Source organism: Myodes glareolus, chromosome 8, assembly GCF_982192425.1.
Source record: "Myodes glareolus chromosome 8, mMyoGla1.1, whole genome shotgun sequence".
In the NCBI taxonomy this organism is placed as follows: Eukaryota; Metazoa; Chordata; class Mammalia; order Rodentia; family Cricetidae; genus Myodes; species Myodes glareolus.
This window is the reverse complement of record NC_142033.1, coordinates 14,147,271-14,277,211: the sequence shown is the minus strand read 5'-3', so window position 1 is coordinate 14,277,211 and position 129,941 is coordinate 14,147,271. Positions and strand designations below refer to the sequence as shown.

General features: G+C 44.6%; 2 protein-coding genes across 11 annotated transcripts; one reads left to right on the top strand and one right to left on the bottom strand.

Annotated features, from left to right (window-relative positions):
* The first annotated feature begins 13,315 nt into the window (after nt 1-13,315).
* On the top strand, nt 13,316-97,021 carry Septin11 (septin 11). 8 transcript variants are annotated; one of them, XR_015738532.1, is made up of 11 exons: nt 13,316-13,472; nt 57,029-57,143; nt 65,217-65,412; nt 71,598-71,784; nt 74,579-74,740; nt 78,716-78,812; nt 79,632-79,800; nt 86,195-86,327; nt 88,474-88,661; nt 91,914-94,100; nt 96,604-97,021. XR_015738532.1 is itself a non-coding variant. In XM_087908857.1 (11 exons), the coding sequence occupies exons 1-10, from the start codon at nt 13,446-13,448 to the stop codon at nt 94,055-94,057; spliced, it is 1,296 nt and encodes a 431-aa protein (XP_087764983.1). In that variant the 5' UTR covers nt 13,316-13,445; the 3' UTR covers nt 94,058-94,100; nt 96,604-97,021. The 8 variants fall into 8 exon arrangements, 6 of the variants coding, with proteins under 6 accessions (XP_087764983.1, XP_087764984.1, XP_087764987.1 ...); XR_015738533.1 differs by lacking the exon at nt 96,604-97,021 and adding an exon at nt 95,972-96,544; XM_087908857.1 differs by having other exon boundaries at nt 94,036-94,100.
* Nucleotides 97,022-102,032: 5,011 nt separating this feature from the next.
* Ccni (cyclin I) lies at nt 102,033-121,926 on the bottom strand. 3 transcript variants are annotated; one of them, XM_085691621.2, is made up of 7 exons: nt 121,726-121,866; nt 118,952-119,109; nt 109,774-109,902; nt 109,384-109,458; nt 108,412-108,552; nt 107,921-108,151; nt 102,033-103,521 (listed from the first exon to the last, which is right to left on the bottom strand). In XM_085691621.2, the coding sequence occupies exons 2-7, from the start codon at nt 119,063-119,065 to the stop codon at nt 103,078-103,080; spliced, it is 1,134 nt and encodes a 377-aa protein (XP_085547747.1). In that variant the 5' UTR covers nt 119,066-119,109; nt 121,726-121,866; the 3' UTR covers nt 102,033-103,077. The 3 variants fall into 3 exon arrangements, with proteins under 3 accessions (XP_085547747.1, XP_085547749.1, XP_085547748.1); XM_085691623.2 differs by lacking the exon at nt 118,952-119,109 and having other exon boundaries at nt 121,726-121,926; XM_085691622.2 differs by lacking the exon at nt 107,921-108,151.
* Nucleotides 121,927-129,941: the final 8,015 nt, after the last annotated feature.

Here is a 129,941-nt window from a genome sequence, read left to right as displayed (position 1 = left end):
AAGTTATAGATTTAGGAATTTTTTTTATGTATTATTTCCAATGGCTGACTTACAAAGTATTGGCATAGAATGGGGCTATTGAACATTCCGTGTGGAAGTAGGGTCCACTGGTATCTCCTAGTAGGTTAAGAATTATTATAAGTAGGCACTGTGAAGGCAAATTTTTCTCTGTTCTTTTCTTGGAAAGGTATAGTGAAGAAACAATCCTTTAAATCAATAGCTATGGGAGGCCATTCCTTTGGTAACAGAGATGGCAGAGGAATTCCAGATTGTAGAGGGCCCATAGGTAGAATGACCTTGTTGATAGCTCTTAGATCTGTCATCATTCTCCATTTACCAAATTTCTTTTTTACAACAAACACAGGAGAATTCCAAGGGCTGGCTGATTCTTCAATATGGTGAGCATCTAGTTGCTCCTGTACCAGCTGTTCTAAAGTCTGCAGTTTGTCTTCTGTTAACGGCCACTATTTAACCCATATTGGTTTCTCAGTTAACCATTTTAAGGTAGGGCTGTTGGTACCTCTAAAGGTTTGCTAGTGGCTTTGTGTTTGTGTACAACCTGAATGGCTGGTGACCTTTGTGTATAGTACTGTATAATATCCTTCTCAGAATTATGAATTCCTGGGACTGCAGAAATGTTAATCTCGGTATTCCATTCCTGTATCAGGTCATAAACCCATAAATTCACTACAATATTAGCCACATATGGCCTCAGCCTTTCTCTCTGTCCTTCTGGCCCTATGCATTCAACTCATCTGCCTTTTGAAGAGGTCAATTTGGATGCCAAAATTCTGGAGTAATGACACTCATGTCCACATCTGTATCTATCAAACTCACAATTACAATGTCATTTATATACACTCTTAGCTTTGGTCTTTGATCATTTCTAGAAGTCTGCCAGAATATACATTTTCTATTTCCTACTGGAATTTTTTATTTATCCTCCACATTTATTCCATTATCCAGAACAGTATGGTCTTTTACAGAAGGCTCTGGATTTTTAAAAATTCCTGGTGATATATGTCCTCCACAGTGACTGGGAATGACTGGACCACTTTTGACTTGCTGGCTTTCGAGAGGCCCCCCTCAAGGAGTTTCCCAATGGTATCCAGTTGCCTTGTTTGTCTTTTGTTCATCTGCAATCATTGGTCCAATGTCAGCCTTTGCTACACCTTCTACATATACCTGAAGGCTGAGTCCTCCTATTCTTGCCATTCCCAGAGGAGACATTATTTCTAGAAATTCCTTGTCTACAATCCCTTCTCAGATGTCCTATTCTACCACAATTAAAACATTTGGCATTTTGATGTTTCCTCATTTCTTTGGAAATTGCTTCTCCTACCCAAGATTCAGTATTATAATCAAATATCTCAATGTTCATTGTATGTAGGATTCATTCATCCATTGGTGTTAATCTAACTTTTAAAGGCCCAAGTATCTTTTTGCATTCTAAGTTGGCATTTTCAAAAGCCAGAGATTCAATAAGTGCTCATCTAGCATCTGGGGCTGTTACTCCTATTTGTACAACCTTAGTTAATCTTTGTAAAAAGTCACTAAAGGGTTCTCTATGGCCCTGTTTAACCCTGTTATATGATTCAATTTGTTTTTTCTAATTCTTGAATCCTGTCCCAAGCATTTAAGGCAGCTTTGTGGCATAGGGTCAAGATTCCTTCATTGTAAAAAACTTGAGCCTATGGGTCAACATAAGCGCCCTCACCAAGAATTTGATCTTGGGAAATCGCAAGTACTTTTGCTTTTCCATGTTGTTGTAAAATTTCAACATCAGTTGAGGCCTGTCATCTAGGACTGCTGAAACTAACTGAAACCAGTCATGTGTCATTGCTTTAATGCTAGAAGCCCATGTCTTTACCATGTCCCTAACAAATGCGGAATGCAAGCCATAAGTAACAATAGCTTGCTTAATTTCATTTAGATCATTCATTCCTATAGGTATCCATCTACCTTCTTTGGATTCTTTTGGGCTAAAATTCTGGGTAAGTCATCTCTGACAGTCACTGGCAATGTTAAATCCTATCCTTGTACCTTCTTTCCCTGCTCATCAGCTCCAATAATTTCCTCAATAGTTTCAAATCTTCTTAATTACTGTCTTTTGTAAAGCCTGAATCTCCTGGCCTGTATATATTTCTAGTGATTTCATTGAGGCACCAAGCCTCTGGTCCTCATTCTGCACATGTGATTCCAAGGTCTGAAGTTTTCCCTTTAAATATAGCATCTCATCCTTGGACATTATTTCGATAGCATGCAGATTGCCATCCTAGAGAGATACTCAATCTGCTAACCTATCATAACTTTTTAACAAATCTTAATTGTCAAATTCAACAGTACAAATTCTTTCAGATAATTTCTCAGTATCCTTTGATATGGATTTAATTTTGTCTGTCAAATTAGTGTTACCCTTTTCAATAGTATTTTTTTTCAGGTAACTTTTGATTTTCGATGGTATTAATCCTGTCAGCTAGCTGTTCATTATTAGTCTGTAAAGACTGTGTCATTTCTAAAAGTGCCTCATTCTTGGCTCTGTTATCAAACTATTTTCTTAAGGATATAATTATGAAGAAAAAAAATGAGTCCCAATATCCAATAAGTGGATGTATCACAATAACCATATAAGCCTTGCAGAATATAATCCATAGTATTAGCAAAAAAGTTACTAAAATTTTCCATGGTAATGTTGTCTGCCATTATATAACTTTCAAGCTTAGTGATTTTATTAATTACTGGCTATGAGGTCTGGTAAATTGTTTTAGGTGTAATAATCTTTATTGTCCAGCAGGTGTCATGGTTGCAGAGTTGTGACTAGTGACACAACCTGGCGTCACAAACAGTCCTGAGCCACTTTGGTTTTTTTGCCTTGGTCCTGGTTAAATACTGAGAAATATGCTTTTGTTGACAAATTAAAAGCAATTAAATCAATTCTGTACACAGAGCAAGGAGCCCAGAACTCAGGAGTTGGTAGTACAAACTGGAAGCTGTGCAGGTCACGTGGCAGAGAACATGGAATGTGGCAGTGGGGGTGTTGTGTGGAGCTTAGGGAATTTTCAAGTTGGTGCATGCAGCTAACTTCGCTGTGGTGGGGGTTTTACAAAAAGCTGCTTAGGTAAAAGCAAGCCAGGTGGGCAGGGGTGGGAGACTTTCTGGGCTGTGGTCTGCTTAGGCCTTTAAGCTGGTCCACCCAGTAGGTGCGGAGTTTGGATCCACATGGGCCACCAGATGAAGATGGACACTTAAAAGAAATCCCACACTAGCTCAAAATTGAGAAAAATAGAGGGTTATTTATTTAGGGGTAGACTCAAAGATTATCCTCTGCTCCAACTGAATCCCGCAACAGGAAGAGAGGCTGGACATGTGCTTTACCTCAGCATTTACAGTATAAGAGGCCAGGCCCAAGTACGCAGGTAACTTAAAGGCTACGGCTGTGGAAATTCCTACATCAGTGAGGGGAAGTCGCTCAAGCAGCTGTCATCTCACACCCACAGCCAAGAGCACAGAGAAACGTGTGATGCTACTGCCTCTTACATCTAACTCTCTCAACACCACTTCCTGTGCCTAGGGAGTGGTGTTGCCCACAAAGGGCTAGGTCTTCCTACAACAACAATCAAGACAAATTTCCCACAGATGTGCCCATAGGCCAATCTGATCTAGACAATCTTCCCACATTTAGGCTTCCAGTGAATCTAGCCTGTGGCAAGTAGAAAGTTCAAACAAACTGTAAATAGAGACTATTCTTTTGTTTCCCAGCTGCCCAGACCTGAGTACTCACACAGAAACTATATTAACTCTGACACTGGCCAGTAGTTTAGGCACATTCCTAGATAGCTGTTGCATCTTAAATTAACCCATTTCTATTGATCTGTGTACCATTACGAGGCTGTGGCCTACTGATAAAGTTCTGGCATCTTTCTCCTTTGGTGGGTACTTAGCATCTACCTGACTCCACCTTCTTTCTCCCTGCATTCAGTTTAGTTTTCCCTGCCTTGTTCTATTCTGCCCTGCCATAGGCCAAAGAAGCTTCTTTATTAACCAATGGTAATAAACCATATTCACAGCATATAGAGGTGAATCCCACATCAACAAACCATTACTATTGTTGCTATGGTTTTGAGACAGGAGTTCACTACAGAGGCTGGTTTTGAACTCACAATACAGCCTCCTCATTCATTCTCCTTCCTTCATGCTGGTCCTATAGGCATACATCAGGCCCCATTTCTGTCCTCCTCCCCATTTCACATTAATTATGCTGGTCTTGAACCCCTGATGATTCAGTTTCTATCTCCCAAGTGCTGAGATTACAGGGTATGGTAATCAGATGAGGCACAGTATGTCAAAATCCTTCACACCAACCAGTCAATGTCTGCTTCTGCTGGCCCAGGTAAGACTGGTGGACTGGGAGGAGGGCAAGTGCAATGTTGATGATTGTAGGAATCTAAGATTGGGGGGCAGAATTAATGGCAAAGGAAAAGAAGTTGGAAAAATGAACAAAATGCAAACAGAATTCACAGGCATCGGTAGATGAAGAAGCCAGAGTGATGAGTGAACTAAATAGAGGAAATTTTACATCACTCACTCAGAGGACTGGGCCATCAATAAGAGAGAAGTGGTTGCAGAGGGGCCTCAAGCATCAGCGCTCATCATCTGGTGACAGTGGCTGACTGTAATGCGCGTGAGACTAAGGTGAGAGTGAGGTGATTGTGGCCCAAATGTGCAGATATGTATGGTTACCTTAGCATAGAGGCAATATTTTAGTACGCATAGAGACTAACTATGTAAAGTTTCTACGCCCATGAGAAAATAATCCTGTGGCTACTGGTCCCAGGAAGAGAGGCATTCTCGAGGAGTGAGTCATGACAGAGCTAAGGAGGAGAAATGGCAGAGCTAAGGGTCACTGGCCAGCTCCAGGGCTGGCTGCCAAGGACAGTGGCCAGCAGGCTGTGTCATCAGGCCCCAGGAAGTGTGCTGCTTTGTGTAATTCTTTATGGGAATAGCTTTTAAAGCACTAAAGAGTGGCACAAACCCACAAAATATCTGATAGGGTTAGGTAGTTTTCATCTTTAGAAAGAATGCAAAGAAGTGTTAAATTTTGGCTTTTCTTTCCCGAGTCGTACTTGCCTGAAGAGGGTGAGTAAGGATGAAAATGCAGTTAGATGCTGATGATGTAGTGCCCATAGGATAGTGTGAAAAGGTAAACCTTTGAGAAGAATGTCATAATGAAGGTCATAATACTTGGCTACGAGGCCACTGAAGTCCAATATGGTATACAAGCAACCAACTGTTTTAAATGCGGTAGTGTCCAGGCCTAAGTGAATTATCCATGAAAGATGCCACCTAGGTGATTGGAGCATCAATATTAGTCAGCTTTGGGAAAACTAAGACACAAGAGGATTGGGAAGGACAAATCCACTCCTGGTTTTCAGAGAGAATAAAAGCCATGGGAGCAGTCTGAGAATTAATAGTAAATTTAACATAGCCAAGCACGCCTCGGCAGTGAGTTTTAAATAATTTTCTACTTGTATTTATCTATTTGCTTTTGCTTTTTATTTTTAATTTTTACTTGTATTTATCTATTGGCTTTTTTTTTCAGTGCTATGGATTGAACCCTGGGACTCACATGTGCTAGAAAATTGTTCTACCAACGAGTTATATCCCCAGCTAAACAATTTTGCATGTGTGTATATGGTGCATGGTGTGCACATGTGTACATGTGGCCGTGTGTACCTGTGGAGGCCAGAGGTTGATATCGAGTGCCTTCCCTCATTTGTTGTCCACCATACTTCTTTGAGGCAGGGTCTCTTACTGAGCCTCAAGCATATTGATTGTCTAGACCGGCTAGCCCGAGACCCTCAGAATCTCCCTGCCTTTGCTTCTGAGCACCACTACCACAGGTGTATGCTGTTATAGTTACCCTTTACATGGGTGTTGGGGAGCTGAACACGGGTACTCACGCTGCCTGGGGAGTAATTACCCACTGGACCATCTCCACAGCCACTGAATAATAATAATAATAATTCTTTTTCTTCTTCTTCCTCTTCTTCTTCTTCTTCTTCTTCTTCTTCTTCTTCTTCTTCTTCTTCTTCTTCTTCTTCTTCTTCTTCTTCTCCTGCTCCTCTTCTTCCTCCTCCTTCTCCTTTTTCTTCTTCTCAACAGAGAGTATGTTTTATGACTGGAATATTTGATACTGTTACAGGTTAATTTTCCTTACACTAGAGATTTAATGCAATTCCAATGAGAATCCCAACATTTGGGACAGAATTGCAGACACTATAAAATGTATGTGGAAAGGCAAGGCAATTAGGGTAGCCAGATAATTTAGAAAGGAGATTACGGGGTTGGAGGATTCGCTTTTCCTGTGTTCAACACTTAAAGTTACCATGATGAAAAGCACGCAGATCAATGAGGCAAAGCCAGTGATTCACATTCTGGTCCTCAAGCTGGAGCAGCGAGCTATTCACTAAGCTCTTTCCCTAACCTCTACTGAATGCATTTTTGACAAAGGTACAAAAGGAATTCAGGAACAGGAGAAGGACGGGACAGGAGAGGGAGAAACTTCCCTACATATGATGAAGGAAGAAATGAGAATATCATCATCACCCTTTTAATTCTTACCTCATATTATACACAAAATAACTAGGAAATAGACTGATTTATAACATTTATTTATTTTGTGCACTCACGCATGTGTGTGTGTCAGTGTGTGTGTGCGCACTACAGCACACATGAAGAAATCAGAAGTCAACCTGCAGAGCTGGTTCTCTTCCTCCACATGAGTGCCGAGGAACCCCAGCTGGCAGGCTTGGCAGCAAGTGCCTTCATCTGCTGAGCCACCCCTCCGGCCCCAGACTTAAAGCTTAACAAGAAATACAGCAGACATGGTGGTACACACCTGTAATCACAGCACAGGAGGTGGAGGCAGGAGGGTTTTGAGTTCCAGGTTAGCCTCAACAAATAAACAACATAAAACAACGAACAACATAAAAATCCTGAAAACAATGAGAGTTAGAGAAAATAAAGGTGGCAAAGATTCCTTAAATACAGAACCCAAACCAAAGCATAATCTATAAACGAAAAAAAAAAACCATAAAAATCTCTGCTCTGACTATCAAGAAAAGGAAATGCCAAGTTTTGGCCAGAGTATCTGTAGAGGACATTGTTTGGGTGGAAGTGTCACCCCAGCCCCTGGCATCCATATATCTAAAGAGTCTGGAATGTTTGGGTGGATGTTCCATCCTAAACCCCCTTTCCTGGGAGTTGCCTCAGTCCAGACTCCACCCCTGAGAAGGCCCACCAAATGATGACCTCTCCCCAGAGATGCTCAAGACCACTGTCACAGGGTATTTAAACTGAACCCCAGAGAACAAACACATGGTGTTCCGGACTTCCTTTCCTATGTCCTCTCTGGAGGGCTGGAAGGCCATCCGAGAGCGTTGGTATCCATTAAACCTGAGCTTTATTTAATTCAATTTGATTTGGTCTGATTCAGATTATTGCATCGGTGGAGGGGCTTATCCGGGTGCAAAAACTTTTCAGAGATACCTGTTAGAGGGCTTGTATCAAGCATCTATGACTCTCAAAGCTAACAGGAAACAGAATATTATTTTAGCTGGATAAAGGCATGTTACATTTGTTTCTACTGCTTTTGTTAAGGATACAAAAAAGTGTTACATTTGCTTGATTAAAGAAGATTAGCCTGGGGTCAGGAGGCCGAGTCAGCAACTAGCTGACAGGAAGTGGTAGGGAGGAACTAAGTGTAGTAAGTCTTTAGTGGGGGCTGAGTAGAAGGCCAGCCACTTATTCCGGAGCCAGGAGTAAGGAGAGAAGGCTAGCTACTTGCCAGCAGGATTTCACCTCAATCTTTGAATCCTGAATTCTACAGAGGGGTAGAGATTTAGATAATTTCTTTTAGCAGTTGTGAAAGAGTCAATGCCTGAGGGAACAGAATTCCCACGGGGCTGCTGTACCTAAAGGCTGTGGAGTTGCAATTGCAGGTTGGGACAGCTGTTGCTTAAGGTGCAGCCGCTGTACTGAATGCAAAACAACAGGAAACTCAATTAAAAACCCGCTGGAGAGCCAATCATGGTAGCCCGTGATTCTAATTTCAGCACTTGAGTCAGAGGGAGGAAGATTTTCACAAGTTCAGGGTTGGTCTGGTCTGATTAGTGAGTTGCAAAGCCAGTCAAGGCTAGAGTCAAACAATGTTTCAAACAACCAAACAAAACCAACCAACCAAAAGGAAAAACTCAAAACCCAATAGGAAGCAGGGGATACAACATCCAAGAAAGTGTATCCTTGGCAAGTAGATGTTAAACATCATCAGAGATGAAGGAAAAGTAAATTAAAGTCATCCAAGGGAACCATGCACACAGGTAAAACTTAACGAGCCAAATACACTGTGGCCGGAGAGCTGGGTAGTGCTTACTTTAGGCACAGAAATGAGCTTCCGCATATTCTCGGAAACAAACCCCACGCCTCTTAGCCGTCTCCAGGCGTCCTCCTCCCTAACAATGAGTGCTCTGTCTCTAGATTCAGACATATAAGTGGAGTCATACCATGAGGGCTCTTTTGAGACTCTCTCCTTTCACATAGCATAATGTTTGAAAGGTCCATTCATGTACTGTGTATCAGTACTTACCCCTTTTATGGAAAAATAAATACTCCACTGTATGGATATACCATATACTATCTGTTCATCAGTTGATGGGGTTATTGCCACTGTTTGGCTATAGTGTTGAACCCTGTGAATGTCATTGTACCCACTGCCTTGTGGATGTGTTTTCGTTTCTCTTGGGTATCTATGCAGAAGTGACATTTCTAGGTCATAGCATAACTGTGCTTAACTATCTTTCAAACTGTTTCATGGCTGCACCATCACCCATAGGACCAGTCTCTGAAGCTTCTGGGCTTTCTCAGTCTTCACCAACACACTGTCAGAGCCTGAGGGTTTTCTGTTTTGTATTTTTGAGGCAGGGTCTCTCTAAACTGGCTGTCCTGGAACTATGTAAACCAGGCTGGCCTCGAACTCACTGTTTACTGCTTCTGCTTCCGGGATGCTGTGATTAAAGGCTTTCACCACCATGCCCAGTGGCCTTTGACTTATTATAGCTGTCCTAATGAATGTGAACTGTTACCTAGTTGCTGTTTCTCCTTGCATCGAAAAACAGACAAACAAACAAAACAAAAAAACGAAAACAAAAAAGCGTCCACCTTCCCCATTGAATGGTCTTACCATCCTTGTTGACTCAGTTGACGGCTGACAGAGATCTGTTTTTGGATCTTAATTCTATCCTATTATTAACGGGTTTATCTTGTATCTGTCTGTGCTACTGTGGCTCCTACTGCTATGTGGTCAAGTTTTGAAGCCTGGAGTGTGAGTCTTGGAACTTGTGGCTGTTGTGGGTCTCTGAACTTGCACAGGAATGGGGGAATCAAACCATCAGTTTTTACCCACAGGTTAGCTGAGCTTCTGAGAGGGTTGTGCTGACTCTGTAAATCAGCATGGGGTCTGTCACCTCATGGTTTTCAGTTCATGCACATGAATAATTTTCCATTTATTTGGATTCAAAAATTGGGGTGGGATTTATCTCATTATGGAGTGCTTGCCTGGCAAGCCCTTTGCAAGATTCCAGGTTTGATTCACAGTATCTTATTAAAATTTGTTTCCAGAAATATTTTTGCATGTCTTTAAAACCATTTTCTTACACAACTAGTTCCAAAATGGCCAGAGATACACAGAGAAACCCTGTCTTGAAAAGCCAAAAATAAGGTTGAAGAGGTGGCTTAGAGGTTAAGAGACTGACTGTTTTTCCAGAGGTCCTGAGTTCAATTCCCAGCAACTATATAGTGGCTCACAATTATTCGTAATGGGAACTGGTGCCCTCTTCTGGCATGCAGACATACACGCAGGCAGAATACTGTACATAATAAATAAATAAATAAAATCTTTAAAAAAACCTTCATAAAACCTAAACCATTTTCCTAAATTCTTTATTCATTTTTCTGTGAATATAAATGAAAATATTTTCTAAATTTCATTTTCATGGTGTTCATTGCAAATGTGTACAAATACAATTAATTTTTTGAGTATTGATCTTGTATCCTATACATCCTTGCTGAGTACATTTATTAGGTTTAATATCCTTAAGATTTCCTCTATATAAATTCATGTCATCATTGAATAAAGTTTCAAGTTTTCCTCTCTAATTTGCATATATTTAATTTTTTTGTTGAATATCTTAACACAATAGTAAAGGAGTTCAGAAGCTAGTGCTTTACTCTCTAAATGGAATGTAGTGATGGTTTCTGACTCTTCTTTCTCTCTCTCTCTTTTTTTTTCTTTTAGAGGGTTTTACTATGTAGCCCTGTGTATCCTGGAACTGGTTACATAGACCAGGCTGTTTTGTAGTCTACTTGTATTTGTTTTGTGTCTTTCATTGTAAATGTATTGTTTATTATCTGTTTTGTGTTTTCTTAATGAATCTCTTTCTTGTACTGTCAAAGTGCTCTTATACTGGATTTTAAAGAAGAAAGTGGAGAACTACAGAAACAACCTAGATAACTTACTTAAAAATAATAATAAACTCTAGAATGCCTAAGTCCTGTCTTCACATCACTTAACTCCAGATTCAAATTTAGCAGTGCCTACTCCTCAGGCTCAGATCAGGAAATCTCTTGAGGGCCCTGAGGGGAGAAAATGAAGGGTCGGATGAATGCTTTACCTTCAGGAATCTTTTAGAAGAGACATTTACCTTCTGCCAAAGTGTATCATTCACTTGAAAATCTCCCCCAAATAATCAGAAGTTCCACTAAAAAGGGGGATTGATCATACATGAGTAACAACGTCAAACATTCACTATATTATCTTTTCTAAAATGAAAACCAGAAGTTACTGCTATGCTCACTAACCCCTCGGGCTCGTCACTGAATTCTGCCCATGGCAATCACGATGGTTCATAGCCTGCGTCCCTGGTTCCATCTCCATCCAAATGTGACTCAACAGTTATGGACTATGTAAATATTTATTGATCATTCAACTTTATTGAGCGTTGCGATGTTGCTCAAATTCTTTTAAAGGGGGAGATGCTAACAATATCTACCTAAGGTCCAGAGACAAACTGAGGCCCCATTCTACCAAAGTTTACTCTGGGAACCAATGAGTTTATTGGGCTTTCCTAGACCAAAGATGAAGGGTTACTTACTGGAGGGAGGTGCTCCCTTCCTAGAGGCCATTTTGAAAAAGGACATCACCCAGCAAGGATGAAGGCTTTCCAAAAGATTGATCCCCTCTCTCCTAATCTTCCCATCCTATACACACTAACACTTCCAAAAATCCGAGTGCAGTTAAGGCAGAAGTACACAGAAAACATGGAAGTGGGTGGCTGGATACTGTGAGGGGATGCAAACAGTCAATAGGTGCAGCTGGGAATGCCCCAAGATGGCAGTTGTTTGGCTCAGAGGCTACTATGGTACATGTGTGTGTGCTAGAGGCCAGAAGACAAAGACACACCCTTAGGCTGAGTTCATGTGTATTACTATGGCAACCTCTCAACTGCTTAGTTCATTTGCAGCAATGGCTAGGATGCCAGTCAGTCATAGTTCCTGCCTGTTGTCATCTGGTTATACATAGCACCAGCCTCCGTTTTTTAATCTTAGACGTTTAAAGTTTGGACGAGAAACTATACACAATCCTTTTATCTACCAGCCCTGATACCCCCCCCCCCAACCAAAGAGCACCCACCCATGTGATATCTTACAACCCTGACAGATACTGTGTTTGTTTGGCATAAATGAGGTCCCCATTCTCAAAAGATTTGATGTCTATAGAACAGAAAGCGATCAAAACAGAAGTTAGTGCAGGCCTTATGTCAGAGCCCCCCACCCATCCTTCGTCATATTCTCTCTAGGTTTCTCTGCTACGGGTGGGATTCACCCACCTATCAGAGCAGCCCAGCACCAGATCAGCCACTGGTGAGCCAGCGCCGCAAGGCCACTCACTCATCCTCAGCCAAAGGCTGGGCAGGGCATCTGAATCCTGCAGCCCACAGTGGGTGGCACAGGAGAGGTACACTTACGCCCTTCTGAAACTTAGATGTTTGAAGTCTCAGGTCAGACTCTGAGGTGCCCCAGTTCAAAGAGGCAGCTTGTTAATAGACCTGGTTTCTCTTGAGGGCGCATGCACGTGGGTTGAATACAGACAACCCTTCAGTGCCTCAACCCACCTGGTTTCCTCAACTCAATCAAGTAGCAATCCTCTTGTGGTCGTAGGTTCCCAGTGGGAATGTACAGAGTGTGACACCCCTCAGTGTTTAGCCTAAGCCTATGTCAGACGCATGCACAAGGACCCATCATAATCGCCTGCCACCCAGACACTAATGATCCATCATCTGATGGAAAAATCCCTCCTGATGGTGGAGGAGCTACCCAGTCCCATTCGCCGTTGAGTCGCACCCACTTGTCACCCGCTTTGCGCCTTCGCCCCACACCTGGCCAGGATTGAGCACGCACGTCTCCGGCCCCTGGGTCATTGGATCTGTCTCCGGGGATCTAATGACGTCGGCTGACCTCTCCGCACCAGCGACCTTTCCCGTGGAAATCGCTCTGGAGCAAGCCCACAACGACCTAAATTCTCCAGCGGGCACCGGAGTTTTTCTCCTATCTTCAGCAGCCGAAGGTTGGGTCGTCCACGGCACCAACTACTACAGCTTCTTCCTCTCCAAAAGCGGTCCCCACGCTACAGAAACGGCTTCCAGCAGCTGGCCTAGTCTCCTTTCTGATGGGAAGCCCAGCAGACCGGCAATTCTTTCCTTGTGGGGCACGTTCTGCCCTAGTGGGTTGCCCACCACACCTTCTAAGCGGGTTCCACCGGGTGGGGCGTGTCACCCGAGCAACTTTCCTCCACAAGCAGCCCCTGATTGCTGTAGTCCCCTAGCTTCCCTGCCCCACCCCGTAGCAGCTCCAGGTACCGGCTCAGCGCAGCGCGTGGCAGCCCAGGGTTGGGACCTCCGCGCCTAGGCTTTTACCCGGACTCCAGCACGTGTTGCAGTGGGGGGAGGCAGGCAGCGGCCAGGCTCGGGACGCCTTAGTGGCACAGTAGAAAGTCACAGAAGGGAAGGTGACTGATTCTAGACACTCTCATCCTCCCAGCTGACCAGGATCATGGGATACCCACTGCGTTCGATTGCTTGCCTGGGGCGGGGAAGCTCTCTACACCCCCGTCCCGAGGCAGCCAATGGTCGCGTCCAGGCGGGAGGCCATGTTGCTGGAATAAAGCGGGCGGGGCGGCGCGGGCCAGCAGATGCGGCTGGAGGCGCGCGGGAGCAGGGTGCGAGCAGGGCGCAGCCGCGAGGGAGGCGCGGGGGAGGCCAGCGGGAACCGGGGAGCCAGCAGCAGCCTGTGTCGGCGGAGAGCAGCCAGGCGCAGCCGGAGCCGCAGTCGCGATGGCCGTGGCTGTGGGGAGACCGAGCGTGAGTGCCGGGGCCTCGCTTCCCCAGCGTGCTGATCCTGGGGCGCCGGGTGGGCTCCGCTTTGGGGCGCGTGCGGGTGGAGACTTGCGGGAACCAGAAGGGGGCTCTGGGTGGTGGCTGCTGGGGCTGTGGGTGTGTGCATGCATTTAGGCGCGCATCTGGAGCGGAGGGGAGCTTGGGGAGCCGGCAGGCTCAGAGCCTACCTGATGCAACAGTGGATCTTCTTGGCGCGCCCCTATTTCGGGGATGCGGGAGAAAAAAAGACCCCTCTGCGAGGCGCCCTTTAAAGGGGTAGCTTCAGCCGCTGCTTTCCCCAGCTACCTCCCTCTCCCGGCGCACGCCGTTCGGCTGCTGATCGTGGAGGAAGGCGCCAGCTGCCGAGGGTTTCCTCATGGTTCTCCCGCGCCCCGGGGGCGATCGGGGCACGGAAATTGGGAGCCGAAGCGCTATGTCACACGGCTGTAGAAGCGGGTCCAAGAGGTGGGATTTCCGTGGTGGCTTACCCCCGGTGTATTGTGAAATTCCGGACACCCTCAGGCGCCCACCCGGGTGACCCGGCCCTGCCCAGGATGTGGACAAAGCCCCAGACGCACACACAAAGTTTTCAAAGGGCTCCCTTTCGGGGTGGGTGGAAGTCCTGAAATACTCTGTGCCTGGCAGGCCGGGGGCGGAGGTAGTGAATGCGGGGCTCAAGGAAGAGGAAGGGAGGGTGGGTGCCTGGAGAAGGAGTGCTCCAGCACCCGAAGGCAAGGAGGGGGATGCTCCTATCCGGACTCTGGGCCCGGGTACACAACGCGGGCCGCGCCTCTTGGAGTATGTGCAACTCTGGAGCCTGCCAGACCGAGTGGTACTTTGAGGATGTAGTTCAGGGTCTTGTTCCCAGCCTTGGGTGAAAGGGAGGGAAGGGGCGGTGGCGGCGGCCTTTCCTTTTTATTGAAAGGAGCCCAGCCCAGTGGGAAAGGCGGAGACCTCTTTTCTTTTTCTCATTTTCTTTGTCGACGATCTTAGCCCACTTTTGCCTGGTCTGCCCTTGGGGCGCCTCCGGTGTGGTCCTTCCTTGGCTAGTAGTACCCCATCTTTTTTTCCTCCCTTTCGAACTTTGCAGCTTGCTGCAGGTGGTGGCCTTACATTTTGCAGATACAGAGAAAAGTCTTAGGTAGATGCTGAAAGCTACAAAACCCAGATGCTCAGACTCTTGGCTCCCCCTCCCCATGCCTCTCTGTACCCCCAGGAGTCTCAGCCCAGCAGGAAGTTCATGGGGGGGGGTCACTCTTTGCAACGCCTACCTCCATTTGGTGGTTCAGTTGCTTTTTCTGCTGTTTGAGTTGCTTTGAAAGACTTTTTCCACGGTGAGAAAATGTGCATTGGTCATTGCTAAGTGTTCCTGTGGGTCTTTTAGGCCTTTCGAACTCTGTTACATGACATAGCGTGAATCTTTTATGTCTTCTGAACTCTATTACATGACATAGTCTTAAAAATGTTGTCTTCCTCTTTATACAAATTATGCCCTTGTTAATTGGTCCTAGGCAGTCATTACTAAGGGAATTTGCATAGTCTCTGGACTGATCTCTTTAGAAACCAAGGTTAAATCTTGCCCTCGCCACATTTATTTTCAGGGAATAGATTCAAAGCACTAAAATAGCAATATATGTTTTAGATGCATCAGCAAGTGTCTGGGAATGCAAGTATCCTGTGTAGGGGGTGTCTTTTTCAGCAACACTTACTGCGGGTGCATTCTTGAGGATTGGGGGAGGTGGGAGAAATAATTTGCTGCACATTTCCAATAAATTAGTAGGTTCATATATGTCAGTTAAATAGGAACAATATGTGGGTTTAAGATTTAGTTGTGTGGCTGTAATCATATCCAACATAGGGTCTGCCAGCCATATGTGAACTTAATCCTACAGAGTTCTTGGGTAAGGCCTCGCATTCAGATAATAGGGGAGATTTTTAAAGTATGGGTACACAGAAAAGACAGCTTCTTATGCATATCCTGTGTTGTCATTGGAATTAAGATCAAATTCCTTCAAACTTAAAAACAAGACACCCCACCCCACCCGCAGTTGTAAGAGTGATCAGAAATGACCGAGTTAGCTGAATAGCCTTTTCAGAGGCTACTGAGAATGTGTGACACATTTGCATGGGCTGCTTGGACTGTTTGCCCTGGGGGATCTTTTAAGTGTGGCCTCTGAAACCTCATTTCTCTGGTGAGTGCAGAAAGGTCTCCAAACCCAGCTCCTGAGACGGCTGTGCTGCATCTCTAGTGTTGAAATTTTCAACCTCCCCAGTCCCTTTATCTGCCCTGGGGTTTGGACAAAAGAAGGAAAAGGGATGGGAAGGGAGAGAGCCACCCCGAAGTGGACTTTTTCACAAGTGGAATTACCTTACTTCTTTAGAATTTATTAAATTTTTTTTTAAAAGGAGTTGTTGAGGACAACAAAACTTTCTCCTGCCTGCACAAGCCACGGTTCCTGTCCAGAGAGAAGAACGACTTTTAGTAAGTCGCTCACAGTTTTAGATAGTCTAGTGTGACATTTGCAGCGGGTGACAATTGCGTTTTAATGAACAGAAACACTTGTATGAGGGCCTGGGTTTTTGCGTGGTTTTACATTCTGAGAATTAAGTCCAAGTCCCAGTGCTTACGGTCTACCACTGAGCTACCTGCCCCATCCTTCAAATACTGTGTTGTCTATATTATGGAATGTGTGTATTCAGTTACAACTGCTTAAATTTCCGGGTTAAATTCACACGTGTCTTAGGTAGAGAGCCGCGCTTTTGGTGACGGAGCAAAGGCCGTAGTTGAATGGGGTGCTCTTTCTTCCATTTTGAATCTGCGTTCATAACATGTTCCTTTGCCCGCTGGCCTCAGGCCTTGGCCCTGACAAGACCCCACACGGGTACTGTTTCCAGAGTGCACCTAGGGTAGCAGGAGGGCTTCTCTCCTACTGATGAGTCTCCATTTTTGATGGCTTAGGGATCTTGAATCCACATCCCAAAGCAGCTGTTGATTCTGAACAAGGCAAGGCATAGTGATTACTCTGCCTGGGAGCCAGACTTTGTGTAGATGGCAGGTGCTCTCTTTTAGGGCATCTAGTGTTACAGTGTCTGGGGCCTGGGAAAAACTTCAGGAGTGAAATGGTTTGGTTACTGCCCCAGTGCAGAAAATACTGCCTCTTTTTTTTTCCTAGCTAAAGCCCCGTTTCAACTTTCCCAGTGGAAATGGCGTATGATAACCTTTGAGAAATTTGTTTAATTGCCCTTTTCATTGAGCTGAAAGAAATGGAAAACCAAGTTACTTGTTTGCCCATTTGATACTACACGTTTGAGGACCTGCTTCATGCCGGTCTCTGTCCCTGGAGTTCGGGGTACAGCAGCAGGTATTTGCTTGTATTTATTCGTTTTTAAAAGGTTCAAAAATCCCTGTTATTAAAGTGTCATGGGATTGGTAAACTGGGGAGAAAGGAAGTATGTGCTTATTGCTGACGACAGTTAGGAATCAGGTGGCGTTTTTTTTCTCTGAATCACTTCAGAAAGCTTTAAAGATACTGCCTCTCTCCAAGACGTGGGGGTTGTCTCCTCAGGAGGTGGGGGTCTTCTTGCGTGAGGAAGCAGTGACAACGACGTGATGTTCCCATTTGTTCTAAGTTGACATTACTGGGATTTGAAACTGTGAGGGCAGATGGAGGACTCTAGGTTGATACCTGTGTTGAACGATTAATGAAGCTGAGAAGAGCTCGGGGAAGAGCCATCTACACAACGCGGACTCTGGCTGGGGAGTTTTCTAAACGATCATAACGCTTTAGCTAGTGATAGGAGCTTTGTAGGTTGAGGACCAAAAAGTGTCAATGATTAAGATTCAGAAGAACACTTTAAAGTACAATAATGCTTCTTCTAAAACTGCTTGGAAACCAGTTAATTTCTTTAAGAGAAATCTTTTAAATGGCCTTTAGTAATGTATCCATACCACAGTGGATGTGGGAAACCAGTCCGAGAAGGAACATGCCCACTGCCGTCAGGTGATGGCCTTCCACCAACTTCTGGAGGTTTATTTCTCCAAGCCTAACCCATCTTGCTTAAACTGCTAATTAGAAACCAAACTGTGTGCCTGACTCGCCTGACCATCTAAACACTTTTACACTGGATGCTTAGTGTTGGGCCTGGGCCACCGTGTGTCTCTGTCAGGACAAAGGGATGAATAATGGCGGGGCTCCATGTTGCCACGATTTGGAGAGCCAGCTTTGATTGATTGCCAAAGCACTAAGCATTTCCCCCCATTGAAGATGCCACTCTGGAGCGGGCTTCAGTTTCTTTTCGTTATGGGATCTTAATTTGTTTCAGGGAGAAGAGAGGCTGCATTTAGACTTTCTTCCCCCAATTGGGACTTGTCTTTTGTGGTCTTGGTTACACCTGCCATAGTTGGGGTCAGTAAAGCTGAACCATTGTTTAAGACTAAGTGAATCTAAAGCTTTTATCCTTTTTCCCAAGGGGCCCTACTTTATAATTTAACTGATACCCTCCTCGTCTTTTAAATCTAGATTGACAGAAAACTCTTCCAACTAAACAATACCTCCCCTGACCCACTCAGCGCCGCTGGCAGCCCATCAATGCCGCTTCTGTTGAGCACAAAAACAATGCACGGGCTAAGGTGGCACAGGCAGCATTCGAAAAAGAATTTGCTGGGCGATCAGAAATAAAATTTGCTTTGTTTCAGCCCTGGCCTGGGTTAGAAATCAGGGGTGTGTTCCCTGGTGTGACTGTAGTCAAATGTTAACTTGTCTCTAGTGTCACTACCCATGAATGAGCGCAGGTGCTCAAGCCCAGTGACACGGGAAGTCATGAGTGCAGACGCTGTCCGTACACTTTTGGAACTGTGGCCCCGTGCGTTGTGGTGTGGTGTGTTGAGCGAGGGAGCAGGCTCGAAAAAGCAGGAAGGAGTCAGCCTCCAAGAAGGGAACTTTGGGCCCTACGAGTAGGACTTCTGTTCAAAACAATCACACAAAGGTTTGTTTTTTTTTCTGTTATGCGAAAGGAAATTAATATGAAATTTACCATATTTCTTTGATAAATAGCATCACTTGGGGAAGATATTTATAATATTATAAATTTATAATTTTCTTAGGAATCGGAAACAGTCATTCTTTCTGTAATACACTATTTTATCAGGCTTTGGTAACTCACTTTTTGTGCATAAGTGCCAAGATTGTTGCGATGATTCACACATAGTCCCTGTGTCTTACTGTGGTTTGTCTCTTTAATTGAGGTTTTGGCCCTAGTGGCTGAGCCCAGCCTGTTAGGGCTCCGGTCCTGTAACTCTGGTGGCATTGTTTTCCTGACAGCAGAACTGAGTGAGGAAATCAAGTCCAAGGTGGCCACAGACAAGTGTCAATAAGTTTGTAATAAGTTATAATGACAAGCATGGATAAACGGTGTGTGCAGTGAGCTCTGGAAGCGAGAGAGAGCCTTTTGAAGCTATCTAGTGTAGCTCAGCTGTTAGCGTTCAGGGTTGGTGGAGAGTGGACTGAATGAGGCAGGAAGTACACGTCCTGCAGGTGTTTTTATGTAGACACGTCTTCGCTGTTGCTACTCTCTGGATACTTTATATCCTATTCATGTCTTGCTCCCAACCTAAACTATTCTTAGTCCTGGAATTGGTGGAAGGAAGACACTGAAAATGAGCAGACTACTAATTCCTCAGGGCTAGGTTCTGTCCAGGAGGCGTGAGAAAGGATTCACACCAAGCCCTTAGAGGAGAAACCTGAAGATCTGGGAACTTTAGCAGCAACTAGGATTAGAAAAAGGAACTCAAAGCCCACTGGATCCTATGAGAATTGGAGTTTGTATTAAAGACCAGCGTTCCCTTAAATTTTAGTACCCATTTCATTCATCTCATTTCTGTGTGTATTTTTATGCCATATACATTTGTGAATCTCATTCAGAGTGTCCACTGAATTTGTTTTGACCTGATTTTGAAACTTAGAAAAAAAGCGGCCTTGAAAAGTCTTTGTGAATGAGGAACTTGTTTGATTTTGGTTTCTTGAGACAGGGCCTTACACTGGCCTTGAACTAGGTGTGTAACTACTAAATAGCACAGGGTGGCCTCAAAATTCATGATTCTCCTGCCTCTGCCTCCATGTCCTGGCATTACAATATGTGTCACCATGTCTGGTAGCATCTTGATTTTATTTTTTTAGTTTATTCTATTCAAATTTCTGTTGAAATAATTATAACCCTATTCTCAGAATACACAACACACAGAGTGTGTGTATGATAGACAGGTGAGAAGTAACGTACACAGGAAAATGAGGCATGAGCCATCACTCACCTGGTTTGAGGCAGCCTGTTGGTGGGTAAAGCTTTGAGATGGGACGGTTCTTTTTGCTATTGCTGTGGACAAGAAGTGGTGGGAGGAAGGGTTGCCTTTTGCTCAAGGTTTGAGGGGCTATCGACCATCCTGTTGTTGAAGGAATGGTGGTGGCCAGCCCCACGGCATCCTGTTCACATTATGGAGGACCAGGAACTAGTGATTCTGAGCCTGGAAGTGGAGTGAGGCTGTAACCCTCCAGGCCACTTCCTCTAGCTAGGCCCCACCTCTCAAAGCTTACACTGTCTCCCAAAATAGTGCTACCAAACCAGGTGTTCAAATATGCGAACCTGTGCGTGGCATTTTGACATTCAAGCCATACAAGGAACCAAAGCTCTTAGATCAATATGCACACAGGCCTACCATCTGTATCCATTAGGTTAAAGTGTGTTGACGTAAGAAAATGACTGAGGTTTGGTGGTTTACATAGCAAAGAGTTATTTATCATTGAAAGTTCTTACCAGTTGCATCTTTGAGGGCTGGTCTGTTTTGACTCCAGCACCCAACCTAGGCTTGTGTGTCTGGTGGCAGAGCAGAAAGATCCTGGGTCCTGAGCTGACTTTAATGGGTCACTTGCCCTTGGATCTCATTGGCTGAAATAATGATCATCCCAAACTCATCAGGATGAGGATGAATTGTCTGGTAAAGGGTAGCCCTGGAAGTTACTTGGCCAAGCTTGCGAGTCATGGGATGTGAGGTTGATCCTTCAGGGAGAAGCAGCAAGTATTTTGAATGACAATTGACCATAGTGCGCTATGCACTGAATCTTCTGGATCGTGAAGCCAAGGGTCCTTATTATTAGTAGGGGTGTGTGTGTGTGTGTGTGTGTGTGTGTGTGGTGTGTGTGAGAGAGAGAGAGAGAGAGAGAGAGATTTACTCAGCAAAGGTTCATTGCTCATTCAGGATTCTTGAATTGAATCCAGAGCCTTAAAAAAAAAAAAAGATTGGTCTTTAGTGATCTTCCTCACTTTCCTGTTCTGATCACAGCTGGTCGTGGTGTGATGATGGCAAAGTGGTAAGGAAAGCTAAAGAAGGAGGAACAGCCAGAGCGAGCTGAGGGCGCACAGTGATGGAGTCTGTTGTTCACCGCGATGAGCGTCCAGTGGCATCATCGCCCAGCGATGCGGTGACCTTCCGAAAGACCTTCTGTACTGCTTGCTGGCGGCCTCAGCTTGGGACTTTACTCGATGGGAAATAGCTGTGAGGCCATTAGGATTTCCAGCTGCTTGACAGAATCATTTCCCTTGGGAGGCATCCAGAGCAGCCCGTTCCCAGCCGGCCTGTCCTAAACGCAGCTGTCTCACTTCCTCTCCCCGCTTCTCCCTCTTCTGAGAGAGGGGCAGCCTCAGCATTTGGGGGGACAGCTGTAGACTCTGAAACCAGGATGCTCCAGCAGGATGTGCCAAACTCTGTGACCTCAGGCAGGTTACTCTTCTCCTTTGTAGGCAGTAACAGTCCTTTATGAGAGGATTTAGCAATGTATAGTTCAATACAATAAAAAAAAAAGGTTTAGCTTCCTCAGCCATGCTGACAGCGATACCTTGGTGATCTACAGTAAGACGTGGTTGGTGGGGGGAGGGGGCAGTGAATGCTGAGGTAGTAACAGCTTTGTGCTGATGGCGGGGTTCAGACTTAAGACTGCTGCCCCTTCACTTTAGCGGGAATGGAGCCTTGGAAGGGCATAGCCCCCTTCTAGTTAGCACACCTTTGAATCATGTAGTAAGCATTCCAGCTCTCATCGTAAACCTCCCATTGTATATGGGCTTTGGCTAGTTTCTTCTTTGAATTCGCACACTAGTGACTGACTGCAGCATTGTGGCATCCTACTTAGAGTGTGTGCTAGGTACGTTGTCTGGTTTTTTTGGCTCCATTGGAGCAGCTCCTGGGCATGTTCATGGATCCGTAGTCTGGGTGAGGGACTACCTCACCAGGGACATGTCTGTTGTGTACCTACATTCCCTATCAGCATTGGCTGAAGAAGTGAAATCTCATTCTGCAAGTGTGCTGCCTAAGACTTGCATTGAACCCATATGTGAACCCTACCTCCCCACGACTTCTCTTGGTCTGGTGCTATGTGACCCTCAGGTAGATGAGAGGCACAGCTGTGCTGATGAGCTCCAGCTGAGCTTGTCTGACCTATATGCACATCTGGATGCACAAAGGATGGCCGTCCCAAAGGGAATCCATGACCGAGGGCACGGAGGGTGGTGGTGTGAGACTCACTTCAGCCAGTAAATTGGGCAACTCTGAGGTACAGGATACCTACCTTCCGAGGCTTCCTCATGAGCCTCAGTCTGCAGGGGTGATTAGCTTCTCAGTCACTGTCCACTAGCTTCTCCTCCTCCTAGACTCTATCTAGTCTGTACTCGGGTTCTACCGCCTCCCACCAAACACCCTTCATGTGAGACGTTGTCTCAGGTCCTTGCCTTTTAAGGAAACCTGGATGACATCACACTGTTCTTGTCTGGGGGGACTTTTTGACTTCATATAGTAAAAGAATTGGAATGTTTTATAAAAGCAAGGTACCTTGGGATGATCAAATGATCCTCAAGTGCTGGGCAGTAGTGGCGCCGGCCTTTAATCCCAGCACACAGGAGGCAGAGGCAGGCAGTCTCTGAGTTTGAGCCCAGCTTGGTCTACAGAAGGAGTTCTGGGATAGCTCGGGTTACACAGAGAAACCCTGTCTAGAAAAACAAACAAAATGCTCAAACAAATTGAACATTTACTAGGTTTTTACCACCATTTCACGGAGGGCAGGCATCAAACTTTTGTAAGAAGTGGCCTCTGAAAAGAAGAGAGTGTATCAGAGAGTTCTTTGGGATTTTCATGTATAGATCTTTGGAGTGGAACTCCCAAGTTCTCAGGTTAGATGTGCTTACTTGGGAAGGGATAGCATTCATTTAAGACTGTATTTACCTATTTCAGATAAATTTCATTTCTTATTTGTCCAATTTGGAATGATTGAGAGCCTTTGTTTTCCCTTCTATATAATATGCTGGCTAAGGATAAGATGGAAGACAAATAGGAATTAGAGTCTTCAGGATTCTAATCCAGCCCGTTCTGATCGCCAGCTCTCTGAATAAAACACCGCTTAAAGATCTGACTCATGTAATTCACCCGTGCGATGTGTAGCAGGATGCTTATCTTGTGAGCTCACGAATACCACAGCCATGTCTGTTCAGAAGACACTGTCAGATTTCTCCTCATCTTCCGGCTCTCCCCTCCTCTCTCTCCTGTCTCCTGCAATCTTTCCCAGGATTTGGAGTGAGTGACAGAGACGCCTCCTCTCAGGGCTGAGCTCTCATCAATTACTTCTTAGCCCTTTGAAGAGTTCTGAGTCTCTGTATTAATTTGCTGCAAACAGAAGCTTCTCTGACTAAAGCTGAGAGCAGCACTAATCTGTGGGTCTACAAACATTCAGAAGTCAGTGTGACACTGGTCAGTGAGCATGACGACAGGGCCTCTGACCATCCTGGTCATGAGGTTTGCTCCGGGTGGACAATACCAGGCCTAAATTCCTTGCTGTGGAGCAGGTCTCAAGATTGAGCAATATTAAGGCCCTGGATTAGTTTGTTTGCCCAAGAGTTTTTAGGATAATTGCTCAAATGATCTCTTTCCTTGGGCCAGAGGCTGTTTCTGAAATCCTGGAGAGATTCTTAGAAAGGTCACACAGCAGGCCGGTCCGCGGAGGATCACCTTCTCCCCAGCGTAAATTAGCATCTCTCCGCCCAACTTTTTTGGCTATGGCACTGTGTGCCCCAGCAGCCTGGGACCAGTACCTTGGTACCTTGGTTAGCTGTTTGTCTGTTAGTTCCCTATCTCTTTGTTTTCCGGCTCTTCCATCCCTCTTAGTCACCTCTCCCCGAGGGAATGGTGGTTGCAAAGTTTGTAATTAAGCACACAGTCATCTCTGAACCCTCTAAGGAAGTTTTCTAATTGTTGCTCGTCAGATTTGCCTCCTTGTGAAGCTAAAATTCCTCGGCATTTTCTGGTTGTAAGGTTTCAGCCATTGAAATGACTAATTACCTTGCTCTCTGCAGTTGCAGCTTAGAACTAACTGGCTTTTAAGCTGTGTGGTTGAGGATCTGCAACTGAGTTGGGCTTTTTAAAAAAATGTTTTAGTTAACATATGTTAGCTATACATAGTAATGTGTTGAATTATGACATTTTTGTGCATGTGTGTAATGTATTGGCTCGTAGTCACCCCATTACCCTTCTTACCTCCTCCAACTCCTGTGAACCCCATTTATCTCCCCATCTATTCTCTTCTACTTTCACATCTTTTTTCACTTTTTCAAAAATTCTTTTTTAGTTTAAAAACATTTTTATTTTGATATCATTGTTAATTAAAATGTGGTTATGTAACTCTTCCCCTTCCTCCCTCTATCTCCTTCCAAGTGCCTCCCTTCAAACTGATGTCCTCCTCTGATTATTAGTTTTACATATATGTGTTTATGTATGCACATATATTATGGTTTTAGGACTGACCACTTTGTATTGGCCAACCAATTCTTTTGTTTTTGTTTTTTTGATGACCAATGGGTTTCATTATTGCTCATAAGCACAGTGAGAAGCTGTTTACACCATGTTGCCTGGGCCCCCAACCTTTGGCTACATCGTTGAAGAAAGTACCCTCCGTCTCCCATCAGCAATTAACCGGCTATCATTCCTCAGAGGTGAGGCCTGCTGAGCCCCTCCTCCCCACTTGACAGTGTATTGAAGGAGGGCCCCACTGTATGCAGGTGATCACAGCCACTGTGAATTTATATGTACAGTGGCCATGCCATGTTTGTATGTGCGGTGGCCATGCCATACTTGGGAGACAGCGGTCCACAACGCTTCTGCCCTTCTGGCTTATATAGTCTTTTCATCTTCCTTTCCACCGTGTTCCCCAAGCCTTGCAAATGGTGATACAGAGAGTTCGAGGCCAGCCTGGTCTACAAGAGCTAGTTCCAGGACAGTCTCCAAAGCTACAGAGAAACCCTGTCTCAACTTTCCCCCCACCCCCGTTTCAAGATGTCATGAATGATGACAACTTTTTGACATTCTCTGGTGGGGTTCATGTAGGCATTTAGAGGAGCTGGGACTGTTGCAAAAATATTGTCAGATCTCTCTCTTTAAAAAAAAATAAATGTATTCTTTGATAATTTAATATATCTATATAACCTATTTTGATGATATTTATTCATCCCCCTCATTAGTGTCTCTCATCCGCTCCTACTCCTGGTGGATCCCTCTTCTTTTCAAGTCACATTACTGCTTTCATGTCTTAAAAAATTAACCGACCGAGTTTAATGAAGGTTGCTTATATGAGCACCGGTGTGAGGGAGGCTGTTTACTGAGGCATGTACAGCTCACTCTCAGCTCCACTCCTGAAGAAAAGAAAAATGACTGGCCTTCAGCAGCCAGTACCTGCCTACAGCTGCTCAGGCGGCGCGTGCGTGCGTGCGTGCGTGCGTGCGTGCGTGCCCTCATGAGTCCCTTCCTCATCCATGCTGGAAATCCTTCTTCTTGAAGAGCTGTTCTTATTCTTCGCTGGCTTTTCCTGTTTCCTGTTCTGTAAGTCAACAGCCCTTGTGCCCCAGCTGACCCCAGGCAAGAAGGAAGAAGCCAAAACCGCGTTCCTTCTCACTCTCCTACTCCAGCCTTACCAGATCCAAGGTCCGTCCTTGGTTTCAGGGCTGGGTGAGCTGTGCAGACCCGCTGTTCCTACCTCATGCCTTAACTCCTTCTGACAGGCTTCCTCAACCAGTGTGGTAGCTGAGACCCTTCTGCGATTCTAGCCCTGTCTTCTGGACTCTTGGCAAGCTTACAGTGCTTCTGATGAGAACAGGCTGAGGCTCAAGGATGCCCAGCTTCCGTGACTTGGAGGGTCTTGTACTCTAATCATTGGTGTTTGGCTCTTGCTCTTCTCTTGGATAAACGTGGGAATTTGCCTCCTGTAATCAGAAAAAGGTGGGGGGGCTATTTTATTTTCCTTTCTTTTATTATGGAATTTGAGCAGTAATTGAAAGCTAACCATGAGCTTTCTTAGGCCGTCCTCTCGTGTGAGTATTCTTTGGGTTTAAGGCTGGGACAGAAGTGGCACACGCAGGGACCAGGAGTGTGTCAGACTCTGAAGAGAATGTTTTCCGACTCTGCTGGCTGTTTTCCACTGCCCACCCTCTCCTCAGAACACCCGGGCAGCCCTGCTTAGGCCAACGGGCTCTGACCAGCACACTAGGAGCAGCTGTTCAGCTGAGGGCAACAGGTGCAGGGGCTCCGTCCTTCCAGTTGTGTGCCGGGTGGACCAGTTGTCTGTTTTTAAACCCGCTCATGCCAATTGTAGAAGTCATCAGACGTGTATGGTTTAATTTCATGTTCAGTAAGTCTATGAAATATAAATGTGAATATCGACTTGCTTCTAAATTAGAGGTGCTAGAAAGATTCATCAGGGTAAGAATTTTGCTAAAATAGAACTTGTGTGTTTTATATAGGTAAGGTACTTGTCAAAAAGATGGAGAAAAAGATTGGGTTCAAGCAGAGTCTGGGATCTAGGGAGAGGACTCAGTGGTTAAATAGCACTTGCTGCTCTTGTAGAGGACTGGAGTCCAATTCCCAGCACCCACACTGGACACATACCCCTACACAGACACACATACATAAATTATGTCTATACATATATATGTATTATAGATAAATATTCATGTATGTTATATGTAAATATATGTTATATAAATGTATATATATTTTGGTGACTGGATCTCAATACATAGCCCTGGCTATTCAGGAACTCACTATGTAAACCAGGTTGACCTTGAATTCAAACAGATTCACTTGGACCTGCCACTCTAGTGCTGGGATTAAAGAAAGGCACACACCAGTTGTGCCTGACAAAATACATTTTTTTTTAAGTAGAATAAATGAAATCACAAACAATGTCTGTGTGTCTGTCCTGGAATTGCAGCCTAGGCAGACTTGTTCAAATTCCTCTGATGAAAATGCCTTGGCCCTTTGTCAAAAAGCAAAACAACAAAAAAAGCCCCTCACAAATGTTTAGATGTTTTGAGATGAAATCAAATATTTAGGCTATGACTATTTTTATAATATCTCAATCTTTAAATTCCTTTTAAGATAAATCCTGTTCCTTTAGATAAAGGAACTTTATTTAACAAAACTATCCCTTTTCGCTTATTGTTCCCATATGCTAGCCTGCATTGTGTGTGGCTTCTCCTCACATGACTAAATGGGGGGAAACATTTGCTTTTAAATGAGTGGTTATGGGGGTCTGGAGTGATGGCTTAGCGGTTAAGAGCACTCACCCACATGACTGCTTACAACTGTCTAACTCCGGGATCCAACAGCCTTACACGGATATACATGCAGGCAAAACATCAATGTGCATGAAATAAAAACAAATTATAAAAAATGAGAAATGAATGGTTTGTCTTATATTCAGATGCACTTAGTTATTGTATCCTAATACAAATAATTATCAGGTTTCTTGTTTTATTTTTTTTTTTCTATACAGGGTTTCTCTGTAGCTTTGGAGCCTATCCTGGAACTAGCTCTTGTAGACCAGGCTGGCCTCAAACCCACAAAGCTCCACCTGCCTCTGTCTCCTAGGTGCTGGGATTAAAGGAAGGCATGTGCCACCACCGCTCGGTTTATTGTTGTATTTTTGATAAAAGATTTAGAGATAAAAGGATCCTGTTTGATTGGTTTCTCTTAGTTTAACCCAGAGTAGAGGGAACTAGGATTCTAGATGCAAAAATATAACCTCATCTTGTAAAGACAGCATTACTGGTTTTTGTTTTACTTTTAGTTTTTGTTTGTTTTCTTTTGTCTTTATTGAGATAGAGTGCCACGTAGCCCAGGCTGGTCTTCAACACTGGATCCTGTCTTCATGTGCTCCATGACCTCCAAACTCTGAACTCCAGGATTCCAGTGCCCGCCTGGCTAAGGCTTCTCCGTGCTTCCTTTGAGATTTTCTCTAGTCTGTTCTGTCTGGGAAGGGGAAGCTGTGGGGAAGCTGTTTCCTTATGTGTAGATGAAAGCTAGGACCACAGTCTGAACTATTAACCTTCCTGGGTTTTTGCATTCATTCAGATCCTCTGATTTCCCCAAGTGGCACACACTGGCTGTTCGCCTGGCCAGTCTCCCATTGTTGAATCCTTAATCCTTTCAGAATATATTTTTTAAATAACTAGTTTTCTCTGTCTCTGTTTCTCTGTCTCTCTCTCTGTATCGACATTACAGATATGTGCAGTTGAGTGCAGGTTCTCTAAGGCACAAGTAGAAAACCTTAGGTCCCCTGAGCTGGAGTTAGGGGCTGTTGTGAGCCATCCCATATAAATGTTGAGAACCGAACTCTGGTCCTCTGTATGAGTAGTACAAGCTATTAACTGCAAAGCCATCTCTCCAACCCCTTAATTTTTAATCTTTAGGTGTTAAAAAGGTAAGTAGCTTGAGGCTGGAGAGATGGCTCAGTGGTTAAGAGCTCCAACTGTTCTTTCAGAGGACCTAGGTTTGGGGCTGAAGAGATAGGGCTCAGCAGTTAAGAGCACTGGCTTTTTTTTTTCCCAGAGGACCCGGGTTCAGTTCTAAGCACCCACATGACAGTTCACAACTGTTTGTAACTCCAGTACCCGAGGATCTGACCCCCTCACACAGACATGCATGCAGACAGAACACCAATGCACATAAAATAAATAAATAATGAAAAGAGAGCAGGTAGCTCAGCATACAGAATATGCTTTAACGGAAATGTCCTGTAACATGGCTCCATGCACAAGGTGCATGCAATGCACAGTGAAATCAAACAAACACCAGTGCAAACAAGTAGGTGTAGTGGCAGCTCCAGGCACGTGGGAAGTGGAGGGCAGGGGCGTCAGGAGTTCAAGGTTATCTTCAGCTCTGTAGTGACTTTGAGGCGTGCCTGAGCTATAACCTTATCTTCAAAAAAAGAAAACAATGGCAAGAAAAGCAAGTAGGAAGTTATTCTTCTATTCTAAAATAGAGGGGCAGTGGAGATGACTGGAGGCTGTGATGTGTGATCCTTCATTCCTCAGACTTGAACTAGAGCCATTTACGTGTACTCTGAGGATGTTTGTGCACCTTGCAAGTGGGTGTTGCATGTGAGCATTGCATGTGCTCATTGCATGTGGGCCTCGCATGTGCGCCCTGCCTAGACTCATTGTCCACATCCCAATGGTTTCCTAATGGAAGTTGTGTAACTGCATGTTTTTCCTGTGGTTGGAGTTGAGTAGGTAAGTGTTTACCTTCACAATAGCTTTGCAAGTGGCTTTGTTAGGTGTTCCCCTCAACCCAGTGCCTACAGCTGCTGTGTGCGGGATCAGGATTGAGACCTGCTCCCTGCAGCCAGCTGTGTTCTCAAGGCCGAGTCCTCCGTGTTGGTTAAACCCTTACCATAGTGGGGATAGCAGCCTCAACTACAGAATAGCTATGGCGGATAGAACTTTCAGTGATGGTGGAAGTGTATTCCTCTACTGCATTGTCAAATGTGGCAGTCACCAACCGTGCATGGATGGCGATTGTACCCTTAAAATAGGTCCAGGATAGCTGCAGAACTCAAATTTTAATTTTAGCTTGATGTTAAAATTAATTATTTTTATTAGATTTATCCATTTCATTTATGAGGGAGTGTGTTGCTTGCGTGTGCATGTGTGCACATGGGCATGCTTGGTACTGGTAGAGGTTAGCAGAGGGCATTGGACCCCGGAAACTGGAGTGACGAATGGTTGTGAGCCACCGTGTGTGCACCGTGTGTGTGTGCTGGGAATGAAATCCAGGTTCTCTGCAAGAGCAACAAGGCTGTTAACTGCTGAGACATCTTTTCGCCCATTAATTCAGCTTAGTTTTAATTAACTTATATTGAAACAACCACATTGGGCTAGTGGCTCCTAAATTGTATAACACAACTTTAAGAGTATAGTCTGGAAATAATTACAATCTGGTCTTTCTCGCTGATGTTTTTGAAAATAGAAAGCATACGGATTATAAGCAAGAACTACCATGATAGCTGCAACCTTTTTATTAAAGTGAAAATTTCAAACATCTACAAGAGTTGGGAATTCTAACCTGTTACATAGGGCAGTCGCTAGTCTCAGGCCACCTGTGTCCCAGAGTGTCTGTTCATCTCCCTCCCTCCCCAACAGGTTTGAGTAAGTTGGAGACCTGGACCAAACTTTCATCCGGAAGAGAGGGGAATGAGTGGCATCAGAGAGAAGTACACAGTGACCCTCAGAGGATTCTGTGATTTAACAGTGCCAAGTCTATAGGTAGTGAATGATTGGCAATGATAGGTAGCGAATACAGAAGTGTGTGGCCATTTTTGAACTTGTACGGTTTCACCGCCGGCACCCATACTGTCATTGTCATCGACCCTGTTACCCTCATCATCACCATTGCCATCCCCACCACCACTACCATCATCGTCCGTCAAAAAAAAAAATATCAACCGCAGCAGGCAGTTGCTTGCACCAGGCCTCGCTTACCTGGGCTTATATTGAACCTTGGGCTTATGCATAATTGAAAGCGTGGAGACTTTACTCATAGGCAGTATTTATTGAACGGCAGCGGTGCTGAGACATGGAAACTTCAAAAAGACTAAAAGGGCTGAGGCCATTTTTAGCCGAGACTCCTCAGCTAGCTTAGCTCCAGAGAGAAGCAGCTTGACCGGGGCTCGCACACAGTGCGCGCTCTGATTCGCTCAACCTCACAGTGCTCCGGCACCCTTACCTAGGGTTTTAGAAGGGTGTGACCTCCCGAGGGCAGAGACTTTGTGCCCAAGTCTACTTGCAGACACTTTGGGGAAGAAGTTTTTGTGCCATTGATAGTTTCCTTTGTGAAACTATCTGGGAGGTTGAATTTATGCCCATTTCTGGTAGAGTAATTGTGGGAATTGCTGCTTATAGAGGAAAGCCTTGTAGCAAGGGCGTTGGAGTCTTGCAGACACCGTGAGGGAAGTAGTGCCTGCTTGGAGATATTGGAAGTGTATTTCCCTGCAGCGAGATACGTAGCTGAGATATCAATATTGAGTTTAAGAGTTGATAATGATTTTCTTTTTTGTGGTAGAGTGCAGATATGGATAGTCTAAATTTGGACGCCTGTACCTGGATCTCAGGAGGTAGGGGGTGGGTTTGCGATGACTGGGAACTGGGATTCCTGTGTCATCAGAAACACTCCAAGGTCTCGGCTAAGTGGTTCTGTTGCTAGAAGACACCACGCTGTAGAGGAAGGGCTCTGTTGAAGCCGTCAGCTCTTTCTGGAGCATGGCAAGCCTTCAGCTGCATCAGGATGCGGCTTCTTTTCCATGTCCTTATCTCCTGCAGAGCCCACCCCTGGGATCTCTTGCCTCTGTGAAGTGTTTCTGGGAGATGGGATGGGTCTGTGTTTAAGTGCATCGGTTTTTATTCTGTGTTTCATGGGCGTAGTGGACACTCAGATAGCACCCTGTGTGGTCACTCTCCATTGCTGTAACAAATACCCTAGGCAATCAGCCTACAAAAGGAGCAGTTTTAATTCTCAGTTCTGTCCATGATGGATTGATGGTGTCTGCAGTGGGGCAGCAAGTGCATCATGAGGAGCGCACAGTGGGACCAAGTTCTGATCTGTCCAGGATGCAGAAGGAGAGATGAGGCTTCGATCCCACTGTTCTGTTTAAGGGCGAGTCCCCAGGTCCTTAGTGACATAAGACCTCCCTGTAGATACCATCTCTTAAAGTTTCTACCATGTCACAATAACACCAAGATGGCGACTAAACCTTTATTTAAACTGATGATTGGGGAGGCAGTCAAGGCTCAAAGGCCAGCCTATCCAATATTTTAATGCTGCCTCCTGAATCAAGATCTCTGTCATTTTATATGTAATACTCCCATGAAGCAAATCTTATGTTTACTTGACAGGAGGTCTTTGAATCCATGGTAGAAGGATGATGCTTTCTCAAATCAACTATACTGTTCTTTGTAGGAAGGAAGCCATTTAGGCTTTTAAAATGGCTGACCTGGGGGGCAAATGCAGCAACATTTTCAGCAAAGAAAGCCCAAGTTTAGTATGAGTGATTTTTTTTTAATGTTAATTTTCTAGATTTCCAAACACTTTTTATATAGTCTGGATTTAAACTAGCAGTAACACATCTTGAAAAAGAAAATACATTTGCATAATCCAAATCTAGTGCTTATACATTGATACTGTTAGTAAAATGCAAAATATTCAATGGTATTACCATAACATTAATAAGAAGTATTTATTTAATTTTCAAGACAGGTTTTTTTTTTTTTTTCTATGTAGCCCTGGCTGTCCTGGAACTCAGTCCGTAGACCAAATTGGCCTTGAACTCATAGGGATTCCCCTGCCCCTGCCTCCCGAGTGCTGGGACTAAAGACGTCCCATCATGCCTGGCTACTTTTTTTTTTTTTTAAGTAGTTTGTCTCTATGATTTATCATGTGGTCTTGGTAGATTTATGTGATTTTTGAATTGCAGCATTGATGACATATATACTAAGGTTGTAAAGGGGGGCTGAAGTCATGGCTCAGTGGTTAGAGCACTGGCTGCTCTTGCAGAGGACCCAGGTTCGATCCTACACAGAACCTCACAACCATCTGTAACGCCAGTCCCTGGGGGATCCAGCTGACACCTTCTTCTGGTCTTCGAGGGCCCTGCACACTTGTGGTGCTTAGACATTTATGCAGGGAGCGCTCCCCCGCCCTCCCCCGCATCCCCCAACCACCATACACACAAGCTAGGAAAGGAGTCAGTGTAGGGTCTGGCTCAGCACCCTTAGGTGACTGAGGCGAGTGACATTGGAGGCCAGAAAGCACCAGAAAGGCCAACACCCAGAGTCTTTGGTGTTACCACACAAGTCCACACCACACAGGCTCTGAAGAGAAGTGGGGCTACGAAGCTTAGACTCAGTGTTGGAAAAGACGGGCATTTAGATTAGAAGTCAAATTTTCCCTTTTGAAAATTTTGGCAACATCAGACCCATGTATTTGGAAAATATTGTGTGGGATACATAAACACATTAGTAATTCGACTCTGGTAATTTGAAATCTGATTTCCCCTGGAAGAAATTCATTTGATTTTTCTTGTATTTCAATAAAGAAACCATTAAAAATTGACATGCAGTGGCATTTATTTATGTAGACAGGGCTTGTGTAGCCCAGGCTCATCTTGAACTCACTATATTGTTACAAGGAGAGCCAGGCTACTTGTTCCTGCCGCCCGGCTCTCTTAGCCCCGAAATAACCACACAGAAATTGTATTAATTAAAACACGGCTTGGCCCATTAGCTCTAGCTTCTTATTGGCCAAGTCTTACATCTTATTTTAACCCATTCCTATTAATCTGTGTATCACCCACAAGGTTGTTGCCTATCAGCAAAGATTCAGCATGTCTCTCCGGTGGCGGCGGCTCCATGGCATCTCTCTGACTCTGTCCTTCTTTCTCCCAGCATTCAGTTCTGTCTCCCAACCTACCTAAATTCTGCCCCATCAACAGGCCAAGGCAGTTTCTTTATTCATTAGCCAAGAAAAATAACACAGAGACAGAAGGACCTCCCACACCATTTCCCCTTTTTTGTTTAAACAAAAAGGAAAACTTTAACATAGTAAAATTACATGTAACAGGTATCTAACAAGAATTACAGTTACAATATTTATATCTACTTTGTCTTTTATCATAACTAAGGAAAACCAATGAAAGCAGCACAAAGACAGAAGGATCTCCCACACCACTATGTAGTCAGGGATGAGGAACTGTTGGTTGCCATCTCTCCCCACCAAGTGCTATGACTTCAGGGATGTATCACCATACCTAGCTTTATGCTGGAGACAGAGCCCAGAGCTCCTTTTATGATAGGCAGTCATTTAATCAACTGAGTTACATCCCCAGCCCTGAGATGCCTTTTAGAATACAATAAAATTGGAAGAACTAAAGCCTTTTTCGTGTGTGTGTGTGTGTGTGTGTGTGTGTGTGTGTGTGTGTGTAATATGTTTGTTTTAAGTAGATGTGAAATAAATACTTGAACTATAATCTGACATCCCATTGGAGAAGAGTAGATTCAGGTCTGGCTGATAGCATGGCTGTCCAGAGAGAGCCTGGGAGCAATTCTAGGGTGTGTGGGAGGTGAGCAAGTGCGCATTCGGCAAAACATGTGCTATATATAGTGAGGGGCTGGACCTTTTTTCTCCCAGCTAGGCCCAATGACAGTTAATGGCTGTTCCTACAGACTATAAATTATTTGTGAATCTGGCAAGACAATGATATAAAATGCAAGTGGATATAGGTAGAAGAAAGCCTATTGCAAATTCTAATACATTGTTAGCTCTGGAACCCGAAGAGAGGTGAGAGGCCACCTCATCCAGGGCTGTCCCTTCGGTGAAGATGCTGAAGGCTGGGAGTTGAGCTGAGGTATAAATTGTTCCTCCCTTCCCTAGTACTAGAAGGACAGCATTTTCTGTTTTTCTTGCTTCTTCCTGCCTATAGAAAATGTGTTGTCTATATACTATTGGTGACAATAACAGTCTGGGTTGAACCAGAAAGAGAGTTACCTATCAAGTTACTTAGAAATGTCTTCCTCGAAAGCTGACTTTGCTTACCACATTTCTATTGTTTTTATATGTGTTTTGATACTCACAAAGCAGATTCCCCAAACCTGCTTTCTTACATTTCTATGATGTCAAAAAAAAAAGATCATCAATAGTAAAAATCTGGGCAATAGCTAAACATGGGTCTGTGTTCCTGTAACTGTTATTCAAGAAACTGAAGCAGGAGAATCACAAGTTGGAGGCCAGCCTGGGCTTTGCATCATAAGGACTTTAAAAAGAAGTGGCAACCATCCTACTAGAAGATTGAGTTCCATGAAATAGCTGGTATTCAGCCACTCTGCAACCACGGAAGTGGTGGTTTTATGAGATTCCAGATGTCAGCTTGATTGAAGGGCATAAGCAGTATCAGGGCACCCTCCTGCTGGAAGAGACATTCGGGGTGTCCCATGTGGCCTTGCCTCTGCCCCTCAGTGCCTCCTCTAAAACACTTCCATGGAACATCTGTACCCCAAAACATGGCACCGAGTCAAAGGCTCCATGTACGTATGTGGAGCTATGTGCTGTTCATGTGTTATGTTTGGCTTGAAGGGCAGACTCCAGACTCAGGTGCTGGACTTCCGTCTCATTGCTCAGGCCAGCAGAAGTGAGTTGGAAATGCAGCACTCAGCGCTGGTCAAGAGCACAGTGGCTTGGTGCACAGCTGCCAACGCCGCAGCTCACACCGAGGCCTGGTACTCCTGGAAGCGTCGCTTGCTATCCTGGCTACCCTTTAATTTGGATTTGGAGATGAATTGGCCCAGAGACTTGAGACTTTAGAGTCTGCTAGTTTTCTAAATGGAGTATGTTGAATGTTTGCTTTACTTGAACAGCTTTTGGGAAAATGTGTCATTTTAGCATTTTTGAAATAAAAAAAAAAGCTTAAGAGACATCTTGAGTGCTTAACATTGAAAGTTATGGAAAAAAAATGAGATGATGTTGTGATCTCCGACTCATATTTCAGGCTCCTGACCAAAGAAAACAAATCTCTGACTTTGGGCGTCAAGGGAATTAATAAATGCATGCACGTTCATTTTTCTCAAGAAAAACCCACCAAGCTCAAGTGATAGATGCGAGTCAAGTTCCCTGCAGTCCATGCTCATGAGATCCGAATGCACCACAGCTGAATAAACACAAGTGGGGTCTTCATGGTCAGCAGCTTGGAAGTACGGCTGTATCTTACTTTGTTTAGCCAAGCGGTTATTTAGGAAGTCTATCATTTCCAGGCCCTTTGACGATTCGTTAAGATTTCAAATGCTAGGAAGTTTTAATCAGGGACTCACACTGTAGCCCAGGCTGTCCTTAGGTCCTTACACTCCTGCCTTGCCTCGTCATAAGTATTGGGATTACAGGTGTGAGCCACCATGCCTGACTAGGGTGTTGTGTGTGTGTGTGTGTGTGTGTGTGTGTGTGTGTGTGTGTTGATTGTGGTGGTTTTGACACAGGCTAGGAATTTTATACTACTGTAGCCCAGGCTTGCCTTGATCTTGGAACCCCCATGCTTTAGTTTCTTGAGTGTTTATTAGATTCCAGGGATAGCCCACCTTACCCAACTTTTACTCTAGTTCTTAAAAAAACAAAACAAAACAAAAAACAAAAAAACAACTAAACTCAGTACTTTCGTCAGTGCTGGCCTGCCCAGGCTGTTGACATTTTCATGTCATTTACTCCTGGATTCAGAAAAGACTACCTTGCCTGGGCCAGGCAGCCCCTGCAAATGGCGTGACTAGTTCTCTTTGATGCTGTGTCCTGGGCCTTCCCCTGGGCTTATTTTTCCTAATAATTGAAATTATACGTATAGCGACGAACCCTGACGCTAGTTTGTATGCAAATTAGCAGGTTGCTTGTGGTATTTTCATTTTTGTTGCTTAATTACCTTCCAGAGAACTGCCAACACGAACGGCAAACGGTCTAAAAATAATAGGGTCGGAGGTGGTTATTAATAGATGTCTGTGATCTCCAAAATGGGGATCTCAGACTTCCTGGGAAGAGTACTGCTCCTGTTTTACCAGTGCAGCAGTAGCTCAGGTAAACATCGGTGCCTGTCAGACGTGATGCTGGTTGATAGGGACCGCTGTTTACTTTTGAATTGCTTATTGTGGGTATGACTACCTCATGCCGTGTGTGTGTGTGTGTGTGTGTGTGTGTGTGTGTGTGTGTGTTAGTGGAAACAATAGCCAACTTACAGCACATACTTATTATCCACATTTGACAATTAGAGATAAAGAGACTTAAAAGTAGCACCATAAAGCCATTCGACTAGAAAGTAGCAGAGATGGAGGTTTTGCCCTTGGTTGACTCCCCAGCCAGTGCTGTGATGCTGTCCCCGCTGCATCATTTTTAGATGAGTTACAGAGGAATTTTAAGTCTGTGTCATTTAGGATATTAAGTTGAGATACTAGATTTCAGAATAACCTGTTTCACGCAGAGCTATCTGGGTGTATATTGATAAGAGGAAACGCAGATCATTGAAAAAATTCACATCATTTTACTTGTTTTTTTCTGGAACAGAATGTCGGACTGGTTTAGAGAAGTGCCTCCTAATTATGATCTTTGCATTTGTGTAGGTGTAACACCATCCAGGTGTAGCAGCATCCCATCGTTAGGAACAGGCAGGGCTTTTATGAGCTTCATAATATGGTAGCATTCACTTGGGAAAGTGAGACAGAGAAACCACTTTAAAGTGAACACAACTTCAGAGTTAATCAGTGATAACACTGTATGTAGAAAGACCAGGGATAGGTACCCTCCTTATGGTGAGGCAACCCCCCCAAAGTCAGAACTGTCCTAAGCCGACAGTGCCTGTGGTCCACCTGCCTGACTGGACGAAGCACGAGGGACTGAGCACAGATTTCCCAGCACCGTGCAGTAAGAGGACCAACCCCACTGCTTGGGTGGCCAAGTCGGGAGATGCCCTGAGCGCCTCGGCCAGCCAGCTTAGCTGTACAGATGAGTTTCAGATATAATGAAAGATCTTATCTCAAAAAGTATCGGTAGAAATGGATGGAGGAAGACACCAGAGTTGACCTCCAGCTTCTAATTCAGATGCATGCACCCATGTGAACATGCACATATAATATACCACACACAACACACAGAGTCTATAAGAGGAAGTTGGGGCTGGGTGGCGGTGGCTCATGCCTGTAATCTGAGCACTGGGGTAGTGGCAGGTTTTTGAGTTTAAGGCCAGTTTGGAACTACAGAGTGAGTTCCAGGACAGCCAGGGCCCCAGAGAAACCTTGTCTAGGTGGTCTCGGGGGTGGGGCGGGAGGGAAGGTGCCAGGAGAAGGTTGAAATTTCCTGAGTGAACTGTGTCATATGGAAGACCGAGCTGTGTGTGGTTGGCGTTAGTGCCATTGTCCTAGCCATCCTTCATAGTTTTAGGTTAAAGCAGATGTGGTCCATGCCTATTTACCCTAGTGATCATGGTCCTCAGTCCCAATGGTTTAGTGGCCAGGCTGGGCATTTGTATTTATTTTTTGTGACTAGCCCATATCTATTTGTACCTTCCCCTTTCTCGCTGTCTGTTGACACCATTCTTGAAGTCCAAATATCGCCTATTTATGCAGGTCTCTTGACTTTGTCTCCGCTGTCTTACATAGAAGTCTAAAGCATGCTGTCTTTTCCTCTGTGACTTGTACTTTTGGCATCTAGCTCACTTTTCACTGCTCTGTTTAACTGTAGTTAGCTGTTGTAGGGACTGTCATGAATGAAGTCTTCATTCATCCGGGAGATGCCCTGAAATAATAATACATTGGAAGCAAGTCAACGAGGCCAGAAAGTGAAGAGCCTGCATCCCAGGACATGAAAGGCAGAGGCCCAAGAATCTAGCCGTGCCACAGGGGGGGCAGCCAAATAAGCTCTGTAATTTGAAGAAACTTTTTACTAGATAATTAGCACGTAACTCATAATTAGCCACTAGGTAGAGGCTGAGCTGAGCAGAAGAGAGCAGGGAAGGCAGCAAGAGAGTCTCTCAGATCCTTAAGTTAGCTGTTTGGGGCAGAGACCTCTTTTTAACACCTCTTTCAGTGGTCTGTCAATCGCAATGAAGCCATCAGTAGCAGCGGTGGTAATGTGATTAGTTAACGCTGCGGTGCTGTGTCAGGCAAGCTCTGAGCACTTCACCTATACCATCTCATTTCCTAGGCAGCACCCTGTGCAGCGCCACCAGGGCAAAAGCCCACAGAGGGTCAATAGCTTGCCTGTTTGGCCAACAGATATTCTCAGGGCTTTTTGTTTGTTTTTAAAGAGAGACCTAAATCTACAGCTGTAGATCTAAGTTGTTACATGTTTGTTTGTTGTTACTGTTGTGAGACAGTGTTTCACTCTGTAGCCCACGCTGGCCTGGAACTTAGTGTGGCGAGACAAGGGTGGTTTTGAACTCCCAGAGCTCTACCAGCTCTGCCTTCTGAGTGCCAGGATGCAAGGCGTGTGCCACCATGCCAGGCTGATCGTTGAATGTTTTTCAAGTAAAAGTCATAGAGTGGAAGATAGCAAAACCTGTAAGTGCCCAAGCCCCTGTGTAAAACGGAGTGGTGTTTGCACATAGCTTCTGCATGGCCTCCTGTGCTTTGTTTATTTGAGGTCAGCCCTTAGGCTGGACTTAGAGCAGTAATCCTTCCGGGAACTGATGCTCTCACATTTCCTATGTGGATCAAAGCATCTTCGTGGTTTCTGGAGAAGCATTGTTTGTTTGAGCCCCAGACGATGGCCCTGGCTTCGTGCCTGTCATTTTCACCACTTCTTTTAAAAAATTTGCTGATTCTCTACCTTCACTCATTTTTTAAATTGCTAGGTTTGTTAAATTCTTACCATTTTACTCGTAATTTTAAGATGTTAAACATAGTGTACTATTTTTAAATTTTTATTGTGATTTTCAGCATTTATACTTTACTTATTTTTGAGATAGTCTCATGTAGCCCACATTGGACTTCATTCAAGTTCCCTGGGTAGCTGAGGGTGGCCTCGAACTGCTGATTCTCCTGCCGCCCCTTTCTCAGTGCCGCGATTCCAGGTGTGGACCACCATACCTTCATTCTTTCCTTAGCTTTTCGGTTAGGATAAAAGTAATGGGTTTCACCATGGCAGTGTCTTGCAGGGATGCATCCTTATATAATAAATGGTTATGCTTATTAATATTGTTATTTGCCCTCTCGTCTGTCTTTATGTCACATCTGTTCTATGGCCCTGTCTTGCTCCTCTTTCCCTTCCCTTTAAATCTCTTCTTCCTCTTTCAAAGTTCACTGCGTGCGTGCATGCATGTGTGTGAATTCACACCCAGGTTCTGCACGAGACACTGTGGGTGTTTCTGAGTCTGGATGGTTCTTTTCCATCATTCTTGCTCATCAGATGTTGTTGTCTCCCTTACGTGTGGGCCTGGGCCACCAGGACCTCTTTCCTCTGGTATGGGGTTTGTAAGTTGTCTGTGCAGGAGCCAGGGTCAGGATGAAAACGCCTGGGTTACTTTTTTTCTCCTGCCCCTTTCTGTTGCCTTCTCCCTTCTTAATACTTCTGCACAGCGCTGGGACTCGTCCACTGGCTGGGGGTTCTCATTGGCCCTCTGCCAGCCTCAGGGCGAGCTGCTGGGGAGGCGGGTGAATGCCCCTTCGGCTGCTGTTGTCCAGGGTTTTGTAGCGTGCTAGTGCAGGAAGGACTTTTAAAGAACTCGGGCCTCCAGTTCTTTTCTTGTACAGAGAAGGAAGCCGGGGCCCAGGAGAGTAAGTGACCTGCTTAAGGCCCACAGGCCCAGAACTGAGCCAAATCCCTTGACTTGCTTACACTAGAAATTCAGGGCCAGTAGAAGTAAGGCGTTCTAGATAGGCTGGTCACCGATCCTGTTCAGGGGCCCGGTCAATGTCTGCGTGCGGGAGCTGGCTGCAGATGGCTTAACTCTGGTCCTCAGTGCAGTATAGTGTTTATGGGGAGCCACCCTTGGTAAACAGTGAAAGCCCTCGTAAAGGCTGTGTACTGCAGTTTGGGTGCAATTGGGTTGCTTGTGCGGCCCCCAGCACAGGCAGTAAAGGGCGTTGATGGCCTCCCAGGCAGCCCAAGGTGTGTTTGAGACTGCTCTACCATCTAGAGTGGACGCTGTGCTGGTGTTAGATTTGGACGGTTTTTGGTTAGTTGGTACACTTTGTGCTAAAACAAAGCCTGTCTTTTGGGAGTTCCCAGGGCTTCTTACAACTTCAATCTTCTGTTACTAAACAGAGCATCTGTAACTTAAAGTAACAATGATAATCTTATTACATGTTAACATAAACATTGTTTTATGAAAAAAAAACTTTTTCAAACCAAGAATGTCAAGTTGTTACATAATGCCACATTTTTTGCAAATCTTTTCAGTGGCCTGTTTAATGGAAGACAGCTGGTCTTTGGGTCAGCTTGCCATTGGCACTAATGTAATATGCTGTTTCGGCTGAAATTCGTGAAGATACAGCCCCCAGTGGATGTGAGGCTGGATGACCTCAGCTGCCCTGGGTTCAGGTGATGTGGGGGACACATCATAAGCTCAGAATCATATAATAGTGTTTCATCAGCACATGTGTGCACATGTGTGCGTGTGTGTAAGTGTGCTCACATGTCTAATTTTAAATTCTCAGCGGTAAGCATCCTTCACTTTTCCTCTAACAGGATGTGGGAATGGATCAGGAAATGGCTTCTTTTCCCCAAAGGTTCATCTTTTCTTTTTTTAGTACTAACTTGATGAGGTGGATGACTTCTTCCATGTGGGAGGTAGGAGTATGGAGAATAGTTGTTCTCTCTTAACTGCCCAGAGGGTTGGCTGCACCAGTGTGCTTGTTCCTCAGTGAGGGGTCTGTCGGAAGCCAAGGAGGGGGCGATAGGAATTTCCATGCTTCGGCATGTGGTTTGAATCAGTTGGACTGCTCGCTGCCTCCCGCTGCCTCCTGCCCTTCATGCCTCTGCTTCCAGCTTCACGAGGACAAGAAGAGCCTTGGAGATCTTACACAGAGAGAGGAAGAGTGGCTGCTGTGGGCTGCTTAACCTTGCTCTGTGATCTTTAGATTAGAAGTTTTACTCCTTTTTTGGTTTTGTTTGTTTTTGGAGAAGGGGGCCACTGTAGCCCAGGCTGGCCTTGAACTCACATTCCTCTTGCCTGAACCTCCGGAGGCCTGGAATTCTATGTATGCAGTGTGATCCTGGCCCTGACTTTCTGCTCTTCTGTGTGAGAACAGTCAGAAATCCATTCCAGCAGTAGCTGTGGAGTCTCTTCAGATTCTTCTCCCTCCTCCTGACTGCTGTGCCCCTGCCCCGTAGCTTCCATTGCTCTTTCCACGTAAGCTCCCAAGTGGCAGCCTGAGGTCTCCATCTCAGAAGATAGTGTGATACCCCCAGTGGGGCTGTGGGTACTCAGCTCTGGTCAGCATATAGCCACGTCACACTTGTTTATATAAGGCTACCAAGAAGTAGCTTTATAGACTCTCTGGGGCTGTCCCTGGCGACAAGGACTTTGCTGCAGCCTGCTTTTGACCGAATCCTTACAGTGGCTGGGGGCCGAGCTTTGGAAGAGTCCTCACTGCAGCAGTGTTTAGAGCATTCATGGCTCAGTTTTTTTCTTTCCAAAGTCTCCCTTAAGCTTGACCTCCATCAAATGTACCTGAGGCGTCTCAGCCCATTCCAAGTGCTGCGGCTGCGCAGTCACATTTGGGTTTGGTTGGGCAAAGCAGGGCAGATAGACTTTCTGACAATTTTGTCTCTATAGCCACTATCTGTAAACATACAGCCCTTGGAAAGTTCAAAGTAAGATGGATAAGAAACCCTGAATTCCTGCTGTCAAGAAACACTCTTCTGGGGCCCTGACAAACATGAAAACTGAGCATACTGCTAGTTGTAAGATGTGATGAATGGCCCAAATATGGTGGACATTTGACAAATAAAAAGGAAGGCGGAGACGCTTCCTGGAGAATGCAGCATTTTGCCTACAGACTCAAGGATGCACAGAAGTTGACAGGTGGGGTGGCGCATGGGCATGAGAAGGTTTGATTTTCGGCGTGCGGTGTAAGGCACGAGTGGAGCCAGATTTGGACTCTGATAGCACTGGTTTAAACTCTGGCTCTGCCATTTCATTGAGTTCTGGTTTCCTCATCTGTGCAAAGGGACCAAAACCATGTGCCTCACAGGTTAGAGAGTGGGAGCGTTGTCTTAGGTGCTAGATCTGGTGCTTGCTCTAGCTGTCCCTTGGTGGTGGTGGGAGGGGGTACACTGATACCTCAGAGGGCGGATGGTGCAGCAGCCTCAGGTCCTGTCTGGTGTGCTAGTGTAGGCTCAGTGCCCACCTCAGTAGGTAGTGGTCTGCGGATGTCTGTTGGTTGGTTAAGGGAAATGTTAGATCCATTTTTGCTTCTTTGGGTGGTTAAAAAAACATGGTAGAACTGATGGTAGAACTGGGGGCCAGAAACATTGTTGTGGAATATTTGTTATACACTTGTTTATTGGTTTAATAAAGAACTGACTGGCCAATAGCTAGGCAGGAGAAAAATAGGCGGGACTTCTGGGGAGAAAGAGGAACTCAAGATGAATCTAGGCACAGCACAAGAGGTTGAAGAAAGCAGACATATGGTACAGAGGAGAGAGAACCACGCCATGTAGCAGGCAGGACGCAGATTAATAGAAGCAGTATGAGAACTAGTTGAGAAGAAAGCTTAAGCTAAGGCCAAGCTTTCATAATTAATAAGTCTTCATGTCATTATTTGTGAGCTGGTGGTCCCAAGGAAAGTCCAACCACAAAGGTGGTTCAGCTGTTAAGAGCACTAGCTCCTCGTGCAAAAAACTGGAGCTCACTTACCACCCACACGGCAGCTCACAATCATCATCCACTTCCAGGGAGTGCAACACCCTTTCTGGCCTCTTTGGGAACCAGGTACACACATGATGCACAAACATATATTCAAGCAAGCACTCATACTCATAATAGTGGAAACAAAATCCTTTTTAAAAAGTATTTGTGTGTGTGTATGTGTGTGTGTGTGTGTGTGTGTGTGTGTGTGTATGGCAGGAGGCGGGGGCGGGGGGGGGGGGACGGGATTCATTTGTCCTTTTGTGAGCGTTCTGGTGTCCATGACCGTTTCTTTCAGCTCTGAACTGATTTTCCACCCTGGGGTTGGAGCAGTAGATAAAATGTAAGACACCTTTGTTGCTCTGTTACTATGTTTCTACCCTCCATGGTGACTGAGGCCGCATCAGGTTCTCTGTCCAAATACATCTGGTTTTCCGGTGATCTCCAGGTGTCCATAAATCGGTCTGTCGCAATGTCTCATGAATTAGTATGTGATTTGAGTGGGAGGGATTTGGACGGTGAAGGATCCATCCCAGGAGGAGCTGCCAAGCCTCATTTCCCTACCTTGTGGTTGCAGCTGCCACATTGTGCTAACCCTGCTCCTGGTCACATTAGGCACAGTTGTGGCAAAAGGGTTTTTTTTTAGCTGGAGCTATAGGCAGGTTGGTCCTGTCCGTATAGGCAGGGACTTGAGACTTGGATTTTTCTCCAATTCACATGGCCAAAGTAGTTCTTAGTTTTGCCAGGGTTGACTGTCAATTACTCCCCAGCCTGCCTTTCACTTTCACTGCTTGGATAATAGTTATTCTGATAATCCACTTGGCAGTGGGAGTGTTTTATGGCAGCTACTTGGACCAGTGCCTAAGCCTTATACTAATTCTGGTCTTTTGTTCACCCTGGGTCAGTTAACTTTCTCACAGGTTTCTCTCTCCTCAGAATCTAAGAAGCACGGCAAGGGTTTCCTGCTGAGCTGTATCATCTTTTGGGTTTTGATTTCAGTGTGATCCTTCCCTGTAATCATATTATTAGAGTCGGTCAGAAATAGTCCCCGTCATAGATCCCCCGACTTTTTTAATCAATTAATCTGAGCACTGCAGGGGAACAGGATGCCATCAGTGAGCGTCTGGGTTGCCTACCCAGCCCTTAGAGCTTGTGTGATAACCTGCTCGAAGTGAGAGCCTGTGGTGTCACATGTATTTCAGCAACTGGTTTTGAGAGCTGCTGGGGTTTTTATAGAGTTATTGTCTGAAGAGAAGTTGTCCCAGTGTTCTGCTGGATCATCAACCTGATCATAATGAAAAAGTAATAAAAATGCCTCTGTGAGGTTTGGTGACAATGGAGGTGGGGGGGCACTGTGGGAACATTCTTGCAATCCAAGCAGGCAGCCTGGGAAAACAAGGCTTGTTTTCCATTAGCTGATCAAGACAAGAAAGCCAGCATTTAAACCACCCAGCAGGAGCACACACTTCGAAAATGCTGTGTAGCTTCTTGGGTCTGCCTCCCTGAGCACACTGACATATATGTGAGAAAACCCTTCAACCAGCTTGCTTTTCCAGCTAGATGGACACTTCTGAGATGTGCTGTTAACCTTGCAAAGTAGAAAGTTGCCTCTTATGCTACTGGGAGTGTGGATTCGGAGGGTCCTTTATTTGAAAAGAAGACCAAGAAAGAAATGAAATCCCTCGGTGCATCTAGAAGGACAGGGGTTATAGCTGTAATGAGTAGATGCTATAGCTTCGTCAAGTTCTCTGCAAGCTGTGGCCTCCCTCCCACCCCCCAGGGAAAGTTTGCATCAAATAGCAAACTATTTGGATGGTTGCCCAGCCTGGTAATGTGGGCTAGAGCCTTGGCTAGAAGACAATTCTATACTCAAGAGTCCTTGTTCTGCTAGAGGATGGGAAGATAGGTTCATAGCACACTGGGTGGGAGAAAACAGAGGACTTTTCCCAACACACCTGCTCACTGGATGTTTCTGGATCTTTCCACACAGTGCTGAAGCATGCAGTGGCAGGTCTGCTGTGTATGAAGGTCCACTGCTTGGATGTTATGATGTTTTATTCCAAGAAACCTTTAGCAAACTAAACCGTGAAGCCTTTCGCAAGTCCCTGGGCCTCAGTTCCAGGTGTTTCTCCTTTTCTAGCACCTTCTTCCTGTGCCTTTGGACTTCTTCTCTTGGTGCCTTCATGATCAGCGTCAGCATTTTTCTCTCCTCTAATCTCTGGTCATTTCTGCAACCACTCCGTTCTGTTTCTGTTTTCTGTGCCTCTGATCACTGCCGATTTACTTGGCTATGTGAACGGCCATCACCTAACCCTATAACCTTTGCACCATAATTCATCATAAAACGCTTGGAAGTCATTCTGTCTCTTATCTCACTGATTTATCTTCTGAGTAATCATTCAGCCCCTAGGATTCCTGTCACACAGCCAGCACCTCTCTATTTGCAAAGTTCTTTTGTACTAGATTCTTTCACAAGCAGAGAGGCTCCAGCCAGTCAGTCCTTGGCCATGTAGGATTGCCACAGTGTAAATGAGAGGTGGACGCCACACTGACCTGGGGCAGGCAGTCTAGTTTGCTCTGCCATTACTAATTTCCGTTCCCTCTCCAGAAACTTGGTTGTGTTCCTTTCTGAATTGAGGAAGTAATATCTGTGATTACGTCCCATCCTGATGCATTCTCAGATTGACAGAACCCTGAGATGGTCCACGACCCCGGTTGCCCAGGAAACACACACTTGGTAGTCTCCAAGGACTTGGCACCAGGGTGAGCAGGTTTAGTTCTAAAGCAATCCACTTAAAAGTGGAGGTTACCCTGGATAGACCGGATGTGGCCAGGCTGTCCTTTATAAGGGACTGAACTCTTTCTGATGAAGGTGACCGCAAGTGAGAGAGGTTCTCCTGGAGACTTTACATTGCTAACCTTGAAGTGGGGGGAGGGGAGTAGCCGCTGGAAACTGTGGCGACCTTTAGCACTAACCTCACCCTCCAACAAGGAGAGGCATCTTTAGTAGTCTTCTGGCGTCAGGGACTCGAATCTGTCAATCACCTGAATGCACTTGTTTGTAGACCTTGCCCTGGAGCCTGTGGGTGAAAGCTTAGCCCAGCTCAGTCAGCCTGCGGTGTCAGCCTTGTGGTCTCCTGAGCAAAGACCCCAGTCCTATGATCCCCAACTCATGACCTGTGAAACTAAGAGAGCTAGAAGCGAGTATATTTCAAGCTTCTAAGTTTCTGATAATGTGTTATGTGGCAATAGACATGAATACGCACCCCAAATTTATGTGCACAATCTCTGTTCCTTCCTGGCAGTTGTTCATTAGACCTGAGGCTAAGCCATCGTGACGCCCTTACAAAGGTTGGTGAATTTGGGCCGTAATCATTGAGTGTAGAATAAGGTCAGGTGTTCACTTGTGTGTTTATGTCCTAAGAGCATATTTATTATACCTTGAGATATTTGGATACAGTTCTTCGATTTTCAGGTGTGTTACAGTGTACTGGAAAAGATGGGGTCGTAACTGACTTGGGGAGGCAAGAGAGGCTAGGTTGTGACTGAAAACCAACCCTGGTACTTTTGGCTCTGACTATTTCAGATTTGGCCCCACTTGTCTCTGAGAGACCGCCAGTCCGTGTTCCTTACCGTAATCAACCCCCCCCCCCCCGCCACCACTTTTAAGAAAGAGACAGAAATAAATGGTATCTTTGAAAAAGGAAGTGCTAATTAATGTCCGGTGGTAGAAATGGTGGCTTAGGGAAGGAAGTGTCCCATCCATGCTTTATTTTTTGCTGATTAATGCATTCGGCAAACAGAATATATGAACTAAGCCACAGTGTTGTTGAAACAGGAAATGCCGGGGAATGGATTTATGAGCGTGAGGAACAGAATGGTGCGTAAAAATTGAGGAGGGGAAAAGACTTTTAGCTGACTCCAGCTTCCTAGTTCTCCTGGTGGCGAATTGACCCCGACTTTTGGAAAACATGTCTAAAAGGCGAAGTCTATCATAAGGCGGCAGGAAGGGCCAGCGTGATCCCAGTGAGGAACTGTGTAGCAGCTGTGTGGTTAGAGGCCTGGGAAGTGGAGTTGGGGTTCCACTGGAAACCCCGAGGGCTCTGAGTAGTGGATGCTCAGTGTTGGGTGCACCAGTGTTCCAGGTGGCTGTGATGGGGAGGTGATGCAGAGGTGACAGCTGCAGCACTGCCCTGCGCCATTGTGCCCATGCACATACTTTGTGCCTGTTTGTCATGCTGCTCCCCCCCACCCTTCTTGCTCCGGCAGGGTTATAAAACGTGTAAGCATTCCTGGAATGCACACATGGACCCTGTCGTTCCCAAACATGGGACTTTGCTCCGGTCAGCACTTTGCGGATTTGTGAGACTCTTGCAGGAATTAGTCGCCCAGACTCCGGTAGGAAGGCTGCGATCTCTGGAAATGCAAGATATGGCTTTTTGTTGATGTTAATTCTTGACTTCAGTTAGATCGGACCTCTGAGCAGACATTTTGAACAACATTATGTTTGTAAGGAAAGTCTCCCCCCCCCTTGTATTTTTTTTTTGGTCGTCACACTGGGTGGGTATTTGCCTGTAGGCTATCTTATTAATCACCCCCCAATCTACCCCCGCCCCGTCTAGGGTTGGAAGGCGCTGTTGGGGCGCAGTGCCCTTGGGTGTTCCTGGCTGAGGTCTGCCATCCTGCAGTGTCCTTTCTAACTGGTATCTGAAAAATCTAATTTTGAAAAGAATTAAGCCGAAATGCTAGTCCTAGACAAAACAGCCTGCTCTCAGGAAAGATCCATTTAGGAATCCATTTAGCTGAAGGATGGGTGTAAAGAAGACAGAGTGAGCCTAGTTGGTGTTTTCAGGCCCCTTATCGAAGACTTTACCAGCAACCCATCTGAGCTCGACCCCAGTCTGTGTGTGGTGAAGGGCACTGAGTCTCCCAATGCTCTGCCTCTGTTGCCATGGCCCTGTGCTGTAGAAGAAGCCAGCTGTGCCCAAGTCTTCACCTGAGGGATGACAGCCACCACACGGGAGGCAGGCTTGAGCGAGGTCTAGGTGGAGAAGGTTAGGAAAAGGCAACTCCTGCGAATGCCGGGCTCTCCAGGTGTAGACTTAGGCACTGGTAGGGTGGCCGCAGAGACGCCAGTGAGAGAGCACGGCAGGAGGAGGTTGTCAAAAAAATAAAACAAAAAAGATACGTCGCGGTGGCAGTGTTTGAAGTATTACATTTGGCCACAAATGGGGAAGCCAACTTGATGGGTAGGGCTTAGGAAACCCCCCACTGACCATGTCAGAGTGTAGGGGAAGGTCTGAAAGGGGCTGAAAGTGGACTCTGTTTTCTCCACAAGATGCACCCCCACCCCACTCCCAAGATCTGGAGAAACATAATTCATCCCTTTCCTGAAAATCTTTTAAAAGGGAAAGTTACTTGGAAGTAACCCTTGGGGGCGGGAGTGCTGGCTCAGCTTTTCAAGGCTCACAACCAAAAAGATCGAGTACTCAGAATTGGGGCTGTCACTCAGAGTTTCCCAGTGTGCCCCCGGGGCTGGCATTTACCCCCCAGCCACCTGACTCTGACCTGGGAGCAGGCCCCGACACCCTTTTTCTCAGTTCCAGCTTTAGCTGGAAGAGAAACCTACACTGTTTTCTTCCCATCCTGACCCCCCATCCTCACCCCTCCCTTCTCTCTAGCTCATCCTGCTGTGTGTGTGGAACAGTTTCCCTGGGAATTTTCTTGGCTCCAGCCTTTGGATTTCATGGTATAGATGACAAGCAGACTTGCAAGTGTTGTCCAAATCATCCTTCTGGAATGTGACCCTCTGTGGTAATGAGAAGCTTGAGATGTTTGTAGTTTTGAAAGTCAGCCCAGCAATGCCTCGGATTGAAAGGATTCCGTGTGGGCTCATAGTTGTGGTTTGGGTCAGTAATTCACATTCCCCTGCTTTCCCTTTTGCTTGGGAACCGAGCGCAGATCTCATCTACACGCCAGTCTCTCTTCAAAAGAGAACCTGAGACCGACTCGGTTCTCTCTGGGTTGTAGTTGATAAGGGCATGTGTTTACAGAAATGCTGAGTTAGAGTACTTGGGGGAAACTGAGTTCTTGGGCAGTTTGTGAGGTCAGGATTTCTTCAGGTGCTGGGAGGTAACTTAGTCACATTTTGCAAGGGAATCTGCACTTTCTCTTGAGCCAGGTGGCATCTGTCCTCCGGCAACAGAGCCATCAAACAGAACTCCCTAAAATGAAGAGGTTTCCTCTCCTCCCTCCCCTCATCGGGGAGAAGAGACAGCAAAGGAACATTCTGTCTATGATTATTAGGAATAAGCCTACTTACCTGTGCTTTCCATTCATGCTGTCCTATGGGTATGTCTGTGCTCTGCTTGAAGTTGTATCTATGACCTCTTATGACTGAAGTCAGTCATTTCTGCCTCCTCTTATCATACTTCTGCCCAGAGAGACTCTGTTGGCGTGAACTGCTTAATTAGTACTCAAAAGTACTTGAGTATTTGTACTTGTTTCTACATATGGTAGGTAGGCTGGCGAATTTACCTGAAGTCTGAGTAATTATGTGAGTTACAAAGTTGCAAAGCATCCCTTATTTTCAACTTTTTGAGTAAGGCAGGGTTTCCCTCTACTGTGGTTCCTCACCAGCAGATCTTGGGCACTTAGCAACGGCTTATGCACACGCTGGAACTCAGTAAGCACACGGTACCTTTGTGGCTGTTTGACTAGCACCCACCTGCTCCTAGGCCGACACATTTCACAGGGTGGGAGCGCTCTGCATTTTCGCTTAGTGTTTAGCATGGTGTCTAGCACAAATTACTAATCAGTGTGTGTAGTGCCAGATGAATGAAGATGTCAATAAAGATTCACTCTGGTCCCTGACAACAAATAACCAACTCACACATGAGCTAATGGGGGCCTTTTCAAAACTTCTGCGAAAGGAAACAGTAGAAAGGACAATTAAAAAGATGGTGCTGGAACTTTTCTTCCCTTCCTCTCCTCCTCCTTCCTGCCTCCTTCATCTTATCCTTCCTCTTCCTTCCCCCTCCCCTCTCCTTACTCATCTTCCCTCTCCCCCCACTGTGCCTGGAATCTTAACCTTAAAACTTTTGACTAATTGATAATAGCTGCAGGAAAACAAGCAGAAATGAGAAGTTCAGGTGGAGAAATGCATGCATGTGCACACGTGCATACACACACACACACACACACACACACACACACACACACACACCGTCTCCATCGGTTGTAGTATCCCAGGATGACTGATAGACTCTTCAGCCACCATCTCTTGTAAAGAAGCTGTCTTGATTTGGCAATCAGAACGGTGCTCCCTGGAGTTTCTACCATGTTACTTTTCCTCAGGTGACAGTTGTGAACTTAGGCATCTCTTATTTCCAGACAAAGGAACCCTTAGAATTGGAGATAGGACCGGAGACTTTACTAAATTAAAGTCCTTTGGCTAAATTAAACCATGTAACTTTACAGCTGGATCACTATGATTTACTGTGCACAAACTGGGGCTATGGCAAGATTTCTCTGTACACAAAAATCTCCAGCATGCTCTCTGCAGACATAAATGATATCACATATAAAATTTATGTGTAAGAGGAAGAAACCTTTTTTGACCTTAAAGGTAAAAATTATCTTGCTTTCATAATCTTATTTTGTTTTAATTGTAACAAAGCATCACCTTGGCAACGCACTCTCCTGCTTCCGCCCACTGATAAGGATCAGAGGGTATAGGCTACGCTACTAACCACATCTGATGCTCAACTGTTTGGTTTTAAAGTAAAATAAGGGTCTGTCACTTGGAATGTGGAGAATAGAGTCCATCTGGGTGCATCAAGCTTGTTAATTTCAAGAGTCTGGGATGGATTAAAATAGAAGCAGGAGAAAGGGTGGGGTTGCAGAAGGGCTTCTAGCCTCGGAGCTGTTGATGCCATTTAACACTGATTCTGCAAGCAGGAACGCATCCTCCATATTCCTCCAGCTTTGTAATGGAGCTACCTCTCTGTTCCGGAGTCCTCAGCCTCTCTCCTGCCTTCTTTTTGTTCACTCTGCTCTTCTGGGGTGGTTTTAACTTATTGTTTAGTTCAAGAGCTTTGCCGATCAGTTTCTCCTACAATGTCTAACAGCCATCACGGAGCTAATTCATTTCAGATTTTAGAATTGGAGCTGTCTCTTCCTCCTCCCTCACTTGGAGAAGGAAACTCTTGTTTTCCTGAAGACCATTAAATGCAGCCCTGCCAAGTGCTGCATTTTTATTGGGGAGAGAACAAAGACAGAAAGGAAGTTGGAAAAGGAGCTGGGATTCAAACCCAGGTCTGTCTAAAAGAATGTATGCCAACACCTGGTCTGAGTGTCTCTCTAAACTGTCCCCAGGTTCACACTGCAGAGCAGAATGATAGGAATCACAGAGTTGACAGAGGATGAAGGATGCACGGGGCAGGGTGTGAAGCACACTTCAGAGAGATGCTCACAACTAGGTGTTGGAACACATTCCTTTTTGCTTCTTTGTTTGTTGTTTTTCAAGACAGGGTTTCTCTTTGTAACTGTCCTAGAGTTTACACTGAGGACCAGGCTGGCCTTGAATAGAGATCTGCTTGCCTCTGCCTCCCAAGTGCTGGGATTAAAGTTGTGCATCACCAAGGTCCTGCTCTCGATGCCCATTCTTATATAATTCTTATATAAGCTGTCTTATATGGTTTCAGTAATGAAGTCAGTGGGGCATCTCTTAAAAACTTTCAGATTATAAACTTAGGGTGTACGTTCATTGCCAGTTGCCTTCTTTTCTTTTCTTTTTTTTTCTTTTGAGACATATTCTCTGTGTATCTTTGGCTACACTCATCCTGGAACTCATTCTGTAGACCAGGCTGGCCTTGAACTCACAGAGATCCGCCTGCCTCTGTCTTCCTAGTGCTGGGATTAAAGGCATGGGACACCACACCTGGCCGCTGGTTGACCTCTTGGACATACGTACCTTTCGCTTAAAACTGTTCTTACGAGCTGCATGCCTGTCTCACTGATGTAGTCAGGGGACCTCCTATGTTGCCCCAGATTTCTGCAGCTGAAAGTTACTTCTCCCTTCCCATGTCCCTCTGTTAAGATGGTATTTATCATTTTTGTCGTCAATAGTATTGCGTTTAGTATGACCTGTCTGCATTGTAAGGCTTCTTAGAGCTGGGAACAGTGCTTATCAGTGAGTAGCAAAACAACACACTTTTAGTAGCACTTTTAGGTGAACAAATAATTATATCTAAGAAGACATGTTCTAAAAAGACAAAAACAAAATGATCAAATTAAAAACTGGCTATTTTGTATAATCAGGTTGGGTCACAGCTCCATTAAGAATGGAGTGGGCTGTGGAATTCACCTAGTAACAAATCTTCACTAGCTAGATTAGCAAGGGGGGCATTAAATCAATTAAGGTCTTCTAAGCTCTTACTTAGTGGCTTCCTGTTGCTACTTTTGTTTCGAAAATGGTTAAAACTAAGCCCTCTATAACAGGCTTCATTTGCCATGGCTGCAGAAATCAAAGTGTGTTGACTTTGCCAGGGCAGTGAAAGTATCCCGGGAATTGGTTGCCCATTCCAATTCTCAATTTCCACCCTTTACGACTGCCAAAGAGCGAGGGTTTTAGAGGATTTTTGTTGTTGTCGTCTGTAGTAGCTGAAGGCACCGCAGTGTCAAAGGCTGCCTGGCAGCACTGTAGATCAGCCCACACAGCGAAGGCCAAGTGCACGGCCGCCGCCTCTAGGTGCTGACTTCTTGATTCAAACCCCTTGTCTTTCAGCTTCAGTAACTGTGCAGCCTTGGGTAAATTACCGATTCCTCCGCCTCTGTTTCCTCGCTTATAAATTGAATTTGGGTGATAGCAGCTATTTTATGCAATTGTTAAGAAAACAGCATCAGGGCAGGCCGTGGTGGCACATGCCTTTACTCCCAGGACTCGCGAGACAGAGGCGAGTTCTAGGTCAGCCTGGTCTATAGAGCAAGTTCCAGGACAGCCAGGGCAACACAGAGAAACCCTGTCTCAAAAAAGGAGAGAGAGAGAGAGAGAGAGAGAGAGAGAGAGAGAGAGAGAGAAAACGGCATCAGTTTGTCTCTGTTTAGAGTACTTCTGGAACATTAGCCACTGTGTTATGTTAGTTAGTATAATGGCCATAGAATATCAGAAGTTTCTTCTTATTGGAAATGGCAATGTTTACTCAAAATGTTCCCGAAGATTTCCTAATAAAGGTAAGTTTGGCAGTAACATTTCAGTGGAGCCTGTAAGGTATGGCCATGCCAGTGTCAGTATTAGAGCTATGGGGCCCTTAAGGTCAGAGGAAACGGGAATCACTATTCTCTAGTGGGAAGGGACCTGGGTTTGTTCCAGGCTCAGAAAGTGACTCATCAAGGTGTCGGGTGCTTCCTGGTGAGGTGTAGGAGATCAAGGAAGAAGGGAGACCTGCCTTGAGATGACAGGGCGTTTAGAGGGAACCTGGGGGTACTGAGACCCCTTTGGCATTAAGGTAGAAAGAGAGGGTTAGAGAAGGATAGAATCAAGGCACAGAAGCCAGGGGAGGCTATGAGAGAGGAAGTGAGTATCTCTGGTGAGACTTGAGAATTGAGGAGTTCGAGGTCTCAGTGGTGGGTGTTTGATTGAAAATGAGACCCCAGCCCGCTGACTCCCCTATATCCAAGAAGTCTGGGATGATTGGAAGAGTCACCCCAGCCCTTGGCCTGGGAATTGCCTTGGTCTGGACTCCAACTCCCAGCCTGCCAAGCGCTGACCCCTTTCCGGGGAGGGTCAGGACCACTCGCACAGGCTATTTAGGCTCGAAGAAGGAGCATGGTCTCCGAGGTTTGCGTGGACTCCTCTCCCTGCCATGCTGTCCTGGTCCACCCTGGGCATTTTTGATTTGGTCTAATCTGGCCTGATTGGAGTTATTTTGTGTCAGTGGAGAGGCCCATCTTAAAATTTTTCTTAACAGCGGGTAATGCCCTGAGAGAAACAGGGAACTCTGGGGAAGGGCGAGTTAAGGATGGGAGGGATAGGCTTGCAGCGTTACATCAGTTTACAGTACGGATAGGAAAACCCAAGAGAGCTACCTCCTGCCCCGCATCCCAGTTCAGAACCATAAGTCAGGCCAACAGTGGGATTGTGTGGATGAAATTCGGGAGTTATTTCCAGATGTGTGATACTGTTGGTCTGTGGGAGTATATTTCTTAGATGGGTGTCCTGAAAGGCCGGGAGTGGAGCTTCCTTTTAGTTGTCTGAGTCACCAGGTGAGTTTCTCAGCTGGCCCTTTAGTCACTCTGGTGTCCCCGTTGGGGAGCTAGGTGAAGAACTTCCGGTTTCCTTTTTGCTCACCGTGCACTGATGGGCAGCAGCTCTTCTTTAACACTGGGAAGAATTTGGTTTGAATTATAAAATTTAAAGGTACATTTAAAATCTTAAATATCTCACAAGACACACTAAGGACAAAGGGCATGCTTTAAATTTCAAAGCTTTCAAGACCAGAATGTTTTATGACCCTGCAACTCGTGTGTGGTTTTCAATGGGGATAAAAATACTCGGTGGGTATGTGGGTGGTTTCTCGTGTTTTGGGTAACGGTGAGAATATGAGATGCCAAGCTCTGGGCTCTGGGATGAGAGATATAATTACCAACCGATGCCTTCCTGGGATTGGTTTACGGGTGGATATTGGGTATCTAGAAATCCAGCAAGCCTGAATCCATAACATCAAGCCCGGCTTTTCCCCTGGAAGTTAAAATTGTGATTGGCAGTAGAGGGAGTGTAGACCCGCGTGTTTGCTTGCCTTTTTCTGTCTCTGTGACCATTCACATGTGCGATTGGGCAGGATTGAAAGCTGGTATGGTGGCTTCTCCAAGCCTAGTGCCCGGCAGCCACCACACAGCTGCTATGGAAACATTTCTAAATATAATCTAGGGCTGACTTTACACGCTCCTCCCCCACGACTCGGCGGATGTGGTAAACACCCTAAAAATACCTATGTTCTGAACTTTTGAGGTATCTGAAAGGAAGGGGCAGGCAGAAGGACTGGGGCTAGAAGTCCGGCACTGTTGGACGCTCCGTTGCCCCCCTGGGCCTGTCTGTGAAGCTGTTTGCTGTGCTGTGGTCCACGTTGCTCCACTCGAGGCTAAGAGCTTGCTCTCTGGTCTTGTGTTTACTGTTGGCAGGTTTCAAGGAAACTATTCATAGAATGACATCTGTTCTCCATCCCATTGACTTCAAACCTGCAGCTGCTACCATAAAAAATCAGAATTTTAGAGCTGTATGTACCCAGTCTCGTGTTCACAAAACCACTACAGTTTGTCAGTCCTGGCCTTAAGGAGTCACAGTTCTATGCCCATGGAGTAGCCGTAGAAATTTGAGAATGGAGCCTGCTTGGGTTACTAGTAATAATAACCAATTGCCTTATTGGTTATTATTGTCACACTTATAATTCCACAATATAAATGTAGAATAAAAAAAAATCTTTAAAAATCATCGACTAAGTGATTGTGCAAAGCCTTTTCTTTTTTACTTAAAAAAAGAAACTACGAGGCTGGAGAAATAGCTTATTTGGTAAAGTGCTGTCAAATAAAAACGAAGACCTAAGTTCAGAACCCCAGCACTTACGTAAAAATCCAGGTGTGATGTTGTGTGCGGGTAACTACAGTGCCGGGGTTCGGGTTCAGCTGGGTCCCTGAAGTTCACTGGCCAGATGGCCCAGCCTATTTGATGCGCACAAGACTCAGTGAGAAACCCTGTCTCAAAAATTCATGTGGAGAGTGATCGAGCAAGCCGGTCAAGACAGACCTCAGACCACAGTTGGTGGGGGCGGGGAGCACATAAATACATCAGCAAGTCAAACAGTGAAGCTTGTTTCTTCACCCACTTTCAGGGTTGTGCACACAGAGCCCGTTGGTGACATGGCTGGAACACCGGCAGTCTTGTCTCCCAGAAGGCTTTTCATGTTCAGCTTCCGGACATGAAGAACCTAAGGTCCTGTAATTGATTGATCACTGGAAAGTTCTGATTCTGCTGAAAGAAAACCTTTGCCGGGTGGTGGTGGTGCACGCCTTTAATCCCAGCACTCGGGAGGCAGAGGCAGGAGGATCTCTGTGAGTTCGAGGCCAGCCTGGTCTCCAGGACAGGCACCAAAGCTACAGAGAAGCCCTGTCTCCAAAAACAAAAACAAAAAAAGAGAAAACCTTCATAGTTGGTCTCTAATGCCCATAAGACATGTGCAGAGTTGTGGAAATGATCAACACTGTCATCCAGGACAGATGAGTCTCTAACTCTTATGCCTCCCCCCAGTCCCCGCCAGTCCACTCTGAGGAGGTTCAGTGTGTGCAGAGCCTGTGTGAAGAAGTGTCACTACGTCTGGGCAGTACATGGAGATGGAACGGTTCTGTGTGTTGAGAGTTAAAGTGCTTTGTGTTATGGTGGTTACAACAGCGTCCTTTGATTGTAGCCCTCCATCTGTATCTTCCGCTGTGAGCATCACGGAGCCCCCTTGTGCGTCTGGAAGAATGTTTGCACGTGTGGAAGATAAACGGGACGTTTTTCTTGAATGATGGAGCTATTAAATGTTTGTGTTGTCACTCATTGCATATATGAATTAGCCACTTGTAGGAACTCCTGTTTCCTGGACTTAATGCAAGGAACGCAGCCCCTGGGGAGGCTGCAGGAGGGGGGGTTCTGGAGTTGGTAGTGAAGAAGCCAGGGAAGACATGGACACCAGGACATCTTTGTGTCACGAGGATCATGGCAGTAATGGCTGGTGATGTAGTTCAGGTCTCTCAAACGTGTCTCCTCTTCACTTCCAGAATGAAGAGCTTCGTAACTTATCGCTTTCGGGCCACGTCGGATTCGACAGTCTTCCTGACCAACTGGTCAACAAATCCACCTCTCAAGGATTCTGTTTCAACATCCTGTGTGTGGGTAAGTGAAGGTGCCCCCTCTTGCACAGAAGGGGAGGCATGTTTCTGGGACAGGAGGATGATAGTTTATCTCCCATCCCCGTTTCCTCCAGCTTAGCAGGGTAATAGTTGTGAAGATTCAGAGCTATATTTGGTAAGTGTTTTGCAGTTTTGTGGTGGTACTCAAATTGTCTTTATTTCTGTCATGTGGTCATGCAGCTGGTCAGTCTTATTTTGTTATAAAAAGCATTGTAATTTTTTTTTGTGGAGAGCAGGCACTGGACCCTTACTAGACTATAGGAAGTTGAGGGAGCTCTGGTATGTACTGGAAAAACATTCAAAAGCCTCTAACCCAGTGATTCTCAATCTGTGGGTCGCGACCCCTTTGAGGAGTCACACATCAGATAGTTACATTACAATTCATAACAGCAAAATTATAGTTATGAAGTAGCAACAAAAATAATTTTATGGTTGGGGGTCAGCACAACATGAGGAACTGTGTTAAAGGGTCGCAGCCTTAGGAAGGTTGAGAACCACTGCTCTAAGCAGTGGGCTCCTGAGGTCCCTGACTACGGTGAGCAGTACCCTTGAAGTAACCTTCCAGAAGCTTTCTAAAGACACATTGAGTTGGGGAGAGCGAAGATGACTCTGATACTTCAGCAAGCTTTTGCTCTCAGGGCAAAAACAAACAACAAAATAATCTAGAATTCTACAGCTGCCCTTAAATTGGGATCTAGATTTGACCTCTGTTTTATTCCTTGTAGACAAATGGAATAATCCAAAGAGATCTGACTCTCGCATCCTCAGTGTGTCTTATTCAGCCCCACCCCCAATCCTACCCCGGTGTTTTGCCTTAGCCCAGGTCACCTCTGGTGTGGAGGGTGTGGTGGAGGGTGGCATCTTTTCTCTCTCTAGCTCCATCCTTTTTAAACTAAGCTGAGAAAGGTAGGAAAGGGTGGCAAACAAGAAAATCAAGATATAAATCTGTAATCTTGATTAAAAACTGTTCCTGAAATGCTCTGACTGAAGAGCCCTGAGCCTGTTTGCCGCAGAGTTTTGTTGCTATGGTCTCCTTTGCATATTCTTCAAGACATCACTCTGAGACAGGAGCATTTCTCTGTGTGGCCATGTGAACCATCCTCCTCTAAACCTAACAGAATGGGTTAGACTGATTTCCTGGCTAAGTGAGGTGAAATCAGAAAGGTTTGCCTTCGGTGTGAGACGCACACTGGCTCACCCAGAGGAAGGACACCAGGGGAGTGGATGCTTTTCTTTGGGAGCCTGTTGCTTGTAGCCAGTGTGCAGGGGCTGTGAAAGTCAGAAATGCAGAATGTGACACCTGGCCAGCACTCTGGGCCAGCTTGTTCTCTGGCACTGTGTTTTAAACCGCGGATAAGAGAATGGCAGGAAAGATGTGGTCAAAGCAGCCACCTCATGTGTCTCTTTTTCTCCCTACGTGGAATGATACAGGAGAATTGTCTGTATTCTGTCAATCATATTTTAATAAAACGCTGATTGGCCAGGCAGGCAATATAGGTGGAAAAACCAGACAGGAAGTAGAGGTGATGCAATGAGAACAGGAGTATTCTGGAAAGCAGAAAGTCATTCCTTCACTCCTGTGCAGATCACTGAAGAGGCAGTATGTAACTTGCCCCGCTGAGAAAGGTACGGAGCCATGTGCTAAAGTAGATAAGGATAATGGGGTAACATAAGTTATAAAAACTAATAAGTAGCCAGAGCTAATGGCCAATCAGTTTATAATCTTATGGAGTCCTGTGTATGATTTCTCTTTGGGGCATGCCGGCTGAGGGGTACCGGGTGGGACAGATACCCCAACAAGCCGGCCCTCATGTTACAGTGGAAGCCTTTTGATGTTGAATGAGGCCCTCGTGAACTATAGTTACTGCTGCAGAATGGCATAAGTGAGTTGTCTTTTGGTATGTGCTCTTTGCAGAGGAGAGCAGTTCTTTGTTGGTGTAGCAATTTGCTGGTTTTGTATTGAAAAAGTGTGCTAGATTATAATTCTGAGCCAATTGCTATTCTGACTTCCCGACCAAGCCTTCCCAAAGCCCTTTCCAAAATGGTTCCCTGAATTGATCTGAGAGTGGCGCCACGCCTCCTGCACTGGAATGGGAGCTGTCTTGTGGGATCTGACTTGCTATAGGGCAGGATCTAATGGGGCACGCACACAGTGGCTTAGCAGTCGACCTCTCCCGGTAGAGCACAGTTTTGATGCAGATTGGATTTCCTTATGTTAATGCTGTCCTGTGAGGTTGGAAAGCACTTGCCATGTCACCTGTCCTGAGGACATAGTAATGCCCTGTTTCATACATGGGCAGTTTGCTTCAGTTCAGAGCCCCTGGATGAGCTTGGTGCATAATGTGGGCTTTCGTGATTCCAATGTGTCTCTGAGATGGAGATGGAGGCAAGGAGCTCATGGGCCAGCTAGTCTGGCATGCACAGCCGGAAAACAGCAGAGACCCTGGTCCACACAAAGTGGAAAGACCAAGGCTTTCACACATGGGTGTGTGTACACACACACACACACACACACACACACACAGAGAGAGAGAGAGAGAGAGAGAGAGAGAGAGAGAGAGAGAGAGAGAGAACACAGCTGCCTCCTGGGATGAGACTATGTGGTCAGAACATACATACTGTCTACTTCTTGATCTTGCTTGTTTCTGGGAGCCTTTTTGTTTTTGCTTGCTTTTCCTCCCAGCAGTCTGGCTTCCAGCAGTTACCAGCTTAACAACGGCAGGAAGGAACAAACCATCCCCTGACACAGATCACTGGACATCACAGATTTTTCTGAGTGTGGTGTCACATGCCCAGCCTGGCTGGGAGTGGAGGTCCATCTACTCCAAACCACAAGTGGTTCCCTAAGGAAAGCAAGGCTTTACCAGAAGGGAGAGGGGTGTGGGGCCCCACACCCTGGACAGATAAGGACCGCTCACAGGTGACAGGTGTTTTGATTTACACAAAGGATCATGCTGTTTACATGCTTTAATTTTTTTTCACACCATAGTAAATCTGGATATGCTTCCAAGATGGAGTGTGATCCTTCAGGTTTGGCTGTGGTTTGAGTCTGTCCTCCAAGAGTTCATATGCTGGGGACCTAGGTATCAGTACTGAGACATTGCAGGACCTTTAGGAATGGGTCGTCTGTGACAGGCACTTAGGCTTTGCCTTCAGAAGGGAGAGAGTGGTTCTCCTGGGTCTCTGTGCCTGACCTTCTGAGAGGGCATAATAGGTTTGTTTGTTTGTTTGTTTTTTTATTCTGGCCATTCCTCAGCCTCTGGCTTTCTGTCTGGCCATGAGCTCTCTAATATGTATTCCATATTGTATGTGTGTCCATGTTGTCATGCCATTTGCCATTATTTAGATCCTCATTAGCACCAAATTGAAGCTGGCACCATGCCTTCAGACCTCCACAAATGTGAGCTAAACAGACGTTCTAGAAAATTGTTCTGTCTCAGACCTTTTATTATAGTAATAGAAACCGACTGATACCGGAACAGACACCGGATGCCACCTTATACACAACCACGTTGCATTACACAGATTAACAGAAATGGGTTAATTTAAGATATAAGAGCTAGCCAACAAGAAGCATGAGCTAATAGGCCAAGCAGTGTTGCAGTACAGTTTCTGTGTGATTATTTTGGGTCTGGGTGGCTGGGAAGTGAACAAGAGGCCCGCAATTACAGGGTCCTGTCCCTAGTAGATTATCTGTTAATCAATCAGGTAGCACTTTGAATGTAATGGCCCCCCATAGCCTCATAGGGAATGGCACTATTAGAAGGTGGGGCCTTGTTGGAGAAAGTGTATCACTGTGGGGGTGGGTTTTGAGGTCTTCTATGCTCAAGCTATGCCTAGTTCAGTTCATTTCCTGTTGCCTATGGATCAGCTCTCAACTCCTTCTCCAGCACCAGGCCTACTTGTGTGACACCATGTCCCACCATGATAATGGACTGAACCTTTAAACTATAAACCAGCCCCACTTAAATGTTTTCCTTTAAAAGAGTTGCTGTGGTCAGGGTGTCTCTTCACAGCAATTAAAAACCCTAACTAAGACAATGAGCATAAAAGCAAAACACTGACACATCAAATAAAAATAAATCTTTTTTTATAAAGGAGGGAAAAAAAGACCTGGTTTTGCTTCAAGGTACAGCCAGGGCTTTGCATTTAGAATTTAGACTGAAGGTTCAAAAGCCAGTGCATTGAAAATCTCCCCTGTGTCAGGCATGGTGGTGTGGGCCTCTAAGCCTTATGCTTGGGAGGCAGAGGCATGAGATTGCAAGTCTGAGGCTTACCTGTGCTATATAGTGAGTTCAAAACCAGCCTAGGCTACAAAGCAAGACCTTGTCAAAACAAGAGATAACACATGCCTTGGGTCCCAGCTCTCTGGGAGGCAAAGGTCTGCGGATCTACGGATCTACAGATCTACGAAGGCCAGCCAGGGCTACACCATGAAACCCTGTCTCAAAAACATGAGACAACAAAAGACATCTGACAATTAGCTAAGAGATGGTGCACTTGTGGAGCCTGAACAAGACCCCAGGACAACAAAAGACAAACTCCTCTTGGTTCTGTGACTCTTGCTGCTGCCGCTTTCCACTGACTGCTCTTGGTGAACCAACCTTGGTTAGTGTTGCTGTGTCTAATTACAACCCTAAAAGTGCAGAGAGATCACAGACCTAGGAAGCCAAACACTTGGAAATTTAGAGGAAAGTGGTTTTTGCAACCAGCTGATTAACTCTGTGCTATAAGTAGGGTCCAGAAAGCTAATTGTTCACAATTTCCACCTTAATGTAGACGATCACTCAATAGCCATATCTTTTTAAAAAGATAATGGCAGGCATCCCCAAGTCGCACGAGTGGAAGTCATCCTCAGCTAGTAAAAGGAGAGAGTAATTGCAGTCTCAGGTAGAATCCTTGCCTTGTAAGTGGAAGTTTTATTGCTGCCCTCAGGGAAATGTGAGAGAAAAGTAGGTCTCTCTATGACAACCTTTGACATGGTGGAAACTTCTGGGTTGGGGGCCCTGCTTGCCTCTTTGCTGGTGTCCTGCAGGGACAGTTTTCAGGGACCCAAACAGTCCCTGTGCGACTCGTGCATGGTGGCGTGGGCACTGCCACCAACAGGCTGCTGGCACAGTCTGAGTCTCTTAAGGGGAGAATGCTCCTTCTTATCTGTGTCTATCACACAATTTTGTTTTGCTCACGGCTAATTTGTGAGGATGGGAATTATGGCCATGCGCTTGGGAAGGGCCACTCATGAAGAAGCAGATTGGCTTATTTTTTTTTATACTGGTGTGTGTGTGTGTGTGTGTGTGTGTGTGTGTGTGTGTGTGTTGCTATGCACGAGAAAATGCATTTTCAGCAAAGTAAGAAAGACCCAACTTAGTCTCAGATACTCTCCGACCAGACGCAGAGCCATCTGGAGCGACATCCAGGCAATAACCGAGGTGCTAGCTGTCAACAGTTTGTTGTTGCTCACCCTGCCATCCCCACCCCTATACTCATTAGGATGCTGAGTACTCAAACACCAGCTTTATAACTCAGTGTCTGGTATTTGCCCTTCTGTATCAACCAGTTCTCATCTCCGTGAGTTCGTAGCCTTCCCTCCCTTGTCATCTCGGCCTGTTTACTTCCCTTGCCGTGACAGTGTGCTGACTGTCTCTTCTTGAGAAGCGCTCTACTTGGATGACTCTCCTGTGCAGCACTGTAGCCGCCAGGCTTCTGCGGTTGCCTTTGGGTCAGAGGCCAAGACGTCGTCCTGTTTTCTGTGGCAACTCACGAGGTCACAGGGGAGAAGGTGTGGTCTTGCTCAGGAGAGCAGTGTGACTGCGGCAGGGACTTCGAAATATAGTCCCCTAGCACACCCTTAGCAATGTCCGGTTGGTATTTGGTTACGTTCTAGACCAGATTCTAAGATATGAGAGAACACGGTATCAGCCTAGTTCATTGTTATATTCCTGGAGCTTGGCACAGAGCTGAGTACATAGTAGGCACTGGAAAAGTACTGGCTGGCTGAGGGCTGATGAGGGAGGAAATTCTATCCGTCAGGGACGCACTGGGGAAGGTTACAGGGTAAGGAAAATGCACTCGAGCAACTTTTTATTGAAGAAAGGAATCAATGCTAAGTGGCAAGCCACATCAGGCTGTGCCCGTCAGAAAAGGCCCAAACCAGAAAGCTCCATCCCGCTTTATTTTACATTGTGTGGAGAAGCAAAGATTGCAACAATGTAAAAACTCTCATTGCTCAGTTTTGTCCATATTGTGAAAGAGTTGCCTTAAGGCTATGGATTCTAGAATTTCTCCTTTCCCCGTGGGCTTTCACCATCTGAAAAACGACTCTGGCTTTCCTTCAGGAGAGGGACTGCAGGAAGGGTTGCCAGGTCAGGGTTAGGGATTGCTGGGGGGCTGATAGATGCTGTCTAAGAGGACATTCTGATGACTGCATTGAAAAGGTGTATTTTATGACTAGTGCTTCTTGATTGCTCCCTCCTCCTTGTGCTAATCATGTCAGTACCCACCCTGCCTGCAGCGCTCAGTTCCTTATCCCATAGCTCCGAGACTGAATAGATGAACTGAAGTTGAGAGATTTTGCATGGTCCTAAGCTGGAAGTTTAGAATCCTCCGTTCATCCTGGCTTCACATTTGGCTCTTGCTGCCTGGTGCAGTTTTGGTGCCCTTCCCTCTGCTTTGTGCCTATGAGGAGCCCGGCACGCAGCCTTGACTTGAAATAGCATTGTAAATCAATAAAGCGGTTGCTTTAAGTCATGCTTAAAATAGCATCACAACTGTGGCCATGAAATCTGTAAACTAAGTATTTGTTATCTTGATTTCAGCTCAGTAGAGGGGAGGGGAGTGGGTGGGGAGAGCAGAGAAATTGACAAAGATGCCGAGCCATAGCTAGAACAGATAATCAGAATAACTATAAATACTAGGACTATAGACACTAGGTTCAAACTCTGGCTCAGCCACGTTACGCTGTGACTTTAAGCAAGATATTCGGAGCCTTAGTGCTTTGTCTGCCAATGCAGGAAACTTCAGTGCCTAGATGGTGGGGGAACAGGGTCTATAAATGAGGGACTGTGTGGGACCTCCTGTCTTGGGCCTGGCACAAAGCAACAACTTAGCAACTTTGGTGATTATTGTTATCAAAGAGTTGTTTTGAAGCATATACATTTTTTAAACATTAAATCCACTAATGTATCTTCCCTTGATATAATCTTTTCAGGTTGATTCAGGAGAAAAAGAGAAAGTTTTTATCCTTGTGGTATACAAAGTGGCCATAGGCAGACTTACAGGTATTGGGCGCCATATGTAGTATGTGGGGCTGGCTTGTTGGGGTATCTGTCCTGCCCAGTACCCCACAGCAGGCAGGCCCCAAAGAAAATCACGCACAAGACTCCATAAGATTATAAACGGATTGGCTCATTAGGTCAGGCTTCTTGTTAACTCTTATAACTTATATTAACCCATTATTCTCATCTATGTTAGCCATAATGGCTCCGTACCTTTCTCAGCTGGGCAAGTTACATGCTGCCTCTTTGGTGGTCTGCGCAGGAATGGCTGAGGAACTTCTCTGCTTCCCAGAATTCTTCTGTTCTCATTGCATCACTTCTACTTCCTGTCTGGTTTTCCGCCTATACTGCCTGCCTGGCCAATCAGCGTTTATTAAAATATGATTGACAGAATACAGACAATTCTCCCACATCACTATCTAGTGTTAAAAATATCCTTTTTTCCAACCCAGGGCCTCATGTGTGCCAGGCAGGTCTGCCACTAAGCTGTATCCCTAGCCATTTCTTTTTACTTTTTATTCTGAGGCAGTCTCGCGAAGTTGTTCACCGTGTAACCCTCCTATCACAGCCTCCTGTGTTATTGGGATAGGAAGTCTGCACCATCAGGCCCGGCTACTAGAAAATATCCTGATCTGTGACTTCAAGCCCTCTTCTGCTGAATAGTTTATGGATTTATCCCATAGATCATCCATGGAAAGAACTGTGGGAGTCACAGTGGAATTTCCAGGAATATTGCCCTCCCTGTCTAATCCAGTTTTGGTTTCCCTTTTGTGGTTATGTAGGTGAGACGGGTATTGGCAAATCCACGTTGATGGACACTTTATTCAACACCAAGTTTGAAAGTGACCCCGCTACTCACAACGAGCCAGGTGTCCGGTTAAAAGCCAGAAGTTACGAACTTCAGGAAAGCAACGTACGGCTGAAGCTAACCATTGTCGACACGGTGGGATTTGGAGACCAGATTAATAAAGATGACAGGTATGTCTTAAGATTTTTGTAGCTGTAGAAATGAGTCAGGAGACAGGCAGCTCAAGGAAACTCCTTCTCAAGGAAGGTTCATCCCAGATACATTCAGAGGCCTAGAAGAAGACCCTGGTTGAAGAATTACCAAATAGTGTCTGAATAACAACTGGAAGTCAGGGAGTTGAGCCTAATGAGGAATTTGGATCAATTGAACGAATTAAAATTTCCTCTATACAGAGAGGATTACCTAACTTAGGTGGTTTATATGACAAATTCCTGTGTATATATGGGAAAACAACTCTTAATAAAGAAATAAAATATTTAAAAGCATTTGGCACAGTGTTTGCACTCAGGTAGAGGTTGCTCAATACTGGTGGATTCTGTGTGGTCCTAAAATCTGGCCCTGACTCATCACATAAACTTGAAGCTATATTGTAAAATACTGCAGCGAGTTTTTAGTCTGGGAAACACCAGCCCATTTGTAAAGCCACATCAATGTGTGTCTTCCCCATGAGTGGCTCTTTGCCTCTCTTTGAGGGAAGCTGTTAATTCTTAAAGCTTGCCAGAGAGCAATGATGTGTATGTTAACTGTCCTCACGGCCACATCCTCGCCAGTGACCTGGTCTCCATCTTCACTTGAGATGTTTGTTTAAAATGTTCTACTTGTTCTCAAACTGTGATCTGAACCTTTGGTCCATAACCCTCTGCTTTAGTTTCCTGTGAAATGGGTTTCCTTGCAGGTTGGCCAAACCAAATAGAGAAAACCTCATTTCTACCACCATGGCTATGGCAGCCTTATAATTTATAGAAAACCACGAGACCAGGGCCAGGCCATGTAGATACATGGTCTTGGGGGGGGGGGGGGGCGTAACTAACACGGGTATTCTGCCTCAGGATGCCTCCCCTGTCTCCATCAGTAGCAGACTGCCTGCATTCTCAGTGTGGAGGCCTCTAGACCTTCCGGAGTTATGCTTTCCAAAAAGTGATTTAAGAAGGCCAAAACACATCTCGGGCCCAAAGATGATTCTAGACAAATCTTTGGATAGTGACGGCACTTTAGGTCTTTCTCGCCCCTTTTGGATAGTGATGGCATTTTAGGGCTATCTCACCCCTTTTGGATAGTGATGGCATTGTAGGGCTATCTTGCCCCTTTTGGGTAGTGATGGCGTTATAGGGCTGTCTCATTCCTTTTCGAGTTCAGCAGTTGTGGGATGTTTTGCTTGTAAAATGTGTCTGTGACAGAGTTTTAAAAAATCCTTCCCTCAGAATGGTGTGTGTGTTTCTGTGGATGTATTCTGTAAAGTGGAGTTTGAAATCTTTTTGTGTAGGAATGCGGGTCATCTAGATACATTGTAACAGTATCCAGTAGACGTAAGTATGCAGTTCCTGACAGAAATGTGCATTCATTCTTTAGCTGAGCAATGTGGTCTGTTTTATCTGCAGAGTACTTTAAACACTCGCAGTAGACATTGTTCTGTGCTAAAGTGCGCAACTGTTACTTTAGTGAAAAAGACTTGGTTTGCATATGGTCAAAGTAGGGCCATCTGTACTGCCCTGAGGAAGGGACAGCCAGGCTCTTTCTGACCTCCCTCTGACTTTCAGCGCCTAGACGTGGTGGTGGGGAGGTTGTGTCTGAAATCCATTTTAATGTGAAGTACAACACGTGAGGAGAAAATCCTGGGGACCAGGAGAAGGGCACACTTGCATTATGGGAGTTGGAGGAAGAGGCAGGTGCATTGTGGGAGCTGGAGACAGAGCCAGTGTCTGTTCCCTGCACTGTATAGGACCATGCGCAGTGGAAAACCTTGGCTCTTTGTGGGATAGATTTCGTCTGGGAATTGGGGAATCTCGTGTTTATGTGTTCCCTGGCTGGATTCTTGTCGGGGTTCCCACAGAACTGAGCACCAGCCTCCGTCTAACATCTGCAGAAGGACCATGGCTTTTCCAGCTTGCAGTCACTGCCTCAGCACCACCCCTGGTTTTTCTTTTGCCTCACCCTAACCGAGACTTCCCCTCAGACTGGTTTTCACTGGCCAGCAACAAGCTGCCGAACAGCTAAGCTAGCACCAGGCAGATCCTCATATCTGCATCTGGAGTCCTCTTTAAGAAATGAGCTGACTCATTTGGGTCAAATAATAGTTTCCAAGGAGACTCTGAAGACAGGAAGTGTGATTTTTAACCTAACCTAGATACCAATTATTTTTTCCTATTTAATTTCTTGACAACTCTTGCATAACCTCTTTGAATGACTTTTGAAGCTCTAGACCCAAGCCTCAAAAGGTATTGTTGACAATTGACTATAAACCTAAATGGCTTATCTAAAAACAGTTGCTGGCCAGTCTCTTTCCAGCAGAATATTGGAAGTGGGATGTGCATTTTTGTGTCAGTGTGTAACCGTATAGGAAGGGATGCACTTTCTCAAAACCAGGCTTATCTTTTTTTCTGTTAAGCAAGCTTTTCTGCCATAGATTCAGGACCTCAGGAATGTCCCAGTGTGTTTATAGACTTGGGACGTGTCGGCATTCTTGAACATTATCTGCCCCTGCCCTGGCTAGCTAGAAGGAGGCAGGAAGAGGGGTCTGGGAGGATTTCCTGTTTTGTTTAAGTCTTGTTTAAGGACTTCTTGCCCTGGCTGTCTGTACTCATGAGGGGAGGGGGTGTGGAGAGGCAAGAGCCAGCGAAGTCATGCTCCCTAACTAGAACCAGACTAGTTTGCCCCACCTTTGGGAGGTGCCATGAACTGTAAGGTACCTGCCTGGAAAGTGGACAGTCCAGCCCACCGAGAGAATCCCCGTCTCCACCATAGTTAGGAAACAGCAGTGAAGTGCTGTGTTTGCTCTTCCTATTCAAGTTTCTAGTCAGCTTCCTGGTAGAGGCACCCAGAGGTAAGGAAAACGGTCTTTGGTTAACAGATAGCAAGAGAAGAGGGAAAACATGGTCACACGTTAATCATGGGGAGTGGGGTCAAATAACCATTGGCCATGTTGCAAGAATGATCATAGAAAAAAAAAATCTGCAGAGAACAGCTTTCCCCTGCGATTCGAGGGCGAACACATCTCATCTCACTGTGTTCTCATGGCTAGAAGCGTATGCTCAGAATGCACAGTGGTAAGGGATGGCCCCTGAGAAGGAGATTATGTTCAGTATAGCAACCCCTTTGTTCTTGCTCCTACCTCCTGCTCACGTGATAGGGCTGCAATCCAGACGGTGGACTGGGCCACACAGAACTAGACAGGTGTCCTTTCTATAGCGATGGAGACCAACAAAGGGCACTTAGGTTCCTCCGTATCTTTCTGTGAGCGCAGAGAAGTGGAAGGGGGTTGAGACACAGTGGGCTGCTTGTTTCGAGGAGACTGGGGAGAGAGCAGACCACGGGCTGGCCTGTTTCCCCAGAGGAAACTCTTCATTGTCTCATTCCCATAATGAAACTTTAGCCTAAGGAAATTGTTCTCCGAGAGCTCAGTGGCTTTTGTTTGTTTATAATGATATCATTTCCTCTCTCCTAGCCTTCTTTTTGGTTTTTTTCTCCCTCCTGCTTGCTTTAAAAAACCTCCTGGCATGTTCCTTTTATTGATTGGACATTTAGCTAGTGATGTTGGTGGGGACCAGTTATATTTCACAGTCTAGGCCTTCACTCCTGTGTGCTAGCTGGAGATTTCATCCTTGGCTGGGAAGGAAAGGGGCTGCATGTTGGACTCCAGGTTCTGGCACCCACAAGCGGACAGTGACAAGCGGGGAGGAAAGGCTCCTATGGGGCGTAGAAGAGAAGAGCCATCGGAAAGATTCGATAGGCAGCTGGGTGCAGGGATCTAAACCTCAGCGGAAAGACTGGGCTTCTCGGTCAGAATAAATGTGGTTTTCCAGGGTAACCGCAGAGGAAGAGAGGGTAAAGGGCTGGCAGGAATTTGGTAGAAGCAGCAAAGGAGGCCTAAGGGATAAGAGAGCAAAGGATTCCCAGCTCTCCAAACAATCTCCACCATGCTCCCACCCCACTCTACCCCAGCGTGGAGGCACGTCAAGACCAGAGGCAATTACAAAGGGGAATTAGTAGAAAGCAGAAACAAGCTTGGAACTGCTCCTGAGACAAGGCAGGGACCGCCCAGACTCAGAAACAAGGAAGCAAGGACACATTGGGAATGTATTCTTCTTGGCGGGATAAGGGGGTGCTGAGAGGAACAGCCTGCCCCAGTGTTAGGAAACCCTGCGGCTCAGCCCCCAGACATGATGGGTGACCTCCTGGGCTGTCCACTTCCCCACAGGGTGGGGCTCAGTACTAGGGAAGTGGGTGCTGAAAAGGGTATGGAGTTCTTGGGGCGCTTTCTCTTCCCCTCTCCTTTAAAAAAATAAAACTCCAACCACTTTCCTTGGATTTACTGCATTCTGGGTTTACTTGTTTTATCTTTTTAAAGACAGGGTCTCTTATAGCCCAGGCTTGCCTGGAATTTGCGTAGCTGAGGCTGGCCTTGAACTCTTGGTCTTCCTTCATCTGCCTCCTGGTACTAGGATTAGAAGTGTGCACCAGTATCTACTCAAGCTATTATTTTGGTTCCTGACTTGTTTACGGGGAAAGTGAAGCACAGAAAGATTTAGGGACTGGTCCAAAGCCACGGGGCTGGTGACTATGATGCTGGCTTTTGGGCGCAGGCACTTTGACCTGAATCCATGATTCTCTTACACAACTACCTGAAAATGTCATCGAATGTGGGTATTGTTATGTAATTTGTACCTATATCTCAAAATTGAGAAACTAAAGATTCTCGTTATCAATCGCTATCCTTTACATTAGAGTTTTGCAATTCTTATTTTAATTGATGAGGCATAGTCTACCTTTTTTTTAAACCTGTAGAGAGACTGTTTACATTCTGCCAGTGGATTATGATCGAATCATTAAAGAAGGAACACAGTGAACAGTTGTTTAGTGGCTTAGGTGTAGGAATGCATACATGTGGCCCGGGCACTCTGGGAAACTAAGGCAGGAATGCCACAAGTTTGAGCAGAGGCTAGCCTGGGCAACATAGCAAGTCAATATTTTGCCTCCATACACCTAAACAAGGGGCTGTGGAGATGGCTCGTTCAATATAAGTGCTCACTATGCAAGCATGAGGACCTGAGTTCACCTGAAATACAGACCAAAAAAAGCCAGTAAGAGACCCTGTCCCAAAAAAGAAAGAGAATGGCTCTTGAGGAGCAGTGCCTGAAGTTGCCCTCTAACGTATACATGCGCGCGCGCACACACACACACACACACACACATATTACACACACAGACCGACAGACATACACCCTTCCACTCTCCTTAGGTGGGACATCTGCTTCATCCCACTGTAAGGTTTTGTAGTGTCCTGTCGGAGCGTCCAGTTTAATTTATGGGTCTGGGATCTGGGTGTTGAAAGACTTATTTTCCTACTACTGAATTGTTCTTGCAAACCTATAGCAGAAAGTAAGTCTGGAGAGAAGTAATGCCTTGCGTTCCTAACAGATCTATGCCTTTGCTGCTAAAACGGAGTCCCTCTGATTGGTTCCCTTAGAGACTGAAAGGGTTAATGGACTTCCCCACAATAACAGACTTGCTGCTTACTTTCTGAAGAATGTGTTCCTGATAGGCTGTTGGCGATTTTCATGGCCAGTTAATAGACGCGTCCATAGTCGTCCAAGACAGAGTTGGCTGTGACTTGGTGTGGAGGGACGGGGAACACAGTCATGGTCAGAGGACAGAATCTTAAATCACAGTTGCCCACGCTCGTCAGTGTCTTGATGAACTTTCGGGAATGCAGAGAGTTCAGCCTGCTCCTCTCTGGAGGGGATGTGCAGAGGGCCAGAGGAGAGCTGGGGTCAGCGATGTCCTATTCTGGAGTCGCAGGCTGGTGTCTTTCCCTGCACCAATGCCAGGCAGGCATTAGAAGCTGTCAGAATCACTTTATTAAGATGGGTTGTTTTAGAGGGTTGAGCTAAAGGACCTTGCGAGCGGAGGCATGAGGCACGTGAGGACGGATGTCTAGGACGGCACAGTACAATGGCCGTGTGCTGCTGGAACACAGAAAGAGAAGGCAGGAAGGGAGTCGAGGCAGGAAGTCAAGAACTTGGGTCCTGGCTCTTAGGGCAGAGTGAGTCACCCATAATGTTTCCCAGAAGACCGTTTGCTCCAACCTGCAAATTTTTTGAGACTAAAAAAATTGAAAAACTGCTCTTCTGCATTCTAGCTACAAGCCGATAGTGGAATATATTGATGCCCAGTTTGAGGCCTACTTGCAAGAGGAATTGAAAATTAAACGTTCTCTCTTCAACTACCATGACACGAGGATTCACGCCTGCCTTTACTTCATCGCCCCCACGGGCCACTCCCTGAAGTCCCTGGACCTGGTCACCATGAAGAAGCTAGACAGCAAGGTACGGGATGCAGTTCTATCCACTCTGGCGCTGTTTCTCTAAGGAGCCAGGTTATTTTCTGGAATGCATGTAGCTGGGCTTTGTTAACGCTTTCTTTTTTCCTAAATTACAGAGATAGAGGTTGTCCGAATGAGATGAGTGCCTAAAAACCTCTTCTGAGTGTTGATCAAGAGAAGTCAAAACCAGCACACGGCACTACCCTTGGTTCTTAGACAGGGACTGGGATATAAGCGTGGCATTTGTTTGCCCTCCTGGAGGCCTATAAAGCCCTGGCTATAATTTGAATTTAGAGTGATATCAGATTTTAATGTTTTGCCTGCTGGAGGACACTCAGCCTTCTAGATTTTCAACTGCACTCGTCTCAAAAGAAAATAAAGTCTGTGTTTCGTTTTTGGCCCTGGGCCTGGCATGTTTGTAGCCTCTGTTTTTACAGCTCTTGAAGGAAGGGGGCCCGTCGGCGTGATATAATCTGATGTCCAATTTTATAATTAATTTAGTTTTCTGTTTTGAAATAAGCAGAAAACATGATGTTCTGAAATGGGTGATACAAGGGCATCAGGAACAACCACAAACTAAGCTGTGGTACTTTCCCCGAGACTCTGAGCCCCTCTGGCACTCAGTGGAGATTCTCACTGGATGATCAAAGCCCTAAGATGTGTTTTTGGCTGTACCCATCCCCCCCTCCACACACACACACCAAAAAACCCCCCCAAAACCAAAAAAAACTATTAAATGGATTATTTCTCTGCAGAGAACTAAGACATAGAGAGAATGTTCAGTAATTGACCTGTCCCCAAGCTCCCTTCTGAACCAGCCAGGCTCTTTGGGCTTCCAGCAGTCACCGGCATGGTGCTCTACAGAAAGATGCTCTACTGGCCTTAAAGTATTGTATTATTATTATTATTATTATTATTACCGCCACCACCATCCCCACCGGACTCTGCAAGGATAGCAGGCTTTCTTCCTCATCCCTTTCAATCCTCTGGACTCTAGTTCCTGGGGGTTTTACCTTGTCCTGCCTTGGTAGTGGCAGATCCCATATGGGGAGGGCTGCTCCCCTTCTGCCTGGTGCTTGGAAACCGGCAGGCCCTTCTGCTCTCTAAGCATCCATTTGTTAGAGACATTCTGAAGAAAGGAGGGGATGTAGCTTTCTGTCTGAGAGTTGAAAGGAAAAGGGAGAAACCAGAGGCCGAACAAACACAAACAAACCAAAGAGTCCAACCGCTAAGCAGATTCAACTTTCAGACAACTCAGTATGATATTATCGGGATCTGGGTGCCTTCTTTCAATGCTGATTAATTCAGTTTCATTTAAAAAGGTCAAGGGAAGAGTTAATCAGTTATCATTCTAGAAGATTGTAGTTGCCTGCTCATGTAGTGGTTGGGTGTCTCTATTTACCCTGGTCAGTTTGGCCAAGAAAGCCATGTTTTGTGTGTGTTTTTGCATCTCGGTCTGAAGTGTGTGCACAGGTAGTCAGTAAGCTGTACCCCTCGGGTTCTGATCAAGCCTTTGTCTGCTGTCAGGGATGCTCCCCTCCTCTGGAGGAAGCCCAAGCACATGGCGTTTGGGAGGATGCGAGAGAGAGAAATTGAAGACAGACTTCAGCACATCTCTCGTCTGGTTTGTCAGGAGTTTCTGATTTGGCTCCTGAAAAAGGAAAAGGCAAAAAATTCAAATGTGACTGAAAGACCAAGGGCTCCTAAACTGGGCCGAGAGTCTAGTCTAGACAGCTGTCCGTAGCATTCTCTAAAACCCCTGCGCCTACGAGAGAGAGGGAGAAAGTTCATCTTTAACCATGAATTTAAAAAAAAAAAAATGTCATTTCTGTTGTCCCAGCTCTCAGGAGGTGGGGACAGGAGAATCAGAGTCCCAACCAACCTGGGCCTGGAGTGGGTTTGCCGCCGGCTACATGAGACCCTCTCTCAATGGGGTTGGGGAGTAGGAAATAACGTCCCACCTTGGGGCTTTGTGCCTGCATTCCCAGGTGTCCTGGCTCTTACCCTGGGACCGTCTGTCATTAATGTTAAACTGTAAATGCTCCCCTGTGTGTAACTGAGACTGAGAGTGAGCCTTGCTGCTTTTGAGTCAGGGTCCCACATAGCCCATGCCAGCCTCAGACTTCCTGTGTAGCTGAGGACAGCCTGGAATGCTTCACCCTCCAGACTCTGCCTCCTTAGCGCTGGCATTTGATGTGTGTGCCACCACGCTCAGGTGAGCCTTGCTTTTGATCCTGGATGAAAAAGTCATTTGATTAAAAACTGACTTTCAAAAGAATTAACTCTGAGTTTGGAAATTTTAAAAATATGTAATTTAAAAATATTTTATTTATTATTATTTTATTTTTGGTTTAATACTTAAATCCCCCAAATTCCAGAAAGGAACGGGGGTCCTGCATAGCACCGATGATGCTCTGCTTTAGCATTGCTGCCTGGGTAGCCACAAACCACGCCCCCGAAAGGAGTAGTTGTTTATTCACAGAGTGACCTGGCTCCCTCGTTGTCACTGTTGTCATATGTTGTCCTATGTTGTCATAGAGTAAAAGCACTTCCTTTTACCCTGTAAAGAGGGAGGCGGTGCAGGAGAGGAAATTGCAAGTGTCAGTGTGAGATGCAAGGATGGCAGTGTTCAGAGGGCGAGCCAAGATGATCCTGTGTCTGCATCTCACTTCTCATGGGTGTCTGGTCGCCAACATCACCTGCATTGTACAGTGGTGCCCTCTAGCTTCTTTTGTTCCTGTGTCTAGTTTTCCTTATTGCAGCAGGATTGTGTGAACGAAGACATGCTTGCTTTGCAGGTGAACATCATTCCAATAATTGCAAAAGCGGACACCATTGCCAAGAACGAATTGCACAAATTCAAGAGCAAGATCATGAGTGAACTCGTCAGCAACGGAGTCCAGATTTATCAGTTCCCCACAGATGAGGAAACGGTGGCCGAGATTAACGCAACGATGAGCGTGAGTCCTCAGTCAAATGGGGAGTGGAGGGAGGCCTTCCAGAATGCGTGTGTGTGGCAGCATCGCAGAGGGGCTGGAAAAGCCTGCGCTGGGGTCTTCAGTGGGACTCTAGCCCTGCTGTGGCTGCGAGTCATTTAACTAGCCAGTGCCTCAGTTTCCCCAGCTGTCAAGTAGGAAAGAGAGTCAGGATTGTTTTAGCTTTCTGCCCACCGCTGATTTCCACGGGGAGTCTTCTAGGAATGTGACAGTAGCCCGGGACCTCATACCAAGCTGCTTGAAGGAAGGAGCCCTTGCTCTGTCCATGTTGACAGAGATATGGCTGCCTTCCTTTATCTCAGTACTGCTCTCCCCTCTGAGCTGTTTCCCTGAATCTGCAGGTAAACGGGAAGGTAAGGGGATACTGTCCACAGCACAGGTAGCTATCAGGAGATAAAGGTGTTAGCTCACTGGCAGGTCTCCTCTAGCCCAGCTGGGCCTCAGACTCAAAGTATAGCCAAGGCTGACTTCACACTTTTGATCCTCCTGCCTCAGCCTCTTGAATGCTAGGGCATAAATCACCTTGACTGGATCAGTTGCCTTTTTCCCTCAACCATAATTTATTTACCTATTTTGGGGAGTCATAAGGGCTTTTCTTTTTAAATTAATTTTTAGTGTACAGAAGTCTTGGTTTTCAAAAGCATGTTATTGTACTTTGCTCATGCTAACTAACGCCTACGTGGAGAGCCAAGGAAGCCCTGAGTGAGTGTGTAAGGAGCTACTGAAGTCCTGACAGAATATGTACTGTTGACTTGGGACAATATTAAAGAGAGCTGAGGCTCAGAGGGGTAGCTAAGCCTTTCTCTAGTCTGAGTGTAAATGTTGACAGTGTGAATAAGTGCAAGTGTATGCTCACAATTAATTAGTGTGTACAAAGACTAGCAACTGCAGTGTCTTCCTGAGGTTCACTGCTCACTACAGAGACGTCCTGCTGAGGCTAGCCAACCCTGCCCCTGTGCTGTACATAATCAGCTGGATGGGGTTCTAGGCGTGGTAGAGTAGTAAGTATCATGCACGCTCCATTAGTGTGCATAGCCTACCTGACCTTGGTGTTTCTGTGTACGTGCCTGTGTCTGTCCTTTCTTAATTCTTTCATTGCCTCAGTTAGGACAATTCATGTTGAATACCTACCAACTTTGTAGTTTTTTTCCTTCCCTCAAAGTCCCCCTTTGCTTTCATGTCACACACATATGCACACACATACACATTTGTGTCTAGGGTCCCATACAAAAAGAAACATGAGATGTTTTGTTTGTTTCTTTCTTCTCTCTTGCTACACACTCCTCTCCCTTTAAGTCTATTTTCCCCCATTTATAGGCTCCTTCCTGTAGAATGAGGGGCCTTGCTTGTTGGGGGTTTTTCTGTCCTGCCCCCCCCCCCAGCTGTTTAGTCCCAGAGAAAAATCACACTGAGATCTCTATAAGTTATAAAGCTGATTGGCCCATTAGGTCTAGCCTCTTACTGGCTAACTCTCACATCTTGATTAACCCATTTTTCTGATCTATGTTAGCCATGTGGCTCAGTACCTTTTTCAGTGGGGCAGCTCACATCCTGCTGCTTCGGTTATTTGGGCAGGAGTGTGAGTAATCAACTTCCTCCTCCCCAGAATTCTCCTGCTCTCCTTGCATCATTTCCACTTCCTGTCTGTTTTTCCCGCCTATACCTCCTGCCTGGCCAATTGGCATTTATTTAAAACATGATTGACAGAATGCAGACAATTCTCTCGCACCACCTCCCCCTTTTTGTGGTACATACATGTGTTAGTTGTTAAATCTAGACTTGGCAGTTGCTCCTGTCACATTGAGTGGGCACTATTTCCTGGATTAATATGTCAGAACGTTATCTAGTAAGATCTTGACAGACTGTTTCTTCCTGACTGCTCAGTCCCAAATAATACACAGAAACTGTATTAATTGCAACACTGTTTGGCCAATGACTCAGGCATATTTCTAGCTAGCTCTTACATCTTGAATGAACTCATTTCTATTAATCTTTTTTTTGGCACGAGGCTGTGGCTTACTGGTAAGGATCCAGCATCTGTCTCCTTCAGCAACTACATGGTATCTCTCTTTCTCTACCTTCTTTTCTCTTCTATCTCTGCTTAGAATTCCCAACTTGCTTTGTGCTGCCCTGCCACAGGCCCAAGAATTCTGCTTCTTTATTCATTAACCAGTAAAAGCAACACATATACAGAAGGACTTCCCACACCAGCAAGCTCCCTTTCTCTTTACCTACAGGGACTACATTTTGGTTTCAGATTTGGGATTTGAGAAAAATAATGTGTTCTCCTTCCTATAGTGTGAGAGATTGATTAGGAAAAAATTTAAAGATTTATTTTATTTTTAGCTAAGGGTTGTTGACACACGCCTTTAATCCCAGCACTTGGGAGGCAGAGGTAGGCGAATCTCTGTAATTTTGAGGCCAGTCTGATCTATATAGCAAGTTTCAGGCCAACCAAGGCTACATAATTAGACCCTGTCTCAAAACAGAATTATTTTTAATTGTGTGGATGGGTGTATATCTTTATGTGAGTATATGCATTTGAGAGCGGAGGCTTTGGAGCTGAAGCGGTTGTGAGCCCTCGTCCTCCCAAATGGGTGCTGGGAGCAGAACTCTGGTCCTCAGTAGGAGCACTGCACTCAGTTGTAACTGCTGAGCCGTCTCAGGTACCCTGGACCAGGAAACTCAGATATCTTGTGCATTGCACTAAAGCCATGTGTGCAACCTGAGCTGTGGATGCTGCCAGATCCTGTGTGGAAGAAGATTCATCTTGAAAACCTCCTATCCCTTTTCCACAGTGGACAGGGAGCCGTAAATAATTCTCAGAGCAGCCACTTCAGATCTTCTTACTCCTGTGTGCTACTAGAAAACAGTTTTCTCCCCCACTGCCAGGATGGAGCCATAGCTACCAGATAACCCTATGTGGAAGAGTCCGTTGTCTTGGACACCGTATCATTTCTACCAGGAAGTAGAACAGCCATATTCAATAGCAATATAATGTAAGCTAGGCATAGTCCGTTTATACCTCACCAATGCAATGATTCCATGGCAGGCCTTTGGAGTCCGTTGTTTGCTTCTAATGACCCCAAGCCTCAGGTCAGAGTTCACATCCATCAGAAAGAATTGATCTGCATTTATCTGTCATGAAATTACAATCAAGGGGCAGATCATGCATTCGTCATTCCTAACATGCTTTAAAGTTTTTCAGTATGAAGACAGTTACCCAAGATAATTTTTCTTTACTTTCATAAAACCCTTCTGTCTCTTTTGTTAAAGATTTGGTTTGAGCTCAAGGCTATATGAAATGCAAATTCCTACCAATCAATAAATTTAATATTTAATGGGAAGATATTTTGCGTTGCTTTCATTTTTAAATTTAAGTGAGAATCAATAAAAAAAGTAAATGAAATTTAAAAGTAATCACCTTGATCTCACAAGCCATATATATTTCAAAAGATTTACTTACCTTTATTTTGTGTGTGTGGCATATGTACCACGTGCATGCAGTGCCCGTGGAGACCAGAAGAGGGCATCAGATCTTCTGGAACTGGAATTAGCCACCACGGTGTAGTTGCTGGGAACTGAACCTAGGTTTCGTGGAGGAGCGGCTAGTGCTCCTAACCACTAAGCCATCTTTCCAGTCCTCCACAAAAGCCATGTTTAAGTATCCCGTGGACACGGAATAGATGGCATGCAGCTCAAGCTCAAGTCGGTCCTCAAATCTAGTGTGTATGGGCTGGAGAGAATATACTTCATGAAGGGCATCTGCCTAGCTACAGGGTCCGTCTGTCTGTCCCCATTCCCCCCCCCCCGCCCCGCTTCATGTGACCACCTTTTCTCTACATAAAGAGGCCCCTCTCTAGCAGGGAGAGTGATGGGGTCAGAGGCTATGATTGGAGCTGCCGAGGATAACCGCTTGCCTCTTCTGTTGCCTGGCAGGTCCACCTCCCCTTTGCGGTGGTTGGCAGCACTGAAGAAGTGAAGATTGGCAACAAGATGGCCAAGGCCAGGCAGTACCCTTGGGGAGTGGTGCAGGGTATGTCTTGTCATGGGAACGGGGCTCTCACGTTAGTGCGTGTGATGGAGAAATGATGGCCACAGTCCTTCTCTAGCCGTGTTGTCTAAGGAGGTGTCCACTTGGCGCAGGCGGGAAGGAGTGGCACCATTTAGCCACCGTGGGTCTGAGGAAGAAAGAAATGGTCTTCAAGCAGGTAGACAGGCTAAGAAGCAACTGCAGGCCCTGAGCCTGAGGCGGCCCCTCAAGATGTTGGGCTGTGTGGGAAATTAGTAAAGAATCCTAAAGGATGAAAGAGTTCTTCCCAGGGAGTTTGAGCCAATAGCACCAGCAAAGTATCAGAAAGCTGGGAGAGAGCAAGTCTCCCAACAAGAGGGCTCTTGTTTCTTCCTGGTCACCGGGAAAGCTGTTTTCCAAGGAAATGTTATTTCAGCAAATGTTATTTCATATCGGGTGGCCGGGAATAGTGGTGGTATTTAAACACTGCCCTGCTGGGTTGGGGCAGCTTGGCATGGTGGTTAGGAATCTGACTTTGGAGCCACACGTTACCCCTATTGGGGAGTCAGCTGGCACCCCAGACCTCTGCATCTGCAAAGTGAGCCACAGTCTGCATGGTAGGATGGTCAGGGAGGTAAAGGAAAGATTTGGGGAGCCCCTCCCTCAGCACCCTCTTTCCACCATCGTGGTTAGTGCTTCATTGGGAATGCAGGGAGCGACCACCAGGGCACCTCTATGCCTCTGAGACCTCCGAGGGACAGTGACAACTCCTCCGGAGTGTCACTTCGGTTGTCGGTGACTTCGCTGTTGATGGCCTTCCTCCCCTTTGCTGGTTTCCTGTAGTGGAGAATGAAAACCACTGTGATTTCGTAAAGCTGAGAGAGATGCTGATCCGCGTGAACATGGAGGACTTGCGAGAGCAGACGCACACGCGTCACTATGAGTTGTACCGGCGCTGTAAGCTTGAGGAAATGGGCTTCAAGGACACCGACCCCGACAGCAAGCCCTTCAGGTAGGAGTGCACACAGCAGACAGGCGTCTCAGCTGTGCTGGGCGGTGGATCAGCGCACCCCGGAAAGGATTGTTGAGAATGAGGCTCTGGTACTACAGCGGCTTGGTAGGGAGGGATTAATAGCGCGAATCTTCAGGGGCTGTGATACCCACCTGTCATTAGCTCTGCTCAGTGAAGTGGGTGTTGTTGCTCGTTTACACGCGCTAACGTTTAAAGCACTCAAAATGTAAACAACCTGCCTAAAGTCCCGTAGTTAGGGAAAGGGGGTTGTTCTGAATTCTGGTTCCTGAGCCCAAAGCTCTTCATTATGTTTGTGGGGTGTAATGCCTGACCCACTCCCCCACATTCGCCACATTCATTTGTGCTGAACAGATCTCACTTCCTAAGGCCACTAGCTTTCAAATACTCTTTTTAAAAAAGAAAGTGTGCGTGTGTATGCGCGCATGTGTGTGTATGTGTGTGAACGTGTGTAAATGCGCACGCTCTTGCCAAAGAAGCCAGAAGAGGGTATCAGTTCCTCTGGTGCTGGAATTACAGGTGAGCAACTTGATGTGGGTTCTGGGCACCAAAGTCAGGTCCTCTGGAGGGGCAACCAGTGGCTTAACCACTGAGCCATTTCTCCAACCCTCAAGTTCTCTTGATTTTTTTTACACTGGTGTTCAGTTCTGACAGAGGGTCGGAAAGGAAAAGTCTTAGAGAGTTTATGTATTTCCGCGTCACAGATGGATGGACAGGGATGGGCAGACGAAGTGTGAGAGGAAAGAGAGGTGATCGGAGCTGGAGAAGTGGCTCAGTGGTTAGATTCTAGCACCCATAGCAAGGCTCCTGGCCGTCTGCAGCTTCAGTTCCGAGGGATTTGATGCTCTCTTCTGGCTTCTTTGGGCACCAGGCACACGTGTGGTGCATACATAAATTCAGACAAAACACCCCTACACATAAAAATAAATTTAAAAGCAAGCTAGGCTCAGCACCTAGCAACGGCCCACCTTCTGATAGAGCTTGCCATGGTGGGGAAAGATAGCTGGTTGGGTTGATTGGAGGAGCTGCTCTGAGTCACTGTGGAAGGTGCGGCTCAAGGCCAGGTTGCCACCTCCTGGTAGAGGAGGGGATCGTCCAGTCTGAGCCTGAGCAGATGGCCTAAGGGCGATCTCAGTTGAGCCAAGTGAGGTTTGTCTGGACCCTGAGCCTCTTCTGGTTAAAGCTGCTGTGCCTTTGAGCGACTTGTTTTCCACCTCTTGTGGCCACCACAAGGACACGCTCTAAAAATGTACGAGCCACAGAACTGATGGCCTCCAGTGCTGAGTGAAGCAGTCTCCAATCGTCTGAACGGCCCCTTTGCGGGAGGAGCTCTCTCTCGGAACCACTTTAGAGAAAGTTCAGTACTTTCTGGGCTGGTTCCCCACACAGTGAAACTGCACTCCCGTAAGCATGTCTGTGTTTGTGAGAACAAATGTAAATCTCATACAAAGGACTGGCTTCTAGCTGTCCGTCATGTAATCCGGTCCTGCAGGCTTGTGGACTGTCTTCAGCCAGGTAGGATGTGGTTCTGCGAAGGCGGGTGTAGCAGGTCTTTCTATGCTTGCAATGTTTTTGTTACCAGAAACCAAGTTCATAAAACCAAGCGCACTCGAGGGTTAGTAAGTCTGATGGAAAATGGCTTTTGTATAGTGTATTTGTTTCCATGTACAAAAGCGGAACAAAGAAACTTCTGTAAAGCTGAATGACGTGGCCAGGGCCAGACAGTGTGGAGGAACACGGCATCGGGGGCCTGAGTTCAAGTCTTGGCTCCTCTGCTCCTCATGTCTTACCCATCTGGGCCAGATCAGGGAGCAAAGCAGACTTAGCAAGAGGACTTTCTTTACTGATTCAGTTCTACGGACCATAGAGTCTCATCACCGTATCCAGTTCTGCTCATCCCATTGGGAAGCACCTTAGACCGTAATATAAATGAATGGGCATGTCTGCATTCCAGCCAGTAAAACCTTACTGGCAATGACAGTAAGCAGGTGGCTAAATCTGTTTCTGTAATCTGCCAATACCTGGACCAGGTCACCGCCTGGACTCCTTGCTGCTTAGGTTGTTAGAGGTCATTTGCCTCTCATTGTGTTAAAAAAAAAAAACATTCTGCACACCTGTGTTCTTTTAAGTGCTGGAATTTGAGAAATTAGAGGGTCTGGGATGCTACCTGTTCCTGCTAACGCCAGGAGAAGCCAGGTGGTCTGTCTGCCTTTCATCAAAAAGACCAGCCTTCCCTTCAAGATGGCCAGGGCTGCTTTCCTGCCTGTGCAGGCAAGCAGTCCATCCTTCTGTCCACCTGCCTCCCTGCCCCCCAGTCCCCCCACTGACTCTGTTGCTGGTATTTTTATTAAGGCAGCTCCTACGTGCCCAGGGTAAGGGCCTGCCTGGAGGAGGCCCAGCAGGGCTGCAGGCTACACCATCTTCCAGGCTTCAGACTTAGCTGATGACATTAGAGTTATGATCCCCACCTCCTTCCCCATTTGGTCCCATTTCTATAGGCCTTAAGTTTCTTTTTTGATGTTGAAATAGGAAAATGTTTATACCTATACATTATTACCAAGACTCAAATACAGTATAACCAAAACTCATATACATTATAACCAAGACCCATGTACATTATAACCAAGACTCATATACATTATAACCAAGACCTGTATCTAAAAAAAAACAAAGGTGAAAGTAAAGATTTTAAAGATAAATTCATTACCTCGGTAACTAGGACAGGGTTCTCCATTTAAAATGGAGATGGGTCCTCCTTGTATAGTCATCCACTCGCTCAGACGTCCTTCCTGCTGTGGGAAAGATCACCGCAGGGACCTGACTTTGGTCTGGTGTGAGTGAGTGTGAATTCCCTGTCTTGGTGGCACTGTGTTAGGAAGTCAGCCTCTCCCTTGGGACTCTTGGACCTGCAGCAGTTCCTAAGTCTTGGGGAAGTGTAACAAGGGGCGCAGAGCTAAAGACACAGAAACCACAGTTGATCTTTGACGGCACCATTCCCAGATGTTCTGGTTTTCCCTCCTTCCAATGTCAACATTTGATGTTTTCATGCACGTCAAGTCTACCTTGGACAAAGTGAGCGGAAAAAGGACCTGGTAACTGACTGACCTTGTCCAAGTTTAAACCTTTTACCACACCAGTGTCTTCTCAGATCTCACTGTGTAATCCTCACTGGCCTCTAACTTGCCGTATAGGCCAGACTGGACTCGAACTCACGGAAGCTCAACCTTCATCTACCTTCCTAGGGCTGGGATTGGAGGTTTGTGCCGCCAGGTCTGACCTTCTCAGGCATTTCCAGGTAAACTGAGATGCCTCCGTTGAGTTGCTCTCTAGAAGTCTTACTAGAAATAACAACAACAACAACAACAAACAAACAGAAAAAGAATTGCAGCAGAATCAGCTACTACAGTATCCATTTAGTAATTCAGTGCTGTTTCTTTTACAGCCAATAATTATTTCATTGATGTTAAAACCTTAACTCCCTACGCCTTTATATTTAGCTCAGATCTCTCAAGATGAAAACACTCCTGGATGTGCTTGGGAGCTCCCCTCCCCAGGTGCAGTTGGGGTGACTGGGAGAAGTATAACTGAAAGGCTAAAAGTTTTTAAATTCTTCAAGCAGAGATTTCCTGTGAGGTTGGACGTTGAAGTCAGTCCTTTCTTTGGAGCAGGCTGTGACCTCTGATGCGTGTTTATTGGGCCACCAATTCTAGTAGTGGGAGCTAGTGGGAGACCACATAGGGTAGGGCTGGGCAGTTCTGGGCAGCGAGAGTACTAGCGCTCACCCATGGTCCTGGTGTTATCCTTGAGCCCACCTAGATTTAGACACGTACCTTTCTTGTTCTCTAAAAGATTGCCCAGATACCGGGGCACCAGCGGCTCTTTCCTCTGTCCACCCTTCCCGTTTGCTCTATGCCTGTGGCTCTGTGGCCTTGGAACACAGTTCCGCCAACCAGAGCATCAAAGACCTTCTTGGGCTAAGGTCTGTCCCTCTTTGAACCCCTTTCTGTCTGGTATTTTAGGGTGAGTTAGGAGAGGGGCCAAGTTTGCCATGGGAACTAGTGTTTCTGGGCTTTTCTCCTGAGACACCATTGCCCTTTATGGCATACCCCTGTCCAAATTGTTCCTTCTTCCTCTCAAAGTAGCATCTTCTCTCTGACTCACAGAAAATGCTCGGGCACCACCCTCTTCTTCCACAGAGTCCCCTCAGGCTGTTTGAGGGGTCTATAAGGCCCTGGCTCACCAGCGAATGGAAAGTGGGTAGGGCTCCCATCAGTGAGTGGCCTAGGTTCAGTCCTGGTGCCTTGACATCTTCATGGTACAACCAAGGCAAATGACTACCCTATGCCTCTATCTATAAGACGGGGGGTGGGAGCTGTCTAGTCTATGGCCTTATTACAGGGATTAATGCATTCATGTGGATAAAGTGCTCCGTACTTCCTGGTGACAATGACCAGACTCTGACATACCTTCTATGAGATGGTTCCAGGAGAATCAGACAAGGAGGAGGCCACTCTCTCTGAACCCCTAAGATTTGGAGTGTCCTTTTCTTTGATGCCAGCGAAGAAAACCTTCTATGGGCTTCCAAAGAGAGCATCACGTCCTCCCGACCCAGCTGAGAACCTTGTGAGATGACCACAGCGTCTCACTTAGCAGAGGGAGTCAAGGGTTCCGGTTTAAAAGCTGTTAACTGCCAATGATGCCCTGGCTGTGGTGCCCCTGTGCATGCTGTGCACACAGGGAGTCTTCTGAGCTGGCTAGGGATCCATGCATCTGTATTTAGAAAGTACACTAAGATGTGTCCATGTGGTCACGGTACACTGTGAGGGTGGACCCACTGGTGCGTGACGGATCCCCCGATGGGGAGCATGCTTGCTGTTTTGACTCCAGAACCCGTCCCTTTGAAGTTCTTCCCCTGAAGCTAGGTCATGATCGCAGAACACAGGCTGGGTGTGTTTCTGCATAAGGAATATTGTCTGTTCATGGTACTAAATAGAAAACTAAATTTTCTGTAAGGTTTTGTAGCAGGGCCAGGCTATCCTTTGTGCAAGTCAGATTCACAGATACAGGTGACGGGTTTCTCACAAGCTGATGGAGACAGTCATTTGTGAGTTTACTTTAAAGGAACTACTGATAAAATTCTAGGTCTCTTAAAATTGAACTCTAAACATCGCTTTAATATTAGCCAATACTAATATTTCCAACTTGTTTTTGTCTCATAAAATAAAAATAGCTTCTGAAACTCAAGGCGCATGCTTGCTTACCAGCAGAGAGCTTTGGCAACATGCAGGGTGGGAAAACTTCTCTTCTGTGGGCGAATGAGGTGGCCGACACTCCGAACCTAGTTGCACGCTTCATATGACTGTAACTTCTACCTGTTGTTGTGTTCCCACACCAGAGTGCTTCCCCACTGGGTGTTCCTCTTTCACCACCTGAGTGGACAAGTGTGAATTCTGAGTGCCGCCAGAGGGTTCCTGGGAGTACCCACGGCCGCCATCTAGGCTGCAGTAGAGTATGCCCTCGGTGTGAATTCAGTCTGCGTTAAAGGTAGACGCCACCTGCAGGTTCTGTTACTATCCAGCTGTCCTAGATAAACTGCTAAGGAGAGAAGGGAGTGCCATATACACAGGAACTCCTGTTTCTTTGTGGCACATGAGGTGTGCATGCGTGCGTGCATCCTTTGTGTTACTAAAGGCGCTTTCTTCCTCTGGAAATGTCTTTGTTCTGACAGAGGTGCAGTTGAGTCGTGGCGTGAGCGTGAAGTGTGGGCTGTGAGTTCTGTAGAGAGAAAGAATACAGGGTCAAATAAGACTCCTCCCCACACCACTTAAAATTGTGCTGTGGCTTGTGAAGTGACAGCTTTCTACCCTGTCTTTCGAAGGTAGTCTTCTCACGAAGTCTGTTGTTCTCTTTGGGGGTAGAGCGAGCTGAGCGGAGAAAGGGAAGCCCTTAGTCAGCACGGCTTGTATGACACACGCTCTTCTCAGCTTCCTCCTAACTCATTCACACAGTCTCAGCTCAGGGAAGTAAGGGCTATTGTGTCTGAAACCTCCCATCCAGGGGACTCAGAGCCGCGCCTACAGGACTACTCTGTCTGACTCTCAACGCCTGCCGTTTCTCCTAGGTTACTAGGTCCGCCATCTTGCAGAACTCTGTGAACCTGGCAGGGTAACTGCAGGCGTTTGTCACTGCACGATGCTTTTGGACATAGTTGTCTCAGCATAAAGAGGAAGAAATCCCATGTCGCTCACACTTTAGTGTGTAAATGACAGTTGTCTCTCTTTTGTCTTTTCTTTTTTTTTAATTGGGGGAGAAGTGGCGTGCACTGAAATGTATGATGGTGCCTCATGCCCCCTCTTCGTTTGTGGGTTTTTCGTAGCCTTCAGGAGACGTATGAAGCCAAAAGGAACGAGTTCCTGGGTGAGCTGCAGAAGAAGGAGGAGGAGATGAGGCAGATGTTTGTGATGAGAGTGAAGGAGAAAGAGGCGGAACTGAAGGAGGCCGAGAAAGAGGTGAGCCGCCGTCCTCCCCGAGCCTGAAACCAGAGGCAGGCTTTCTCTTAGCACTTTGTAACTAATGGGGCTTTACACTGGTACAGGGTGTGTTCTCCTTCCCCTTCAGGAGCAGCTTCCCCACCAGGCAAGGAATGCCAGCCAGATATTCTCGGCCCCGTTAGCAGATGGCAAACTGAGAGCCATGAAGTTGAGTGATTTTTTTGCAGTCGCCAAGACTAAAGCCAGTTCTTAGGGCTCTAGCCCTGATCATGTGATTTTTTTTTCAGCTCCTGAGTTCCTCAGTTTGTAAGTCTTCAGATGTGAGATTTGGGTTTCAGCCAACTAAGCAGTGGAGGCGCTTTGCATTATTGGTCTTACCCACGCCCCAAGTTCCTGCCCACTGCTTCTGTTCCAGCACATTCCCTGCTATGGCACCCTCTGACTCTACTTGGGTCCCCACCCAGAGAAACCTCACTGTTAATATGAATTTTTGTCATAGCACTTCCCTATGGCTTGGTAGTCTTTGAAATAATGTTTGTATCTTATCTTGTTTTTTGAAGACTAGCGAGGCTTGGGCCTGCAGAGATGGCCCAGTGGGTGAGAGCACTGGCTGCTTTCTCCTGAGGACAGGGCTTCAATCCCCAGCACCCACATGGTGGCTCACAACCGTCTGTGACTCCAGTTCCAGGGTATCCAAAGCTCTTTTCTCGTCTCTGTAGGCACCAGGCATGCAAGTGGTACACAGACATAGATGTAGGCAAAACATACATACACCTAAAAATAAATAAATCTTTTTTGTGAAGCTAGTGAAGCTCAGAGGTCATTCACGTAGCTAAGTGCTTAATTTTGCTGCAGAGAAAGGAAAACTGAGTGATGGGCTAAACTTCAGACTGGCAACCTGCTGTTTTTATTGTTTTGGTTCTGAAGATCAAGACAGAGCCTCACACTTGTGTGGTAGACCTTCTACCACTGGGCTCTGCCCCAGCCTGTGATTTTTCTCAGATGTTAAAAGTTATTCTTATTTAAGCAGTTAGTGTGTGTATAGCTAAAATATATGTGTGTGCATATGTATGAACATTGTGTTCATGAACGCCCCAAAACAAGAATCCACCTTTGTCATAAAAGTGACTTTGTTATTAAGCCTCTGGTTAATTTTTACCCTTTTCGTGCTTTTTTTCTTTTAAAAAGAAAAACCACCATTATCTAAAATTGTGTGTGTGAGGGGTGGGTCTGAAGACAACTTGAAGGAATTGGTTTTCTCCTACCATGTAGGTTCCAGAGATCAAACTCAGGGCTGGCTTGGCAGCAAGCACCTTTACCCACTAAGTCACCTTGCTGGCCATCTTTATGGTCTCACAGATAACGTACTTTATTTTTGAGTATGGCAGTATATGCTGTTAGTCCCGGCACTCAGGAGGCAGAGGCAGAGAGATCTCTGTGAGTTTGAGGCTAGCCTGGTCTCCATAGTAAGTTCCGTGATCACCAGGGCTACACAGAGAGACTTTGTCTCAAAATACCAAAAATAAGAAGAAGAAATGAAACAAGTACTTTATTATCATAGAGAGTGCCTAAGAGGTGCTTAGCCCCAAGGAGCTCAAATGGCAGATGCTCAGGGCTCAGTGGCCTGCCTTGCTCCTCCATAAGCCACCCAGATCCTTCCTCTTGTCTTGGTCCCTCTTCTGTCACTGTGAAGAGACACCATGACCCCAGCAACTCTTACGTAAGAAAGCATTTAATTGGGCCTGGCGTGCAATTTCAGAGGTTTAGTCCACTATCATCATAGTGGGAAGCCTGGCAGCGTGCAGGCAGACGTGGTTCTAGTGAAGTAGCTGAGAGTTCGAGATCAGAGTCTGCAGGAAGAGAGAGCTGCAGGGACTCGAAGCCCCCTCCCCAATTCCCTCAACGAGGCCACACCTCCTAATCCTTTCCAAATAGTGCCCCTCCTTAATGACTAAGCATTCAAACATCTGAGCCTATGGGGGGTGCATTTTTATCCAAACCGCCATTGAGTAAGTGCAACCATTGACAGCACCCTGATTTTGCACGTACCCACACAGCCTGTGCCACCCATTGACGGCACCCTGATTTTGCACGTACCCACACAGCCTGTGCCACCCAGGCTTCTGTTCCTTTCGCCGAGCCCATTTCCCTTTCTCCCTCTCAGCTTCACGAGAAGTTTGACCTCCTGAAGCGGACACACCAAGAGGAGAAGAAAAAGGTGGAAGACAAGAAGAAGGAGCTTGAGGAGGAGGTGAGCAACTTCCAGAAGAAGAAGGCGGCGGCTCAGCTTCTGCAGTCCCAGGCCCAACAGTCTGGGGCCCAGCAAACCAAGAAGGACAAGGATAAGAAAAAGTAAGCAGGTGTCGCCCGCCTCCTGGGGACCGCTAACAATCTCTTCCTCTTGCATGTCCACCTTTCCTACTTACAGACTGGAAACCGGTCTGTGGCCAGAAAAATAAAAGCAAGTATTTTTCTCTAAGGTGCAGGGAAGATGACAGGTTTTTAGAGGGTGCAAGGGATTAACTTATACACATCACTGTGGTGATCGCGCAGTCAGGACTGGAGTAGCCTGTCAACTCTTGTAGCTGCTTCAGTGCCAACTCTAGGAGACCCCGCTGGAGGCATTGTCATGACTCTTGGTAAGGGAGCAGTCTAAAACTCACGGCTGCTCACGTGGTTCCCTGCTCTGTTAGACAGGATGGGGAACCGGCTCCTGGATGCTATTCCCAAGTGCAGCTAGTGGACACTGTTTATTGTTTTTTTGTTTTTTTCCTCCTAAATTCAACAAGCTGGATGACTATTTTATTGTGTAACTTAACCAAAATGCCCACCCATTTAGGAGAGCCCTAGCAAGCCTCATGCTACCCCTGAACCCCACACAGGAGCAATTACAACACAGTTTTGATTTCAAGTACCAAAGGGCCAGTTGCTGCTCTTGTGTGGTCACTTCTGGTGGCACCCCAGAAGCAGCTGTCAGAAACCAGCGAAGAGGTGCACTTCCTTGGACTTCTGTGATTTAAAGCTGTCCATTGAGTCACCTTAAAGAGCACAGGGGGCGGTGTTGTGACAGTAGCTGTGGGTTTGACAAGTATGGTGCTACGGAAGGACCACTTTTCCACGGCCCCATTACCAGCCCTGGGATGCCACGCTCCTCTTTAGAACCTGCTAGGCTAATGTGGCCGTCCAGGCAACCCTGGAGCCCGCTTCGGGGTTCTCATTCTTCATCCTTAGATGCTAAGGTGCTGGGAGAAAAGCAGCCACCGAGTAACAGCACAAACGGTGATGCTGGTGCGAGCAAAGGCTTCCTTCTTTGAAAAATGTAGCACTTAGGACTGAGTCTGCACAGTCCTGATCGAGAGACGGGCAAAGCAGCCCAGTTCTGTCGCCGCTTAGTCCTGGTTTGTGCACAGCAGGCTTACCCCTGAGGACCTGTGGTGTGCCTGTAGCCTTTCCAGCACTGTGGTGACATACTGGAAGGCTAGTAAGTCATGCTCTACACACATTGCTTTTGCAAGCTCTGAGGCAGTAGGAAGTGTTCCAGCGAACAAAGGAGCGGGGGAAGCCGCTCAAAGCAATAACAGGAGTAGTCCGCGTAGATAACGTACGATTTTAATTGGGGTTGGTATAGATCCAACTCATCAAAGGGGTTCAGCAGCCCAAACTGTGGGCCAAATCAGAGAAACCCTGCCTTGATAATCTAGTTCAATACAACGCTTTGTTGCTGTGTGTTGGAAAAGCTACTAATACTGATAGTGGCATCCTTACACAGTGAGTGGCATCCCCAGCTAGCAAGCCAGAGGCAAAGCCTTTATCTGGGAAAAACTACAGGTGTGCGGGGCGGGATGCTCACTCAGAGCTTAGGAAGCCCAAGGATATGCTTTCTTATCCTGAAGCATTAAAGGGGCAGAGGTACAAGTTTTAAACTAGAAATGTTTATTATAACAGACCAGCAGTGTTAAAGAGGATATTTCACGTATCCTAGATGTGCCTTTTAGCAATAAAAGTTCCAAGAACTGATGATTGCCGTACCTCCATCTAGAAATGGACATTTTGGGCTCTGGACCATGCTGGCTTCTTTTCCTTCCCGCCGAAGGCTTTACCAATGTATAATGCTTTTAAAGTTTATACGATACCTGTGTTAAAATCTATTTTAGCTTTATTTATATATTCTCATTTATTATCGATGGTTTTAGACTCGGTTCACAATAACCACCAGGCTCAGTGCCTGGCAGTGGGCTGTATTTTTGTGTCACTTCTTGGTTCTTACCCTTTCCCATACCCCCGCCTATATAAGGAAAGCAAAGGCTAGCTGGAGGTCTGAATTCAAAATCCCCCGGTATTGTTGGTGACAGTGGAAGGTTTTGGCTAGAGAGGACCGCAGAGAGACAGTCACTGGGGTAACCAGAGCAGCGCTTTGAGCTGGAAGAGAAAGGTTCTTCCTCCTGGCCATCCGTGCAGCCGGTGCCTCTTAGGAGCTGGCTGTGCTGAGCAGAAAGCTTCAGAAGGGTGCTGCTCCCCCATCCGCTGTGCGCCCACTGTCAGTCTTAATTCACTTTCTAATAATTTTAAACTCTTTAATATTTTTTTTCTATTCTAACAACACACTCCCTTTTTAAGCTTAGGTCAGTAGATGGCGTGAGAGTATAAAGTGTTTCCTAAGATTACAAAGTAGAACTGACCCTGGCCCTGCCTTAGTGGGACCCCACCTTCTGCCATCTTTGGCCACCAAGCCACTTTCCTCATTCGGGGCTGCACTGCTGTGCTGGACTGCCAGAGGGGACAGTGTCCCCCTCGCTCTCCTGAAAATGGTTTACACGGTTGCCAGGAGGCTTTCGCTGGTTGAGATGCATCTGACCCCCAAGAAAACTGAGTGTCTTCATTTTAAACTGGCTGCACTGACTGCACTTTCCACAGCCGCCTCTGCATTTTTTTTCTTTTAAATTGATTTGGGTTTTTGCTAAGTAATAAAGTTGCATGTTTGGAGATGCCTACAATTAGCCTTGCAGATCCCAGGTTTGGTATTGCTTTGGTCATAAGAGGGGGGAAAAGCTCCTGGCCTTGCTGTAGCTGTGACCGTGTTCCTTTCCAGCTCTGCTCAGCTAGACCAGGAGCATGTCCTCCTTCCACTGTATTCCAGTTCACAAGCTACCTTAGGCCTCTTCTCCAGGTCACCTGACGGAGACACCTATTGTCTGTTTATTCTCTGACTCCTCCCTCAGCCCAGAAGTGGAAGATGAAGTTTCTTTTCAGTCCTAGTGTGATCTCCACTCCTCACAGACAGTGGTTTTGTGTTATTTGAGAAAACAAACCAAGCAGTTGGTCCTTCCACTGGGCTGTGCCTTGGTTTCAGGAAGTCACCCCTGGAGAGAAATTCCATGCAAAAGGGACTGAGCATGTGCTCTCTATTCGGTGTTCAAGGTTTGCTTTGCTTTTCCAGCCGAATAGCCTACTCGAGTTTTTTGCCTTTTAATTTCTGTCCGTCCCATAATCATTGCATGAGCATTCGCTGTCGAAGAATGCTGGTGCTGGCGCTCCTAATTTTCTTTTCGTTTGATTTGTTATCATCTCTAACTTTTTTGTTTTGTTTTTTTTTTTAACTTGCAGTGCAAGCTTCACATAAAGCCGGGCGAGCCAAGGACACTCCCGCATTCACCTGCTTTGGCAGTAATAGCGCATCTCTGTCGTCTGTGCCCTGTTTGATTTTGTGTTGCACCCTTCCCCCCACACCAGTAACCCTTAGTTCATTTTTGCTGAATGTTGTCGGGTGATAGAAAACCGTAGAACACGGGGGTAACAGCAAATGCTCGTGCGACTGGAAAGTCGATGATTTGCCTCGTATGCCTGTTCCAAGTGGCCGCAGGAAGCATGTCTGTCACTTTGGACCAAGGAAAGTGGGGTAGAATACTACCTTTATGTTTGACGTGAGAACTCACCGCCTCAGCAGCTGAACTAAAACCCCGAGTAGCCATGACAGCAACTTACATTTTCTTGATGATTCACCTTATGCTTGCGCAGCCCCTGAATTCATTGCTCTTCACACTTGCCGCAAGCCCAGCGTGGGCCGGAAAGTGGGCAGAATGCTGAGTGGTGTCATAGACAGCTTTCGGCTTGTCTGACTCTTTCATTGAATCGCTTGGTTATTTGGCGCGAGCTTGTGGTCTGCTCAGACCCTCTTAGGGATGGAGTCCACATCTGAATGCCCATTCTAAAGCCTGGCCGAGCTACTGTGCACTGGTGTTAGGAACATGGCTATGGACACCTCCGCCAGGGAGACCCCGATGCTTTCACAGGCCCAGATCCCAAAGAGCAGCTCATTAAGTATTGCTTAGCTAAAGAGCCTTCCACTGAGGACACTGGGTCCCCACTTACAATGAGGGGTATACCCCATCCCCTCCTCCAGCCCCTCCCCACACACCTGCATCCGCTGTAAGCAGGCTGGCTACTTCTAATAGAAATTTTCATAAACAGCAATGAAAAAAAAAACTGCCATAAAAACTTCAGATAGAAAGGTTCCTATCCAATGCATTCCCCGGAGCACAAATCGGAAAGGATGCCCTCGGTTTAAGGCAGGATGGGACTGAGCACAATGCACCGTTACTCAACATAGAGAATGAGGGGACTGAAATCAGCTTCAGCTCCTTACTCATGTTGAGACCCAGTTGTCTCGAAGGAATTTTCCATACTTGTCCCCTCACTGTGCCTGGTTCTGCCTGCTCTGTCTCTTGGGGTCATCAGTCACTCTGCCTCCCCCTGGGGCAGCGCTAACTCTTGTGCCAGGACACGCCCCATCTGCCTGCTGTGTGAGAGGGGAGAAGGGCACATTCTCTCTCCTGTCTTCCTCTTGTCTTCTGCTTGGCTGCCCCATCCTAACACGATCCTTTGGCTTTTCCTGCTCTCCTGACGTTTCTCATGAACCCAGTCCTTTGCTTCCACATTTCCCCTCTGACATCAGCAGTTCCATGCCAGTCGGGTAAAACACGCTGCATCTCCCGCCGTGACACACTGATAAAAAGAGAATTGTCCAGCCAGCCCGTCTGGTCCCAGCCACGTTTTTATGTTCTTCCTTTCTTCCTTTCCCAGTCATAAGAAAGAGGTGGATTTTCATAAGCTGATTTAGGCTTCTTTAGGCAAAGTAAGGAAATTGGCTTCACTGGGGTACAGACCAGGCTGGGACAGAAGCCACACAGCAGCCGCTGCCACCGTCTTCACTGATTGAGGCGCTCCTAGACAGACCCTGGCTTTGCTTCCATCTCTCTAGCTGGCTGTGGAGCAGCAGGCACTAATGGCATGCTCACTAACCGTGGCTGCATTTGCTTCTTCTCTGTCCACCACACAAGAGCTTGAGTATTCGTGTTGTATGCTTGCTCCAGCCACTGCTTGTGTGAGCCATTTTTTTGTGCCTTGTAATAGAAAATGACCCTTTGCATTTGATTGCTCACATCCCTAAAAGCTTTTTAAGATAAGCTCAGAAAAAAAAATTTCAAAAACCATCCAGTTGACTTTTTGATGCCAAGATTATTAATTGGATTTCTTTCTCCTATTTTTGGCATTTAATTTTTTCACAGTAAAATAAAACCTATGGAGAGTCAGGGAATAAAAAACTAAGAGAATCCTAAAAAATTTAAGAACATATTGCTTCTGAAGCTGTCTCCTCCCACTGCTCCCGAGCCTCCTGTAGTCTGTTACTGCTGCTCTTTCTTTCCGTATCTGCCTTTCTTCACAGTAGTCCCTGGCTCTGCACGGAATAAACGATACTCTCAAATCTAGTTGGATATGCTTTCGCCTTTGCATGTAAGTACAGGACTAAGACTCGGAGGTCTTTTTCTTTCAGATGAGGGAAAAACAATTGGGACAGATGAGTTTTTCTTTTGGAAGGGGTCCTGAAGGTACAGTCTGAGTAATCTTTTGGGTTTTTTCCCCTTAAATGAAAACATCTCTACCGGCCACATTTATATTTTGCTCCCTCCACAGTTTTTGCTCCCTCTTGATCTCAGTGGAAGTAGGCAGGGTGGTGGTTACTGACTGCAGCCATCGTTCTGCAAAGCATCATGTAGTTGGCCTTGGATTCTGACAACGGGAGAAGGAAACTCCTGCCAACCACTGAACCACTGGATAAAAGTTAAAAAAGCAATGTCTCTGCGGCCTTTCTATACCCTTACGGTTTGGATCTTAGCCTAATGGTCCCTCCTATGTGCTAACTGCACAGTGGCCGCTCATTTTTATTTTTTTATTTTTTTGTCAGACAGACAGCTTTGGCTGGCCTCTCTCTGAGCAGCTTTTGCTCCTTTCTGAGAATCTGTGCTCCCTGCAGCTGTGCTCCCTGCAGCTGTGCTCCCTGTAACTGTCTTCCGTGCTGCAGGGTATGACGGAATGGCCAGCAGGAGAACTCAGTGGCAGGTCAGGACCATTTCCCGGCATGGGCTCTGTATTAATTGGTCTCAAAGGGCATCATCTCTCAGCTAGGGGAGCCATTCCACTTGATTCTGGGCACGGGTTTCTCGTTTTCCTCCTTCTCTATCACCAGCAGCAGCTCTTGTCTCCTCTTCACCCTCCGATGGGCGGACTTGGCTGTCTCACTTTCCTAACACCCCCACACCCTAAGTGTTCCACCGAGCCTGTGTTCAGCCCCTCCCCCCAGATCATGCTGTCTCTGTGTGGTCCTACCAGAACTGTCCATTTGAATCCCTTGCCTTTGCCATTCACAAGGGTCTGGACTTGTCAGGTGTCTGTTTTCAAAAGTCCTTGTTCCACTGACAGGACGTTTATTATGGAGTTGTTACCTGAATTATGACCTATAGAGTCTAGTTTGTATGTAGGTGTGAAGGGAATTTTTGAAAATAAATTGAAAATTAAGCTGTGAACAGCATTAGAACTTTTGTCTATTTCTTGATTTTAAAATATGCTGATATGCCTTAAACTGTAGTTGTAGAATTGTCGTTTTTGCTGTTTGAAGATAACCAATGTTTTCTAAACTGTTGTGTATTCTTTCAGTGTTAATGCAGAATTGTCATGTATGTAAGCTGCATGTTAGACACGTGTCTTTTTTTAAGAACTAAAATAATTGTATTGATGTGAAGCGTTATCGTTCCTGCAAGTATGAAAGTGCTGGCTCAGCAGCCCGCTGAGTAACTCCAGTGTCTGTGAACGTGGTGTGCTGACAGGTGACCTATGCATTTATCACTAGTGCCAAGACTTAAAGCGGGGAAATATATTTTTACCCAACCGTTGTTCTGTGTGCCCGTTTGTGAGTTATTTTCAGTCCCTGCCTGACATGCCTATGTACACACACGTGATTGTTACATCACATAAAGAAATGGGGATGGACCGTCTCCTGCTTCCTTGCCTTGTGTGGTGCACTTCAGTGCTGCTGTCTGGTTGGCCAGCTTCTCCCATACACTTGCCCTGTGGCGTCCTCACCCCACACTCGTCTTCCTGTCCCTGCCTGTAGTGCATCCATGACCTACAGTGTCCAGCAGAGGCACCCTCCCCTCCCTTGGTCCAGTGTCCATACTACCACCACTCCTCCCAGCCCTGCTTAGTGTCACTGACCCTTCAATTGACACACTGCCGCCTTCACAGCTAGTTGTAAAGAAGCGCTTTTTTTTTTTTTTTTGGCTTTAAGAATCAATTTGAATCTGAACCTTTCTCTTTTCTCTCTGTAGCTTCTTCTTTATGTAGCCATCCCGTTGCCAAGCCCTACTCTCTCTTAATGGACAGCATTAGAAGAGCAGGAGCTGCCTGCTCATACGAGTTTGGGAAGAGTTACCTCATTTCCGCCATCGCCTCCTGTCCTTTAAAGTCTGGGTCAATTATTGCACCGCTGTTTGTATTTGTCAATGTCTGTTTACAAACCACCACCCTCAGTGGCTACCGAAGTGACTTCAACTACCAAAAATAGTGACAATAATATTAATTAAAAGAGTGAAATAGAGAACTTGGGCCCTGACTCCAGGACTCGGGCTGGAATCCTCTTGCTTAGCTGCCATTTTCTTGAACTTTCTGATCTAAGACCTTATGGACCGAAGAGAGCATGTAACCCACTTGAGGTGGTCAACACCTGTGGAGCACTCTTAGCTCATGGTACTCCCACCTCTATCCCATGGGCAACTCTCACCAGCCCCTCAGGATCCTCAGCCATCAGCAGGTCATAAGAGCGGGACAACCCTTGCCTTCTTCTGTTAGTTTTGTGGGTTGTTTCAGTTTGGGATTAAAAAATATTTGCTATTGCATGTGCAGAGGTGGCTGCAGTTTTTCCTCTGGAACGTCCTATTGATACGGTGTTTTTACTTTTCAGCTGACCATCTGCCTCTTGAGAGAAAGAAGTGGGCATCTTCCTTTAAGTTCAGCAGCCGTTTTTATTTGACTCTGTTACCTGCACCCCTTATATAAACTGTCTGGAGAGGGAGTTCTGTTTGTTTTGGGGGTGGGGATTCCAACTAGCCAGTCCTGCTTTATGTATTTGTTATTCAAACTTAGTTTTGGTATCAAAAATTATGCCAGTCTTAAGCTCACTTCAAGGGGAAGTACTATTAATTTTAAGGCTCAAAATTCTGTTTAATATGTTCTTATCTTAGATGCAATTTGAATATGCCCCTTTTTGTTACTAGAGTTTTGATCTACAAGTCTTAATTACATTTGAATTGTGCCAGTGTTGGGTAAATGACTTTTCTGCCTCTGAGGCTCAATTTATATTTAAAGATATCTTAAAATAACTTCTGGCCCGTCCCTGCCTTTCTGTTCTTACCTCCTGTCCATGGTTTTTGTTTTTTTTTTAAATCATGAATAATGCATATATCCCTTCACCCACGAACTTCATCGGTAACAATGGTTCAATTCCTGTCTTCTCAGAGGGATTCACATGGCTTTTCTCCTATACTATCTGCTAGGAATCAAAGCATTTGCACCAGATTACTTAAAGCCCGCCCACATCCAGAAACACTTGTGCCAGTTGAGTGAGCTCGTGATTTCCAGGGCAGACCTGTCTGTCAGGCTCAAGGCTAGGACACTTAGTCACCTCTCAGACAGAAGTCAAGGCCTATCTAGTGTCAAGAAAGTTACCTTCCAAATTCACTACTTGCTATAGCTTTGCTTTTTTGCATCTTAAAATATTTTCATCTCCTATATAGGAGGTAGCTCATGGCACTAGTGTGAGTTACATTTGGTCAGAATCCTTTGGAGTGGTCCCCTCCGTAAGAAAGGTACAGTGCTTCTGTGGGTCACTGAAGACAGCAGTCCTTATCATTCTGATGGCTGGAAAGCAACTGGATGCATTTGTTGGCAAGCAGCTTGCATTCCTAGAAAGTGTTCCTAACTGTAAGTAAAGTCAGTTCCACTGGAGCTAGCAAGAGACCCAAATGTGCCTTCACGGTGTACAGTGGCAGAAATTCAGTGCTGCAGGTACCAACTTTGATGCCAGACTATTGCTGTTAAACGTGAGGTCATGCTGAAACCACTAAGTATAATTCACTTAATTCTTAACTTCTTTCAATCATTTAATATCAATTTTATACTATATCATTTGTTTTGAAAAGCATTCTGTTTCAGATCATAGTGTGAGCAATGTTTAAAAATCAAGTCTGAAAGCGGAGTTCTGCCTAAGAAGACTGTCTAGTTTCACTTCTTTCCCCTTCATTCATCCTCCTGGGACCAGGGAGTTTGAAGCAGGCTAGCTTCTTCAGTGACCATGTTGACTCTGGTTGTGGAACTCCTTATGACCTGCCTCCTAAGCATTTTGCTTCAGATGGCTCCTTTTCTCTTATGTTGGCAAAACTGGTGGGTCCTCAGGTCCTCCTGTGAAATTATGCTGAGGACAATCACCAGCAATAATAAACATGCTAGCTTATCCTAATCTAGATTGTGGGGAAGAAAAAGAGAACCAAGCCACTAGAACCTGTTTCTGATGGCAACAGCCTTTTTATTTTTCACTCGAACTTCAAAAAATATTACTTAATTTCAAATATTTGCTTATCCAGGTATATAAAGTCTAGGTGTTCTGCTTGAGACCAGCACAGTACATTATGAAAGAGAATTATGTCCTGAATTAGTGTCTGCTGAGCTGGGGCAATTAGAAAAATAAAGGCACACATCTCAGTATGCTTGACCAAACATCCAGACATTTCAGCATCGATGGCACCCATTATACAGAACTTTTAGTTGTTTTTGTTCACCACTGAGAGACTACAGGACAATCACTTCTGTTTAAGAAATACAACTGTGCCCATATTTAATGACCTACACAAAGCCTTTTGCTTTGCAAATACTATCTTTCTCCCATGGAGATCAACAGGGTACTGTGGCTCCTTCAAAGATCCTTGTGCTTGAATGTTTATAGTGACACCTAGTCCTTTATGTCTGCTACCATCTAGCTTTCAGATCAGTCACTAGCAAGCAACTACCGTACTCAGACTAGTGAAAGGAATCAATGTGTTCATTTGAGCTAACTGCCCATTCCCTCCCGATTCAGCCTCACTATTCCCAACCTGCAGATGTCTGCAGAACATCACGAGAGATGCAGAAATTCCATGCCTGCCTCATTGTTGGTGGTTCCTTTCAGTCCTCTGTGGAAACAAAACTCTGGCTGCCAAATGAGTGGAGCAGAGACTGTTACCATGAGCTTGACCTTTTCCCTCAAAGCACAACTTAGTGTGTTTGAAGAATGGAGTAACATAACATAAAAAGCTGGGCTCAGCATGTTTTCTCTGTGAGATTCGGGTGACAGCTCTCCTTCCTAGCTGTATCTATTCCTTTCCCCTGAATACTGTATTCTGTACCATGTACCCAGCCCACATCAGGAGCTAAGGATGTAGCCACATCTTTTCTTTACTTATCCTTCAGTGTACCTCCTAAGCACAGCAAGGGTTTGGAGCAGAAGGAAAGGGGTGCCATGTCTCTTGCTCATTCATCAGTACAAATCTTATTCTGAAAAGCAATAGGGCTCCATCCTCCCACAAGCACATTTCGTGGCTGTTTGCTAACACTGGTTTTCATTCTGTAGTGTCCTACTCTTAAACTGTTTCCACTAAACGAGCAGCAAGTTCGCTGCACATAGAGGTGTTCTTTTTCCTTCTTAGCTACATGTAACACAATAAGCTTAAAATAGTTCTGGCATTTGATAGACTATGAAGGTTATACCGAGTCAAGAGTTCTTTTTATTCTCAACCCAGAACTTTGACAGCAGGTAAGACATTCTTGGTTACTTGTTAATGCCTATTTTTTTTTTCCAAGAGTAACAGAGCGGGCCCAAGCAGTTTATCTCTGTCTTACGTCTGCATCTTATACATCGGTGTATCCAAAAACAAATCAATCACGAATAGAAAACTTTAATTCCTTAATGACAACTGTCCTAAATGTATGAACTTCATCTCTTATGTCCTAATGATCGGTTAAATTCAACTCAAACCAAAAGCAGCAAGACCCTGGGCTCTGGATGCCTTCACACTCTATTTCTAATGTTCTTTGTGGAACTACACACAACTTATTCATCAGGGCACTTGATGTATACTAGTGGTTCTGAGTTATTTGCTTGAGACTTGGTATGTATGTAACAAGCCCACACCTATATTATACCTTAAGCCATGTACAACTGCAACCACAAAAGCCAATGAGATGGCAGACCCGAGCCCTAGCTTGGGACCCCAATGATGGAAGGAGAAAACCAAGTGCTTCCAGTTGTCTTCTGACCTCTATCCATACACACACCACAGTAAACACACACCCCGAAATGGACTAAATTATAACCACAAAACACTGGGATGTATCAGGAGGGACTTAGTAACCAGGTGATTGAGCATTTATCTGCCTAATAGTACCATAGTCAATCCAAACAATTCAGTTTCTCACCAAGTTAAAAATGACTTACTCTTTTCCTGAGAGCACCGTCTAGTGGGCAGAACTCAAATCATTATTTAATAATGGGTATAGGAGACCTCATTAACATAGCTTAAAAGTTCAAGAACTTGGGAGCTTTCAGAAATAGCATTCCTGTTAGAACTTCCTGTTAGGTAAAAGGTGAAGATGTGAGATACTTTCAAGATAACATCATTCACCCCTCAATGTTTATGGTATGAAGATATTCACCTCAGGATGGTGAGAACATTGACAAAGAACCTTCCCTCTCACCTTGAGAGCATGCTGGAGGAGCATGATAGTGTAAACCACATTTTCTCTTCAAGGGAGAGGCTGTTACATTGCTTTGGGCAGTGATGCTCAAGTACAGCTTGCTTCATTTCAGAATCTTGAGTAAAGCAGGCATGTCAAGGAGACAGCAGCCACTGGGACAGTTCTTAAGCAGGCAAGCAGTAAGGTGGGAACCTGTGAATTCTCACCACCATCCATCAGCCAACCATGGTGTCAGAAACACCAAGAAATGTATGGGACCTTCCAGTTGGGGTATGGACCACTGTCCCAGCTCCCCTTACTCTTGTAGAGAAAGCATTCTGCTCTCCACTGATAACCAACTTCTCACCCATCTTTTAGAGGACGCAGTCAATCACATCTAGTTTCAACCTGCAAATCCTGCTTTTTCTGGAGATTTCATTACATTGGTTAGCATGCCCATCCTTTGACAGCCTCCTTTCTGGAAGATTCAAGGATGATGCACCTTTTAACCACCAGGAGGCAGCAGACAATTACAACAGAAGCTAAAGCCTCTGAACCTTGGTAGTTTGCAATGCAATACCAAGAAGTAACCTGAGCAGCTTAAGGCAGACTAAGAAAAGCTCCAAGTAAAGCAACAAATATTCTTAATACTGGAATATTCTTCACTGAAATGCTAGTTTGCTTTGGGTCTCAGGCTGAAGTTCTGGAGAGTGGATTTTGAGGGATGGTTGAGGGCTCCAGATATTTACTAGATTTAGCTGAAAGGAGAGGAACTTTCAACTATAACCACTGAACCAAACCAAGAGCTCACTTGTTACAGTGTCCCATGGAAACAATACTCCAAACTCACTCTACTGGTTTTCAAGATGAGATCTCACTACTGCCTGGGCAGCCCAGACTAAAGCAGTGTTCTTGTCTCTGCCTCTTTAGTAGCTAGGACCACAGTTGCATGCCAGCACCAGGTTACCATCAGCATTAGGAAACCTGAAGATCAAATAGCTAAAGTCCTACTATCTCCAGCTTTTGCACTTTGCAGCTTCTGGATTATAGATTAGCTATGCAGACTTTTAGACTTAAGTTTTAAACCATCTGAGTGTGTGTGTGGGGGGGGGACTCCAATCATATCATAAACATTATGAACCTGGAGCTCCCATGATTCAGAATCGAGAAAGCTGAAAGTCAGAATAATTTTATAAAAATATCTGAGTAATTCCTTGCACACAAACCATTTTTTCACTTTTCCCCACCTCTCCCAACTCCCATCCTTACACACATAATGCTTCCCCAATTGGATTTTTAAGGTTATATAAAATGTGCAGTTAAGTCTTCCACAAGTTTCTAAAAAGATGCTGACCTGGAGACACTCTTGTTCTGCTAAACTTAAAATCAATGAGCTCAAAATATTACCTATATGTAGGCTAGAGTCTGCCTTCATAGACCATCCCATTAACCAGTTGTTAACTGTAAGGTTCACAGCTCACCAGCAAGAAAACACTAAAGGGCACACCCTGTGGTCAAAGATTGCTCTTAAGTTTTTTACTGCTTTCCTTGGTTGAAAATGAAGTGCCCAAGAAGTCAGAAACCATACCTTCCCATAAATAAGAAAAGATCCTATAGAAACCAAGGTTAAGGACAACATTTTATTGCTACCAGAGGCTTTATCACCAGTCCATGGTTCAGACTACAGTGCCTTCTTCAGACTGCAAAGGGAGCTCAGGGTACAGAAGTCACTCAGAGAAAAACAAGGGGAATAACTTCTTATCAAGAAAATCCTGACAGCTTAATATAAACTAGGGTACTGAATTCAATTATAAGTTAGACTCAAATCAGGGCTGCCCCATAGCTAGACAGTTGCTCTTACTCATTTTTAAAAAAACAAGAACAGATCAGTTACAAAAATCTAAGTATGTGTTACATACATGTTTCTTTGGTGAGCACCCAGATATATTAACTTTATAAGAAATTCTTTATACAAATGTCAAAAATGCTCAAAATGTCCAAATTACACACCATTTTTAAGCTTTAAGATAAGCAAAAAGGTAAAAAAAAAAGTTATCTTGTTTTTAAACTAAAATGAGACACAAAATAAGAGAACTTTTTCAGTTACCATTGATTCATGTGGATAGCTTCAAAGTGCCCTTTTTGAGCTAACCAACTTGAGCCATGGATTAACATGGATGCCACACAAAAAAATTGCTTACTGAATTGCTTTTTAAAAAAAGTTGGGGCTACCTTTTCAGTGGGAGTCAGAAAACATATCAAGCACAAAGCTTATTAAGTATCCAACAGAGAGGCAAGAAAACACAATAGAAAAACGAGGACACTGGAAACAAGGTTTCTAGCATTGAATTTTGCAACTTTCCCCCCTAAACATTGATTTTTATTTTAGTTTTCTGGATATGGGGCAAACTATTATTTTAACAAAGAAAAAAGTGGAACTGACATAGTGCAAAGAACTTTATCTTTAAATATATTTTGGATCGAGTCTATAAATATATGCCTTTATATTAAATAATGTTGAATTTTAAGTAGCCACACAAAGGAACAAAAAGGGCACTTGTTTTTCTTTTCTCCTGGCTCACTCACTCAGTCTGATACAGCACACGCCCTTCTCTACAGCCTTCCTGGTTTACTGTCAGCCCTAGTGTGCATGGGAAGGTAACACCTGAAACTACATGACTGAAACAGGCTGCAAGGGTGGACAGGGAGAAGCATGCCCTTCTTGCCTTGATAAATCAGTGCTGCACACAGAACCCACATTCTCTGAAGCATTATCTTCATTGTAGAGCCGCTTAATCCCATCGTAGAAGTCGTCCACTTCCATTTCCTCCACTTTGCGTTTAGCAGAGGTATGCTTACACCCACTGGCAGCTGGGAGGTGATGGTAGAAGGCTGTTGTACTTCTGACTGGCACTTCTGGCTTGCTGTTGTCCTTGGAGAAACCTGGGCCTGAGACAGAGGAGGGATGTAATTTGAACGCTCCTCTGTCGCAGGACACCAGGGTGTGCTTGAGGGGACGGTAGACATAAACGGAATTTAGAGGCAGGGAAGACTGCAGAGCAGAAAGGTGATGTGCTGCCAGCTCCCGACAGTGGATCAACTGCGAGCTGTCCATCTGGACCAGGAAATAAACAAATGACACCCATCAGTAATTAACACAGTCCACTGTTCCTTTACTAGCCACTGTTTCATCCTGTGCCTCTCTCCCTTGAGCTTCTACCTCACTCACTGACTCTTCCACCTACCAAGCATTCTTCTCAAATATGCTTATATCCATGCCTCGAGCATAAATCTGCACCCGTGTGCTGGGCACTTACATCAACAGAGACTTTCTTTGTTCACTGCTCTATTAGCAATGGAAACCATTAAACTCAAGATGATGGGAAGTTTGCTTAGCAGAAAAATGAGTATTTTTTTTTAAACAACTGGAAATGTTAAGTCACATTTTTACAGAAAACAGTAAGACTTTATTAACAACACTACGTAACTACATAGTTTGGGAAATGCATTTTGTTGTTATCCTTTGTGGTAGTTCAGACAGTAATCCTTTCTGGAATCACACACACTTGACCCCTTCAATCTCTTGAACTCCCCCAATTTCCATAGTCATATGTTTGTTTCAACATGCCTTCATGGTCAAGCATATGATTATAATCATCTAGCCTTGCATCTGGTGACTGCAAGACTCAAGTTTTAGGCCTTAGGTTGTATCCATCCCTTTATGCCTGTGGATCATGATCCCCTGGGGTGGGGGGGTGTCAAATGACCCTTTAATAGGGTCACCTAAGACCACTAGAAAACAGATATTTATTTACATTATAATTCCTAATGGTAGCAAAATTAGTTATGAAGTAGCAACAAAAATAATTTTATGGTTGGGGTCACCATACAAGGTACTATATTAAAGAGTCGCAGCTTTAGGAAGGTTGAGAACCACTGCTTTATACTAAATGTTAAGTGAGTGCAATGGAAGGACCTCAAAGTTTTGCCTTCCAAGTGTCTGCCTTCACTTTAACTTATAGCACTGTCTGAATGACCTGTCACCATCTACTTCTCCTTTATCCCAATTTCTTCAGCAGCATGGCAGTACCTTCTGAACAAGCCACATGCTCTCTAACATGCTAGGAATAGGCTCTCTATAAATCTGAACAACGTACACTCTACACTCCTGGCAAACAGGCCAAGTCTGTCTAACACACAAATTGGCCCCTTCCCACTTTTCCCTTGTTTACCTGCGTCTATACGCTTTTCCCTCCAGAAAGCTTATCTTAGCCATTTAAGTATGAGGATCAAGTTGTCCCTGCTGTGCGTGTACATTTTATAGCACCATAAAGTTACTTTCCTTGTCTTTCTTTTTTTCTGCTTTTAGCTCAGGCTGGCTGCCACTCTTGGTTCTCCTGTTTAGCCTCCCAGGTGCTGGGGTCCAGGTGTGCCCCATCACACTCAGCTTATTTTGCACATTTCTTACCCATATTTAACAAAGCCTGCTCTACAAAGCGTTAACTGTCAGAAATCCTATGGAAAATAAATTCTACTAAAAGAATACATTTTGTTACATTAGCTGATCACTAAATATATTCACTATGTTAATAAAGAATCACCTGGAAGAATACACATGTAAAATTACATGAAACTATCAGAATATGTAACAGAAAACCTGGCATTCACCCCTGGTTCACTTAGCCTTCCCCTTTGTAAAGAATTTCCTAAGACACTATGGTAAGACATATTAATAGTGCCTAATTGTTAAGTTTTTGGTTTTACTTTTATTTTTGTGTGTGCATGCTCATGTCTGAGTGGGCACATATGCCATGGCACACACATGGAGGACAGAGCACAACATTGTGCAGTTTGTTTCTAACCTTCCACCACAGGCTCTAGAGATTGAACTCATGTGGCTTGGCTTATATGGACTAGATCTAATTATTAGCACAGTGATGTAGACCCTGCTAAAAACTAATAACAGCAGGTAAGAAATGGGGCTTCCAATCATTTCAAGCAGCATATAAAAGAGAACAGATAGACAGAAAGTCACAATGGACAAGCACTTAGCATCCTGAAAGAGTAAAAGTGCCACAAATACTCTAACCCCTTGTACACTGGTCATGATCCTGCAACTGTATTTAAAAAGAGCACTATTATCTCTGTTGATGAAAAAGAGGAATGAGTTATTTTTAATGATTTATTTTTATTTTATGTGCATTGAGGTTTTGCCTATTATATGTATGCATGCCTGTGTTCCAGGGACGTCAGGTCCACTGGAACAAGAGTTACAGAGCTGCCATGTGGGTGCTTGGAAGTGAACCCGGGTCCTCTGTAACAGCAGCCAGTGCTCTTAACCACTGAGCCATTTCTCCAGCCCCTGGGAGTTATTTTTTAGAGGTGAAGACTATCAAAAAATGTTAAGACATTAGACATTAAATAAATACCCTCTATTTGAACTCTACTTTCCATTGGGGTCCCAAAACAAACTTTGTCCAAAATAAATCCTAATCTTGCACAATATGAATTTGTCCTTTTAAAACAGGTCAGCCCCAATCTTCTGCTTTTGTAGTAAAGTGTACTTGTTTTAAGTACATATACTAGAATTACCAACTCTGGATGCAAACAAGTCCTTGATCTTTCTCTTAAAATTTAAGCATTTAAAATGAACCATCTATTATCAGCTCTGAGAACCTTTACTAGCCATTTTTATGACCGTCTCTCCCCATTTCAATATAGTAACCATTGCCAAAAATAACAACAAAATATTACTAACTACAGCTGACCAGGGGACTGTGTCAAGTAGCAATAAAACAGACTATCACATAGGTTCCCAATAAAAAGGAGCAGAATAGCATGACACATGTGATAGGTCCCAGAGAACCCACACATGGTAAGCAGCATGAAACACTGAAAATATCTGTTGGAATATTAGGTACCTTTCAAGAGTCACCAAGAGTTCATGGTAGGACTTATTTAATCCTCTAGTTTTAAATAAGAACATCTACTTTGACCATCACTTAGCAGGCAGCTAGAGAGACCACAACAGAATTCACACCTAATTACTACCTGATAGGATAATCAGGGTGGGTCCCTAAAGGTCAGAAAGTAGACGCCATGAGCACAGCCATATAAACAAACTACAATAAAGGAGTACAGAGAAGGATGTGGCCATCCTAGTGTGGAGATGCACAGCGACACAGGAGCATTAGAATGGGCTGGGTAGGGGGAGCCTAAAAGGAACAAGAGGCAGCTTGCCTTTCAAATCAGAGAACATGTGCCAAGTTCAGAAGGAGTACAGGCAGAGTGAAGACAGAACAAAATGCATGCAGAATAGGGGTGTGACTCAATGGCAGAGTACTTGCTGAACATGGGAGGGGGCAACACTGACACACTCTGATGTAAGGCTTCTGATACTAGAACCTCAAGTCTAGGTCTCATCATGGATCTACTTACAAAGAAACAAGACCTTGCATTCTGAGCTAAATAAAAACAGATGAACTTAGCAAGGCTAGACTATGCCCAGAACTAGCCATCATGCTGGCTCCTAAAGGATGGTACTCATGCTTACACACAAGAACTTCACCCACTGAGCCACCACTCCAGCCCTGGACTAGACTCTTTAAGGTTTGGGTATTATCAAAACAAAAGGGTTGGAGATGGCTCTGTGGATAAGAGCACATACTGCTCCTGCAGAGGACTCAAGTTCAAATCCCAGCACCCATCAGATAGCTCATAACATATATACAGCAATCAAACCACCACCAGCTCCTTTTTAGCCTTCACAACCACAAAGTTCTATGTCATCTAATAACTCTCAAATTCTCCAAACTGAAACTAACTGATGAGTAAATTGATTTCTAAGATCCTATCAAGTCAGTTAAGGAAAAGACAAGTTTAAATGAGGAATTTCTTTGGGCCCCAGAACATATACAAAGAAAATCACCATCTTGGGGCTGGAGTGGTGGCTCAGAGGTTAAGAGCACTGACTGCTCTTCCAGAGGTCCTGAGTTCAATTCCCAACAACCACATGGTGGCTCACAGCCATCTGTAATGAGATTTGATGCCCTCTACTGGCCTATAGGATATATGTAGGCAGAATACTGTATACATAATAAAAGAAAAGAAAAAAAAAAAAACAAAATCACCATCTCTGAGCTGTGAAAGGAAAGATTCAGTCTCTTTGGACACCAATGTGCAAATATAAACCTGAATTCTCAAGTGGCATGAGTAGAACAAGGCTTTTAGAGAGCTACTAACACACAGCACTATTGCTTTACTACATCTGAATACAATTTTCCTGATCTAAACTTTTCAGTATACTGAGGTGGTTAATATTTGAAACCATTTGAAAATGCCAGTTACAAACTGATATTTTTTTTAAAGCTGAATGAGAACCGAACCCAGGGCCTTTTCTACCACTGAGCTAAACCTCCAATCCTTCTTAGTTTTATTTTAAAACCATATAGTACCCTCTCAATTCCATTAAGGACACAAAAAGTGTAAAGAACATAAGTGAAGCTGGTAGCTACCTGTGCTTTCTGAAGCAGTTCAATCGTAAGAGGAAGCCAATCGGGAATGAGTTTCTCCATTTCCAGACTAACCATGGCCAGAGCAAGCATGGACCCTTTGAACTGCAGGAGTTGGTTGCAGGCCATACAGTGAAGTAGTTGCTTGGTCAGGAATGCCAGATGTTGAGACGGGCTCAATTTGGGCAAACTAAAAAGTAACTGAGGCCTAGTTGACACTGCAATGGCATGGAACTGGGAGTGGGGGTAGGAAGAAAAACCACAAAATTGTTATTTAAGGAAAATATCTAAGTATACATATAAATAACTTCTCGGGCAGTATGCAAGTTTGTAATTCAGTGATTTGATATATTTTCAGAATCTAATTTTTCCTTGACTAATTTCAAAGTTTTCTCCAAATCCATACAAAATACATCAACAGGTAACCTCTGTCCAAGTTACTGGACCAAGACTATGTGTTCATAGTAAGAACTAAACATTTTGGAAATACTTACAATGTGAAGAAAATCCAATGGTGTGGCTGTGTGAAGATCCCAATTCAACTTATCCAGAATAATTCTCTCCATCCTCAAAATCTCAGATGAGGAACAGCCACAGAAACTGTCTCTTGCCAATACCTTTAGTGCTGGAATTTTCTATCCAAGCAAAAGGAACAGGAAATAAACTCAATTTCAGGACAGAAATGAACTCATTTTCATTTGTTCTGACAAACAAAATGTAAAGTAATAGATAAAAATTCAGAAATAAAATAAACTGGAGAGGTGGCTCGGTGGTTAAAGAGCAGTGGCTGTTCTTTCTGAACCCAAGTTCAATTCCCCATATCTACATGGCGACCCACAACTATATTAACTCCTAGGGAATCCAATGCCCTTTTCTGACCTCTGTGTTCACCAGGCACACATGCATACAGTAACATACATACATTCAGGCAAAACACTAATATACATAAAATTAAAATAAATTTCAAAAAGATAGTTGATGTTCTAAAGCAAGCATTTTAGAGGGACAACACATCTAAACACTTAACTGAAACTGTAGTTTATAAGACAGTATTCATTTTACACCCCTAGAGGCACAAGTGGTCAGGCCCTGCTCTCAGACTACTCTAATGGCTTTGTGCAGCCCCTGGAGACCAGACAAAGGTGGCCAAGCTCCATCCTACAGAGAAAAAAAGACCAAGATCAGGCCACAGAGTCCCACCAATTTCAAGCCACCCTAGGAAGCCCTCCTCCTCAAGAAGTCCTATATAAAACCTGCCTCCTTAGTTCTTTGCTGTTTCTTCAGAGCAGAGGCAGCCACCCTCTGTGTTTTTCCCAATAAAACTCTTATGTGACATTTTTTGTGGCATTCCTTGGCTCCCAACCTTTCCTCTCAGAGCAATAAAGGTTTCATTAACAATAAATGAAAAAAACCTCCAAGCAAGACCTACAAAAACATAAAGAATAAATCTTAGAAGGATTCATTACCTCATCTTCTTCAACAGTCTTAGCAGCTAGAAAAAAACAGCTGATTGCAATACAATCCAAATATTTTGGATGGGCCTAGGATTTCAAAAAAGAGAAGAGCAACATTGGTGATTATACTGAGTTGAGCTTTTGCTGTTTTTAAAACTGAAATAAACATTTGGCTCACAGTTCCCCAGTTTACATCTTCCTAGGCACAAAAGTAAGTTTCTTTTTTGTTAAATACTATGGAATGCTCCAAACCTGAGTCATTTCCAAAATTTTAAAACAAAACAAATACTGTCTTCACAGGATTTCTCCATCTGTCACAACAGCATGTTTACTAGTGACCTATGGTTTAACATGGAAGTCCTTGAACAGAAGCTATGCCTGGGTGTATCTTACAATACTTACTTTTACTGTAGCTAAAAACCTGTCCAGAAGACTGCTTGCCAGAGCAAATGTTTCTGGGTAAAGGTTGAACTGGTATTTGAGTTTGGCCAACCATTGAATTACTTCATCTCTCTGGGATGGAGAAACATTCTATAAGGGAATAATTTAAAAAATAAAAGATCACAAGGTTTCAGTTATCATCAGGTGTACATTTAGAATTCTCTAAACACAGGGCTGAACAAACAGCTCAGCAGGTAAAGGCACTTGCTGCCAAGCTTGATGACCTAAGTTCAATCAGTGAGATTCACACAGTGAGGGAATCAACTCCCACAAGCTGTCCTCTAATCTCCAACATGTGCTGTGGCACACAAATGCCCATACACAAAATTAATAAATGTAACATATTTTTAAATGTTAGGAAATATAAGAGAAAATGTACTAATAAGTTAAAATGTTTTAAGGTCATTCAAAATTGAGATAGATGAAAATTTTATATATTATATCATATTTAACATTATCTTATAATTTACTTTATTAAAATCTCCACTATTCACTTCACCAAGTATCTTCAGATTGAATTAAGTTCAGATATTCAGGAAACAGAACATTTTAAAAGTTAGGTAAATTATTACTAATTGATAATTTTGAATTTTCTCAACTCTGAGTGAGGAAATACCACTCATTAGCTTATCTTAGGAACTATAAATGGACTATCAAGCAGAAGGATTAATTCATTAAAAACAAAACAATCATCTTAATTTCCCTAAATACTATTCTGAACTTTTGAGTAAAGGTTTATGTTTTAAAAGGTTAAATACACTTTAAAATAGTAGGGATTATTTTACTTTTATTTGAGTTTCAGTCACTACTAAACAATTAGTGTACTCCTGATGCTAAATGAACAGATCCTTTTGAGGACTACTCACAGGGCCAGATTAGCCCAGGTACGTCTCAAGCTCACTGTGTAGTTGAGGGTGACCTTAAAGTTCAGATCCACCTCTCAAGTGCTGGGACACAGAGGTGCACCACCACACCGAGTTTATTTAATTCTTGGGATTCTAGGACTTCATATGAGGAGACAAACTTTACCAATTGAGCCATATGCCCCAGCCCCTCGTATACTACAACCTGTGCCATGTAAACACAATGAAGTACCAAACTGGAATGGTGTTTTCAATAAAGGATCATGCTACAAAATATATTCAAGAACTGACTTATGCTAACTCATCTTTCTTTATGAAGTACAGTACAATGATGATGACACAAATACTTTTCCTGACTGCTGTCAACCTAAGCTAATTCTTTTATCCTACAAAATTACCTAACAGCTATTAAAATATTCAATGATGGGCTCTGTAGAGTGCAACTCCTCAAGTAGGAATCACAGCTAGAACTACGTTATTGCTTTTGGCTTCCTCTAGTTTTGCTAGGAACGACTTCTTGCTCATTGAAGTCCGTGCCACTGCATCTGCTGACTTCTCTCATTCCTAGTCCTCCTCCTCTATCTGCTGTCACTTTTGTCAGTTTTGAGATGGCAAAGTGTTCTTCTACATTACCAAATCAACCAACACACTTATATAATTCTTACATCTAGCTCCAAACTCGGTTATAATTGGTATTTTTAGTGGAGAATTAACATACACCTACCTTCTGGTCAACCCTTTTGGAACAACATCACAATGGTGAATAGAAATACTAATAATTTACAATCTGTTTTATTAACAACTCACTACAAAGTTGGTAAATGAGTGAAAGTTACATAAGTCTTATAGCTAAGCAGACCATTAAATGGTATTAAGCCAGAGTTACATATGGTGCCCTAGGGACACCTGGTTTGGTGTGGGAGTATAATAAATCTTCTTAGAAGAAACAGCAACTAATTCATATCTTTAAAAATGAGGTGAGGGGGCTGGAGAGATGGCTCAGAGGTTAAGAGCACTGGCTGCTCTTCCAGAGGTCCTGAGTTCAATTCCCAGCAACCACATGGTAGCTCACAACCATGTATGAGACCTGGTGCCCTCTTCTGGTGGGCAGGCACACATGCAGACAGAACATTGTATACATAATAAATAATTTTAAAAAATGAGGCGAGGGAGTCCTCTGTGCTACAAAATACAGAGAATCAATCCTAGAATTCTATAATCAAACAAAAAAAGACTTAAGACAGTTTTGAAAATAAAGCTGTCAGCCTGAACATTCTTATTGCATAGAGTTGCAGATAAATTTATGTCCTGTAGACTTTTGCCTAGTTTGACAGAAAAATGGAATCAAAATTTTTTTCTTTAAAAAGACAGGGTCTCATGAAGCCCAGGTTCACCTCAAACTTGCTATACAGCCAAGGATGATTCCCCTGCTTCCACTACGGGAATTACAGGTATGTACTACAACACCTGGTTTATGCAGTGCTGGGTATTAAACCCAGGGCTTCATGTAGGTTAGACAAGCAGTCTAACAAAAGAACTACACCTAGAGCCTAGAGTCAGGCTATCAATAATGTAAGTTGGATCAAACCTTTGACAAAACACCACTGTCTAGAGCTATGGCTTCTTTAGGTGAGAGGACATCAGTACAGCCTTACAGTTAGGAATTGGGTTAACCATCAGTTGGCAAGGTCCTTAATTACACAATTTCCTATATTTTCAGAGCCCCATGGTGCTACTAATAAAATCTAGCTCTGTTCCCTGAAGATCTCTGAGAAGTAAAGGTAGTTTCTTCTAATTAAGAAGTTGTGCACTTAAGGAAAATTCAGCCAGTCAAATAAACCAACAGTAAACAAATTCACAAGAGAGGTAGCAATACCATCTGATGCAGTTAGTGGGCTCTTTGGAGAGAAAAGGAACAATAATCAGAAGACACAAGAAACAGGAGCAATACTAACTATCCTGTCATGTCAGACATATAATCAAGAGGGAGAAATAACACTCCCAAATAGCAGACTATATCCTTATCTGGTACACTTGACTTTAAACAAACATAAAAGACTTATAAAAGATGAATACAAGGGGCACATGTCACTTTTTGCCTTAACCTTCATACTGTTAACTGTACTTAGGACTCTGATTTTTCCTTATATTATTTTACATCTCTGCTTCCATACTTTATTGATCCTTCTAGAGGAAATACTCCTTTCTCTATTTTACTCTATCACACACACATACACATATACATTTCAAAACACTGGGTATGTTTTGTTTTGTTTTTCTGTTTTTTGTTGTTGTTTTTTTTTGTTGTTGTTACAGTACTGCTGTGACAACCAGGTTCTGAAGAAGCATGACTCTGGAGAGGAATAATGAAGTGATAAGTCAGTATTCTAAGATAAGGGCAAGCAGCTAAGAGTAAACTAGTAGAGCATTTAGGAGAGTTACAGAGTGAGAGACAAAATCCAAGACTTGTAAAACCAAGGAACTAGTGGAAGTTGGAGGTCAGAAATCTCAAGGGGAAAAACCCACTTGGCTGATGGTGTTAGTTTTTCTTAGAGCTATGACCCATGTACCTGGCAGAACCATTTACAAGGAGGAAGACTTATTGTGCCTCACTGTTTCAGAGATTTCAATAGTGGTAGCATTGGAGGAGGAAGGGGAGAGAAGGAAGGAGGTACAGAAGTAAACAAAAAGGACAAGACAGGATCTTCTGGCAAACAAGGGGGAAAAGAGGAAGCAGGCAAACAAAAAAGGAGGAAGAGGCCAGGGACAAATTTCACCAAGGTCTGGCCCCAGTGAGGCCCCATTTCCTGAAGTTTCTGGCACCTGTGAAAATGGTGCCACCATTTGGTGACCTAGGTTTCTATACATGGGATCTGTGTGAGACATTTTATATGCAAACTCTAAGACTGATTTTCCTCTTAGACATTTCCTGAATGAAATCCTAAAAATGGATAGTATAGAGATCTAAAATCTTAGGCACACACACACACAGCTTCATTTTTAATAACAGGTAAAGAAATCACATTCAACTGAAGTCCAGCCCTCAGTCTTGACTACAATCCTTTCTTGGACTACAGTGATTGGTCCCAATTCAGTTTGTTGGCAAGAGGGAAGACTGAACTCTCTACAGAGGTAAGACTGAACTCTCTACAACAGGTCTGGAATGTGACACAACAGCAGTGCTTGCTTAGGAAGCAGAACATTCTGCTTTGACCTTCCAGCACCACAAAGACAGAATAACTAAGTCTATACCATTTTTTAAATGGTATAATAATACCATTCTAATAATAGAATGTTCAGTGTCGAATCAAAATTTATCAGGAATAACAACAAAAACCTAAGTAAACAAACTAAAAGCCAAGATAGGAAGCCAGGCAAGTGGAAGAAATATCTTTATCAGAATAAATGATTTATTACACATGATATCATAGGGGGTGCTAGAGAGATGGCTCACTGGTTAACTGCTCTATTAGAGGACTTGATTTCAGCATCCACATCATGTGGCTCACAAACCCCCTTAACTTCAAGGAATCTTACAAAGCTTCCTTTGTTTTAGAGAAAACACACACCCAGTAACAGACAAAAATGAATTTTGCTACATAAATACAACCAAAGGGCTAAAATTGAAATAGTAAGTGTAAATTAAAAACTCAAGTGTGCATCTAACAAAAATTACTTATGATTGGTCAGCTATATTTGTAGCCTTGAAAAAATTCTGTTAAGTCTAGGAACCAGAGAGATAGCCCAAAGAGTAAAGGCACATACATGCTGGCATCCCTGGAAACTCAAGTTTAACTCTCAAGACACGTATCATAGAAGAACAAAGCCCACACAAATGCCATGGCATAAACACAAGTGTGTGCCCATATCCTAAGTAGATAAATGCAAAGAAAAATTAAATTACATAACAAAAAATTTATAAATCTAAACATATTACAGTTAAAAGAAAAAATGCTAGAGAATAATTTAAGTGTCTATCTTAAATAGTAAGCTATGTTTTAAGAAGTAAAATAGCAAATAACAAAATAATGAAATTATGACAAAAAACAAAGATAAAAAAGCAGTATTTAAAGCAAATGTACTCTAAGTTGCAAGCTAACACTTCAATATTCATTATCAGGGCAACTGCTCATAAGAGCAATAAAGCTTTAGAGTTGGGGTAGAATTCTGTTAATAAGCACTTGTAGAAATCTGAGTTCACTGCCTAGCACAACAAAAAGCAAACACATGCACAATATACACAAAGCTAAATATCAAATATAAGCCAATATATTGTTGCCTAACAAAACAAAATTTAGGGATATATTAATGAAATAAGCCAACAAAAGACAAAGTCTAACTTACTATGCATTGGAGTTTACGCAGTGAAAGAAAACAATGGAATGGCAACACACACACACACACACACACACACACAGCTAAAAAGATAACTTTCTGGAAGTAAAATCTAGCTTAAGTATGTAAAGGAGCATCACTGAAACTACAGATTTACTCTACATTACTTAAAATTACTTAAATGGATGGAACCAGAACCCACTAAGTGGCCAGGAGCATTATTTGTGTGGGCATGAGTGTATGATCATGTGTGTGTGTGTACATGTAGAGGCTGGAGGACAGCCACAGGTGTCAAGGATGCTATCTACCTCTTTCGAAACATAATTCCTCACTGACCTGGAGCTCATAATTAGGCTAGGCTGGCTGATCACTGAACTACAGAGATTCTTCTGCCCTTGCCACATTAGTGCTGGGACAAGTGTGAGCCACCACACCAAGCATTTCTACAGCTCGGTTCCTTGAGCTTAGGAGGCAAACACTACCGGCTTAGGAAAAGCCTTGTAATAATTAGAAAGTAGAGCTTTTCTAAGATAGAATGGACAAAGGAATACAACTGCATTATCAGAGATGTTAAACAAAATGATCCTTTTACTGTACAGTTAGATTATATCTGCTTACAAACTTAATGCATACAAATACAAGTAGGAAGCAGTTTTAAAATACAATTCTAGAGTCCGTAAGGCGGCTAAGGAAGGGCATCAAGCTGTGTAAGCTTGACTGACATAAGTTTAACTCCTGGAACTCCAGTGAGAGAAGCAAAGAACTGATTCCACAACTGGTCCTCGGACTTCCACCAGTAGGGTGTAGCATACCCTACCCACAACAGTAATAAAGTTACAAATCCAACAGTTGCTACTAGAACTCAAAAGGTCTGGATGTGAGGAGTAAAATGATCCCTTGTTCCTTTTGAGATAGGGCATTATTCTTAGCCTTCTGGCCTGGAACTTTCAAAAATCTTACTGCCTCGACTTTCCAAGTGCTGGGGTTATAGGCATGCTCCACCACCCCCAGCTGAAAACTCCAATTTTTAAGAAAGTTTAGGTAATTCTGATCTATTTAGTCGCCAAGTAGTTCATGTAAACCTGTGTTTTAGCTGTCCTTAGCATAAATCCTGCTTTTGGAACCATATAATCAGGTCTTTGATACCTTAATGTTCCAAAATTCTAATAAAAACCACTTTAAAGTTTGTAACAGGACTTTCTTTTTTTTTTTTTTTTTGCAATCAAAAGCACTTTAGCAAAAATAAATGCAGACTATCTGAAAGGGTCACTGTTATTGATTTTTCCCTAAATTTATTTAATGCAACTGTAAAAACTTCAACTATTCTATAGAACTTTTCTGTAAGTACCAAGAACACACAATAGACCACTACTTGAATAAATTATAAAGAAGCCATAACCATTCATTTAAAGGTTTAACTCTGAGTGTGCTAAAAACATACCTGAAAACCCAGTACTTGCTGGTAGACAGAGGAGGATCAAGAAACTAAAGGCTAGCATTCACTGGCAAAGCAAGTCTGAGGACAGCCTAGGCTACAAGAGACCCCGACTCAAAACATCATCAGAAAGTAATAAATGCGAGTCTACTGTATGTCAGAAAACAATGACACAACATCACCACCAAGGAAATGCAGTGGAATCACCAGGAAACTATACTGTGTTCTCACAAGGGAAGTACAGACAGGGGCGGGAGTCACAGGTGTAACAAGATTATTTTCTTGCCTGGCCACATTTTGCTCAAAATCCAGGGGTGGTGGGTGTGTTGGTCTAAAATGAAAAAGAACTGTAAGAATGGCCTTGTACTTGCAGAAGACAAGGAAAGGGAAGTAAAAGAAAGCAGAAGCAAGCACCACAAAAGGAAACTCTAAAATACTGCACTTTTCTATTTTTATCAGCACTTAAAAGTAAGTAACAGTAGAAAGGCCAGCCCACGACCAGGAATTAGATTGCTCTTTTATGCCTAAACCCATATCCTCTCCTATTCCCATCAGATCAAGCCCACTCTAAGTTTAAAGTATTAAATAGAATTACTTGGCATTGCTAAAAGTAATGCCTTGACTAATGCCCTCCTGGTCTGACTCCATTTTGTGTTTTCTTAGACAGTTCTCAGCCCTCTACCCATCCTGCTCCTCCCAACAGTCCCATCTGCCTTGGCAACACACGTGAGATTTGGTATCAGGGACAGCAGGATGGCTCAGTAGATAGAGGGAGCTAGCAAGCTTTGTTGGATCCCAGAGAAGGGAGAAAATCAACTTCCACATAAATACTGCATGCAGTACCCACACACATAAATAATAAATGTTAGTATTTTATCTTACACTTCCCAGAATTTTTGTAAACTAAACTACTTGGCTGAAGAATTTTACTCATCTTTTAACAAACTAAACATCCTTTAGTTTGTAGATTATTTGATAAGGGAATATATTAGAGATAATATAGAAATGTTACAATGAAAGAGATCCATTAACATAACTCATGATTATTCAATTTGAAAAACTTACATTTTAGTCTAAGACTTTAGCTATATGAATCTGTAAGATATACTTTCTATCTTTTTGTGATCATATATATTTTTGTGACATATTTTAAACAAGCAGTTTAAATTATGTTGTCCTGTTTAAAAAGTTGTTTCAGGGAAGGAAAAAGAAGTAGGTCCACCTTGTAAGTTTCGAACCTGTCTTGTTCTCTGTTACCTCAATGACACCTGTTAGCTTGGCTACAGAATAGACTAGGTAAAGTGGTAATTCAGCAATTTACTGCAGCAATTCAAAAGTCTCACCTTCACAGCTATGTTGCCAATGGTTATTATAGTTAGCTGCATACTGACTTAAGGAGGCCAAGGAGAAAGGGGAAAGGGAGTTCTTTTTAAACTCTGCTGGAAGGCTTTGAGTCCCAACACAGTCAAGAAATTAAAAGTTTTCTCCATTCATATCTTCAATATGTACAACTATACCTTGAATATAGCAAATATTCAATAAACATTCAAAGAAATCTAAGCCACACATTCATACTAAAATAGAATGGAAAAGTATAAGAGACTGCCTCAAGAAAAGACTCAAATTGTAACTACTATTCGAATATTACCGAAGTCCTGAACAACACAGAACTATACTTATCTTAAGAGAATCAAATGATACACTAAATGATCATACCTAAGTGTTCCTACCACAGACAGTACTTATTCAAAGTCAACTAGTCTTCAACATGCAAACTGATAAACAGCAGATGCAAAAAAGATTTTTTCAGGTTGTAGGAAGAGTTAAGAGTAGAAAGACTTCAAAAGTCTATCAAACTAAGATAACCTGTAACAGCAATATTTGTCATTTTATCACTTCTTAAAACTTTCCTGGCCACTCTTCTACACCCCAAGCACCTTGTTAGGTACTAGAGATACAAACATGTACAAGTCTTACATAGTAAACTGTTGGCGTGGATAAACTGTTAGTTACTAACTACCAGAATATGATTAAAGTACAAAAATGTCTGAAGGAGAAAGTGTATACACAATACCAAAGAGTTCACTTTACTATCTCTCAAAGACTTGCAACACTGCCATGACCTTAATAACTCACTTAAACTCCTTATAAATACTAACAAAGAGGTAAAGATGTCCCTCTAGAAACAGCTTACCACTGAATTAGTCTACAAGGAAAATGAATGCATGTAATTACTTATAACTCAGGTAAAAAGTTTTATCTTACTTTATTCGGAAAGATGATGTTTCCTAAAGAATGTTTTTCCTTGTCTTTGCAAGGTCTTGTGTAGCTCAGGTGAGCCTCCAACTAACCTTAAACTTGTCTTAAGTGCTAGGATTACAAGTAGGCTCCCCCACACCCAGCTGAGAACATATTTAATAATACAAATATTCCCAATGAAGCATTAGGATAATGCATTATGCCAATAGTACATTTCTAATAAAACACTTGTTTTGAGAGAAATTACCTGATTTGTACTCATTTTCGGCACATTGACCTTCCACATCTGGGCTTCCCTGGAGATTGCCCTTTCCAATAGGAAAGACAATCTCTGGTTTTCCAAAGGTCCTGGAAACTTCATGATATCCCTTTGGATCTGCCTGTCACCCAGCTTGATGTGGCTACCTAGTAAAATCAAATATAATGTTCATTGCTTAATTACAGAATAAGTATAATATACACATTTATAAATGTTAGCATTTATTAAACAATTTATAAAACAAAATAAGAATGTTATGAGGCAGTATAGGATTTTATAGCTCTTTAAAATGCCATATATTAAAGCTAGCAGTAACATTAGATAAAACATCCTCACTTTAAATCTGAAATTCTAAAACCACTGACTTTTTATTAAAATTCTTAGCAATAGTTGTCCCAAACCTTCTCCCTAAAAATAAAGTAAAACTACTAAGGGCCATAAAACTACTACTTTTATTTATCATTAAAACATATTAGTTTAAACATTACATTAAACCATTTTAAGTTATGTAAGGGGAAACAAGACTGATTTAAGGGATTGTTATCCTATGTTTAATTAAGGCCTTCAGTAAAATGTTCAGATGTTATCAAGTAAAAAAAACAAAATATTTTTAGATGAGTGAAAAATGAAGACATAGAAAACTGACAAGATGCAAAGAAAGCGGTGGGCATTAAGGGGAAGTTTAATTCCTGAAAATGCCTATATTAAAATATCCCAAATCATCTGCTTAACCTCTACCTAAAAAGACAACGGAAGTCACGTGTGGTGGTGAATGTAACCTCAGCACTTCTGAGGACCTGTGCTATTCAGCAAGACTTTGTCTTAGAAAAAGAAAACAAAAATGGCAGGTAGTGGTGGTGCATACCTTTAATCCCAGCATTTGGGAGGCAGAGACAGGTGGATCTGGTCTATAAGAGCTAGTTCCAGGACAGGCCCCAAAGCTACAGAGAAACCCTGTCTTGAAACAAACAAAAACAAAGAACGAAGAAAAGAGAAAATTTCCTTAAACATAAAACAAAAACAAACCCCAAACTATAAACCAGGCCTGGTGGTGCACACTTGCAAACTTGGGAGATAGAGACAGGAGGATGAGAAGTTCAAAGTCATCCTTTAGCTACATTGCAACTTTAAGGTCAGCCTGGGCTTTTCAGATAATTATTTAGTTGCTGGAACAATGTGATGAAAAGGAGAAACAATGAAATCAATTGAGAATTAGTATGAAGAGGTCCAGTTTAAATGTACCTCTAACTGAACTGGTTCCTGTACTAAGTGAGAAAGTATATTTTTAAAGGACACTACTAGGGATAAATGGAATGTTGACTATAGGGTTACAGTCTATATGCATCAAAATTACATTCACTAAAATTTAAAACTGTACTGTATATGTAACTCTGTAACAGAATATTCCTACTCTTACAGAGATACTGAGCCTTGGGAGTAAAAGGTCCCAGTATGTGCCACATACATAAAACAAAAAACAATTTGGAAGCATTTTTGCACTCCTAGTAAGGTCTGAACAGGGATGATCTTATCTGCTATCCCCTCCTTGACCACATGTACACCAGAAATACTGGGTCATGGTTGATTCCAACACTGGGTTCAATCTCCATGTCATCCACTCTTCTTCCGACTTGCAGAGCTTTCTGTAGCTCCAATTCCTCCCGCTAAATTTGCTATCACTCTATCAGCATCACGTTTTGGAATTGTGTAGGCACACTCCACCTTCCTTTACCAGCGCCTGGACATAAATCCTACCTTTGGATTTAACTACGACCACTGCTAGACCTGCTTTTTCAACTAACCACGAGATTCTTGACCACTAACAGTTTCCAGAATTTAGCACCATGCCCAACAAATAGCAGTTTACACTTGTCAGGTGCTTATCAATCAACAGCCCCCGGTGGTTTGCTATTTGGCCAGCTATTCTTTATTTTGACCTAGATAATCCTCCATTTAAAGATTAACAAGCACATAAGGTAAGTTGAATGCTCTTCATTTCTAAAGAAGTACATGATCAGAACAAACTCTTTGCTTCTAATCTTGACCCCTCCCTCCTAAAAAAAAAAAAGACAGGGTCTCACTAAGATAGCCCTAGTTGTCCTGAGACTTGCTAGCTATACGAGCTGCTGTTCAAATGTTCAATGGCTCCTCAGTGAGGGTGAAGTCGAAGTATTTTACTTTGCTATTCTACGATCTCCAGTTGATCCATCTACCTGATACTTCCCGCTAGTTTACCGCAATGTTTAACTTCTGTTTAAAAGATCTGCGGTGGAGCCGGAAGCAGAGGGCACTGAGCGCTTCTTTAAAAATTCGGCATTTTTCTGTCCTTTACGACGCCTTCTAGTATCCTCCACCAACCCAAGCCCTAGGTAACGTTATCCTCCCGCATTACCGCGGGGTGGGGGCACACTACTTGCTTGGCATTCACTCTGCTTTGCCCCGTATATTATCTTCGTGTGTCCCGCAGGATCGGTAACCCCGGAGGGTGGGGGGTGTGTCCCCTTCTTCATTAGCCTGACTCGCGGAGTCTGTTAACTGGCACCCCAGTCGATGACGCACCGTGGCTACAAGTTACTTGGGGACAGAAACACCGGACTGAATGGAATCCCACCCAGCTCGGCCAGAGGTGGCAGGGTGGGAGGAGTGTCCCCCAAGGGACCCTGATAAGGCCTGCCGAAGGACGGGTCCTAGGGGAGCGGCGCGCGCCCCCGCAAGCCCCCCCCCTCCGGCGGCGCGCACGGCGGCCGCGCCGCCGCCCTCACCTTCTTCTCCTCCTCTTCCTCCTCCTCCTCCTCCCCGGCAGAGCTGTAGGCCTCACAGTGGTGACGCGGGGTCATCCGGGGACCCGTTACCACCTCATGATCCTCGGCGCGCGGCAGCGGGGCGCGCGGGACCAAGGGCCGGGCCGACTGAGGAGGGAGAAGAGGGCGAACCGGGCCGGCGGGCGCGGGCACTCGGGTGGGACGCACGGCTGCGGCCGAAGGGTCAGTCAGCGAACTAATTCCATGATGACCCTGGGCCCGAGGCCGCCGCCGCCGGTCCGGCTCCTCCGACCGCCGCCGCTGGTGCCCGGGTGAGGAGGGGGCGCCCTCTCGCCATAGGGCGGCGGGGGCCGGGGAGAGGCGCGGGGTGAGGCCGGCTCTGCCCCTGCCCGGGGGAAGCGCCTCCGAGGGGAAATGGTGGAAGGGGGGGAAGGGGGAAAAAAAAAGAAAAGAAAAGGAAGGGGAAAGGGGGAGAAAATAAGAAAAAGCGAGACAGAGGCGCTGGCGCGTCCGCTCGCGGGGAAGACTGGGGAGGGAGGGGCGAGTAAAAAGCGCCGGCCGCCTAGCTCCGCCCTCGCGGACTGATCTCGGCCGCGCGCGGCTGTAAACAACGCAAGGGTTCTCTCTTCAACTTCCGGTGTCCCACGGGAGCCTAGAAGAATTTGAGCAAAGCAGAACCTCTGGAGAAGATCTATGGAAGGAGTTGGCATGGGTGAGGAAGGAGGAAGTGCGTTTGATGTGCACAAAGAGAAGGAAAGGTGTGCGAACTCGGTGACCTTTGGGAGCGGAAGAACCCTTCTCCTTCCACGCGGTGACGTAAGCGGCTTGGTTAGCCGAGGAGGCGTGCAGCCGCCGGAGAGTATGCTGCGCATGCGCCTCTGTAAAGAAAGGCGTCCCTAAGCGCTCGCCTCAGGGAAGGGTTTCTGGGCGAGCGCCTGGATCCAGCCTAGAGTCTCCCGGTATTTCCCAACCTAGCTTGTCTCTCTAGCTCCTAAGCGAATTTCATGAACGGAACTGGTGATATTTTGTGTAAAGATCACATTCTCTATTACTTCGCCAAAAAAATTCATGTTGTACCCTTTATATTGACGATGATGGGCGTGTGGCTTTTTATTGGTCTGTGGGTGTTGGAAGACTCTGAAGCACTTTAGAAATCAGAAAAACTAAGAGGATCATATCCTGGGTGCTTATGGCCACTTTAAAATAGTGGATCACGCTACCGACCGACGCCTTGGCACTGGGCCAAGGGAATTCTAGTCACCAAGCGATATGTCTAGGAAGTTTTATTCCTAGTGTTAAAACGGACCCTGTTTTATCATGTTTTATCAGGGTCCGTTTTATCTCTAGGTAATTAACGAATGTGAAATGTGTTTTATTAACTTGGAGTCCTTTTTACTCCAGTTGGTAGATTTTGCTTGTCTTATCATGGTCTTATTTGCTGACACTCTTAGCGAATAGCTTTGGGGAGGGGAAAACTGGAACTCAACCATTTATATAGTCACGTACTTATTTTACATCAGTGAAGAAAATGTGGACCAGGTTCTTACAAAACTGGGATTAGCTTGAAGACAGAGAAGGCCCCTGCCTTGAAGGAGTGTGCAGTTTCAGCACGGTGAATAGCCATTGAACTAATTATCACGATTGGAAATCGCCTAATACACTGTCGTACTGTACAACCATCCCCTCCCTAGAACAGAAGGTCATAGATGTCAGGAATCTCGTAGCCTTTGTTTTACGCTGCATCTCTGTGTGATATTGAGAATATCTGACGACTGGCTGGATAAACGGGCGCCAGTAGCAGAAGTGTCAAGATGGAAAATTACAGGCTGCTTTGGAACCACCCTTAGCTGGTTGGGCTCCGTGAAGGTTTCTTTGAAGAAGTGACTAAGACGAGACTTGAAACCACTGGGCAAAGGAAAGTCCGAGCAAAGGAAGCAACGTGTGCAAAGGCTCATCTTCCTCTGAGACTCGAGGGGGAGAAAGCTGAGGCCAGAGAGGAAGATTCCACGGAAGGCAGAGGTGAATAGGAAGCGCTGGAAGGATTTCAAGTAGGTTAAATGTGTGCCTGGCATGTCTCCACCTCAGGCTTATTCTGTATTGTTACCTGGTTTTTATTTTATATGACCTGTTGGGGTGCGGTGTCAGCCCGGACACTAAATTACCTCTCTGGACCAGACCCCAACATAAACTATCTCTCTCTGGACTGGCATGGAGGCGCGGAAATAAAGACACAACTCACGGTTTTTTCGGGAGGGAGATTCTCAGTGATCCCTCATGAAATCCTGAGTTCACAACCTGAAGAGTTTCCCTCTTTTTCTCCAAACAGCCTTATATATCAAAACATAAACTGAGGGGGGAAATCATTAGCATTCTGTTTCCTAGGTAACAAGGTGAATGGCTTTTAGTCTCATCCACAACTACCTGTGCTTTCTGTCACGTCTTCCTGGTCAGTATGCTAGCTCTGTCCCGTAGGCTGAATTAGCACCTCTTTTCAGGCATCCTTCAAATTACAAAGAAAGGAGCAAAACAACATCCTGACCTCTTGTTAAGGTAGAGACAGCCTGTCTGGAAGGTTACGTGACCACTTCAGGTGTGGCCTGTGGCTTTAGAGCCTGGCTGCCATACCATATAGAAGTATGGGCCTACAGTGAACAACATTTTAATGGATAATCGTCTCAAGAGCATAGATAGCCTTTCTGCATAATTTATTGCGGCACAACTCTGTTGTTGCACTATACAATCAATTCTGGTTCCCTTCCTGCAAGAAGAATGATTGGGGAAGATACAGCTCAGCAGTAGTCTACTCGCTTAACTTGTGCAGGGGCTTGGATCCAGTCCCTCTTAACACTACACAACGTACGTGTGGGGGGGGGGGGCACGTGTGCGTGTGTGCATGTGTGCGCATGTGCGTGTGGCTCACCACTGTCTCCACCTCCAGCTCCTGGTGATCTGTCACCCTCTTCTGGACTCCAAAGGCACCGGCACTACACTGGCACATACCTAACAGACACACACACACACACACACAATTAAAAATCAAATCTTATTTTTAGAAGAAGATACATGCGGACACTCACAGAATTGTTCACACTATGTAAAAGGAGAAACAACCGCAGCTGGCCCCTCTTCTTCCTATTGATTGTTTGTATTTCTGCTTACAGTGCAGAAGATTAAATGGCCACTGGCAATCATAAACTTCAAAAGGAATAAGTTTTTAATTGAGAGCTCCTAAATACCCCCTGGTTACAGTTTAATGGACTTAATTTTTATGTCAAACAACTTGATAAAATGCTCATCAAAAGCCATAAAAATGTAAATACTGTTGGATGCAGGAATAACTTCAAAGAGGGTTATGCATAAAAGGTATTAGATATTTTTCATGCAATAACTTCATTGACATGTAAGCCATCTAGTTAAAGTATGCGGTCCACTGGCTTTTAATATCATCACAATCCATTTTAGAACATTTTCATCACTTTGAATATAAACCAAACATCAGATTTCTCTCTAACCCTATAATGGCTCTATCAAGATCTTTCATTGCTCTCCCACTTCATCCCTCTCCCAACTCGACCATCCCATTTCCTCTGCTTTACCGCCCCACCTCGCCCCCAGTTTACCCAGGAGATCTCATCTAATTCCCCTTTCCAGAGTGACCCATGTATGACCCTCTTAGGGTCTTTCATGTTACCTAGCTTCTCTGGAGCTGCGGACTGTAGTCTGGTTATGCCTGAACTGGTCTTCCCTATGATCAGATTGGTGACTACCCCAACTGTCATCATAGAGCCTCCATCCAGTAACTGATGGGACCAGATGTAGAGAGCCAAGCTCTGGGAATCCAGTCGAAGAGAGGAAGGAGGGAATATATGAACAAGGGAGGTCAAGATCATGAAGGGGAAATCTATAGAGACAGCAGAACCAAGCTTATGAGAACTCACGAACTCTAGGTGGACAGCTGTGGAGCCTCCATGGGACTAAACTAGGCCCTCTGCATTTGGGAGACAGTTGTTTCGCTTGGTCTATCTGAGGGCGTCCCCAGCAGTAGGACCAGGATCTATCCCTGGTACATGAGCTAGCTTGTCGGTTCCCATTCCCTATGGTGAGATGCCCTGCTCAGCCTTAATGCAGTAGGGAGGGGCTTGGCTCTCCCTCAACTTAATGGGCCAGGCTTTGTTGACTCCCCATGGGAGCCCTTCCCTTTGAGAGAAGTGGATGGAGGTGGCTTGGGGAGGAGGTAAGGGGGGCATGAGGGAGAACTGTGGCTGGAATGTAAAATAAAATTTAAAAAATAAAAAATTAATTAAAAATAATAAAAGAAAATAAACCAAACCACCTTCAGGTTTCATCCTCCAGTCCCATGCCTGCTCTAGCACAAATCAACATGCATGAGTTTCTACCTCCCTAGATTTATGTATCTGGAACATTCATTGAAACAGACCTTATGTGATTATGTGCCTTCTAGAAACCAGTACCAATTGTCTGAAGAAAAATATGAATATTCTTCACCATTTAAAAAACGTTTGAAACTTTATATTTTATGTGAATGGGTGTTCTGCCTACCTGTGGGTCTGTGTTGGATCCCCTGGGACTGGAGTTACAGACAGTTGTGAGCTGCCTTGTGGGTGCTGGGAATTGAAACCGGGTCCCTCAGAAGGGCAGCCAGTGCTCTCTTATCCCCGAGCCATTTCTCCAGCCCTGACCATTTATCTATTACACTTTGGCTCAGGATCTTTTCATTTTTAATAACTGTATTTTATAATGAAGTATGGTTACATGATGGAAAATAATAAATCCCCTTAGAAAATAAGTCTTACAAAGACAAATGCATTGGTTAGAAATTTATGGGTTTTAGTATTTTTTAAGGAATGTTTTCCAAATAGTAAGTTTTTAGAGTGTCCGCCTGCAGGACGGTTTGTGGCTCACTATGTGATAGGCACAGCACTAAGCACATGGATTTTATCTTCTTTTTAATCCCCAAGTCAGTAGGGTGCTGCTGTTGTTTGTTTTTGCTGCCCCAGTGTTGTGAAAGAGAATGCAGTAATTGTCTAAGGTTGGCCACACAGAGGGGTAAGCCAGGCAGGACTCAACCCCAGTTTGACCTACTCCAAAGCTTGCTTATGCTTTCAGGTACCATTTCTGATTTGTCCCTGTGGATATTTCTGGCTTTATTAAATTTCTAAATAAAAACACATTGTGATTGTTTTTGGCTTTCCTTTAATCTTAGAATAATATATTTTTAAATATTTTATGGTTTATTTAGCTTTATTTTATGTGCATTGGTGTGAATGTGTCAGAGCCCCTGCAACTGGATCTTCAGACAGTTGTGAACTGCCATGTCGGTGCTGGGAATTGAACCCAGGTCCTCTGGTCCTCTGGAAGAGGAGTCAATGCTCTTAACCACTGAGCCATATCTCCAGCCCTATTTTTTAGCATTCTAGTGAATTGCTTTTACTTTTGTTTCAAAAATGTTTGCCTTGTTTTGGATAAATGATTATAATATTTAGACTTACTGGTCATGGTGGCACACACTTTTATCCCAGCACTCAGAAGGCAGAGACAGGTGGATCTCTGTGAGTTCAAGTCCAGCCTGGTTTACAGAGTGAGTTCCGGGACAGCCAGAGCTACACAGAGAAGCCCTGTCTCAAAAAGGAGGGGGGAAGGAAAGAAAGAAAAAGAAAACAAGCAGGCTAAGGGATGCCAATAAAATAAGATACAACAAGAACTAACGTATCTGAATATGACAAAACAAACAGAAGAAAGAACCCAAGCAAAGGCACAGGAAGCAGAGGCAGACTTGTTCGCACACTCAGGAATCCCATAAAAACATAAAACTGGAAGTCATAACATACATACAAAGGAGGGGGGGGATGAGAATATACAAAGATCTGGGCATATGGCTTACTCTTAAGATTAGTGTGTTTCCCCATTAAGACTCCTTTGGAGAAAACTTAAATTTCATTTGCAAGTGATTGTCAATTGGAGATAGCTGTGGGTTGGGGCTAGGACATGTGTCTGCTTCTCCTTTCAGCTCTAGGAGCCCGTCTGGTGCAGACCTGTGCATGCTGCCTCGGTCGCGGAGGTTCTGTGTATGCACTAACCCTGTTGCTCCAGAGACCTTTGTTGCCTCCATGATTTCCACCTCCTCTTCTCTAGAGTTCCCTGAGGGGAGAGATCTGAAGCTTCATTTGGTGAGAGGAGATGTCTAAATGGGGCTCTGTCTCCCCCATTATTTGGCAATTTCAATCAGATAGCCTTCATTCATGTATATATTGTAGGGCGATTCTACGGTATTGTTTCCACACTACCCCTCAAATAGCCCCGAATTTTAGCTGTCTCTCTCCATATTTCTGCCCTTGTCATCCTCTTCTCTCCCACACCCCGCATGATCATCTTGTTCCAGTCCCCCCATCTGTCCTATTTCCATTTACTAGGGAGATCTGTCTGTCTTCTTAACCCCCCATCTGTTACTCTGTATCTAACCTCTGTGGTTCTATGGGCTGTAGCTTGGTTATTATTGACTTAATGGCTAATATTCATATATAATTGAATATGTATTTTTCATATTTGTCATTCTGGGTCCAAATTACCTCACTCAGGATGATTTTTTTCTAGTTCCATTCATTTACCTGTGAATTTCGTGATTTCATTTTTGTAACAGCTGAGTAATAGTCTATTGTGTAAATGTACCACATTTTCTTTTATCTATTCATCTGTTGAGGAAAATCTAGATTGTTTCCAATTTCTGGCTATTACGAATGGAGCAACAATGACCATGGTTGAACAAATGCCTCTGTGGTAGAATGAAACATCCTTTGGGTATATGGTCAAGAGTGATATAGCTGGATCTTGAGATAAATCAATTACCATCTTCCTGAGGAACCTTCATGCTGATTTCCATAGTGCAAGCCTTTTAATCTTGAATGACTAGAATTCCCCGTCTCCTTTGTCTTGAATGAGCTTTTTACATGAAGTTTTCATGATACAGTTTATGGAGGTACCATCATGTAGGAGAAAGAGTAAGTGGGAACAAGAGAAACCATGGATGCCGTTGCAATCACTTATCTGCAGGATCTACCTGCTATTTCCACCCAACTGTCCAGAGACAGAATGTACCAGTAAACTTCCCAAGCCAACTACTATGACGTCAGGAAAGAGGAAACACCCATTAAACAAATAACATAAAGAACTTTTAGTGCCTATGAAATGAAAAGAAAGGTTTGGAGGAGGTGTCAAAATCAAACTGCTGGGGAAGGGGTGGAGAGTCGACCAGAATGAAATATGATGCCCTAAGGAGGGCTGGAGAGATGGCTCAGTGGTTAAGGCATCAACTATTCTTGCAGCGAGTTGGGTTTTCATTGGCAGTGCAACCCGCTGCAACTCTACTTCCAGGAGATCCGATGTTCTCTTCTGGCCTTCACAGACACAGGAAACTGAGGCGGGATGATCATAAGCTCAAGGTCTGCCTGACAACTTAGTGAAACCCTATCTCAAATATAAAAAGCCTTCAGGGTGTAGGTCAGGGTAGAGCACCTGCCTAGCATGTGGGAGACCAACATCTAATCCTCAGCATTGAAAAGCACTCCTATTTGTGTTAATAACCACTTAGATTTTGAAGTAAACTTTACACACAGACACACACATACATATTTATACACACATTGTCAAATCCCCTACTCTATAAGATAATGTCTATTCCAGAATCTAGATTGCTTCCTGAATACATGAAAATAATGTTGAATATTGAGGGAAAAAATAAAATCAGGCAATATGCAGTGAGATGAATCGATCTTTACGCAAGAGAAGATCTCCTCTTCCCCAAATATCAGATATTCTCTACCATGCATTTTGGAGATGGCCCATGATCCATTTTTATTGGGCCACTGAAACTTGTCCTCTGTAATTCAGAAAGTTACAGCATCCATATATTCAGTAATGAATATTAAAAGACTGATTTCGATGCCAAGTCGTTTTTTCCTCCTAGAGTACCTCTGAGCAGGTTTAGAACAGACTGCGTTTGACAGCTCTTCCCATGTTCCTCAAACTAGAAGGTTTAACTAAGATTGCAGAAACCAGATCTTATCTGCATGAAAAAAAGATATGTTAGTAATAGTATTTTTAAAGTTTTAACATTAGATTGTATTTTTATTTGTGTGTGTGTGTGTGTGTGTGTGTGTGTGTGTGTGCACATACACGCACTATGTATGTGGGTACTCAAA

What these genes read in the sequence shown, in the direction of transcription:
- Septin11 (XM_087908857.1), top strand. Translation starts at nt 13,446, where the DNA reads ATGGCCGTGGCTGTGGGGAGACCGAGC. An exon ending in AGATTAACGCAACGATGAGC is followed by an intron (nt 74,741 to 78,715) that starts GTGAGTCCTCAG and finishes GTTGCCTGGCAG; the next exon opens with GTCCACCTCCCCTTTGCGGT. An exon ending in TGAAGGAGGCCGAGAAAGAG is followed by an intron (nt 86,328 to 88,473) that starts GTGAGCCGCCGT and finishes TCTCCCTCTCAG; the next exon opens with CTTCACGAGAAGTTTGACCT.
- Ccni (XM_085691621.2), bottom strand. Translation starts at nt 119,065, where the DNA reads ATGAAGTTTCCAGGACCTTTGGAAAACCAGAGATTGTCTTTCCTATTG. An exon ending in GGTTTTTAGCTACAGTAAAA is followed by an intron (nt 109,459 to 109,773) that starts GTAAGTATTGTA and finishes TTGAAATCCTAG; the next exon opens with GCCCATCCAAAATATTTGGA. An exon ending in AACTGCTTCAGAAAGCACAG is followed by an intron (nt 103,522 to 107,920) that starts GTAGCTACCAGC and finishes TTCCTGGTCCAG; the next exon opens with ATGGACAGCTCGCAGTTGAT.